This window comes from Melospiza georgiana, chromosome 5, assembly GCF_028018845.1.
Source record: "Melospiza georgiana isolate bMelGeo1 chromosome 5, bMelGeo1.pri, whole genome shotgun sequence".
Taxonomy (NCBI): Eukaryota; Metazoa; Chordata; class Aves; order Passeriformes; family Passerellidae; genus Melospiza; species Melospiza georgiana.
In genome coordinates this window covers 60,665,837-60,781,907 of record NC_080434.1, presented here as the reverse complement: position 1 = coordinate 60,781,907, position 116,071 = coordinate 60,665,837, and the positions used below count along the sequence as shown (strand labels likewise).

Below are 116,071 nucleotides of genomic sequence, written 5' to 3'. Positions count from 1 at the left end.
TCCTTTGAGTTTTCAGGCGTAACCCAAGCTCACCAGCCCCTGCTGTCCTTCAGCCTGGAGAGCAACCAAGCAAAGGCCTGTTCTCAAGAGAAGCTGCTTTAGTGCATAGGCTGAAGAGACTGAGTACACAGGCAAACAAACATCACAACATTGGATTAAAGAAACAAAAACTAGTGTGGGAATAAACATGGGATCTAAGTTTGACGAGTGAGCCAGTGCTCACTGCTATTTTACTGTTATTTAATAGACAGTCAAGTCTAGATCTAGTTCGTGTTTGACACTGTTGTGTTTAGCCAGCAAAAAGAGGAAGGACACACTAATTGGTCCAGAGCAACAAAGAGACTGCTTTTAAATAAATTAAAATATTTTAGGAATAAAATTCAAGGAATAAAATTTAAGGAATAAAATTTTATTCCTTAATTAAGAAGCTGGGAAGTTAGGTACTTTTAAGACATAGAATTAAAGTAAAAAACAGCATTATTTTAGCTAGAAGGAGTAATGCATACCAAGAAAAGATGTTTTTCATTGCAAGGATGACAATTCCAAGCTTGGCTCCTTGTCACCTTTGGACGAATTCTTGCTACCATGTGCCTTTCTCAGGAAGTCAGCTGTATCCATTGAAACCTTGATCATCAGTGATGGTGAACTTTGAGAGACAGCACACACCTTATTGTCCCACCCTGCAATGATGCAGCCACCCCTCCTAAAAGGTAATTTTCAAGAACACATCAAATTTTATATTACACAGAAAACCCTTCCCTTTACAGGGAATTGGGCAGGCAATGTACCCAGAGGGGCTGGAAATGCAGTGCCAGTTACTGCTCAGGTTTCTGGCCTGAAAGGATCACAGGGCAAGTCTGGCATAAAGGACATGGGGAAGGTCCATAATTGTACCCCCTGCTCAAAGGCAGCCACCTGTGAGGAGTTCACACCTCGTCCTGTCTTAATAACTCCCAGGACAGAACCTGCACAGGCAACCTGTTCCAGTTTTTAACTTCTTTCACTGCCTTTTTCACCTTCTGGTCTGAGTTTCAATTTATACCCAGGTTTTTTTTATCCTCTCATCATATGCAACAAAAAGCCCAATTTTATCTTTTTACTGGACTCCTTGCAGGTAACTGGGGATGCTCCCAACATTCACAGGCTCAACAAGCCCAGCTTGCTTGGCCTCTCCCACTGGGAACTCCAGCCCCACACCAGCCCCAGGGGCCTCTAGTTAGACAAAGTATTTTCTATAAACACACCCCAGTGAAGCCACATCCACAGCAGAGGCATCCACAGACTGGGAGGTGACTTGAGGGAAACCTCATCTTTTCAGTCCAGCATTCCCAAGAGATGCCAGAGACAGAACCTGTATATGTGGCAAGGCACAACAGAACAGCAAGAAGGCAAAACTAAAGTCTTATTCAGGAAGGCATGCCCAGAAGCTTTTATGGATGTTTATTTCTCCTGCTTTACCTCAAAATTCATTTTAAGAAAAAATAAGGGTGTACTAGCACCAGTTGCTCAGTGTAGTAATGCTTAAAAAACAAACCCCTCAAGAGAGGAAGGATGAGACAGAACTTCAATTAAAAAAAAAAAAAACCAACAACTAAAGCCCCAAGAAAGCTCTTATACCTTAGAAAAACAACTGTACACTTTGCCCATTTCAACTATGTTCAGGCAGCATTCAAGGGGACAGAGCATCTCTGAAGTGGTTGCATGTACACAAACTCATACTACAACACAATTTGGGGATTTAAAGAGTTACCAAAGGAGGGAGATCAAGACGTCAATATTGTGTTTAAAATGACAAAATCAATTCCTCAGTTACAGAAGCTTCTAAACAGAGCAAATACCAGCAGAAAAGTGTGTTGTGGCTGTTTGCAGTTTGACAAGTTTCCAATCCTCTGTTTCCTATATGCAAGCTTGGAAACAGCAGAATAGTTTGGGCATTACACTTTGGGAATACTAAATGTCACTTGTGTCCCTAAGTCGTTCCTAAGAATGACCAAAGATCATTTATAGCATATTTAGCAGTTTCAAATGCAAGTTCCCTAGAGTCTGCATTGGGCATCAATAGCTGAGACGTGCATGTGGAGCAATGGAGTGAGCTTGCTGCCACTGCTCTCAAGTGGCCCCGCTGTGACACGGACGTGGCTCTGTGGCGTTTCCAGCACCAGTGACCCTGCTCAGCCACAGCGACTGCGGAGTGATCACGGCTTTGTCTGCTGTCCTCTGCAGCCCTGGCCATTCCCCCCTTCTGAACTTCAGAGCTACAAAGACATAACAACTGGATACTGCTGAAAAAAGACACAACACTGACCTTAGAAGATTTCAATTTTTGCCCCTTCCCTATTGAAATACTCCTTTCCTTACCAGATCTTATTTTGTACCACAAATATTTTTATGCTTTTCTAAAAGCATGTCCCTGATTCTATATAACAAAGTCAGCATCAGTAGATTTCAGTATGGTTTGTAAAATCAGTTACTCAGTTCTACCACTTTGACATTGTTTAATTAAGTGGACGCACACCTGCAGAAAGCAGAATTCCCAGTTAAGATCAACTATTTTTTTACATTAACATGAATGGTAAGTAAGTAAGCATCTGCTGACCAGGCTTTACTGTTATGAAACCTTATGAAGAAAGCAGATGCTGTAAAAGTAGGTACATTCAAAATTGCTGCCATCACAAGCAACCACTCTGCTACTGTTAAATATCAAAACAGCTTTAACTATGGAATATTTAGCACCAACAGCAATTTCTATTTTCAGGTAAGATGCATTCTTCTCTATAAAGTAAAAGAAAAAACATCCAAGTTTTGTTCAGGTAATATTTTAATCCATTTTTATTACATGAATGAGGGACTTTATATCAGGAATTACAAGAAGTACAAGCATCTATTTTAAAAAAATTAATATATAAATGTAGAATTATAAATGATTCATATAAAAGGAGTAAATATGATTAGCAAGAAAAAAGTCTTATTTTCAAGTCTGATGTTAACTACCAGTGTTGACAAAGGCACTTTCTTCTCCTGTCTTCACTCATCTGTTTCCTCATTCAACAGTCTGGAAAGATTCATTCTGGTTTTCTCCAGTGCCAAAGTTTTTGCTCGTCTTTGAGGCCTCGAACTTGACACTGGGACTGGTTCTGGAATTTGATCACTGAAACACAGATTGTTTAAGAGTTAGGTAAAAAAGACTAAAACTGAAGAGCTTTTATAGGAACAAAGTTGAAACATGGTCATAAAGAGCAAAAATACTTCTTACTAATTAAAGACTTTTTATTTTTTGAGAATATATTGCTATTTTGAAGTGATATAGCAGTATCAGTAAAGATAACCATAAGGTGATAAGGTGTTGCAAAATCAGCAAAATTAGATGGAGTCAAATTCCCCCAAAATTAGATGGAATCAAAGCAAACACATCAAATAGGCAAATGGGAGAGACTGACCCTGGTCACAATAAAGTCCACAGTAAATGGATTACTTGCTTAAGAAAGATTAGAACACAGGTGAAAAGTACAAAGATAATGTTGTTGTAATGATTATATCCTGAAAAATCATAAGGGAACAGATCAATTGTCTATATTCACTTTTCAGTCATTTCTATATGCTTGTCAACTACGTGTTGGACAACAAGCAATGAAACTGTGAGGGGAAAAAGGATTTAAATTTAAAACATTTATACTTCCACAGAACAAATTTAAAAAGGCAGAAAAAATTTAACTGGAAGAAGAGCAATAATGTAAACCAAAAATCTGAATTTTTTCAGCTAGAATATCTATTAACACACAAAAGGTACATTCAAAAAATATCACAAGCTCCTTTGGCAGAACCTGCCACTGTTTCAAAAGTACCAGTTCAAAGAAATTTTTTTCCTTAAAATATTATCAGTGTTTTTGGAGCAGAGAATATCAAATCATATATGTTTGGGAAAGAAAAACATTTGAATTAAATTTCCTTGCTAGAACAGACATCATAGTTTTGATGGTGGGGAGACAAGGATTTACCTTTCAAGACCACGTTTTACACTTGCACCAGTTTTTCTTCTGCTCACAGACCTCACTTCTGACGCTTTCCGCTGTCCTAAGTATAAGCAAAAGTCTTTTTTCATATCTTGATATCATTTATTTTCTTAAACTAGTTCTGTATCTACTTTTCTTCAGTGTTTGAAATTGCATCTAAACATAGAAATATGCAGTCTGCAACCAAAACCCCACAATTTTCTCCTTCTCACAGAAACAGCTGTATGTTACTGTCAGTGGCTGTGGCTGGGTTATCTGCCAGCCTGTAGTCAGTCCTTTTTTCTTTTCTGAAATCTCTGTTATTGGGAGAGGCTAACAGCACAAAAATTTCCAAAGAACAAACAACTTTAATATTTTAACAAATACAACTATAAATCTACAACAGAGTATGAATGGCTTTCCCATCTATGCATTCACAAAAAGTTAGTATGAAATTATTTTATTAAAAACAACTAATATTGTAGCCACTGTACCTCTGCCAGTTTTGCTTCTTGTGGATCTTAATTTTGCAGTTTCTTTAACTTCATTAACTGGAGTATGAAGAGCATCTTCATTATTTTCTGTTAAACAGAATAACAAACGCAGAACTCATAAATTAAAACTTGATTATCTTAAATACCAGGATTTTAAATTTTGGCTGCTACATTAAAAAGCCACACAATTGAACCTCACTTTTTCTTTAAACCAGAAACTAGCTAATAAAGCTAACAGGAAATTTAAAATGTCACTCAGCTGTAACTCCACCCCAGCAAAGGTCAATAATACATAAACTATTCCTGATGACTGTTTAGCTCCTTCCACTGTGTTGGAAGCTGAGCAAGCAGGACAGAGGATCAGCTTGTGTGAACAGGGACCTCTTTGTGGAGCTCAAGAGGAAAAAGGAACTGCAGGATCTCTGCAAGTTCAGCAGGTCAGGCTTTGCAGGAAGATGACAGAGCTGTGTTCATACACGTGGGGAGAAGGCACCAAAGGCCAAAGTTCAATTACAGCTGAACGTGGTCCGTGTTTTGTGAGATAATAAAGAAGGACTTTTGACAGTATAGTAAAAACAGGAGAAAATCCAAACAAAACACTGGATGAACACTTGCTGAAGATGGTTAGTCACCTGACTAGCAGAGCTAGAGAAAAAAGCAGAGCCATTCAGTGCTTGATTTGCTGGATTCTTTAATATTACTGATGGAGCTCAGGCCGCCCAGTCCCCTGAATCAGAGGATCATGAGCATGGGAACAGTGATTTTCCATTTGAGGACACTGATAAGGGAGCAGCTCCAAGAGCTGAATGTCTGTAAGCTGAGCATGAGGCAGCAGTGACTTTGTCCAGGGCAGTGACCATTCCCTGCACTCAGCACTGATGAGGCCTCAAACCCCATGCTCAGTTCTGGGCCTCTCACTGCAAGACAGACATTGAGCTGCTGGAGTGAGTCTGGAGAAGGGCAGTGGAGCTGGGGAAGGGGCTGGAGCACAGGTGATATGGGGAGTAGCTGGAATTGCCTCCCAAGTCCCATTACTTCTTATTTTCATAATACCTAAAGAATTCATTGAATTGTACACGTGCTACACCCCTCCTGAATTACCTCCTTCATTGTGAACAGTATTTTCACACAATGTGATGTCTCTTTCCTGTGTCCTTTCAGACAGACCTGTTTCCTCAGTTCTTCCAGAGTGGTTTTTGCCCACATTGGGACCCTTGGTTAGTTTCATATGGAGCTTCTCAATAGCTCTTTGACAAGGTTTATCTTCCACTTTCTGGAGGGCAGACATTTCATGTTAAACACTACTTGAACTTACAACTATTTCTTTTATCTATAAAATTTGCTTACTAATAGGATTAGGTGAAATTACTGCACAAAGGATACATTGTGTGATATGAAAGTGACCAGTCAAGCTAAAAGAAGAAAACCTTTCTCCATCAATACTAAGCACTAAAATACCATATTTTTTTCATAATTTGTCTTAAAGAAAACTTGAAAAAAATTAAAGCAACTGGACACAGAGTACAGCTATCACTGGATGATATGCCCATCGTGGATTCAGCATTCTTACCAACATTTCTATATACCATTGTGTTCCTGTACCACACTTCCAAATTTCAATTTTTTAAATAATAATAAAAACACCAAAGTAAAACTGTTGTAATCCTTTCCTACTTCATCTTAAATCAAGCATCATTTTCATGTTGGCCAATGATCTTCCCATTATACCATAAGTTTAGGTGTAAAATTTCAGCCATTAATAATTAACTAAAGATAAATTGCAAAACTGCAAGACTCAATACTGAAATTTATTTTAACTTAAAAGTAATAACTACACCACAGTTAACAAAAGAACTTACTGTACTGCAATGTATCAAGTCAGGAACACTGTTTCAAGCTGTTTGTACTGTCTATGGTTTATGCAGTGATATCAGCTCAGATTATTATAAATTATTCAAAAATTAATTTTCAAAACTGTTTAGAAGATAAATTCCAGTCATATGGTCAAAGTAAACAAAAGGCCTATTTTTAGGGCTATCAGAATATTAGCCTACTAATGATTAAAAAAGTAAGAACCATGCTTTTTATGTACTACCTCCTGAATCTCATCGAGCAGCACCAGCAGATTCTCTGTAGAAGAACTACTGAGTTCTAGAAAATTTAAAGCTCTTGCATAAATACGGACATCTGGTGCAGTTGGGTCTGCCAGGATTTCATTGCAAATTTTCATGGCTAAACTATCATGCACTGTTAACTCCTGCAAAGGAAAGAAATTAGGCATCAGAAATTTTGCTGGGCACTATTTACTAGAGACAACAGTGAGAACAATCACATTTAAACAGTTGGCTAATTTTACACAGCAAACATCTTCCTAAAATGCACTATTTTCAGTACAATCCCCACCTGATTCTTATAAATATCTTCCACAACATAAACAATTAGCCATGTGCAAGTTCCTACTAACATTTTTTTTAATTGTAAGAGGGACAGGAAATTTGAGACAGGGGGGAAGAAAAGGGAAGGAAAAGGAGGAAGAAAGTGTCAAGCTAAAAGATTTCATTACCTGAGCAGGCACTCATTTAATCCAACTGCTGGCACTGGGAATCCCACAGAGGCCCTGACAGGTAGCAGTAAACTAAGGGGGAGTAGTTCTTAATCTGACACAAGTGCTACTTTCTGACAGCTTAATGCATTGTACCTGAGAGTCCTGGGACTTCTTGGACTGACATCTCAGTCCACTTGGTCTGGTCAGATCCACTAACAGTTCAGAAACATTACTGACATCTATTTCAGCCAAAGGTGATGTTGCAGGAGCATTTAACAGAGTTTGCAGAGTTGGAAGATAAGCTTCTTCAAAGCACTCCTGGTTGGACCTGTTTCAGTGAAGTCAAATATTAGTAGCATAATAAGACAAAATTAAGTTTTTTCTTCCATGATGAAAGTTCACTGACCTGGTACATCAATCAAAGTGGGAGCAGCCAATCTTGGAAGCAACAGCCAGCAAGATCAAGATATCAAAACTGCTTCATAGTACCATTTGAAATTTTAACACTTCCTTCCTCTGAAGAATTTGAATATTCATCCTGACTACTGAAACTGATATATACAGACATGTTCTGTCTTGAAGGACAAGAGAAAAAATTTCCATAAATACATTTCTCTGTTTCATTTTCATAGATTAACCTTGGTTTTTGCTCATTCCTCCTTTCTGCTAGCATATTTCTTTGGGGGTACTTCTCATTGTGTAAGAAAGCAAGGAAACTTGGCAAAAAAAGTATGCAGTGGTTAACAGGATTTTTGGAAGAAATACTTGTGATTTTTTTCTCAGAAGAGTTCATAACTCCTGCCAAGCAAACCTAAAAACCTAAAAATCATGTTTCACTTGGTCGTGCAGCAAGTTGTCTAGAAGTGTGGTTCCACAAGACTTGTCAAAACAATTTGACAAGTAAGATGTCAAAAAGTACAAGGTACAGTTGAAGTGAAGCCTTTACTCTTGCTGATATTTCTATTAACTTCCTATTTGAACCCAAATAACTACAGGAGAAAACCAAGAAAGCAAGTAATTTTTTAAAAAGCAGATTATTTGCTGCTGGATTATGGAGCAAAACCAGCTGACAAAAAATCCTTTTGAGCACTACAATTGGCTACAAAAGAACCAAAGCAAGAACTCCCCCTTTCAGCAGCTTTAAGGCTTTATATTGGCTCAAGCATTACTGAAGTATCATTCAGATTATTCCCTGCAAATGGAAAAAACCCCAACATCTCCAATAACACACAGGCACAAGGCAGAAGCTTCTCCTCTTATGCTGCCTGCAAGTTTAATACACTATAAAGACATTCCATGAGTGAGAATTGTCCCTATTCCAGCATCTCACATCACACTTCCAACACAACAGATAATTTAAACAGTCAGGATCAAAATTTCTTCCTCAGAGTTCAAATATTTCATTTCAAAAAGTAAGCCTCTTGATTAAATCTGTGACCAGGTGGAAAGATTAACAGAGCAGCACCCAGAAAAAAAAATGGTACTTTAAAATTCTGTGAGAGATCAGTACCAAATTTAGGTATGAGCCTCCACCAAATCTCATTTATTACCCAAATTCTCCTTTACTGAATGGCAACTTTGCAGACAAGTTCTGAATTACACCTGGTATTTAATAATTCACTTCTAATAATACAGTATCTGTCACTGAAGAAAGTAAATAACTCAACTTAAAATGGACCATTTGTGATCCAGGATGCAGACAGTGTTTTGAGACAGAAAAGAAATAAGATTTCCTAACTAAACAGAGATTCTAATCAATGAGCCAGACTAAGACATAGGAATTTTTTCCACAGATTTTTCTGATTTTTGCTTAACACATACACCATGTTATTTTTTCAAGAGCACAATCATCGATGAGATCCACAAGAAATTGCTTCATTTACAAATGACATGGAAATACATGGGACTAGAACTCTCATAAAAAGAGAATGAAATTCACAGCATCAGATGACATTCACAAATAAAAGATTATCAATGGTAAAAGCTTAAATTGATTACTCATTATCAGAGATAGTGGAAACATATTAAATCAATTTTTATGTTACTTTTATAAGAATTTTGAGTAGGGAAACCCCCATTCTATGAGAAATTGGGAATTTTCTTCATTTTTTTTCTGACAACAGCAAATACCACATTGCTTAGGGTTTTTTTGCCTCTTCAAGAAAACTCCCCTTTGTATTACTCCTCTTAATATGGCAATGTATAGACCACAAAAATTTAATTTAATTTGTTTTGAAAAATAGGTAAGATAATTTAGGTGTCATAATACACCTAAATTAAAACCTAACTATAAAAAAGCAGATAAATACTTTGTTTGTTCTAACTTAATAAAACCACTAGCAGCTTACTGAAAAGTAGCAGGTAAAAGGAGATGAGAATTGCTATTTAAGCTCTTATTCCCTTACATAAGCTCTCTACCTCCTTTGTCCACCACCAAAATAAACAGGAGATTTGAATATGCTGTGAATTTAAATTGGAATATTCCTTGGTTCAAAAACAAACCAAAACCAAACCCCAAACCACAACCCAGCAGCCTGATGCTTTGATAACTGCTTTTCTTTTGAAGCATTCCTGCTAGCTACTTTTTAGTGACACTTCAAAGCCTACCTGTAGTGCTCAACACCATAAATAAGTAAAGCACATATTTTTAAATTAATTTTATTCAATCTCTTTGAGAAGAGTTTCAATTGTAGGCTTAGGAAAGAAAAACAAAAGGGGAAGCCCCATGGAAAGCCATTAATGGAAAGTCTTCAGAATGGTCACAGGTTGAGATTATGTACTTTCAAAGCAATAGGCATAGGAGAGTGAATTAGATGTCAATCTAATTTGCATTTGTGCCATTTCTACTAGTGCAAGACCAAGAGGTTCCTAAAGCTGCTAGATGAATGTATATTGTCATCAAACAACTACACAGAGCATTACCTATTTGCATAAGCAAACAAAGGGAAGAAGACTCCCAGGCAGTGTCGGAGCCGAGTGTCCTCCTCGGTGACGGGATTGTACCACAGCAGAACGAGACGCGAGAGGAGCTTGGCACTGCTCAGCCTCCCAGAGAACATCAGCTTGGCAATGCCCTCTGCAGCCTCCGTCCTCAGCTCTGAGAACTGAACAGAGAGCTCATCACAGACACCATACCCCACCCAGCACGCTTTTCACTAGTACTGCACTGCAACAGCCTCTACCCTGTCTTACCAATCACTTCTCTGCATTCACATATTTCCACCTGCAAACAGAATGCAAAGCTGCTCAAGGGTAATCTTAGCCTGAACCAGTGACAAACTTGTAGCCATTTTCTAGGACAGGTATTTTAATAATAGACCATTAATTTCAATTTGCATCACGAAACATTCCCAGGCAGCCTAATGGGATGATAAGCCATCTGCAAATATAATTTTAAAACAAAGCTAAGGCAAATTTTATAATATTCCTTACCGTGCTGTCTAAGAAGCCAGAGAGAAGCATCAGAAGGCTGTGAACTGTGGCAGTCTCTTCTTCCTCTATTGTTTCACTTTCATCCTCACCATTTTCAGTTCTAATGTCTGCACTTTCACTTTGAAAGTCATTGCCTCTTCTGGTTTTAAAAGGCTCAATTCCAAACAGTATTAGTAGATCAAAGATTGCCTTTAAAGCACTGAGCTTTATCTTTATGTTATCTATTTGCAACACCTAGGTTTAATAAGGAAAATAAACATATCATCTTCCAGTAGACCACCAATTGAAATGAGGCATAGTAAGATTTTTCCTTTAATAAGATTGGTTATTTTGGGAAACTTTTTATAATATTTGAACCAATTTTCCAACTTTAGGAAGGTGTGATACAAATTTAAACCCGAATTTATAATACAATCTGAGAAATAATTTATTAAGTCACCTATGCAATTTCCACTACATACAATCAAATTAATTTCACTCACGGAGTGAACATCCATGCACGAGATGTAATTTTATTGTTCAACCCATAAACAGACACTGGACAAACAAAGTCTATTTGCCTGTGGTTGCTGCAGAGTGTTAGGCATTACAGAAATATAGCTAAACAAAAGAACAGCTTAATTAAAATCATGGTATGTAAAAAGACAACAGGGACCAAGAGAGTGATAAAAGTCAAAGTTACAGAGGTTACTATATGTATTATAGTTCAAATTACATGCAAGTCAAACCATGCCTCTTGGGTTAGCCCAGAGATTCTACATCTGTTTAGTCCAACACCCTGCTTCTGATTGCAACCCACACAGAGATTGTGGGATTTACAATCTGCAGAAAGATTGCTTAACTCAAAAATTTTAGTTACTTAAGTAACTGAAATCCTCTCCAAACAAACTTTTTTTTAATGTGACATACTCAAAGCCAAATTAAAAACAATAGTAAATGTTACTTTTTTAGGAACCCAAAGTTCTCCCACTATGACTACAACTCTACTATCTTGTCTGAGCCAAGCACATCAGTTCAACTCTTGTTGTCATTTCTCCAATGTCTGCCTGAACACACTCTTAGAAAAGCACAGTTGCCACCCACACTTCCCTCAAATCCAGGGTCAAAAACCAGGGTTAACAAGTGTCATATTGGATATAATTAGCTTGGTATCACAACAACCACAAGGTTGGGAACTGTGGATATTACAGCATCCAACACGCTCCATATTCACAGATGTTTGGCCATGCTATTGTTTTGCTGGTTTGAATATTGCTTTATCCTCTAGTTAACAACTCTTCCTCAATCCTTAATATAAACATATTAATTACTCAGAATTTAAATCAGACACCCAGTATCACAGGAAGTGTGCAACAGAAGTGTGAAAACCAGACTAATTTTTAGTTTGGTTTCCCAAGGAAAGCTTAGAGAATCCTACAGCTTCTCTTTTCTGTATCGAGTAACAAATTCAGGACGGATTTCATCCAGATTTGGAAGAGAAAGTGAGACCTTAAGGATAAGGAATTCTTAGAAAATTTTAGGACAACAGGTGACTTCACAAAGGTAAAACATGCTACTACCAAGATAAACTGAATTTTATCAGACATCAGAAATATCTACAGGAAACCATACTCTCCAGATCTTCAGAAAATGAGGAATTACTGGTTCTCAAAGAACATTACTATGTATGACAGCTTGTTAAAGATACAAGACTAGATTTATTTACTAAGTCACAAAGACTATAATTTCACTTCTTATCAGATATTTTACCTGTAACAGCAATGGAAGCTGTTGTTGGGCAAATTCTTTGTTCTGAAGAGTACAGCAGCCCAAACACAGAACTGCCATATTTCTGACAGCTGGGTGGACATTAATTACACCTGGAAGTATCTGAAAACAATAATATTAAACTTTATAGACAAAATACATAAACTGAAAATAAAACTCTGACTACTAAAATATATTATCCTGAAATTAGAAATTATTTATTTTGATACAGTATTAGAAAATGGCAACTATCAAATACTCTGTTTATCTAGATATAAACAGAAGCAGATTGAATATGTTGTTTGAAATCAGCAAGAAAATAATGGCAAAAGTCACATGAGTGTTTTGCTTTGTGTTTGTTTTTAAAAAATACTTGTTTTCAAACAAAATTGAGTTGATCACTCTGGGAAACAAAAAAACCAACACACAACAAGCCTAAACATCTCTTCATAAAAGACATGAATATTCTTGCAGAGAAACCATGCACAGTTCCAAGTTATGAAATACAGATGCCACTTCGATGTACTTGAAATAGTTTTGAGGACACAATTGTAAAAATCCACACAAAAAACCAGACTAGATGCAGTATGAACAATGCAATGGCATCATTTAATATTTTTGCATTTACTAAGGAGTTCAAGTTATTTTGCATTCCTACATACCAGAGATTGAATGATTTCATTAATGGTTGGACTGATGCCTTTAGAAAGAGACATGATCTTCAGAACCTCGTAGCACATCATCAGACACTTCAACAGGGTTTCAGGATCATTCTTCAAGTTGGCCAGGGAAAAGAGAAAAACACTATTAATACAAATGGTGGCTATGATAAGAATGGGGCCACTCATCAATTTGACCCTACCCAAATAAACTTTTCCTGTCCACTACACATGTGTTGTGCAAGAATATTAGTCATCATCTGTCTGTAAGCTATGATCAAAATTATTTCCTTTTTATATTTTCAGTTAGTTAAGAGTAAAAAGAGTAAGAACAAGACTGCAATTTGTTTTTTCTGGAACATACCATCAGCTTCTATACAATTTATCTTTTGTCAGAGTATACTATTGGCTTCTATAATTGCAGAAGAAGAATACTAATACCATCAATGTTTGATTTCAATTTTTAAAATGTATTTTAGACAAGGCCAAGCTACACTTTCTTTTAAAATTAAGAATAAATTTTAAAACATAACCAGCACTTAGGAATACAGGAAGGGAAGAGACCTTCTCCACACGCATTTCTTTAATTTCAGGTTGCTCTGCTGCTTTTATAAGATCATTTTTTGTCTGTTCCAACTCAGTTATTTTCTCTTTTAATATTGATGCTCTGTTAAAATCCTGAAGAGTAATGCATTCTTCCAAAGCTTGTTTTGCTTCAAAAAGCTTCACTTTTATTTCAGCCAGCTGAAATACAAAGTAAAAAGAAAATGAACATAGTAACTTCTGTAGTATTAGCCAGTGATACCCTATTGACACTAGCCAATGTTAACCTACTATGTAAAACTCTGGATGATTAAGTTTACAAAAATATTTTTATTATTAACTAAAATCTCACCTTAAGCTCCCGCTTTCTTATTTCAGCAGCATCAATAGGCTGGTCAATTGCAACAATTGGCTCACGAACTTCTGATATAATTTCTGCAATCTATTGTCACAAACAGTATATTAGTGCCATTAATTGCAGTTCAGATATACACTAAGCATTTCACTTTTCCAAATTTAAAATGGAATACTTTTTGAAAAAGTATTCCACATCCATGCAGTTTCTCTTATCAGCTGGTTCCCTGTAAATAATCCTCAATTTGAAAACACAATGTTTCCATGAGCACATTTCAATCCCATTTTTTTCCCATCCAGCTGGGTAAGCAAGAAACAAAAAGACCTTAAGCACCTATCTGAGTAAACAGGAATGAAGAGAAATATGAAACCCCGAAATCTACATCATCCTCACTTTGAATGTTTTTGTCAAAACACTTTGCATCTAATACAATAAAATATTCTGGAACAGGCCGCTGAAGTGTAACACGTTCCTAGTGTGAGGACTGCATTTACAACACCAGTCACATCTTTGAACATAAAGCTCTCTAGAAAACCACAAAATGCAGCTATGCCTAAAACCAAAATGACAAACAACAACAAAAAAAACCACAAAAAAAAAAAAAAAAAAAAAAAAAAAAAAAAAAAAAAAAAAAAAAACCCACCCCAACAAGCCAAAAAAACGCCAGAGGGAAGGAGACAATATTTAAATACTGATATTTCTTTTACAATGTTTGATTTATGGGAAAGATAAAGACTAGAAAACAAGCTTTTACAGTTACTTACAATCTGAATCCTTCTGTCCTCATCCTTAACAATACTGAGCAATCTTTCAACAAGCAGAGGGATAAGTGCTGCTGAAGTTGAAGGTAAAATGAGAATCTTTTGTAAAATAACTAGCAGATGCTTTCTGGATTAGAGGAAAAAAAAAAACAGTGATTACTTATTCAAGCAAATGGAAGACATAAGAGTTACTATCCTACCAACTCGGAGATATTGTGATGAAGATTTCATAATACAGTATGAAACTTTTCTCCATAGCTACATTAACTGCCAAATGTATCTTCTTACTTAGCAATGTTTGTCTTTTACTGATTTTACCTGTTTTCTTTTGATTAGAAAATGCTGAATTTTTTAATCATATGTCTCTACCGTCCAAAGAAAAGTCATACCAGCAGAAACAGTATCAATACTGCAGAATGCTTTCATGGAAAATATCTGACTGAAAACTTAAAAAAAAAAAAAAAAAAGAAAAATACAACTTAAACTACCCTGCCAGTCTGGCACACACTGACACATTCCAGTGAGAGTTTGAAATTACTGCTGTGTTTATAGTATCATAACTGTAAGTTTTCACAAAATACCTGAGATGGTATGAATTTTCAAATTCATTTGCTCTTCTTAATTCACACCAAAAGACTGTTAAAATTATAAGAATGACTCAGTTAACACAATTTAGCCTGGCATCTAAGATATTTGTAGCCTTTTAGGCCTTAGCAGATTATAGCTTAAAAACATAAGAAACAAACATGTTACTTGCTACAAGTCATCTGTTGTGAAGCAATACAGTTTTCTCCCTTTATTTTTTACATACAATACTCCAAATAAGCAGTTTTGTAATTTCATAATCTCAATGATATATTACAAAAACAACTGAATTTCTTTCCCCTAACAATGCTGAATCAGAATTAGAACTTACATTTCCATAAAAGTAAGCAGACAATATGTGGCACAATGTTGGGACCAATTCCACTAAGGAGACTGCTTTCTATTCCAGCTAGGATTAGAAATGTATTTTGTCTGCTTGATCAGGTTCTTTTCCAAGCAGAGGTTCTATACCTGTCCTCAGGCATGAGTGTCTTAAGCTCAGTAACACAAATTTGATATTTAAGTTTACCTTCCTCCCTCTTCCATGGTATCCATGCAGCCTATGATTAGAATCAGTTGCTGGCCTATGAATTCTTTTGTCATCAGGTTTTCAAAACAATTAAAGTCTTCTTTTTGTTCTTCACTGAGAATTGGCATCTTTTGAAGATAACTGAATCCAAACAGAAGAGATATAATTACATTCAGGTTCACTGTTGGACAGTAATAAATAAGTAAATAAATAAATACACTCCAAACAAATCCAAATATCCACTCCTGCTCCACCCCAATAAAAATCCCACCACTTCTGTGTCCTGTAGAAACAAGTGGTTACATTAGGTACAAACCTTAAAAATTAATGATTGTGTTCTTTTCATGGATTATTTTTCATGAAGTTATTTATACCAAATAATGTACAGTTTCAAAATAATGCACTTTATTTAAAGAAATTCCTTTTGTGAATGCAATACAATAGGAAACATGTGATTTCAGTTCTGTAAAAATGCATAAAGGTAACATCTTAGGAACAAATGTATAGATACATCATTTTTCTTACTATTTTCTGCATATTTAGGTACAATGTATCTTTTACAATTTCAGAATTGTTATATTGCCTACTAGACAAAATACAAGAAAATCATGGAAGTGTACAGTGATGTCTTAATCTGATTAAATATGTCATCACAGAATAATAATCTGTTATCAGATACATTCAGCCATATAGCATGGAAAGTGCAATCAGTTTGCTCCATTTCTTTTTTTCTAGACTCAATTGTTTTTTTATCAAAATTTTATCTGTCAGTGGGAGTTTGCATGTTCAGAAAATCTGAAGTGAAACATCAAGTACAAAATTCAATATCATAAAATACAATTCAAATACTGACATAAGCTGTGAAAAATACACTTTTTTCTACCTCAGCTTTGTAGATACTTTTCGGTAAGAGCTTGTTATTTTTAGCAAATTTTTACAATTTCTTCAAATTTAGGACAAAAAACTTCACATGTAACTACTATTTAAGAAGATCTGAAATGAAAATTGTTTCTGATCACTGAATAATAACCTGCAGCAGGTAACAGTGCATATGGAAATGCAGCTCACAATCTGCTCTTTCCTGAAGTGCCAGTGACCAGCATTTCCTGCTCCTCCTGACCAACACCCTCACAGGGCACTGCACAACTGGGCACTGTACACCAGAAACTGAGAACTGAAAATCATACCTGAAACAGCTCAGCAATGAGGGCTTTAACAGTTGATACCATAAGCAATTACTAGTAAACCTGATTAATTTTAGCCTCACCCTGAAGAGTAGTGTAACTGAAGGCACTTTGAGTAAGACTAGATGAAAACAGAACAAATGTTCTCTGAAAGAACAGATTTTTTGGAAAATAAATGTTTCATGGACTGTAAAATGAATAATGAATGAATAAATTTATATCCACCAGACTGGATATACATTTCCAAACTAAGGAAGCACAGATGCTTCTTTTATTAAATGTTTATGAAACATGTTAACACATTCCACACTGAAAAGTAGCAATGACTTCTGTAATCACTACCAGTATGCTACACCCAGTGCAGTGAGAAAAGAATATGCATATTTTTAATTGGAAACATCCATCAATACAATGCATTTTTCAGCAGATCTGATTTATTATCATTTCAGGAAGGTACAGGTTTAAAGGTACAGCACCTCAGTTAAGATTTCCCAGCATTATCCATGCTCAGAAGCAAACTCTGTTCAAAATTTATGTTAAGACTAAAGAATCCCATGAAGACAAAAAAAAAAAAAAAAAAAAAGCCAAGAAAGCCCCCAAACAAACAAAACAAAAAAACCAATCAAAACTGTTACACTAACACCCCATCAATAAAAAACCAATTGCCATTCTTTGCTTGAGTAAAAACATTGCATGAACAAAACATTCATTTCCATCCTCCTGTGCCCTCCAGTTAAATAACTGTTCTGTAACTGCTCATTTGGCAGCTCTGTCACTGCCTTCAAACATAAGTTTTTAGGAAGCACGCCTGCCTAAGCAGGCAAAAGAGAGGGAAGTTTCAATTCAAAAATGCTTCTCTTAGGGACAGTAGCAAAATTTTACTTTATTTTCACAAATGACAACACTGGAAGAAGTGACAATTTCTGCAAGCTTGAAAAAATCTCTCAAAAATCTTTTCAAAAAAGCAAAGAAATGCTAAAATGCCTGTTCAAGCACAGCTTTGGGTTTGAAGGATACCTGAACACTTGAATAAAATAAATATTCTCTAATTTAAAAATAAAAATCTACTTTAGTGGTAAGAGATTCATTTTTAAATGCAATGTACCTCAATAAATAATCTGCATATATAGCTGGTTCTGGCAGCACCTCTTCCAATAAAACTTCACCTTCTTCACCTTTTGATTTTAGATATTCACAAAGACATCTCCAATATAACACATTCTCAGCTGTTAAATCCTCCACTGGAATCAGCTTTCTAAACAAAAATAAAAAAAAAAAAAAAGCAATATGAAGAGATGAATAATAGAGTCTAAAACAATAAATACACACAAGTATTAGAAAATAAGAAATAAATATTATTTCCTAAAATGCAAATAAAACTCCATCAAAAGTATTCCCCACAGAAATAGTTAGAGATTGAGAAAAATAACTCCCTGTCTCTTGAGGACACAGAGCTCCCCAAGCCATTCACCACACTGCCCTTCTCAGTGTTGTAACCCAAGGCTGCTCACACCAGTCTGCAGAAACATTGTGCCCAACCCTTCAGGCCTCCTAGAGCAACCAGGCAGGTACTTTATGAAACATTGTTATCCCTGCACAAATCTGGAAAACTGAACACCACCAATCCACAGAAATGCAAAACAGCATTAAAATATTTTTTCAGCTTCTCTGAATTGTTTCTTCCATTCTTAATAGAAGATCAGGAGACAAGAGTGGAGTAGCAATCACAGTATGCCAAATACAAAATCTAATACAACTTTTTCTCAGCAACTCTGTAAGCTCCTCATCCACCTGCCTTCATACACAGATCATCCATCATGAGACCCCCACTCCTTTTTAGATCCATAGTATTTTTCATGCCAAGCATGGAAATTAATCTTTGTTTTTGAAGCAGAACATTAAGTTCTGCATTAATTCTACCTCAAAACAGAAAAGACTCTGCAGTGGTACTTTTTACTCCCTTGAATCCCATTTTACTTACAAACTATCAACAATTTTGGTTTTGCTTTAGATTGCTCACATACAAAACAAACAAAAAACCCAGCCAAAAACACCCAAGGCAACATGTAAATGAAAACTGACCTTTTGACAGATTCTCATTAATCTGACAGTTCTTTATTTAAAAGTAAATTTAACAAACAGAAATCACAGACTTAAACAATCTAACCATTTATCATTCTGATACTCCATCATTCAAGCTGTCCTCAGAAACTTCATACAAAAACAATCCTAGTGTTTTCCATAAATTAATGTAAACCTCATTATAAACTGACTAATTTGACTTACTTTTCAAAATGTCATTAGTCTAAGAGATCTAGTACTTAAAAAATTCTCAGCCCAGTTTTTCAGAATGGAAGCTTCATTTTGCTCAGGACCAAAGTCAGATCAATCAGAACGAAAAGATTTTGAAGTGTGGTAGGAGTCTAATCTCAGATGATGAAATTAAATGACAAATTGTCACTGATTAAAAAGCAATAGCAAAATCTTAGTCTGTTATTATGGGAGAAAATGCACAGTATCACATGAAGTGCCTTGCATTCTGGTTAGTAGCAGGAGAGATGTTTTGAAATCAGTAGATGCTACATGCACTGCACTCCAAAGCTATAGATGTGGGCCTGTCTGGCTTTAAAGAGCCTCAATAATAGTGAAATAACTTTCTTACAGAGGAAACGGGCCAGTATCTTAAGAGGTTAAATGAATTTAGTTTTATATTCTCATAGAAAACACTCATCTTTTGGAAATGAAGAATGCTCTGCATACCTGTTATCAAGGTTTTTACAGCTCTGAACGATGTCATGAAGTGGAGATAATGAAAACATAGCATTTAGTACTGGGATGGCCACTTCTGGGCAGTTTTCCACATCCAGTCTATGAAGCAATTCTAAAACATCTCCTCCAGTGAACTGTAACCAGGCTTGAAGTAACTTCTTCCTCATTACCTCCTTAACAGCATCTAATAATACAAGAATTCAAACAGTTTAAAACAAAGTTTAAAAAATATCAAATTTTAAACATACTTTCATAAAACATTTTTCTATAGAAGTCTTTTTGCAAAAGAAGCTATTATACAGTTAAACTTAAGATTACCTTAAATAAAGAAAAACTCTGTTGAGCAAGAACTACCTGGGGTACACCCTTTTTTTGAGGCAATGTAATTTTCCCCTCACAAGGAATTAGAAAAAAAATCTCTATCCAATAAACTTTTACATTTAAAGACAGCATCTCAACCCAGAAAACCTACAAACCACAAACTCCTGTAGAAGAAATATCCAAAATCTGAATCACAGAATGGGTAAGACTGGGAGGGACCACAGTGGGTCATCTGGTCCAACTTCCCTGCACAAGCAGGGCCATCCCAGAGCACATGGCACAGGGCTGCATCCAGACACTTCATGAATATCTCCAGTGTGGGAGACTCCAGAACCTCTCTGGGCAACCTGTTCCAGTGCAAGGTCACCTGCACAGTGCAGAAATTCCTCCTTGTGTTCAGGCAGAACACTGTGTGCATCACTCTCTGCTCGCTGTGTCTTTTCCTATTGCTTGGCAGCACTGAGCAGAGCCTGGCTCCATCCTCCTGCCACCCTCCCTTCACACACTGACAGACATGGATGAGCTCCCCTCCCAGTTTTCTGGAGGCTGAACAGGCCCAGCTCCCTCAGCCTGTCCTTGTAACAGAGATGCTCCAGTCCCAAACATTCTGCATTGGTAAGCATTGTTACATACTTGCTCTGTTTCAGGAGTCACCACTTTTGGAGGCAGGATACTACATGAGAATTGCCATACAGAATTCTCATGCTATTTCAATTATGTGAATGGATTATGAAGTTTACATATGATACATTAACTCCCTACTCACCACTGCCACAAGAAACAATTCCTGGATCAAGAGAGTGCTATTTAATCAATGAAAAAAAATTTATGGGAACATCCAGAATGTACACATCTTTAATGCATTCACCTAGAATTAAGCAGGGAAGTTGAAAGGCTAAGTGTCTGGTGGAGATAAAAACATAATAACTAAAGGGCAAAACAATTTTGCTCTTAGGCTCTTTCAGAATATATCCAGTATAAGGGAAACAAAATCCACACACACTGACAACATCCATCTCTCCTCTTATATGTAACTCATGATAATAAATGCTGCAGTTAAATATAGTTTACAGTTCAAAAAGGACTGTAAAAAGGCCTTGAAAAAGCTAAATTACCATCCTAAGGATAAGAAACCTCTCTAAGAAGGTGAAAAGCATAAACTAGTAGAATAAAGTACAATGAGAGCTGAACTCACCCTGAAAAGCATAACTAAGCAGAATGTGCATTATGTACTCTACATCTTATCTAATTATAAGTCCTTGTTCTAAAGCCAATATGGAAAAACATCCAAAATTTCAGTGTTGGTACCTTGAATGAGCAGGTTCCTCACTTGTTACCTCAGGAGTTACCCAGATAAGCAAATTCAATAGATACATATATCCTTCACAATAAAGATATATGTATCCTTCAGAGCTACAGGATTTGCAATACAGAATTGCCAATGTGGAATACAATCCTACCTGGCCAGGAACATGTGACATCAGTCAAACTACACACCCTGGCAGATATTACATACCCTGTGATTCTAGATGTCAAGAAAAAGTCCTCAACAGCTGGGATGTAAAACCATCCTAAGGTGGAGACAGACACTAAGAAAGTATCTGTCCTGAATCATAAAAGACACTTCTTTATGTTGAATTCATCACTGTCACCAAAAAATAGGTCACATAGAAAGGCTGTACTTTTCCTTTAAAGGAATACAACAAATATTTGTTCCTGACAAGTGAAGGATCACATGAAAAGTTAGGGAAAGTAATTTCCTCCCCAGTTTGGAGAGATTACTAAAAGAAATGCATTCATCCTAAGAAGTATCTCTGACAACCAAGGATTACTGGGGGAGTGGGGGCAGCCAGCAGACAAGCAGCAACTAGTTAGATAAAACAGAAAACTAGTGTATCAATAAGAAACAGTAATTCAGAACATGGGTTTTTCAGTGCTGGACTTCAGAAACAGAACATGGCAAACTTCTGTAAGCTACTACAGACCAATTCAGCATAGGTGGGGCAAAGTGACTAAAACCTCCTCTACAGAAGGAGGTGGTCTTCTAAAGCATAGCTCTACACAGCATAAAAAGGAGTCAGATGATTGTCTCTTCCTTTCCTGTCAAGAACAGAATATGATCCCCAAAAATAACAGCAGATCAATAAAAACACATTCATGCACAACACACCTTAAAGAGCTCTAGTACCCAGTACTTCACTCTTGTTTTGTGAGTGAATATCCACATAGATCATAATTCTCACAATTCCCAAGCAGCACATCATTCAGCAAGGGAAATTCTCAGAGTAAAATTCAACTTAGTGCAGGCTTTTCAATCAAAGCAGGGGGACTACACATCAGCACTCAGTAAAACTGGTTAGCTTCCATTGTGAAATTCATGCATACAATTGCTGCAGCTGGGGGAAACAAAAACACCAAAAGGGAGTTCTACATAGGCAGGCCAAAATTGTCTTGCTCAGATGCAGGTGATGTTTTCATCTTTTGGCAACACCATGACACACAATTATGGGTACATTCTGAATGGCTCTGTCTGTAGAGTGATACAGTAAAAAAGACATTAAAAAGAATAAAGCTGCCCCATGGTGAAATGCATAGGGTCAAAGATTCATTAAAAAAAACCCTCAAGCTAGTTAAACAAAAAATTAACCAGCTGAGAAGATTTCTCTCTGAAAGCACATAGGAAATATTTTCAAACTGATATTAATGTTCATATTTAAATTATTTAATACATTTATTAGTTACAAAAATATCTGTAATGTAACATTTCTGAATACACCAAAATAATTAATTTTTTCTAATTCTGTGTTTAATTACTTTTTTTTAAATTTTAATAGCATTTGGTCCCATTTTAAAACTCATTGGCTTTCAGGTTTTTTGAAAGTGCAATTCTTTTCTTGTTTGTTTACTATAAAGGGCCTGGAAAAAGAAAGCAGAAGCAGCAAACAGATTTCATGTGTCTAAACACTTCCTGGTACCTCACTAATCCCTTTGGGCTCCTTATTATTGCCATCACAGCTTCTGCACACAGCACCCCAACATTTTACAATCAGAAAGTATTCTCTCTTAAACATTAGTATTAAGATGTTAAGAAACTTATGATCTCTTACCAGATCTGTCATTAAGTCCTTGTTGCAACAATTTAACTCTCTGTGCTATTGTCAGAGCTCTCATGTGAACTTTTTCAGCCAAAACCTTGAAAAATATTAAGACATTAAAATACATTTCCACATTTGATAACAAATGATCCCATTACCTACCTATGGTTTTACACTTAAGACTTTTAACCATCCACATAAATCCTAAATCAATAGAAACCTCTAATACCTATACCAACAGTACTGTACCAACAATTAACTATCAGATCCTTGTGCATGGAAGAAAATGTAAAGTAAAATAAACAAGAAAATTAACACATAGCTTAGAAGCTCATCAGCTCTGCTTGAATGCAACATCTGGACATGAAAATTATCCTCTCTCTTTAATGTGAGCAAGGTGATGAATACCTACAATAAATTACAGAACTAAGTACTTTTCTTAAAAAGCCACTAACACTGAGATTCAGTTGAAAAAACCAATCTAACCTAAGATGTAAAAAGCAGAAGACAGTTCTGTGTGAAAAAATTGAACACTTTGTTTCAAGAGCTCCCATAAGATGCCTGCATAAGAAACAGACATGTTAGCATATTTCTTACCTCTGCATGCAAACATGAATAACGGTTGGTACTTCCCAAAATTGCAATACCAAAACCATGCCGCTTTTCACTACTGCTGTGGTGCTAACATCCACTACATAATACCAGAGAAGCAAATTTGCTTCAATGACAAAATGCATAGAGGAAAAACAACTGACTGCATACATAACTGATACTGTTACTACCTGATCTTCAACAGACAAATTCTACCACACAAGTAAATTCCATCAAGAAAGTTCTACAGTCAAGTTCAGCAGTTTTAACTAGAAAACTTGCATTAAATCACCCCCCTCAAAATTCTGGTCAATGAAGTATTGAACTGATCTTAGTGGTGAGTGAAATATAATAAAAGATGTCAAGCCTTTTTCCTAAGTCAGCCTTTGAAATGAATGGTAAGTGAGCCCAGTTACCTCATATGCCAGCTTTCTGACAGCCTCCTTCACATCCATGGTGCGGCCTACAATTATGGGCAGAGTCCTCTCTGAGGGAGCGATACACGACAGCACCGCACGTCTCACGTCCGAGTTGGAATCATTTTCCAGCAATGTGCTATAAACTGAAAATAAAATAGTCATCATAATGCTTTCATTTGAGTTTGAAACATAGAAAACCAGAAAATATAAAAAAAAAAAAAAAAAAACAAACCAACAGCTGTTACCAAAACCCCTCCCCTGCAAGATTTTAAGATAACTACATGCTGAGCTATGATGTCAAAAGAAACAATATTTGCAATCATAAGTAAGATCTTCAGGTAATAACTCCAAAAATATCTGCTCTAGATCCCACCCAGAAATAACCACTTTGTCATTTACTAGCAGAAAAATAAAACATTTCCAAATATTGGCTCTGTAAGACCTCTATTCACTAGTTGTACCTTTTCATTATCTTTTGAAGTAGATCCTCAATTTTTCCTATGAATGGCAAACTGCAATCTCCATTAAGCCTACCAAAACTCTTACAGTAAATCCCTCACATTGCTCAAGTTCTTTTATTATATTCTTGAACCTTATTCAAAATTCAAGGCAACTATAAACTTAGTTTAATCACAGTATACACAAATTCCTCTTGCTCTGTGAGACAATGACTTACTATGAAATTCATGTGCTTCTAAATAAGTAACCTATAAACATCACATAGAAAATAAAATTTAAAAGAAGCTCCCTTAACAGAAACCCCCAATTCAGTAATTCTTCATAAAAGGCAATATGTAAAGATTAATCAGGGCACAATTTAATTACCAGCTCTGCTGGTACAAATGCACACTCTGTCTACCTTGAGGCAAAGGAAATGGAAACTTAGGCAAGAATGATACAATACACAAAGAAACCCTCAAACATCATCAAGATCCCTGCCTTGCAGAGATGCTGATCTCTTCTAGAAAAGTGATCATAATTTGAGACAACAATAGTTTTTCTCTATCATTTCTACTAAGAGTTTTGTGCTAATTCAATTAACAGTACCAATGGCTCCTTAGAGGGCAAGAACTGAACAAACATGTATTGTACCTCCACTCTAGTATCCAACACATTTTCACAAGCCTACTTCTACATTCAGCCCAGAGCAGCCTGAGCCCAGTGTGACTGTCCAGCAGATCTCTCCTAACAGTTGTCCCTTCCCCTTGAACACACATCTTGCAGTTTCACAGTTTATGTATTATTACAAGATTACCCTCAAACATCCACTTAGTCAATGATAAAAAAACAAACAGCTTTGAAATACTTTAAAGCAATGTAAATTAGACAAAAGAGAAAGATCAATACTACTTACTATTAACAACAGGGCAGGCTTCATCCTTAGGATCTTGAAGTCTTGACAGGGCCAAGACAGCTTGAATTCTCACACTTGGAAATTTATCTTTAAGTCTAATCAGCATAGCTCCATTAATTTTATCAAATAAGTCATCATCAATCTCAGCATTCTCTGGCATATTTCCCAAAATCTTATTAACAAGCTGACAGGTTCGAAACCTCACTGCATGGCTGTTGGCATCGTGAGACTTGGGGAAAGAAAAAAAAGGTATTTTTATAATCACATTTTTCTCATTTCCATCATAAGGCTATTAATACGCACATCTAACTGCCTAATATTCTACACAATAAATTAAATATGCACTTCTATGTTTCAAAAGCTTTTCCAATTTAATTTGACTTTTCATCTCAAAAAGTCACAGAACTGAAAAGCAATTACAGAATTACAGCCCATTGCCTGGACCAGTGACTGGAAAATCAGCAGTGCCTTCCCAAAGGAAGCAGCACGCTGACCACTGCATGCAGCCTGCAGTGCATTAGCCAGCTTACTGCTCTGCCTCCACAAAACATTAGAAGGAAAAAAACACATTAGCAATTATGGTTAGTTATCCTGATCCATAATCTTACCATGGAAAATCAATAGTTTAGGAAAATGTAATTCTATCTGTGTTCATGCTGTTGGAACTGTTTCTGTTTCTATGTAACACTTGCAGCAAGCAGAAAGAAATAATACACGTGCCAACCACAGTTGTATAGAAGATCTTCTAATATTTTTGTTATCAAAGGAAGGGTATAAATTAATTTCCACAGCACTCCCACACTTTCATGCTTATACATATACCTGATAGCCATATAGGAGAACTTTCATTTTTCTCAAAGGCTCAAATTTTGAAATCCAGTTGTTGGATTATTGTGTGTGATGTGGTGGATCTTTTTGTGTTGGGGGAATGGGGATGGTGTTACGTGTCAAGCACTAGCTTTGTTTTGCTTTCACTTTTTAAGTTCTAATTTTTAAGTTTTGTCAGATAGCAGCAAGTTTTTCCCACTGCAAAAAGTTTCCATTTTCTATGTTAGAAACGTTAGGCATTTAAGAATAAATGTTAACTGTACCTCAAGCAGAAATGTAAACACATAATTCAGAAGTAAATTATCTTCTTCTCCCTCCTCACTACCATCTTCTTTCTCCATCTCATAGAATGAAGTAACAAATGCAGCTGCAAAATTGATCACTCGCTCCACTGCTGGTTCCCGCCTGTAGATTATCATAGCATACTTGAGGAAGTGAATGAATTTTTCATTAAAGCTTTCTTTATCATCCAACTGGGAAAAAAAAAAATCAAACCACAACAAAAGATAACTATCCGGTTCATCTTTCAAAGCTGTACCACAGAAAAATAAAGTAAGTGGGCTTACAATTGACAGCTTCCAATTGAATTTAAATTTTTAAAGGGCTACAGCCAGCGGTCGGGGCACACCCGCTATCGTGCCCCTCTCAGTGAGTATTTTGCTATAAGTTAATTACACAGCAGGTACATTGCAATCGGGGGTTCCACCCGGCCGACAGATTCCAGGACATCAATCACACCCCGTGCATTATATCCTGTGTCACAGCCACACCTCGGGCATCCCAACACCCTCACACCTTCCCCGGCATCACCAGCACCCGCGTGCAGCTCTCAGGAGACAACTGGGCAGAACAGTTCAGCAGCCCGGCTTTGCGGCATTTGGGTGGCGTTTTTGAGAGAGGGTTGGGGGGTTCTTTTTGTTTGTTTGCTTGTTTTTAAGTCGCGGGCTGTCCTTAGGCACACTGGTGCTCGTTTTAGGGGAACACTGCGGGGGCGGCCCCTGCCCCCGGGGGACCAGGGGAGCAGCCGCTGGGGCCCTCAGCTCCCGCCGCGCCGGGCCGCCCGAGGGCAGCCGTACCTGAGCATAAGTGCTCTTCAGAGCCACCACGAGCTTCGCGTGGTTCTGGTGAGGCTTCTGGGCCAGCTGAAAGGCCTCCTGGACCTGCAGCAGCTTCTTTCTGGCTCCCATGGCGGAGGAGCGGCTGCGGCACCGACCCCTCACAGCCCCGCGCGCGCCAGCAACGGCCGCGGCGTCCGCGCGCGCAGCTTCAAACCGGGCGCGGGAGCCGCTCCCGATCTCGCGAGAAGGCCGGGCGGGCGCGCGCCTGTGCCCGCGCGCTGGAGGCGGGGCGGGGGCCGGGCCGGGGCGGGCGATGGCGGGCGGCCAATGGCGGCCGTTGGCCGGGAACGCTCGCGGAGCGTCGCCATTTCTGCACAATCATAGAACGGAACGGGTGGGGGTAGAGCTTTGAGGTGTATTCAGCTGTGGGCGAACACTGCCGTGTCAACTGGACCATGGCACTGAGTGCCACGTCCAGTCATTTCTTGAAGACTTCTAGGGATGGTGACTTTGCCATCTCCCTGGACGGCCCACTCACCTTTCTGTGGAGACTCACCCTGTCTAATCGCCTTTTCTGTGAAGAAATTCGTCCTAACGCCAGCCTTAAGGTGGCGCACTATGTTCCCCTGGTCCTGCGTCGGGTTGCCTGTGAGCAAATGCCGACCCCATCTGGCTATAGCCTCCTTTCAGGTAGTTGAGTGATAAGGTCCCCCTGAACCTCCTCCAGGCTTTACATCCCCAAATCCCGCAGCTGCTCCTCATGGGGTTTGTGCTCCGAGCCCTTCAGGGCGGGCTGGGAGGGAGAGGGATGGGCTGGGGCCGTGCGGGGCTGCGGTGGCCCTGCGGCTGTTCCAAAGCCCATTCCCGGTACCAGCCCGCCTGCTGCTGAGGGCCTCCAGAATTACGTTCGCTAAAAGATTTAAACCCGCCCGGAGCCGCTCTCCAGAGTCCTCTCCGGACGTGAGCACCAGGGAAAGTAATTACAGACGGGTTCCGTAAACTGAAGCATGTGCGGCGGCGACCTGAGAGAGCTCAGCCGCTGTGTAAGCGATGGAAGCTCATTGACACACGGAGGCAATACCCATTTGTGCTCCTTCCACGCTGAATCCCTTTCTAGTGGAAATTCCCCCCAAGTTTGCAAGCGTTTGTTGTGAACCTAATGCTTTCCCAGAAATCCTTTAACTTGAGAAGAGTAATAAGCCTCATTATCTCAGTGTCTCATTAAAAGCAGGAAAAATAACTCAGCTCAAAGCCCGGAGCTGCGTTACTGTTACGGAACGTGCGGTGAGCATTTAATGACACAATTAACGAACCAAGGCCGAGGGTCATTAGCTGAGGGGAAGCATTCTGAGCATCTGTCAATTACAGAGTTACACACAACATGCAAAGAAGTGAACACGAGCCGTGGACAGCAGCAACTTACAGTGTTTGATGTCCATATATGTTTGGGCTTTAAGAAAAAAAAAGTGCCTAATGGACCTCAAGGGATGACAGCTATTTAGTAAGAACAGGTGACAAACCCTGAAATGACAGGTGACAAACCATCAAATAGGTCAAACAGGCAGGACCTGGCTTGAAGAAGGGTCATTTTTGTGTAAGGAAAAAAAAGAAATAAAGAGAAAAGAGAAAAGAGAAAAAAGAAAAAAGAAAAACACTAGGGGTCAGTCTTGTTCTAGATCTGAATCTTCCTAGTGTTTTACTTAAGAGGCAGATTTTAATCAACCAAATAATTGGAATTATTTTCTCCTTACAATGGCGTCAAGGATTATGGGATATATATGAGCTGTATGTGAAGAATGGAGGGCAGCAGCTGGAGGCAAAGTATCTTCTTTTATAGACTTAAATAAATTCTAAAATAATTTAAATATGTGGCTGAGGGTTTTTTCCCCCTGACATATTATTCTACCATACATTTGTGTATGTTTAAAAAAGATACCTCCATTTTAAAAGTGAGTTTTATATTTTTTATTAACTTCTAAAATATACAGATCAGGCCTAATCACCTTCTGCTCCTAGAGAGTAGGAAATTGATTCTATATATACAAATACAATAGTAACATAGAATCTTACATGTTAACATTTTTCTAAAAGTTTTCATTTTATGTTGGAGAAATAATCACTCTACAAAACCACTATAATCAACTGCAAATCATCAATGACTTGAACTTTTTTTACGATTACATTTTGTGGGAAAATACAATGTGTAACAATCTTTCTGTTTAATGTATTTTTACTAGATAATTACCTTCATATAGCTTTTTTTCTGCAATGGAACTCCTCTCTGTGCACAAGATGCAAAGAGGAAGATGAGCAGACAAACCTTTGTGATTCTTGTGGCATTAAAAACACAGGACAGTTATTATAAGTGAAATAATAGTGCAAACTGAATTATTTTTTATTCACATGTTTACCATCCCAGTTGTGCCTACCTGCATCTCAGGTCTACAGAAGACCTTCCCTGGAGAATATCTCATAGTCCCTTACCATGGATTTCATCTAGGATGTGAGATTTATTTTGTACAGGCTGCTTTAAATATTTCTGCTAGGCTTTGCATTTACAGGTAGAAATAGAAAATTCTTAGTACAACAGATATTTCATATGTAGGTAAATAGCATGCTGAAGCAGGATCACAAATGCTGGTCATGTTTCTGTGGTACAGATACCTTGTTCAACAGATAGAAATGTTGCCACCATAATTTTTACTAAAGCTTACTTTAATGCAGCCTTGACTGCACTGATCAGCTTTAATGAGTCCCAACCTGCCTCACGTGAGGCCTGGAGCCACAGCCTTTGCCTGTGGGCCCAGGAATCCATTCCAGCTCTGCTCTGCACCTTCAGTTCCTTGCTGAGCTGACTGTGGGGGCTCACTGGGGACCAGCTGCTCCCTGAGGGGTGGGTATAATGACTGACCAGGAGGGCAAGGATGTAATGAAGCCCCAAAGGTCATAGCCAGTGGGATTCCACAGTTCTATCCTGAAAAGAATGATGAAATTCTGAACCTTGAATGGTGCTCTGAGCCCTAGAGGGTAATGCACTCTATTAATTCCAGCTTTTTTCCTTATCCTTTGAAATAGTGACCTTATCTGCCATGATCTAATTCTCATAACTCACTGTTCTAGATCCTTTCTCTTTCCTTTGTTGGTCCTGTTATGTGAGCAAATACAGTGCCACAGGGTAAGCCAAACTTGCTGCATGCCAATTACTTTGTGGTAATATTAAATGTAGGTCATTGGATAAAAAATGGAAATAGCAAAAAATGGAAGTTGATGCTATCCTGCTAGGTATCCAAGGGCTTTTATATCTGATGTGTCTAGTTGGTTCCAGTTCCCATATTTAAAACATAAACATAATAATGTTTCATCCATAATTAAGTCATCATTATTCAACAGAGTCTGAGCTTATATCCACCACATTGCTCCAAAACTTGTATATATGTAAGTCAGCTATAAAATTGTATATACATTTTTGAATGGTTAATGTTTTCAGTCAAAGAGGATTTCTTCTGCTGTGTTTGGAATCCTGTCTGTTTTATGAGGTGGGGAGAAATGAAAAATATAAAGTAGTTATATATAATATTTTTATATGTAATTATGTATAATATGGGTAATTACCCAAGATGTATCAGTGGCAACACTTTATATTTGTTATTTTTCTTGTACTTAATCCCAAAACAAGTTTTATTGGAAATGGATTAGTGAATTAGGTGAACAGCATAACTTTTATGAGTCTTCTGACTGTTATTTTTATCCTTATTTCCCTTTTTTTCCTCTTGTCAAAAAAAGAGAAAATGGTTCCTGGATTCTCTGTTCTGGGATCACAAAGCTACTGTAGGACCAAAGTGAATGTAAGTGGAGATCAAAAATGAGGATAGGGATTTAGGAATTGAATTAGAATCTCGGGGCTGTATCTTCCTTTACTTACACACTAAGTTGAGAGATTTTATGTCAGTTTTAGTACTATAGCTTTTTCATTTGAAACATGGAATCACAGGAAGGTTTGGGTTGGCAGGGACCTTGAAGATCATCTAATTCCTGCTGCCACCCCAGTGCTGCTGTGGGCAGGGATGCCACCACTATCTCAGGGTGCCCAGGATCCCCTGCTGCCAGCCTTGACATAACATGACACTTAATGACTAAAGCTTGTTCTACCATGTTCAGAGGCAAACTTTGTTGGACTGCAAAACAGCAGTAGAATGTAATCCAGGGAATCAGTGTAACTTTGCTGTTGTATATTTAAAAAAAAATCTCACTGAGCACTGGTGTTCAGAGAAAGAGTGAAAGAATGGGCTGTATTGATTGTGTTTTAGGAAAGCTGTCTGCAATGTGTTAAACAAAGGTGCAAACTTCTGTATTAAACATTTGCAACAGAAATATGGGTTTTTAATGTCTTGGAATTTCAGGGTATGGCTCTTTTAATAGTAACTAGTAGCTAGTCAGGAGATTGCAGAAGTTATGTGGTCTGAGTGTTCAACAAGCAGGAGGTAAAAATGGAAGGCTTATAGTCTTTTGCTCATGTATGTTTTTGGTTTTTTTATGGAAAGGAGATTAGTTCATATATCTGAACAGCAAAGCTACAAACCTGTGTGCAGTTAATCAAAGACGTATAAAAACTGTAGTGACATGACCACCTTCTCTCACAATTTTTTTTACCAAAATTAATGCAGCAATAATAATTCAAGCAGAAGCATTTTCTGTTAGATTTTTTGTTTTTTATTTTAAAATGTTTTTGTCATCTACTGCCCCAAGTTCAGACACATTCTGTAATTTACTTGTGTTCCATGTGATTCTCACAAAATCTATATTTGTGTCGTACACATTTAGATTAGGCTTTGTGACATCCTTGTTTTGTCATCTTATGACATTCATCTCATAGATGATTCCTAGATCAGTTACAAGGGAAAAAAAAGCTAAATGCTCATTGGAACATTTTGGCATTATCTGCTGAAATTCTGTTCTTGATACTAAGTTGGGTTTTTTGAGTAATGAAACTAATGGACCTGAGTCATCTGTGAATTTATTTTCTGTTGTGGCATTTTCTGGTGCATGAGATCTGACTTAAACTTTTCCAGGGTTTGAAGTATTGTCTGAGAAGTCTGGACTGAGAATACTTCACCAGTGACAAATTGTGTTCTGCTAAAACACCATCTTGTACCAAAGTCTCAAGTTCTTTCTTTCTACTGCCCCAAAATTCATAAACAGCCTGCTTGAAGATATCTCAGTAGTTTATTCCTTTTCCAATGTATCTGAAGGTCTGTTCTTCTCTGTTCTGCTATGCCCATACAGGTGTCTCAAGTCTCTATCCACCCCAGCATTCAGGTCCAGTGTTTAATAGAACAACCATAAATGTTGCTGTCCACCTGTGTGATAACAAAGGCAACTTCTTGTCAGTACTTGTAAAACCTATTGCAATTTTCTTAATATGCTTTCTATTTTCACTTAGTTTGTTCTATTTTTTTCTGAGGAAACAATGTGTTAGGACTTTGCTCTAGCCCTTGCTCTTCTCTTGATTCTCCTAATAAGCTTGTTAATTTAATCAAAATCTTACATATAATTAAATTCCTAGGCTTTTTCTGAAATTGATGACCAGATAGATAAGGTACTACAAAATATTAACTGAGTTAAACTTATGTGTGAGTACATGTCTTAGCAGATATCAGACAATTAGCAGTGGCATGTCCCTATGTCCTAGTCACAGAAAAAGTTCCAGCAACATCTTGGACACTAGTGCCAGTGAACAAAGAAACTGTTTGGCATTCCTTTGTGCAAGGATCTCTTTCTCACCTTTTCTTATTCATGTTCTTTCTGGGCTAATCATCATTTCTCTGCTTAGCATGTCTCAGCAACTGTGATCATTTTCATTTATACATTGCATTTCTCAGTCTTCATTTCCTCTCATTCCTGGAGTGCAGACTTTCAGCCTCTGGAGATTTAGAGTCTCTCCTTTTCTCCTGGCAATCAAGGGTTTGGTTTCCCTGTCCCAAGTTCTTATCTTCTTACATCTTTACAGTGTTCCTTCTCCCCACTGCCTTGTAGGTATTCTTCTGCCCTGATCTTTTCCATTTAGGAGTGTTATTCTTAACAGTTCTTTGTCTCTTTTGCCCTCACCAAGTTTTTTCTGTTCCTCTTCTGCCCTACCATTAACTGACACCTGATAATCTTCCTCCTCAATTCTGATAGTCCTCAGGAAGCTCTTTTTTTAAACACACCACTAGCAAAGTGCAAGCTTCTCACCCAAGAAGGATGGTAAGAACTGCCAGGAGCTGAGACTGGAAAGCTGCCTGCCTTTTCAGGTAGGGGCAGCAGGGCAGAAACAGCCTCCTGACCCCTCTGGGTGGCTGCAAGTGAGTAGGGCCTGAGGTGGAGCCCTTGGCATTTCCATGGGGTCTCTTGCACTGCCTGCAGTGACACATCAGAGGGGTCTTGGTTTCCCTCATCTGTTCTTTCTCCCTTTTCCTCTTTACTACCTCTCTTACTCCACTCTCCTTCTCCTACTTCTTCTCTTCTAGACTTGTTTAAACATGTTCACCAACAGTTTTCTTCTTGTATAACACTTCACTGAAGCATTCTCTTTAAAAATCCCATTATCTTAATAGCTTGCCTTTCTTGTGTGTATTTTTCTGCCTTTTCTGTCCCTTTATTTATTTTACATGTCCAAACCTGATCTCTTTGATATAATGCACAATAAAAAAAAGGAAGAAAGAAAGAAAGACCTGTAATACTGTCAGTTTTCTTCAGGCACCTTTCTAGAGCATTTAGTATAAGCAAAGGGAACGGAATCTCCTTGGATAAGGTAGGACACAGCTCCTGGGCTCTGCTGTGCTCATGGGCCCCTTGGCTCCCATTCTGCTTTCAGCACAGCAGCAAAAGCTAAGCAAAGGTTTTCTTCATCACCTCTGGGCTCATCCTGGTTTAGAGAGGATTGCCAAAATAACAGAGCTTGTGAAATGTGCCAACACTCTCTTCTCAGATGACCGCTTCAGTCCTTTGACACTTAACAAGGCAGCATGATCTGATCTTCAGGCAATCTCTCCTACAGCAGATCCCCAGCAGTGTCTGCGCTCCTGTCTCTAGGCTGGCTCAGCGTCTCCAGCGGGGAATTTGTAGCACCCAGCCGCTGGCGTCTTCTCCTGGCGGAAGCTCAACCATTTGAAGAGAAGGGGAGGGAAAAAAATATCCCAATCAGGACGCTTGCACATGCTGTTGTCGGCTCGCTCGCCTGGGTGTTCTGCTGAAGGACTGGGACATCTGCAGAGCAGGGGGAGCGGCGGGGCCGGAGCGTGCCCTGCTCGGGGCTGGAGTTCCTGCAGCGCCGGGGGCGGTGGGTGCGCTGTGGGCGGGGGGCCAGCAGCGGGGCCGGGATCGCGCTCCCCGCAGCGCACGCACACAGGCGTGATTAAAATTCAAGCCTAATGGCCTCTGGCATAAACAACATTCATCAGCCCGGGACTTGCAATGGATCTAAAGCCGCTCGCAGCAGCTCGGCAGAGGAATGCAATCGGGAAATGCACGTGAAAATGTGCAAGAAGATTGCCCAGCTCACTAAGGTAGGTCTCGCTGTTGCAGTTTTTCCAGGGAGGTTAGGCTGCCCTGGCCGGGGGTGTCAGGGAACTGTCTCCTCTGGTCCCCCTGTGTGAGAGGAGGGAAGGGAAGCGGCTCCTCTCTTCTTAGGCTGTTGCCAGAGCATCGCTGTGCACAAACTTCCCTGCGCACAGTTCCCCGGGGGGCTGCAGCCCATCCTTAGGGGTTGCCTTTGTGGCAGCCCATGGACGCCTCTCACTGAGCTGCTCTAATTAGTGCGACCAAAACGGGAAGAGCTCCAGCTCCGCGAAAACGCGGGGCTTGTCTGGGAGCTGTTGAGACGGATTGACAGTATCCGCTTTGCTTCTAGAATTACGAAGACTGCAAGTAATTTGACTTTTCTATGTTCTCAAGTAATATTGTTGCAAAGCTGCAGCCAACGCGTGGTGCTAAAGTACAATGGTACTCTGACTCGCGGCTAATTGTTCCTGATGTGCGTAAAAAGAGCTACTTTAAATGACGTTTGTTAAAGGAGTTGGAGAAGAGACAGGACTAATATACGTCGTTTATTGTACTTAAAACTTATAGTCGATACTGAACTATTCGATATTTTCCACACCGTGATAAGAAGTAAGAGAAAGTATGTAGGAAATGGCAGTTATCTATTAACCTATTCTTATGCTGCGTCTTTGTCAGTGAGGAAAACCTATTTACTACCCTTGTTTACTAATGCAGCTTTTACATGGTCTGTAACCTCGCTGCAATTGATAGAAACTTATTAGCAATAAAAAAAAACGTTGAAAATACAGGTAAAAGAATAAGTCATTTAGATGCTCAGGTTAGAATGGCTTACTAGTTACAGTGCTATCATTCTCATGATAACTGTACAGGATAATGTACATCATGTGCATCGATGCATAAACAAGAGCTACCTCTAATGACATATACTTCCTATATGATACCTTCTGTGCTATACCAATACTTACTTAACAGATTCTTTGATTGTATGTTTTAATAGAATTTGTGCACAATATAATCCTTACTTTTGCCCACACATTGCATAATTTTATTGCAGTAATTTTTTCAGATGTCTTTTGTTAAATTTCTACTTTTAAAGTGTGTAGGGGTTGATTTCTTTAGTTTTGATAGAATTTCCCCTCTGGATGCTTTTTAGTTATCTGAAATAAAGATAATTTATACCTGAAGCTCAAAAAATACTTCTGGAAAGCAAATAATTCTGGTTTGGAATGTGGCTTTTAAGAAGCAATGTTCTCTGCAATAACGCTACACTTACAGAGAATTCATGACACAACTGGAATTTAAATTACATGCTTTCCCTTCTGAATTCTGTGTAGACTAATGCAGTACCAACAGTGGGCATGTAAGAAGCAAAATTTGACACCAGATCAACTGAAAAGTGGCTATATGGGAAATTTGTTATAGCAATTTTTGGCCTAGGAATTTTGAGAGTTCCCATTTAAAGCACTGTTTTCTTGGTTATATTACAGTCTGAATGATTATAATAAAATCCCTTCTAAATTAAAATGACCCATAGTGCTTTCCTTTTTGTTTCCAACCCATATGCAATACTGCTGTGTGTTGCTGCACAGCTGCAACTTCCTGTCTCAGTGACTGTAGATTTTCACTGATGAGGAGATAATGATCTCATTATTCATCTACTCAGTGTTGTGCCAGGTGAGATGAATGCAAAATATGTAAATTAGGCATAAGATCTATATCTTGACTTCCTTTCTCTTTGTTACATAGTTACTAGGGACCTCCTCATACTCTCAAAGGCAAAGTACATAAAGGTGTCAACAGGAACCAAACTGGGTGAGGTGATGAGTTTATGTCCTTGCCTGTAGTGCTGATTATGCCTTAAAGTGTTGGTTAGGGGAACACAGGGATCCAGGGAATCCCAACAGGTAATTTGGGCAGAGAGTCAGAGCTGCTCCCATTCTACTGCTCTGCTATTTCTGGTTTTGTAGAGGTAGAATATAGCAAGTTGTCATCACTTCAGTCATGCATTTTTTTTGTACTGCACATTTTTGGCTGTAGCCACAAAAAATACAAACCTTTAGCAATATTTTGCTTGCTTTGAGCCACAGACCACGTTTTTTGTAGCTCCCTGCTCTTGAAATGGGTGTATATACATTGTATTTGATTGTAGCAGAATGCATGGCTTTGTAGTAGTTATTAAGTAATACCAATAGTGATGTTCAAAGTGCTCTGTCAGCCATTGGACTCATGGCATGCTGTTTCAGGCTTTCCAGTTCATTGTACTTCTGGTTAGCAATGATGTGGAGTTTAAGATGCATGGTGACTTTTGTAAGACTTGGGGTGTCACTCCCTGCTGGCTCAAGTTATGGATTTGTAACATCTACTGGCTATTATGGGATTTTCATGTGCTTATGGTTTCTCAGCATCGTCCTTTTTAATTGAAATAGGATGAGAAATTCAAATGAGCTCTTGCAGAAGAGTGTTGAGGATCAGCTTTCATTAACAGAGGCAGTTTGGACAGGGCTGACAGGAACTAGCTACACTGCAGATATCCATGCTATTCAGGCTCCTTTGCAAACCTCTGCTCAAACCAAACCTCCTGTTCTGGACTGCAGTTCTGAAACCAAGCCCAATATCAATACCTAGAAAGGTGACATTACCTGGTGATCAGAGAGCTACCTAAGCCACAAAATAGTTCTGTTTCCTTCTTAGAAACAAATTCCTGGATACCAATGGAGGGGTATTTTTTAACAAGAGAAAACAATTATTCTCAAGTACTTTTTTTCCCTCAGGGTTCATCTGACTGTCCATTGCAAATCTGGGAGCCTTGTTGTAAGAAACACATTTTAAATTGCAGTATTACTGGTCAAGTAGATTGTTACTAAAAAATAAAGTCAAGTAGCCTGGCAAAAAGTTTGTGTATGTATGGATACTGTGAGTTGTAACAGAGGAAGAGAGTGCTGATGCAAGGAAAAGTTAATTGCTGGTAAAATACGCTTGCAAACCCTTTTTTCCCTTTAGGGGAAAGAAATGTCAAAGGGAAGCAAGTGTGTTCCTCTTCCAGAAGCAGCAACGTAGGCAGATGTTCCTTAATGACTCTGTGTGGAGCAGTTCAAAGTGTTACATGTTCTGACTGCCTTTCACCAGCAGTCACTAGGAGGTTCAGCCCCTCAGCTCAGTCAGCAAGGTAGAAAATATGACCATTATTTAATAAGCTTCAGTGGAAAATCAGCTAGAAAAGCAAAACCCTCTTTCCTTCATTGATTAAGGGAGGGATGGCTGACTGCTGCACTAATATGCTCATATTTAGTTCTGTTGGCTTCACTCTTGTGGGTAGAAATTTACTGAAGAATTAACAAGTGACCTGGCACGTGTGTGAGGGCATAAACTGTGTACACCACTGCAGTGTCTTGTAGCAGAGCTATATATTAGATCTTTTAACCTTTCCTGCTTTATTTGCCATAAAGCTATCAAACATTTCTTGGTTTCAGACGTGAAATATGATCAAATTTTAATGGTTTATTCTGGAAGCACCTAAGAGCTGGGTAACTCTAAAAGAGCTACCCACTTCTGTGGTCTACTCATATTCCTATTGAAAAATGTGGCCTTTTTCACATAGTTTAAGTTTACTGACCTTGTTTGCTGTTCTCAGTAACCAGTGCTTGCAGAGGTTCAGCTGCTGTGCAGTTAGTTATTATGCTACCAGAGCTCTCCTGTGTGCTTGAGGCTTTTTGATCTCAACTCTCCTGGGATGTATTCAATATTCTACAAAAATGAAGGAAAATAGAATAGAATAAAAACTAGGATCATGCTTTTGGAGTAACAGTATTTTTCCTTTGGGCAAGTAATATAAAAAATTATTTCCATGTAGACAAATAGAGAGAATCTATTTATAAAACTGCTTAAATTATGTGCCAAGAAGACCAATGAAATCAGCCATCCCTATTCCTAAGTACTCTCTGATGTATTTGTTTTCATTAATTTTTTGTACAATTTGCTGCCAAAGCTACTATTATTTTTGCTTATGAGCTGATAAGAATGTGCAGGCTGGTTTCTTAACTTGTCATTACTATGTTTCTCCTTACAGAAAGTTCCTCCCCAAAAAGGAACTGTATTATTAAATGCATGTGCAATGAAATAAAATTGTGTTGATCAGCTAGTCAAAAGCAGTATTAAACCCATACTTCCATTAGGAAAAACCTAGTATCTTATTTGGATAGCTAGAAATTGTTTAAATTAATTCAAGGGATAAGAATGACATCTATGTATGGAATTACTTCCATACCTTAGAAATTTGGCATTAATTATATCAAGTTTGCAGAAAATCTGATGGTCTTATTAACTGACAACTCAAGAGTTTGTTTTTTTTTTTAAGTATCCATGCCATGTCCCTCATATCTTCCCCTCCAAGTTTTGTCTTCCTCCTTGACTTTTCCCCCTTGACTTTTTCTCTTTATAATGGAGAGTACATAATGAATTCAAGTCTCTTTATCAATGAATACTGGTTAATGTTTTTATACAACATGTTTTGGATATTATTAATATGCAAATTACAGACAATAGGGAATAAAATATCTAATGATACATTAATTGCACAAAGGAAAGTTGCAAGCTTATAGCTTTTTCTTTTTCATGTTCTGTCTTTTTTTTTTATGGTAATATTTAAAAGTCCCTTTTTCAGTGACACTATAATAGTGCCTCTCTCCTAATATTTCTTTTAACCACCCTGTACATGCAATGTGATACAATTGTGACAATTATACCCAAATTAGAAGTCAGTGCCAAGTCAGTTGAAGACATTCTCATGTAAATATTTTGAGCTGTGTATTTTGGGCTATTGAACACTCCACCGTTGAATATTGTATATAAAATACCTTTTTTTCCATAAAGTATCATGTTCTTCTTGCCCCACCCCCTCAGCAATCACATCCTCATTAGTTAAAAGATTTTCTATGTTTTATTAAAACAGCTGTAACACTGAGGTAGAACTCCCTCTGTTGCCACCTCTACAATCATATTTTAAACATGTTAAGTGTCTCACTGTTTTACCAGATTGTCTTTAGTCTGGTTCTGAAAACTACTTAACCTGTGTTTTTAAGTAGAAGCTGATAGACATATGAGTTTTGGATGTTTTTTTTTTTTTTTTTGGCTTGTGCTTAAAGCTGGAAGGAAATCTGTGAATGTATTTAGAGCAGTACCAAGTCTGAGTTAATTTATCCAAACCCCCAGTGGGCACAATCACTCAAACTTCTCTGTGCTGGCTCAAACTTGGCATTTTACTTCATGTGTATTCATTTGTCTTTCAAAGCTTGGAGACAGCAGAACAGACACAACTCTGTTACTGAGGAAATATTACCTTTATTTCAAAAAGAAACTACAAACTGACTGCTTTCAAATAGGGATTTTTTCCCTTAAGTTAATGAACTGGGTGAAAATCTTCTGAAGGAAGATGATATTTTTTTAATGTGGTTGTCATTCAGAACTTTGTCTGACTTGGTTTTTAGGCACTTAAACACAGTTTTAACTTATAACAGGTTACTACCAGCAAAGTCTTTTGTTTTAATTATCTTTGGAAGCTACAGCACAGTAGCTGTAGCACTGACTGGTTGAAACTATATAACTCTCTTAGAGGGTTATAGAAGTGCTGCCTTTAAATGTAAATATGAGCATGCAGTTGATTATTTTACTTTTTTTCATTCAGCAAGAGAGAACTACTAGAATTTAACAACAAGGCTGTTAAGAACTATAGCTAATACTTTTACATATTTTACAATGTTGAAATATTTTTACTAAGATACTGATATGCCTTAGTATTTAATAAAAATAATGAATTTTCTGTAGACTACAGGACTTACCAATGCAAAAAAGCATTGCTGCTACACTCTTTGCAGACTGCTTCCACTTTTTCTGATGAAAAAGGTTGGTTAAGCTTTCTTGGTTTTATGATCATTGGTGCAATCCCAGAATGTGTCCAGCATATGCTTAATAAGAGTATCTTCCTGAAATGGGAATGTAATGGCTGTATTCAATCTATCTCCATTTTACTGTTACAGATGTTTGTGTAAAAATGTCCTGGTACATCAGTGATGGTGTAGTATTATGATGTGTGTTATTATGTAGCCCTTCATAACACTATTTTGACTTGGGGTCTAATGATGCTGCTTTGAAAATGAGGACAGAAACTGAAAGAAAAATATCTTTTAAAAAACACTATGCTGAGGTCTGTCTGGGACAATAGCCTGATTCTGATTGTGCCCAGAGAGTTACAGGAATATGACATGCATCTGGTGTTCTTGTCAAAAGTTTCATTGCCTTCATTGATCTGTGAGATTTTCCAGACTGGCAGAGTATTTTAATACTTCCTTGCTGTAACTGGATTTTTATTCAATACATTTTACAATCACTTCTTGAATCTCTGTGATCTTTTAGTTGAATTTGCTTACAGCAGCAAGAATTTAAATTTTGGTGCCTGTAACAGCAAAAACTGGTATTATAAATTCATAGGTACCTGAGGGTTCTGATGGTTTTTTTTCTTAACTAGCAAAGTATCTAGAATGTGTAAAGAAATCTTTTAAATTTTAAAAAATCCTCTCTGAGAATGCAAACTACAGGAGAGTAAGAATTTGGTCCAATCTGTATAATGCTTTAGTTTGGATTAGGAAGAAACAGGACTCATTTTATCTATGCTTCTCATAGATCTACATAAAGGGCAAAAACTTGCAATAAATATTGTGTTTTAAATGAATTATAATATTTTTTTCTACAAAACCATGTATTTGTTTGGGAAAAACTCTTCCACTTCGAGCTGTAATTAAATCAACAGTTCTGCAACTTACATTTGCAAGACTTTCAAATCATACTATATTTAAAGTAAATACTTTGAAAAATGGGAATCAAGTGAGAGCTTAGTTGACAACTCTCTTTGAGTACTGTACTTACTGTAAAATTGAACAATGTTGCTTTATTGTAATTGGCAAATCAGAAGGTATTTTGGAGGCATAAAATTTCAGGTAAATGTCTAGAATAATTAAAAAAAAACAGCCAAACAAAACTCTTGAAAGCACTGAACAGGTGTCTGCAATTTAGACTCTTTGAAGTTCTTTAAAAGTCTGGGATGGAATGAAACATTTCACAAAATACAGTGTTAGTCTGACAAATGAATTCTATCAGCACTGTGTTTAAATCTGTTTGATGAAATGCATTAGCTCATATTTTTGAAGCATAATTGAGATCAAACTTCTATGAGTTTTAGATAGGTTTAAATCCTAGAAGAGCTTGACATGTAACAAAAACCAGTGCTAAATTATCAGTGAATTTCATGCAAATAAGGTCTTTTTTTAATTCTTGAATTGATACAGAATTGATTACTTCAGTTGTGTATTAAAAATCCACCTAATTTACAGTGACAACAATGGACAGAGGACATAAATTTGTCAGACTGATCCTCTACTTCTTGCACATTATACATCTGACAGAGTGGTTAGACATAGGCAAACAAATTCAGTCATTCTGGAGACATTTCTGGGGTTTATACAACACAGATTAATCTTATGACAGTTACTGCAGTCAAGACTCTTCCTGGACTCCCAATTAACTTTTGTGGTTCTACAGCATATTTTTTTCTGTGCTGAAATTATTAATGTCTTTTTTTAGCACCTGCTCTGCTTGTGGAAATATTCTTCCAATATAGTTTTACCTTCCTAATTCTTAAATTGCCTGGCAGTTGTTCTTGTGGCTTATTAGAAGCTGTAAAATACAAATGAGGGAAAACTGGATGCCTCTTTAGTAAAATTTAGGCCAGAGCTCATTTTGTGTTAGATCACACTTGAGAGATTAGGTGCAATACATAAACCACTAAAGTACCATTTTCTATGTTCAGTATTGCACTACACCAAGCAGAAAAAAAAAAAAAAAAGGTAAAAGATGGGACCAAATAAACTAAACTAAAGGGAGGAGGAAACAAAGGGGATAGCAGAAAGAGTCAAAAGTGTGCCAAAATATATTGGAAACCTGTAGACATTTTATGCTTATGCTTTCTTGATACATTTTAGTATTTCATTGTATTTTTGGACTGATTGTAACACATGGTATGTGTAGGAAAATGGATGATATATTCAAATTTGAAGAATGTAAGATCAACTTGCCCTCTTTTACTGTGAATCTCTAGATAAGGCAAGCCTGAGACAGTTCCAGGAGGGTGAGACATTGCACCATGAGCTTCTGCCCCAGAGACATCAGATCTTGTAAACACAGGTGGATTTCATACAGAGCCATTGGCTGCCCTTGTGCTGCACCACCTCTTCCAGGGTTCTGCAGCACAAGGAGACTCTTCCAGGGTCTCAAGGGCTTTATTATCATGGATGAAAGGCTAGAGATTCACCCTGAAATAAAAGGAAACCTTCTGGAGCAAAATCCTTTTTTATTATCGTAGTTAGGATTCATTCTGGTGTAGGATACAAGCCATGCACCTTTTTGAGATGTTTGGAGTGACAATTTGTTTAAAGCTTCTCTCATTCTACACAACACTACATATGTGTTTATGTTATGAACATGTGGTGCAAGTATTTGGATGCATGGAATTATTCCTGTGCTTCCAGGGAACTACTAAGAATGCAAGGAGAGAGCTGAGACTTCATTCTTTAGGTCCCAGGTCATGCCTTAGAACAGTATCATTTATCATTTACCACCTATGTATGAAATCAGCACAGATGTAAAATAGGATCAGCATTGTAGGTAATCATAGCCTAGGCCTGTACCTTAATTAAAAGACATTATTCTTTAGTGTTAGAACATGATAGACTGATTAGAATGTTAATTAATGAATTGTGGGAGGTGGGTTTATTTTCTAGAAAACCTGTGGAGTTGGTGACAATGGAGGCTAAGGGATAAAGAAGCCATTTGTTTAAATAACTGAAGTTATTTTTGATAATGTCTCTGTCCTTTGCTTTTAAAGAGACCATTTAAGGCTGATGTGTTTATCAGTACCTCACACTGCCCTGCTCAGCAAGTAGACAGGATGAATTCAAAGTGAAAATGAGGTGATGCATGGAGTGACCTGGCATCAGTGAGCCTCTAGCAAACTTCTTCCTTAGAAATAGAAGTTTGTCTCCTTCCCTGCTTTGTGTAGAGTGATGCTGGGAGTACCCTGTTTGACACCTTCATCCAGGGCCTCTTCTCATTCTTTTGGGATTTTTTGGTGTTTTTTTTTTCTTTTTTTTCCTTTTTTGCTTTTAACTTTTCTTCTTTTTTTTTTTTTTTTTTTTTTTTTTTTTTTTGTCAGGGAGGTTTTGTGTCTAGTAGCTTGGGCCTGAAGGAAGAATATTTATGATCTTTTGCTTTTCTTAGATTCATCTTAATATCATCACTCCACCTACCATACCAAATTGTCTTATTCAGCTAGAAAAGCAACCTGCTAGAACCATTTTTTTCATTATGACAGTCAGGTTCCTCTAAGAATAGTATTTAACACTACTGTTAATTTTTGGTTTGAATGCTTTAACTCTGCCTTCACTGTTAAGGTGCAGTTGAAAGTTTTCTTTTTCAATTTGTTTTGTTTCGTTTTGTTTGTTTGTTATTTTATATCACCATAAGAAAAATGAGAAAGGAAATGCTATTTAGATTTACAGCATTTGGAGGATAAAATAGGGCAAATAAGATGGATTCACACTGCACTGTTAATATTCAAGTGTATATGTGTAATAATTGTTTTACCAACCTGCCATACAACACCCAGGTGCTATAAATTCAGTACAGTGTTTCCCAGTCTGTTTGGTTTTGGAGAGCTGTGAGGAGGCAGAAGCCATTGGTATTATGGTAGTGCCTCCCAGAGCAGTGATGTGCTCTTTTCACTTGAAAGCTGTTCTGCATGTACTGTCAAATGATCAGTTTTAGAGCTGCATTTTAAAAGCTGTTTATCAACACAGCTGTTAAGGGATTTATACCACATTAGTGTGCACTCACAATGTACAGGTCTGAAATAATTTTTCAGTATTTTTCCTTTCAGCACATAAAGCACCGGATTCATCTCATATAACTCCAGTCTTCAAAATGAGGTATCTGGAATAGGAATATAGGAGCTATATTCAGTAGGGAGTGAAAGGGAAGGGTTTAAATTTCATAAAGTAGAGAGCAGCAGCCGTCTCAAAATTAAATCTTTTAAGAAGGTTAAGATATGGAGGAGTCAATTTCAGCACTCAAGCTTGAAGATTAAATTTAAGGGCATGGAAATCAAAATGCTTCACTGTGGTTCTAGCCAGTATTGAACAGAAGTGTAGGATTCATAGATGGGGCAGGGAGGCCAGGTTCTTCCATGGTTTTAGATAACTCACCTAAGGTACTGGTGGTAGTCGAATGCTTAGTGGAATTTGGGAAATCTGTGTGATTAAGTCAGATTTTAGAGGAATCCTGAACACAACATAGCATGAGACAGGCCATGGTGACTTACTAGATAACTTTATCATTGAGTGAATGTTTTAGTCACAAAGGTTGGATGTTCATTTCCGTTTTAGTGGTGGAATGAAATACAGAAATGTGATCATCAGCATCTGACCTAGTTAACTGAAGAGTTACCCAACCTAATTACTGGTCATTCAGTGTGGAAAATGTGGGCAAGAATAATCTTCTTGGAGTTTTTATGTCTGTCTCCTGAATGGATAAGAACTGTTCATAGATGATTTTAGCTAGTGAGATGAAGAAATCTCCTCAGTATACTGTAACTCTTTCCATATCAAAGGGAAATGCTTAAAAATAACTGAGAGGAATTAATGACTTGTAATCTTAGGCCCCAAAATATACTTATCTAAATGTAGACAATAACTTCTTGTCTGGTGTTCTTCTGAAATAAGATGCTGTTATTCTGTTTTGTCAAATATTTATCAAGAAATATATTCAGATTGTGTTTTCCAATTGTGACTTTTAAAGGCTTCTGTACCTAATTCATTACTGCCAGGGAGGAAGCTGACTATACACAAGATTTATTTGTGAATTTGCTTTAATTTATGGTTGACTGAAATGCAAAGTGTTATTCATATACAGATAGCACAAAAAATGGTTGGACATAGATAAGCAAATTCAATAATTCTGAAGACATCTTCAGAATTTGGACTTACATAACAATTACAGGCTTGTGACATTTATTCTGGTCAAGACACTTCTGAACTCTAAATTGAGACTTGCCCTGGTAAAGGCTTGAAAATTATAGGGCCACAACTCTAGCATAATTAAAGAATTAATTGTCTCATTGTTTTTGTATTTATTTATCTACTTACTTAAGGCTATGATTTTCTCAAACATTGTCTAAGAATCTTTTCATTAACTTCTGTGGGCTCAGGCCAGACTGAAAATATCTGTCAAAACTTGTATACAAATTCCAAACCTATTTTTTTTTAGAGCAGTAATTTATCCCTAAAAAACCCTAACCAACCAACCAAGCAAGTCAAAAGCCTTCCTACATAATGTGTTGTTCTCCTTAAGTTAGATAACTTTATCTAGTAGAAACTGGATTAGCTCCCACATGTCCTAGTGGAGGTCTGAAAAGACAAGCACGTGTCTTTTCAAGGCAGCTATTTTGTTGTGCAGTTATAGCTGTAAATTTATGCAGTATGTAGCTGTGAATTTAAGTTGGGCATTTACTCTTCCTTTCAGGCTACTGTGGGCTTCTAAAAGTGTTTTCTTTTTGAAGCAGCAGTAGAGTGCTTGTACAACAGCTTCTGTGAGAGATAGCTGGTGTATGTTATAGTAACAGATGAAGCCTGCTTAGGGTAATATGGTCTTACAGTCATGAGAATTCTTATTCTGCATTTTATAAAAGAAATAAAGCATTAAAGGGTTTAAATCAGTTTTTTGGAAAAATTGCTTATCGTTATTAGAGATTTGCTTGAATCTGCTAAAAGCAGTTTTGAGATTTATAGCTGTTACTGAAATTATGGGGGGAAAAGACCCTGAAACGTTGCCTGAACACTTCTCAGAATTAAGTCCAAAGATGCTTGGAGTTACCTACCCTGCAATACCTACCCTGAAATGCTGACCAAACTGACTTGTCAGGAATGTGATTCCAGAAGTGCATCTTCCATGGTGTTTTGAGAGGAGTGGAAAATTTAATCTGCTTTTCATACTTTCATTTACATCAATAAGTGATTTTGGTCCACATGAACAGCATGTCAGGAGCTCAGGTTTCACTGTTCAGATTTGCCACTACTGGTCATGCTAAAGGCAATGTGGCCTTTAGTACTCCTGCTGCACTGAAGGGCAGATGGACTGGACTTCAAATAAGGAGTCAGTTAGCTAGAGAAGGAACCCAACTTCCTTCTTTGTATTAGAGATCAAACTAGCGATGTGAAGTGACAACTTGCCTAGAATAAAAGAGAAATTTCTGACAAAAAATAAAATAAAAACGAAATTTCTGTCAAAAAGGTAAAAAAATACTTTGTCACCTTTTTTATAAGGTTTTTCAGTTGATAATTGTCCCTTCTGTTCCTAGTGAGAAAACACCCCCTAAACAACACAAAGAGCCAGCACCACCAGAAAAATATTAATCTGTAGCAGTAATTCACTTTTAGTGTTTAACACCTTGATAAATAGAGGTACTGGATTAAAGGTTATTGCTGACAAGATACTTTACTTTTCTGTTTTTCTTGTTCAATAGGTGATATATGCTCTGAACACTAAGAATGATGAACATGAGGACAGTATACAGGCTTTGAGGGAGGCTCATGAAGAAGAAATTCAGAACATTCTTGCTGAGACAAGAGAAACAATTCTCCAGTGTAAAAGCAAAGCTGAAGAAGAACAGTTACTGAGAAAGCATATTCAGGCCCTTGAAATTGCAGTAGCACACCACAAGAGATTGAAGGAAGAAGCCTTAGCAGAGTTAATATTGTGTAAAAGACAAGCAGAAGAGAAGGAGTCAAGAACAGAAGAGAAACAAGCACAGACAGCAGCAGACACCACTGCAGGCTTTGAAAACAAACTTTCACATTTAAATCAGGAGTCTGAAGGACTGCTAAATGACTGTAAAGCATTTAGAGGAGAAAATCTAGATAAAAAAGTAAATTTAGATGAAAAATGTAGTATGAAAAGGCACACTGCAATGAATGAGATTGAAAACCTGAAGAGCGAGAACCAGAAAACAACTGAAGAATATATTCAGAAAACAAGAAAACTGCAAGCCCCTTGTGAGATGGAAAAAGAGACTTTGAAAATAGCCATGCAGCAATCTGTGATAGAAACAAACTGTCAACAAGGAGAAACAGAGCAAAAGAAGAGCTCAGAGACTGAGAAAGGCTTTTTGCTGCAGCAGGTAAAGAAGCTGGAAGCAGACCTAGAGGAGAAAAGCCAGAAGATAAATGAAAAGAAGAAGCATTCCCAGAAGCTGAAGGAGCGAATACAGGTAGAGTTACTCCCTATCTCTGCCTGAGAAAGTGAAAATTATCAATCCTTTAAAATTTGGGAGAGGATGGTCTTTTAATGATCATGTTGATTCAAATGCTTTTTAAGTAGTAAAGCAGTTTTAACAGCTTAGAATGGAAATAGGAGTGATATAATGCTAGCAGCTTTAAAGAAAGAGTTAAGATGATTAGTAACTCATTAGGAGAACACTTTGAACACTATAATTTGTATTCCTTGAGAGAGGAATGAAGTCAAATTTATCTGTTGGCTGAAGAGAGTTTTACTTTTTCTGCCCAGAAATGTGACAAGAGCAGCAAGCAGGCACTCCTGCTACCTATGTGTGTTTGTTGAGAGAGTACATTCTCCTTTTCCCTTCTGGTTGTGTCCTTTCCAAACTAAGACAGGTTGCCAATATCTCCGTGCATGGATACAAAGAGGGTTAGATATGAGACCTGAGCTGGCAGTTTAGGAATCAAGTTTTTTGTATGACTCTTGCAGCAGTGGCTTGTATCAAGTGCCATTAATGAAGTGTCCTTTACACTTGTGAAGTTTTATGTGCTGAGCCATGAGACTTTGGCCATTGGTTCTCACCTTGCATTTTGCCTGCTCACTGCTGTGTATCTCACACATTTGCAGCACAGCTCAGCAGACCCTTCCTGGTTGCATCATGTGTCAGATGCAGTTTCAGAGGTTGGCATGTCATGGGAAATCTGCCAAACAGCTGCTTTTGGTACATAAGGGCAGAGTGCAGGAGAGATGCTGATGGTCCATGCTGAAATTGAAGCACCCAGCCATGCTCTCATCAGTTCAACTTCCTTCTGATTATTTTGATCCTTTACATCAGATAAACTCACCTACCAGACATGCCCCCAGCCCTATGATAGAAATCTTGTATATTAGGTAAGAAAACAGCTTGAAGGTCTAGATTTGAAGTATTACAAAATAACAAAAATAGTTCCCTAATGGGAAAGAAGATTTTCTTCCTTTAGAGGAAGAGAGCCCCAGAATTCTGCAGGGAGCAGGGTCAGCCCAGTCAGCTGTGTTCTTCCAAGGCAGCTCTTCACTCTTTCCACCATCTGCCCTCACATCTTGCTTGCCACTATTGTTTTGCTGACAATGTAGAGTTCTGAGCTACTTCTTTTAGGATGTTCTTACAGGGAGTTCAGCCTTCAATACACTCCCTACAAGATCAGAGGATGAATTTAACACACCTTCCCCAGCATCATTCAGATTTCATTGTCTCAGTGTGTAGATCTGTAGCAGAACAACCTCTATCTTTTACAGAAAAGATAGAGGATACAAAGATGCAGATAAGCCCTTTTTTAAATTGAGTCAATCTTTAATATCTGTTTCAATACTAAAAAGTATCCTGGGTTATTTAGAAATTAGAAGCATTAGAGGGGAAGAGAGAAAGGAAGATTTTGATTTTTTGTCTGTGGATACTGTGGTGACATTCAGGGAAAATTAAGAATAAACACATGAAAATTTATGCACGTGGTTGACTCTTCTGATTTATTGTATAAGTAATGCAGTAATTCAAGAACAAATAATGTAAAATATGATAGGAAGTGGAAGTAACAATGTGGTGTCGTTAGCAATTTATTTTCTAAATTCAGTTTCAGCTGGATAAAACTGAAATATTTTCTGAAGGACATATGCTCAACTCGTACATTTCAAATCCTCTAAATCTGTGAAATGAGGCTGATTTACATACCACTGGTGCATGTTGCCTTGAATCTTTGAAAAGATACTCTCAGACTAGGATAACTGGAAGGAGGGAAAGAGTTAGACATGATGTTGTTTTCTGTTTCTTTCACAGTTTGAACAAAAAATTGTAAAGTTTCTCCTTTCTAAATTGACTATTTTTTATGCCACCATTAAATACAGTTTTTCAGACTCCTATGGACGATGGCAGGCAGGGAAATAGAAACATCACTCTAATCAGAAATACCTTTGTGCATTAGTAAATACTAGCAGGAAAAGCTATTATAAGGCTTGAAAGGTGAAAGGACAGTTGATTCAATAAGATGAATTTTCCTGTTTTCTCCTTAGAGTATGCCAAGAGGTTTGAGACCTTTAGATGCAAGGCATTGCATTAGTACACATTTATTATTACTGCTGTAGAAGGGAGAATGCAAAGGTTGGCAAATCATTAAGTCTGATCTGTTCAGTCTAGTTTTGGAAGAATTCTGGCATATATGCCAGAGGTAAAAGTAACAAGCTTACCTTGAAGTTTTGAGCTACAGACAGTGTTAAATACAAGTTAGTTTTAACCCTGAGGTTTTACTTGACATTCATATAGGAAAAAATGGCAGTTTTATCTGAGTGAGTATTGCAGTATTATGCTAGACATCTGAAACTGCAACTAGAACCTTCAGAAATAGCACATTCAGTATGATTCAATTTTTTTCCATTAATAATGGAAAGACAGCTCCCAGCAAAGTCTGGGGACAAGAAGTCCCAGCAAAGTAGGGCACAATTTTTTCTGAGTTTAGGCATCTGTATATGGATTATGTTACAAACTTTTGTATTTCAGCAACTGAAAAAACCTTAATTAATTTTCATTAGCTTTTGGCATAAGCTTTCATTATTAGAAGTTGTCATTATTCAAATTATTTGAAGTAGAGCCTATTTCAAGTTTAGGATAATCTCAGACATCTTTTAGATGGTAACTATTGATGGGTATTCATTTTACAATGATGCCAACTATATGTGAGGGAAGGGCTCCACATCACAAATATTCTGGCAGCAGAGACAGTTTAAATGTATAGAAGAGCAAAACAAAAGCATTTAAATCAGTTCTGTAGGTGATTTATATCATGGAACACCAGGAGAGAAAATGACCATTTATTTCTTATTACAAGAGAATTACATATGTAATAAACATGAAAGTAATGTCATGCATATTTTAGGATTTGGAAGTGTAGCTTAAGCGAACACAGCAAGAAATTCTGGGATCAAAATGTGTAGTGAAAAAAGAGGAAGAAGATCTAAGTGTAGTCAAAGAGAGAAATTCACATCAAGAAAAGGAAATCCTGCATAAAGCAGGTAAGATGTTCATTAATGTCATTCTAAAGTATTTCCCATGTTAGTAGTCACTGATATTGGAAATTCTGCAAGTTACTTATGCTACTTGAAATGTAAATTTTGGTACCACAGAAGATATGGAAGCTGTATTGAATTCCCAAAGCAAAGCTGTTAAAAAAGTAGATGAACTGAAACATCAAATAACGCAGCTGTAGCAAATGACTTGTACCACAGAAAGTCAGGAAGAGAGCAACTCTGAAGATGTGCAAGAGCTTTAGCAGGTGATTTGCTCTCAAATATTCAAAGACATGGCATACCAAAAGTACTGAAATCAATGCAGGTTTTTTTTACAATTGATGGCTTCATTGTACAGGAGTCAGTCCTGAGAGATTCCCAGATCCCTGAGCTCATTCAGTGGAACATTGACTTGTGTCAAATCCTTAAAGAGAACAATGTCTAAGGCAGACTATCTCTGCTGAGGTCAAGCTGGAATACTGATTTATTTATTTTTAAATATAGGAAATGGTTATTCTGAAAAGCTGTGCAGAAATGATAGTAGGAATAAACTCAGTAAAATGAGCAATGTGTGTATCCTGAGAGTACCCTCTGTACAATATCTCCCCTTAAGCAACTGTTCAGCCCTGAATCTTTTCTACACTTTTTAGTTCTCTTTAACTATTGTTAAGCTACCATTTAGGAAAATTAGACTTGGCATCACAGTCAGCAAATCATCTACTGTACTTTTTCACAGGACTAAGGATGTCCTTGAGGGAGCCTGCATGGTTGGAAGTGAGTTATACACCCAAGCTCAAACCAGAACTGCAAAAAATCCCAAATCATTCCTAGACTGCAGAAAAGGCTTACCATCTTGAATCAGTACAGTTCTACATTTTTAACTAAAATAAAGCTAATATTTTTCAATACAGTATTGCTACCTAAATAGCGTTTTCACTACAAAATATACTACTGTGATCCCAGAGTTCTACCCTGAGGGTTTTTTTGTACAATATATCTAGTGTGTTTTATAGGCTATGGAAACTGTAGCTGTTTACAAGGAGGGTATGAATAAAAGAGAGAACCTTCTTTGTAAAATCAAGCATAAATCCTATAAGGAAAAGATTTATCTGAAGGAATAGCTGGTAAAAGGAACGGTAGATCATGTAATAAAGGCTACAAAGGAAATCAGACCAGTCTAAAACTTCATGGAATCTGAAAAAACCAAAAACCAGAAGGTAGGAATTTCTTCTATTTATAGATGCTTTAATTCATCTGGTTTTAATCTTATTGGTCACAGCAACATCATTTGAATTATGCTCACTGTAGGCACTTTGAATTAACATAAAATGCCAGGATTTTCTTGCTACAGAAAAAAAAATCAGAAAAAGGAAAAAAAAAGGTCAGACTGATTTATTTCAGTGAAAAGCTCTGAAGACAGGTGAATTTATCCCTGATGGGATAACTGGCCTTCTTAGCAATACTTATCCTTGCATTTTTTTGCATGTGGCAGTTGGAGTGTTTTATAGAAGATTCTTCCTGAAGAAGATTGTATTGGGCATGTTGTTCCAATTCCTGAGTTAAATTTTCATGGGCTGCTGCTGTGAAACACTCAGATAAATTTATTTAATCAGAATTTTGCATTAATTAGGCAGAGGATCTAGTTCTGCAAAGAGTTGTTAAATTAATTCAGAGTGCATGTGCTACCAGTGAAATTGCAACTATTTACAATGCATGCATGCAAATATACATACATATAAATATGTGTGTCTCTTTAACTTTAGTCAGAAAGAAGGCTCATCTCCTTGCATATCCAAACAGCTTACCTGAGCAATACTTTTTTTTCAGTGTGTTTTAAGTGGGGAAGCTGTTATTTTTTGTTGTTGATATGCATTAGCAGCAGTTGATTTAAGAGATTCTTCAGAGAATTTCAATTTCATCAGAGCTGCTGTCTGTGACTGAATCCTTTGGCTATAGGAAATTTGCAGTCTCTAATGTTTTACTGCAGTAGGAACCTAAGTGTGAGCTGAATTCTGTTCAAAGGGAGGATAACTTTGAAACATTTGTTTTAATGATTCGTGGAGCTCACAAGTCAGTGCATGTCTGTGATTTGCCAAATTTGAGCATAAGCTAAGGGGGAAGTTAGGTTCTGACTCCTAATGGACTTTGATGTTCATCAAAGGTCTTCTCGACAGAAAAAGAAGGTTAATTTCAGCAGTTTGTAGAATGGGACAATAAGGCTACTGGTCAAGTGGTTTTTAGATCCTTCTTGGTGCTAAGAATGAACTTCCACCCATTTTCTGTAGTTAACACTGCTATAACTTTCTGAGTTCAGTGTTTACTTGAGCAGCTGCTGTCCCTAAATGTTGAGCTGCATAGTACCTGCCCAGTCTTGGAGACTAGGAATCGTATTTAGTGCTTGCCAAAAGAATTAATGTCCATGAAACTGCTGGAGTTTATACGTTTATACAATCTTATTTCTCAAAATTGAACCTGGGTGAGTAAATTATTTTATCTGCTTGTGGAATGGCTCACTTTTGATCAGTATCTGAAGATGCAATTCTTCAAGGTGCAGTTAAACTAGTGAAGCCTCATGGAAATTGCTTTGCCTTTTATATAGTGTATTCTACTTATTATTATCTTGTACATGTATTCTTAAAATTATGCCAGGCTGAAGGTCTTCATGTAAGTCAGATTGAATTTAAGTATCAAACACTTCATACTTTAGAAAAAGGCATACTAGTAGATATTTATCTTTTATAGGCAATAAATATTATTACTTATAATAATATCTTCTTAGATAATAATATTAATTTAATCAGGAAAATATTGAGTTAGTAAAACGAACAAAATTACAATTTTTTTCATTATTGATGCTGTTTATATCCTCTTATTCAACGAAGTCCTGTAACAGCTGTTAAGGAAGTGTTGTATCTATTTTTCCAGATAGAAAAATTAGGATACAGAGAAGAAAGTCAGTTGACAGAGTTGAAGTGGGAATGTTGCACCTGATCTTAACATTTTAATCAAAAAGACACATCTGCTCCTTTTTGTACAGGCAAAACTAAAGCTAATTCCTCCGTTGCAATATTCATGTATCTGTTTAATTCCATCCTTTAATTGTTACCTAGGTTTTACACGAAGGGGTGTGAGAGGGAGCTGTACAGGATGGAGGAGGTGTTAAGTAGTTATTTTTTTCTGTTTCCTTCATTTGTAGTGCATGAAGACACTGTAGAATGTTTTTTGAGTTAGCAAATTTGCACAGATAGGAAGAGCAAGCACATTAATGAATTTGTTGTGTGTATCAGTTCAGGAAGTTTCTAGAGGTTGCACATTCACATTCAGTCTTTCTACAAGTAATTGCTAACACTTACTACAAACAATTGCTACAAGCTCTTGGTCACTGTCTTGCAACTAATGCTCTCATTGATTTTTTTTAACTATTTCCAGCAACATGGTGATTATTTAATCCTCTTTTTTTTTTTTTTTTCTTTTTTTTTACTTCCTCATCATTTTTTTCTTTATGGATGCTGTCAGATATTGCTTCCTATTGATTCTCTTTGCACTAATTGCCCATTAGTCATCTTGTTATTTATATGGCCAATGTATAGTTACAGTTTTTCAGGTCTTGTGGGTGACTCTTGCATACTAAATTCTTTTTGAAGATTCATGCTACTCTAGGCAAAACAGTCTGACTCTTCATGCTGTACAGTTTTACACCTTAGGGAAGCTTTCAGTAGAAGATTAGGATAATGTGAGCTGTATTGTCTCACAGTAACATTAGAAGGAAGCAAACCAAACTGTTTATATATTTTAAATTAAATAACACAACTGACATTAATTGACCGTAGCATGTACTGTTGTGCACACTGCTGTATTATCTAGGTTAATGTAAAGAAGAGTGTTCTTTTTCATGCTGCATGTTTTGTCCCATCTATTGCATGCTCTTGTCTTTTCTTCTTTTATTTTTTTTTAGGAGCTCCAGACACAGCTAGATGAATTTAAAAGAAAATCTGAGTGTGAACTAAAGCAACTAGAGAAAGAGAAAGAAGTTCTTACTGGGAAACTTCAAAACTCTTCATTGGAGGTAAACTGGGCATAAATGTAATGCAGTAATAAAAAGTCTCTTCATTTTTCCTCCCATCTCTGAGATTCTGGATTAGATTTTAATAATATTTGTTGTGTCTATCACTCAATAAAATATGTAAGGACTCCAGATAGAAATAACAGCTTCTAAATATCTATGAAGATTTTGACAAGCCTATTTGTTTCATATATTGTGCTGTGCAGATGTTCTAAGGTGAGGAGTTTGGCCATATCAAGGTTGCAGAGTGACTCTGATTGTTTGTTTGTTTACAGGACAAAGTGAGATAAGACTCTTCCTTACAAATCCTGTTAACTTTCTGATTTTTTTGTAATTCATAGAGATGTATCTTCACTGATTCTAACCAGTTTCACTTCCCTCAAGTTCAGTGGGAATTTGTGTGGCAACAACTCTGCAAAAAATCAAGACATAGATCTTCAGTTGACATTTCTAGCCTCTCAGTGGTCATAATTAGCTCTTGCTGAGTGGTTGAAGACAGAGAAAGGACAGATAGGGTCATGAGGAGGCTAAGCAAAACCCTGTCCTCCCTTTCCTGCCTCCACCTTCCCACATGCCATTACTACCCCTTGGTGTGCATGTTCCAGCAATCAGGCCGTGGGCTGTGCTCATTTCTGGTAAGCCACACCTGGTTTTTCTCCCATCTGTGCTACACTAGCTGTACTAGTTATGAGTGCAGCATGGGTGTTTCTTTTTTAATTTCTCCTCCAAAACATATTTATACATTCTGTTATCAAACAGTGACATTCTGTCTATTTCCCAGTCTTACAAATACAGAATTTAAGTGTAGTTTAATGTTCTGAAATTTCTGGCTGTTTTTGAGTTTCATTACATATTTCTTCATGCCACTGTTTCCTACAGATTCTTCTCTGAGAGATTTTTGGGTCAATCCAACCTATGTTGGCCTATTCAGAGTGAAAGGTTTATGACATTCAGGTTTATTCCTTAGGTTTTGCAGATGCAAAAAATAAGGTTGTGGGTAATCAAATTACTTTTCTTGAAATGTTCAGGACAGTAAAATATGAAGGAAACTTATGTTTTCTAACTGCTCATCCACTTGCATCGCAAGATCATGGTAAATTAGCAAAGAGTGGTGGAAAATTATTGCAACTATAAGCATAAATAGTATTAAATAGTACATAGCATGCCATATGTTATGTCCACAGAGCCATGGTAAATATGAACAGATACACTAAAAAACATTTTATTGTATCTTAGAATCTGACTGCTCTGAAAAAGGAGCAAATGCTCCATTTGAAGAGAAATTTTGCATTTTTCTTGATTACTCCAGAAGTTACTTTCTTAACTAATTACTTGGCAATATTGCCAGGGTAGTGAAGTCATTTCAACTTGTAATAGTTTCCTGCTATAGGTACACGAATATTCACAACCTGAGAAAGCACCATTCACTATATAATGTTATGTTTCAGTGAGGGCATGTTTCCCATCTGGAAACCTTCACAATGGCTCAGCCCAGAGCTTCTGCCTCAAAGGTTAGGCAATGTGCTGTTACTAATCCAGTTCTAACCTGGATTTCAGACCTAAAAATAGCTTCCTTGGCTGCCTAAGACCTGGTTTTGGTTGGTCTGACATAGCTGGAGCACTGTCCAGAGTAGAGAGAAGAATGATAATTTCATCTCTCTGGGGTTGCACTTCAAAGTGTCGGTATTTCTGTACTAATAAGACTTTTATGGATAAAGAAATCAGACTTGTATCTGTTTGGTCATTTGGAAGGAAAGATGTGAGATCCTGTGTGGATTGAATGCTAATTCATTAGGGCCCTCCAGTTCCTTGGTTTTGAACTACAGGATCTCTTCAGCATGTGTTAAAGGATCTTGGTGCCACAATATAAGAAAAATATGAAACTATCAGAAAGTGTCCAAAGGATGGCTACAGGGATGGTGAAGGGTCTTGAGGAAAAGCTATATAAGGAGCAGCTGAGGTCACTTGGTCTGTTCAGCCTGGAGAAGAGGATACCAAGGGAAGGCCTCACTGCAGTCCAGAACTTCCTTATGAGGGAAGAGGAGGGGCAGACACTGATTTCTTCTCTCTGGTGACACAGAGGAATGACCTGAAGCTCTCAGGGGAGATTTAGGTTGGATATTAGAGACAGGTTTTTCTCCTAGAGGGTGGTTGGGCACTGGAACAGGCTCTCCAGTGCAGTGGTCACAGCATCAAACCTGGCAGAATTCAAAGAGTGTTTGGGCATTGCTCTCAGGCATGGTGTGACTCCTGGGGATGGGGCTGTGCAGAGCCAGGAGTTGGACTTCTATGACCCCTGTAGGTCCCTTCCAGCTCCAAATATTCTATGATTCTGTTCTATTCTGGAATTAGAAGATGCATAAAATGGCAGTACAAACATCAGCTTGTCATGATATATCTTTGTACAATGTACAACACAGCAACGCCCAGAGTTTTTATGGATCTTGAAGATTCCACCAACTAACAGCCAAAGAACACAGTCAGAAATTCCTCTGGTCAGGAATTGCCACAAGTTTAGGAATATTGTTTACTGAGAACTTAATTGAAGTAACTCTGAAATAAGCCTAAAAAACCCAGTAAAATACAATTTATTTTGTTTTTACTTCTTATGCCATATTACTGTTTATGTTATATTAGGTAATGTTTGCATCTCTGAGATTACTTTGTGCAATTCTGGTAGATAAAAGTGAATTAGTAATGGAATTAAAGTACAGTTTTTTCAAGAACTTTTGTTTTGCAGCAGGAGGACATTATAAAACAAAATTCCAGAGTGTTGCTGCTTTGTTAATAATGAAAACATCCAAATAGATTCTGGACTGATGTGAGTTGACAGTTTCATTGGCTTAAATGATGCTTTACCAACTTCAGCAAATTGAGGGTCTGGCTATCTGTTTAGAAGTCAGGAAGTGCAAAAAATTATTTGGGCACTGCAAAACACTCCAGAGAAGATTTTCACTGGTGGATTTGAAAACCTCTTTAACTGCAAAAGAGGAGGAGGAAACCTGATAGGATGGACATGTTTGTTTCTTAACTTCTGATATGTTAGAAGCACCAGGATTCATGAGAAAGAACATGTTTGTAAGTCTGATACCTCTCTGTAGGATTTTCCCCTTAATCACTGAAAAACAATGGTTTTAAAACTACTTTTCCATATGATTTCTTACTACACTGTGTTCCCAGCTCAGCCTATTTCTAGTTAGTATGATCTTTTGTTTCGTGTTTGAAGTCCTTTGGGCCAATAATTGTCTCTGAAGAGTTGGGGAAGTTTATAATGTTGTGACCACATATTAAGTTTATATAGGCCTCTAAAAATCTTTCCTGCCTAGGTGACTAATTTGCTTAAGAAGTATTCCAAGTAACATTTTTCCTCTTTCAGATTTTTCTATTATAAAATATACAGCCTATTTTCTGACACATTTTTTTCAGTCTCCTTATTTTCAGGAAGCCCATTAAAAAATGCATGCTTGAGTGTAGTGATGCTAATGCATATTGTGTCAGCTGATAGGAGGCACAGTACAGCATTAAGTCTTTCACATCAAAGGTTAGTTTTATGAGGAACTGCAGTACCTAAAAACTGCAGTGTTTCTTTTCTTTATACAGGAAAATATTGGCTTGAGTTCAATAGGTGTGCAGACAGAGTAGGGGTTTTTTTGCCTGTAACCAGAAACCAAAGCGCCCCTTTGATTAAATCTTATGATTTACCACATATTTCTTTAAAAAGTAATAAAAGAAAAAATCATAACCTCTTGAAGCAAAAGTATGTTTGGCAAGTAGCTTTGGCATCTGCCTATTCTTGGAGTGTATCCAGGCTACAGACAGATCCCATTACACAGATATATTAAAGGCAATTAATGTTTTTCATTACAAATAGTATTTGGCAATTACTCTTCACTAGTTTGATCAGGGAAATTGGTTTCATTTGATGACACAGTGGAAGAAGCCAAGAAAAAACTGGATGAATAGTGAACTTAAACTCAGTCTGAGGCAGGTGAAGCTAGGTGCTGGCTCAAATTAAATATATCAGTTTTGTTGGATAGCTTCAGCAGAGCCTTAGGCCTGCCTTCTGGTTTGTGCCATATTATTGTGCAAATTGAATTGTGGATTGCACATATGAGATGAAGATGATTTGAAATTCTTAAAAAGTACTTGATGAGCAACAGGCAGTATATGCAAAAAGGTTGTCATTCTTCACTGAAAAAAGTGTTATTTTCTTGCACAAAACAAGCATCTTGCTATTTTTTCATAGAGCAAGAGAAGCTCATACAGTATATTCAACTTTACATAATTCCTCTGCATTGTAAATGCAGCTAATAATCCTGTCCTGCTGATTTGCTTTTCTGGAAGGTGGCCCAGCTGAAGCAAATATTAGAACAACAAGCAAATAATTTCAAGGAGTCACTGAAGAAACATAATCTACAGTCCAACAAAGAAAAAGAGAAGCTTTTGCAGGATCTTCAAAACACCATTAAAGAAAACCAAAATGTTAAACTGCAGTTGGAGGCATCACATCAAAAAGTCTTAAAAATGTTGGAGAAAAGCAAGAATCAGGAACTCAAGGTCAGTTTACTACATACTAATGTTAAAAATATATATATATTTATGGGATAAACCATTTAAGTGAGAGCCAAAACTCAGTTACCTCCAATTAGCTTAATGATGGGTTGCTATTGTTGCACATAATAAATTATTCTGGGATTTTGAAACTTCCTCATCATGGGACTTTTGTTTTGTTTTTTAATAATTTTAACATTTTAACTTAGACCACAGTGTGAATATAGTATATCCTACAGTTAGGCTGCCATGAATATAAGCTCCTTTATCTGTGCACCTACTTCAGAAATACAAGGGAATTTCTGAGAGTATTAATAACAGGACTCAGTTTTATTATGTTTCATCCATTATTAATTTATACATAAATACTTAAGAAGTATAATAGACACATATAGTGATGTGTATTGCCTTATATACCTTCAAGAAATCAATTCAGTAAGTGATAGCCAAGGCTTTTAAAGGTTCAAGTGAATTGATTTCAGTGACAAAATGTTAATGCAATATACTGAAGTTCCAAAGACTGTTGCTGTCCAAGAAAAAATCAACTTGAAAAATGTACATGTGATTGTGACATGGAATTCAGATGTCCCTGTTGGTTCCCACAGCTTAGAGAACTTTATAAAACCTAGGTAATAAAACTACTGTAAGTAGAATTTAATATCCTGTTTATATATTCCAAATAAAATTCCAGTTTTGACAAAACCAAGCTGAAGGCAGTGAGTTGGTAAGAATAAAACTGAGGACAGGAGCTTGCTTTCAGAGCCACTACAGAGCAGCTGCTCCATCCCTTGCAGTGTACCAGCTGTACTTCTAATGACAGTGGAAACATGACCCAAGAGGGATTCAAGGAAAGACAGATGCCTTTGTCTGACACACTGTGATAAGTAATGACAAACAGGTTAAATCTGGGGCCTTTGTATGATGAATAATAAAACTTTCTTTCTAATGTCAAATAGTACGAAGATATCCGTGTTATTTTATCCTGCTCAAAAGATCTAAGAGGTGATACACTGATAATTTATCTTGTACCTATTAACTGTTACTTTTTAACTTCAGCTCATTTTTATGCTTGCATAGATAAAATATCTTGTAAAGTGGTGATGAAAATTTAAGTTCCACAATGAAAGGCCACATTCATCCTAGCATTACAAGTAAAACAACAAGCTGATGAACAGGCTCCAACTACTTTGTTTTTGGGGGAACTTTTGCTTACAGGAGGCAGAAGAACGTTTGAAAAAGGAATTTAATGAGACTTTCAAGATCCAACATCAGTCTCATAGGCTGGAAATACAAACCTTGGAAGAGAAAGCAAAGAAAGAATTACATGATGAACTTGAGCAGATACAAAAGCAGCAAGCCCTCTTGCTAGGTATAGTGTCTCATGTCATGCACAGTTCCTATTGCTTGATTATATATATGCTGAGAACCACTGACTTTCATCCCATTCATTTCTTTCCCATTTTCTGGGAACTCAGATCTTTCTTAATCTCTTTTGTCATATCCTTCAATTTCAACAATATAGTCTTAATATTCTTTGTTAACCAAGCTCTCAATTGTCAGCAGCAAAATGTTGCAGAGAGAGTAGTATGGTGTACAGCATTCAAGTATGCATTATCAGGCATATTAGATTGGAAAATTATAATTAGTTCATATGACTTTACTCTTCTTTTTCTATATTGAATTTTTATATGTGCTTCAAGTCTGCTCTATTGAGTTCAGCAGTGGAGATGAGTTGCTCCCTATGTGCTGTTTAGTCAGTTTCAAAAGTGCCCAAAACTGTTTAGAACTCAACAGAACACTGCACTAGCAAGATGTGTAATATCTTCAGGTTTAATCTCAGGTTATTAAAGCTCATCTATAAAATGTTTTTTAATTAAATAAAAAATAATTTGAAAGTCTTTTACATACAAACTGAATTTTATTCTTGGATTTTTTCCACTAGTAATTAAAATTTTCTCGAAAGATTTCTTCCTTTCTGAAGTGTAGACTTTAAATAGATAGATTATCTTCTTCAACAAAGATTGTAGGGAGACAACAGAGATAAAAACTTTTTTCTTCTTGTACTTGAAAAACTTGTACCTAAAATACCCGAAAGTTGCAGTATATGACAGATGAGCCTGCATAAGCCTTGTACTTCTCTAACACAACCAGAGCTTTCCTCAGTCTGCCCTGTGGCCCTCTGTATAACACCAGCTGAATTAACACTAAAGTTCAAGATTAGAAGAAACAATGGTGATGATGTGGTCTGCAATACAACTGCCACAGAATTATCTCTCTGAGTCTGATGTGGACTCATTGCTTTTGTAGCTCCATATCAGTTTATTATTACTCAGCTGAGTTACCTCTCTAGTAATAGGAGGCCATTATGCTTAATGGGGAAGGAGTTGAGGAACAAAGCAAAATATAATGAATTAATGTTTTCATCTACATTCCCTGTATCTGCCTTCCCCATCCAGCTGGCCTCTGACTGCCTAAATGACTGTCTGATTGTTACTAGGGTCTCTAAGGATGGAACTCTCCGAGCAGCAGACATCATGCACAAACCTAAAGAAGCAAATAGAAGAACTACAAATGGAGCTGAGGAGTGTGAGGACACTGAAGAAGCAACAGGCAAGGGACCAGTTTGTACTTCATTGCTGTGTTGGGTTCAGCAAAAGCAATAATATCACATTTCTCTCTCCAGTGATAATAAAAGTATATGATCTCTTCCAGAAATGCAATGGGTTTTCTGCCTTTAAGTCTCACTTTAAATGTTTATAATTTTTTCCCTGTGGGCAGGCTTTTTCTTTCCAATTAAAGATCAGAATCTACAAAAGAAGTAAATGAAAGAATGTTACAATAAAATAAATTGTGTAGAGACTGTAGATTATATTCAGAAACTTTTGATCCCTGATTTTGTCTTGCACATATAATTGAAAAATCAGATCACAAAAATGCAATGCACAAAAATCCAGGAAGATGTTAACATTAAAAGTAAGAGGCTGTGAATAACTAAATTTGGCCTTTTTCTTAGGAAGGAAGTAGCCAAAGCCAGATCAGATCTCTTCATGATGAACTGGAAAAATGTCAGAGTGAAATTTCTGAACTCAAGAGAGAGAATTTACTTTTGAAGGACACAATGGAGCTGCTCAGTGCTGAGTTGGAGACACAGAAGCAAGAAGCTGCACAGCTTCAGGATAGAGATAAACAGCATAGAAGGTTTGCCTTGAATTCACACTTGGCAGTGCAATCTAGAGATTCAATAGTTATGCCAGAGTGAGTGGTGTTCTAAGCGTGATGCATGTCAGAATCTTTCCTTCCTAAAGTACTAATTTTAGAAGCTAGGAATTTTGCAAAAGCAGTAATTCATTTCACATTTTCCTCCAGCCATAATAGATGCATTTGAGCTAATTGTTCATTATATGTTACAGAAAAGTATGTCTAGTGTATCCCCCCAGGAGTGACCTGAGAAAATGTGCATGATGTCAGCCTTTCAAAGGCACTGGGAGACATAGATCCCAAACTCACCAAAGAGCTATTAAAAGGAATATGGAAGTTTCTGAGAATAAATATCAGGTTTTTATACATACTCTGTAGGTGAAACCAATGGACTGTTAATTCCAAAAGGGATGTTTGAGAATGCCATATACTCCCTGTAGGAGTTTGCTTTGGCTGTAGCAGCCAGATTTGCACAGGGGTAGTAAGGGCAGTGCCAGTGGATACTGACAGTGCCCCTGGGCTGATGGTGAGCCTGGCACTGTGAGGGGCTGTCAGGGCACAGGAGGGGCAAGGTGACTTGAGTCTTGGCCATCTTGTAGAAGGTAAGCCATGTCTCTGTGTAGCCAGAGGCTCACCACACAAATGGTTCCATTTCTGTTCAGAAAAAGTGCAGAATGCCAGGATCAATTAGTTTGGAGAAGACCTCTGAGATCCTTGAGTCCAGCCTGTGGCCACCATGTCAACTAGACCATGGCACTGGGTGCCACATCCAGTCTTTCCTTAAACACATCTGGGCAGCCCGTTCCAATGTCTAATCACCTTCCTTTGAAGAAATTCTTTCTACTGTCCAAACTAAACCTCCCCTGGCATGACTTAAAAAGGAGACTTTTTAAGTCTGGGTTCACTGCCCACTGCATTTGTATGGGTGTTGAATCCTTTGAAATTTATGGATGAACATAACACATTCTCTTTGCAGAGAGACTGAGGGATCTGGTGTGTGGGTATATGCCCCTAACTACACAAGCATGTATATAAAAGGATTTCTGAAGAGTGTGCCCTTAAAGGAATCTTTAAAATTATGGCATATATAGTCCAGAAAAAAGCATTCAATGGATAGAATGTCTCTCTGCAGACTGTCAGAGTGGCCAGAGTAATTCCATTCCTGTCTACCAGTCAGTAGATATTTAAAGAATGAGTAACTTTTTTTTTTTTTTTTTTTTTTTTTGCCATTGCACTCTTTGGAGAGTTACTTCAAAGTGAATTTCATTTCAAGCTTTTGAAGCAAGATCAATAGAGAGAATTGCAAACCAGAGGGTTTCATTAATGCCCTCAAGCTACCTTGAAGGAATTTAGAGCCTCTGTTCATGAAGAGAAGAATTATTCACGTGTCAGCGCTGAGGTCTAAAAGGCCTCAAATGCTAAGGCTGCTGGGCTGGAGGATTTGCATTACAGGGAATGGATGGTGTAGCTCTACTACAGTAAGCATTTGGGAAGGAAGCATTAATGGAAATTATATAAGGAGAAATCCTTCAAATAACTGGAGATAGGACCAAAGCACTGGAGTGGACCTAGGCCTCTGATACAGGCTGCTCTGAAATTAACCCATGGAAGACTTGAAAAACTAACTTGCAGCTCTTGGGTTTGGGGTTTTTTTTTTTTTGTTTGTTTGGTTTTTTTGTTTGTTTGTTTGTTTGTTGCCAGACTAATAATTTGTGTAGGGGAGTAGTTAAATTGGTGCATATAAGTAATTGCTATTTTTACTTTTAACAACAGTGCCCCTGTCTTATGCCAGTTTCTTTTCTGATTTGAAAGCTGATAGGGGCTTGTTACTTGCATGTGACAAATTTTTATAACAAACTACTTAAAATTACTAGGCCTACTCTTGCAAAGTAAGTGAAACCCATAATCTGCTTGAAGTAATAATTCCTCTTTCCATTCTCTTGAACTGTGTGATTTCCACCTCCAGTACAGAAAGCTTTTACAAGGATGAGGATAAGAGCAGACAAAGGTGTTTTTATGGGAAGAGAGAACAAGTCCCCAAGTGGGTCTTCTGAAGGAAAATATTCTACTCCTGAATATTCATTTCAAGGGATCCTTCTCCCTTTTTTGCCCTTATTCTTCTGCTGCTTATTTTATGCTAAGTGCCAAATTAGTCACTTCCATGGCTGTGCTCTAATTTCAAGGGGAGAAACTAGATTTTTTTTTTTAGATTTTTAAATTTTTTTTTTAGTTTTAGGATGATGATAGGCAGTATTAAATGTTTCTGGTGTCATGATGTAGTGACATATATCATGAGAGCCTCATGTTAAAATGCCAGATATTTCAACATGATTTTGCCTAATACAAATAAGTTCCTATGGTACTTTGTTGTCATATTTTGTCATTAAGATTGATGTACAAACTAACCCTCGACAGAACATCAATAGCACCATTATATGGAATAGACCTTGAATTTCCTGAAGGGTGAAGGCCAAGTACTTTTCAAAATAATTTTTCTCTTCCTCAGTGTTAAAATATTTCTTCTCAGATTGCAACCAAAATGTCAAATCTGTAGGCAGAAGCCAGATCTTTGCCCAGTTAATTACCCTTGCAGTCAATAAAACTCCTCAAAACAGCATGCTTTGATCAATGATAATAAACTAATATTGAAACCTGAGAATTCAGACATATTTTAATACCAATGAAAGGCTACTGGTAGAAGACCTCAATATCAAGCATAAAAAAGAACTGGACATACTGAAAGGAGATCACCGGAAGGAAATTGAAACCATAGTGTCTGATTTCAGCAGCACTCAGGCACATCTCCAAGCAAAGATTTTCTCCTTAGAAACTGCGTAAGTAATTTAACAATAAACTCTGGCTCATGCTGGCACTGAGTTCTGTTTCTATTTATTATCCTTAGTACGTACAGTTTTTTTATTAATCATAAGTAAAATACTATAAGGATCAAAATAGGAGTGCATAGGTATTGTCTTTGCAAACCAAAAATACCCAGCCACATTGTAATAAATTCTGGATATTGCTTAATCTAAAGCACTATACATGAAGTTTTACTATGCTAAATTAAAACTTGCATGTAGGATCTAGAAATTCTATAAAGTGTAAAATCATCTGTGTTATAGATAACACCAGAGGCCTTGATCATAATTGTGTACTTAATTTTGTTCAGCAGAGTAGCATCGTTAAGTAAAACTTCTTAACCTCATTCTCACTCCCTTAAAAATTTCCAAGGAAAAAGATGCTCGTGTAAATAAATGCAGTTTGCAGCCCCCTGTGGATTTAAGAAGTCCTGTGGTGCTTCAGTTTGAGTCCCCTCAGAAATAATCCCTTATATATATATATATCCCTCCTCCTTTTCTCTTATCCCAACTGCTCAGAAGCAGCAGAAGTCCAGAAGAGAGACTTGGCATGTAAGCAGGCCTCTAACCTTTAAACCTTTCAGATTTAAAGATTCATCTTTTTATTTTAACTCAGAGATAACTCCAAGGTAATAAGAGTCAGGGGTGGTCCTCTCAAAAATGTTTACCCACACATATAAAGCAGGAAATTTAAGGAATTTAAAAAGCTGAACTCAGACTACAGGTTTTGACTTAGCAGGGTTACTAAAGCAGCATGCATATGCATGTTTATCTTCATGAAAGTTACAGGAATTGAGTAATTCTGAGGATTCCAAAGTTACTGGGTCAGAAAAGAGAACAAGTAGATGATTATAGATGTGTACAGATCCTCTGACACTGATTTCTTTCTTTAGGAAACTAGACTAGCAATATGATGTGCAAGCTTGTTACCATTTTACATAAGGGGCTGGATTTTACACTGGACAGGTGTTGTGGATTAACCCTGGAAATTTATTTTGGAGCTCCAGAAGATTCTATACTTCTACATAAACCATGTACAGGTGTCCATTTTATAAAAATCCTGTTTTATTGGAAAGGCCTGGCTATGTCCCTGTATTTTAGGCTTGGAACATAGGGCAGAGTACATCCAAGGTTTCTCTTGAACCTAATCTGAGGAAGTTTTTTTCTGGTCTGTATTTTCTTTGGTACAGACTTAAAGAATTAGAAGAAAAGTCAAAAAAGTGGGAGTCCAGGCCTGAAGACACACACCTTATAAACTGTCTGCAAGACAAATTAAGTGAGAGAGAAGAGATTATCAAGCAGCTGGTGGTAAGACTCTTTTTTATATGGACATATGTATTTTGGAATCTATTGTAAGGCTTTATTCAGTGTTTCACACATTGCTTCACCCTGGTTGTTTCTTTCTGTTCTGGAATTCTTTGACAAATGTATCTTTCCATACCAGCTTCCAACAAATACAGGTTTCCATACATGTAACTTTGTTTCCCTTCAGGAAGGAAGAAAATGTCAGCATTCACTTGCAGCCAACGCTGACTCTTACAGGAATCGGTCATTTTCTTTCAACCCCAATACAGCATGCCTGACTCCCTCCATGAAGGTAAGATGAGCAATGCAATTAAAATCACACATTGTGATCGTTTTATTACTATTTGAATCATATCAGGACAACAAAAATGCTATCCATGGTCTATGATGATATTCAGTAGAATTCTTTCCAGTGCCAATCTAGAGTCAGTTGTTGAGCAGAGGAGAAATTCTTCAGAAGTATATATGCAACATAGATAACTGGTGTTTAAGCCAGTATAAAACAACAGAACTCTGACATCAGTCTTCCATTGGGATAAGCATGGCAATTGCTTGCAGATTTGGGATGTGCTAATTGGGATATTGCATGCATCAAGGCAAATTATGCATCTGTTTGAGTTGCTTGGTATCTGCCCTTTGTCATTCCAGTCCCTCTGCATGATATTTCTACAAATATCCATAGAAAGAAGGGAGGTCAAGTTGGTGAAAAGCACCTTCATGTGTCTAAAATCTCAGGGTCAAATACATGTTGTTTTAATTGGACGGCAAAATGCATGGATACAGCATACCATGGAAATTTAATTTAAATGCCTATAGAAAAATACAGAAATCTTCCTATTTGGGTGTTCCTTGTAAGGTATTTGGGAATGAGGTATTGTTAAGGTTTCATAGAATAAAATGTAAAAAATGTGTATGTAATGAAGTTTTCTGTTGCAATAAAAAGCAGAAGAAAAAGGTTGAGGTGCCCAGTCGTGTTGTCAGTGTTCCGAATTTAGCTTCCTACGCAAAGAGCTTTTTGAGCTGTGACTTGAGATCAAAAAGAAGTGCTCCTCAAATAACAAAATCTACAAGCTTAGACCGGAGTTCTGGTTGCCTCAGGGTGGGCTCTCCATCAACACAGTCCTCAGACAGCACTGCTGCCACAAGGTATTTGTCCATTTTGTATTATGATAAATGAATTCATATTTAGAATCTTGTAGGCAATTCAAACACATTTGACACGAAATACACAACGATGTAAGGTTCCTACTGTGCAATGAACTGTGTGTGTTTCATTTTCTGCAGACAGATCCAGAACTTTACTGCAAAAGTGGGCTATAATCCCTGCCCAGCTGACCTTTTGCTTGTAACCCCTCCTGGTAGGGGAAATAAAAAACAATACAAACCAACCAAACAAAACACACAGACAGACACACACATACACACAAAAAAGCAAAAGGAGCTGCAAGTATTTTACTAAGAATGTAATTAATTAGTAACATGGCATCTTTTAATGGTTCTGTTAAGGATGTGTGTCTTGTGTGTCTTCCTTATTTTTATTGCCTCACCTTGCACTTGGTAGATGTGGATGTCATGTTTTTATTTTAAGATGTATTTGAATGAACCTAGGCTGATCATTTAGCAAAGGTTAGGCATTTGAAAACTGATTAGCAGATACTTAACATCTTTGGTTTTTTTCTCTTTGAGGAGCTTCAATTCTTCAAATTTTTGAGTTATGTAAATGATGTTCAGGGTTTATTACATAAACTCTCTCTTCAATAAATAGTTAAAAATGTATGTAGCTACTATACAGTTAAAAAATCCCCAAACTTTACCACAGTATTTCAGGGCAAAATCTGGCCTTCTCAGCTATCTCCTGGAGGAGATTTAGTTATCCTGTAAATTATGTGCAAGAGAATTCTTTCCTTGGGGGCAGATGGTGCTGACTGCTGACAAAAACAACCTGGGACACAGGCTTAGATCCTCCTTGGCAATTCCCACTTCTTTAAGATACAAACATGCTGTGTCATCCCAGATGACTGCCAAGGCAAATGGGATTTCTGTTTTAGAGGGAAACAAACGTGCAAGGAGACTGAGCTTGGCTGCTGCTGCCTTAATTCTTTTAAATCGGTCAATCATAAGTTAAGTCCTATTTGTTACCATATGTTTAAAAAATCCTGAATTATGGAAAATCAGGGACTATGTAATAGGATTGATTATGAATGCCAGGTAGTGTTCAGATAAATCTTTCCATTTCAAATAGAACTTTTACCCAACATTTTTAATGCATAAATTCTATTTGGTATTTTTAAGAGTGAATTGCAGCTGCCATTCTCTGATTTTCAAGACTTCATATCCTGATGCATCCTTTTGTTTAATTTTTTGGGAGTGTCAAGTTAAGAACTATGTTCAAATGTTTCTCTATAGCTGTTAAGCTCGGCTTCATGCTTTTCTTCATGTTACAATCAGTGCTGCTGGATTGTAAGTAAGTAGGTTGGTGATGCTAATGCTTATTTGTTTGCACAGGACACATGGCAATGAACATGAACAAACGAACAATGAACAAACCAAAGATGACCAAAAACAAGACCCTCAGCATCAAGAATGGCTTACTAAGTATTTTTCATTTTAAAGCAAACTACTGCCATACTTCTCAAAATTACTATAAAAGTCATTCCTGTTTCCTTTTTAGGAATGATAATCCAATAGTTGTTTTAAGGGAAGAAAAAAAAAGTAATTTCTAAGTAAGGAAGTACCTGCATTCTCTTTCATCTAGTAACTATGGAGTTACAGGCATGAAGTTCAGGAAAATGCTTTTTTAAAAACAACTTCTATAAAAAATTAAGGAAAAGTTTGGATACAGTTATGTGAAAAGACTTTTTAATGAAGAGACTATATCACTCCACTATTTCATTAAATGTGGAATTTGGACTCTGATATGTTCTGTCAATTTGGCACCAGCTGAAAAAAAAAATCTTCCTTCTGTACATTTACGTTTGCTTCATCAGCTGTTTATGTAAGTTCTGCATATAATAATGTAATTTTAAAAGTTTTTAATGCTTTTTGTCAAATTAATTTTAAGCTGCACAGCATGTAGTACACCTTCAAAAATATGCTAGCATGTTTATAGCAGGCTGATTCAGAAATAATTTCTGGTTTGCTTCATAAACTGTTTTGTATATTTATAGCTATTTGCTATGTAATATTCCCATTGAATTTCAATATATGTATCAGCCTGATAAATTAGGGTGATATGTAAGTATGAACATTAAAGCTTGTAAATGATCCAATTTCTGTGTTTTTCAAAAGAATTCTCTGTTAATGCTGAAGTCAGACTTGTACACTGAGTTCCAGTGATGACAACTGCACCCTGGTACCTTTTAACTCCATACTAGTTTTATGCCCACATAAAAGTCAAGTGGGGGAATGACCACATTTATCAGATCATGCTAATTCATTGCTGGCAGGAAAGAACCCAGAAGTTGACTCTTGGGTTATAACCCATGAAGTGTAAAAGGCAGGAAAATGTGCAACCAGCAGCCTGCTATTAAGACAGGACAGTTCTCTTTGGTTGCTTTGAATCCTCATTTCATTTCAACTAACAGGGCCCAGCTACCTAAAAAAAATGTTATACATGCAAAGAGATGTACCTCCAGCCTAACCTGTGCTCACATCCAACAGCCAGCGAGAGCTACACCAACAGATGCAATCATTTCAGACAAAACAGCCACTGCATCTCACTGGTGGTGCAAAGGTGGAAGGAAGGGCAGAACACTTCTACATGCCAAAGCTTTCATCCCAGTTATCTAGTATTTTTTCCAAGAGGAACTGTTTGGTTGGAAAAGTGATTTGGCAAAAAGGCACTTTTTGTACACTTGTAATCAAGAAAGAGATTAAATAGCGTACAGAAACTCTGATGGGTACCTTGGCACCTGTGAGGATGGAAATGTACAGCGCTGTTCTCATTATTTTTCATCCATTCTGCCCCAAGAACACTAGAAATTTCAATACACAATTAGCAATTCTTACTTCCAGGGTTACAACAATTAATTATTCAACTCTGCCCCCCAAATAAGTATATGTAGAAAAGTGGTTATATGGATGAATTTAATTTGTTGCTTAGTAATACACAGGAGTGTTTTGCTATTTCTACCTCCAAAAGCTTTTTTGGCTACATTTAACTTACTAAATAGAGCACTGCAATAGAAGGTAATTCTGTATACTGGTGGTGATTCTACCTCCACAATGAGTGGTCTGCATTTTGGGGTAGGTATTTTGGAACACCTCTTCAGTAGCCTGAGAGTCAGAACATCAGTAGCATGAGGCCTGCATTACATATCCCACTCTTTTGTGTGTGTTTTTCCATTTCAATTCATCCCATAAGAACGAAATTTGAATATCCCAAGATACCTTCCATGAGGTGAGCCAGTATGATGGAGAGTGACAATTCACTTCAAAAAAAAGTGATCTCACCTACATACAGACAATTTTAAAGAATGTTTCTGCAGTTGTACTCATGGATAATTACTGGATCACAAAACATTTAAATATTCCAGAAAAAATCAAAAACTAATCTTTGCAAATATTTTGATTATATCAAAAAGAGGGGAAAGCAAGGGCCACCCTCTCTAGAAGGAACAAGGATGCATTCTGGGAGACACACTTCTACCAGAAATCACCCTGAACAGCAACTCTGAATATTTTCCATTAAAACATAAAACCAATCCATATTTCTGTAACAAAAGAAAACAAGAAAATTTATTTGGCTTAATTGTTTTAACTATATTTGCAGTATAAATTACATTATACAAAAAGCATACAAAGAACACCATTGCTTTTAAAATATTGAGCTGTGTAAAACTGAAGATTATGTTTGCTTCATTGGAGCAGGAATGTTTGCAGATGCTTGTTCTAGGTAAGCTAATGGACCTTGAGGCATTTCTGCAGGCTTTTTGTGCTGTACACTGATGTCTTCCAGGACCTGCTGCCAGTGTCGCAGTTTACTCAGATGCTTCTGAATTAATGCTTCTTTTCTCTGCAATTCATTTCTTAATTCTGAAACATCCTATGGATGAAAAAATGGTGTATTAGTAAATAGCATTCAAAAGGATAACCACCTCACATAAAGAGTATGTAACTTTTTTAGACCTTGAGTTTTCAAGCTGAACTTACAGTTCAGGAAAAAGAGAATAATGGAAAAGTGTCTAATGATACAGAGGGAAAGCACTGTGAATGCACTAGTGCCATTCACCTATGTCACATATTGCAGAGATCACCATCCCCAGCAAAATCTGACTAACTAGTTTGTCTCTTCCAATGAATTATCAGCTGTGTTCCAATACTCCACATAGCAGGTATCCAGCCTCTCCAGGTTCATGATGAGACTTATGATAACAGCCAAGTTCTACCAACTTAAGGTACAGCATCATGTTGAAAAATCCAAAATTATGAACATGGTGATGAAGGTACATAGCTTATCTGATCTAGCACAGGATAGGTAAATTAACATACCTCTTTAATTACTTGTTCTGGTTTCTGGACTGATAGCTGCAGTCTTTTTTGTAGAAAAAAGCATTCAGTTTGTCTTGCAACATCCAAAAACTTTTGGATGCACTGATCAACACCTAAACATATAATAACAGTATTGAAAGAACAGCTTCCAAAAAAATAGGATTTCAGGCTGGTAATGGTAGTGGTCTATTAAAAACACTTTTCACAGTACCTTCTAGAACGAAAATTGTCAGACTATCTAAAATAATGTATTTATAAACCAGTAAGTCCTTGTATAAGACAATGCTTTGCAAATGGACAAGTTATTTTAGAAGTGCAACACTTCCTCCCATGTTTTATTTTATTTCTGACAAGGAGTAATAAAGTAATTCATGGAACCTGGTTGCATGCCTAAGCAACATGCTCAGTGTAGGGTTCTAAAACATGCATTTATTGAGGAGAATATTCTGCCCTCATAGACTGAATATTCTGCCCTCATAGACTACACACTACTATTTTGGTAATAAAAGTTGTTCCATGCCAGCACACGAATATGATCAAATAACCAGAAAGGAGTTTTGAAAAGCATTTATGCCGAAATCATTGAAACGCCATTTGAATGAAGTTTCAGAAAATTTTCAGGGACAACGGCACTTCTAAGGCCCACTTTTTAAACTCATGTTCACACAATATTTATTCCACCTCCACGGAGGTGGTCACCCAAACCCTAAAGCATCGCTGCTGAGCTGCCTGGCCCTTCCCGTTCCCTGGAACTGCTTCATTCAGCTTCCCAATGCATCACATCACCTCCCTGGTGCTCCAAACGCGTTTCACTGCACGCCAACCCAACCTCAGCAGACACCTGGCACACTCCGACCCTCCCACCGCACCCGGGGCATTCCCGGCTCCGCTTCTCTCCTGCCACCGCTCCCGGCAGCGGCAAGGGGCGGCGCCCTGCTCCCGCCCGGGCTCACCGGTGCGGATCTCCTCCTGGTCCGTGCCGTTCACGTAGTCCTGGCTCACCAGCGAGGCGAAGCAGGCCTGCGGACAAGGAAGCACCGCGCTGAGCGGCTGCGGGGCTGGCGCAGGCAGGCAGCGCCCGCCCGCGGCTGCCCCTCCTCACCTCAAAGGACGCTTCCAGCTCGTCCACCAGGGTGCTGTTGGGGTTGCGCGGCCCCGCGGGCGGCGGGATGAGGCCGGGCGGGCCGGGCGGGCCCGGCGGCGGCGGCCCCGGGGCCTGGGAGCCGAACATTCCGCCCAGCGCGCCCGCCATGGCGGGAGCGGCGGCCGCGCATGCGGCGGGAGCGGGGCGGGCCCGGGCGGCCCCGCCCGCTGAGGGCCGGAGCCTCGGGCGGCCGCGGCGTGTGGGGCGGTGCATCGCTCCTGGCACTGTCACTGGGCACCGTCTGGCACCATTCTCCTGGCACGTGTCAGAGATATTGTAATGTATCGAGATCCCTTCTTAGACTTCTCCAGACTAAACACAGCCAGCTCCTGCAGTCTCTCCTGTTCCACACCGTCCATCCTCACTGCCCTCTCCTGTAGCTCCACCCGTTTCTTGCACTGACCAGCGCAGAACCGGACAGGGCACTCCAGAAGTGGCCTCGGTAGGGCAGAGGAGGTGGGAGGATCTCCTCCCCAAGCCGCTGGCCACACTCCTTCCACTCCAGCCCAGGATAGCACTGGCCCTGCTGGAACAAGGCAAGCACAGACAGCAAAGCCGTCCTCCCCAGAGGGACCCTCCTCCTCCTCCAGCCTTTGCCCTGCTTCTGTCTCACAGGTGCGAGCCTGGCTAAGCACTGTTTCAGCATCACTTGGTCCACAACAGCATTTAACAAAAACCCCAAAAACCCACCCTAAACCAAAATAAATCCCCACCTCATGGGCTTGGATCCCCCAAATTGTCAAGAAAACATCACCTCACGTTTTAAGTGTCAGGTCTGTTTGATGTTTGAACTGAGTCTGGGGTCACACCAGGAAAGCGGGGAACTATCAGGATGACAAAAACCATTAAGATAAGGGCAGGTTCCCCTAAAAACACACAAGCACTAACTTGCACCCAGTAGTTTTCTGAAAAAAAGTTACAATATACAGTTTTTGACATGTTTATAACTTACTACATAATTCTATGCTGAAGCCATGCTAATGCTAATCACACAGCATCATTTCTGCCTCAGCACATACCAAAAGCAGTTTAGTTTTTCTAAGGAAAAAATGCCAGAATGGTGTTTCTATGAAAATCTTTGCAGAGTTCCCATTGACACCACCTACAGTTCACTCAAAACTGAGGTACATCTATCATTGATTGTTTATTCTCTCTCAATCAAAACTCACATCCAAATAAAGTATTTATTGTTTACGATAGTTATGCATACTTTGCATATAAAATAGGTCTCTCAATAGTTCCCATTGTGATGTTTTGGTATTAAATATTTCAGTAGTTCAAACAGAATAATTTTTATATTGCTGCATAATATGGGACGGGATGAAAAATCTCAAAGTTGAGATATTCTTACCCAAGTAATAATTTATAAAGTTAATTGCCATAGTGAAAATATGCTTGGGGCATTCATTTATCAATGATACCTTTTAAGATTTTGTCTCTTAAGGCAGAGTGGATGATTTTAGAACAAGTATTTTTATTTGGCACTGTGAGTGTCTTGACTTAATCGAGCTGCAAACTCAACGAGCGTCCTGGTGGGCCGCCCCGCCATGCCCTTGCGCAGGTACGGCACCTCATCCTTGTTGGACATGACCCCAGCTATATCCAAATGAGCCCAGTGAGAGGCAGTCACAAACTCCTTCAGGAATGCAGCAGCTGTGCATGCTCCTCCAGCCCTGTAGGAAACAGAAAGATGTATTGCTCCCAAAGCAATTCCAACAGCACACATATTAAACAAATGGGTTGAAAGAAAGGGGCACATAGAAGGTGTGGGTTCATCTTACCTGCTGTACTTTCCAATGTTGCTCACATCTGCAAGAGGACAGTCTGTGACTTGTTTTGTGTAATGCTCAAAAAGAGGCATCCTCCAAACTCTGTCCCCTGTCAAAATGCTGGCCTGAAAAAAAAAACAAAACAATGATGTATTGGGAATTTCTTTTTCTAACTGTACTTGTAAGTCCTGTTTTCATGCATGCTTCTTTTTGTTTAGGTTTTACCAGTCTAAAAATCTGCAGCCCAAGATATTAGGTTTTTGGAAATACATTGTTTGCAAAACAAAACAGGCAGTCCTGCTTTTTAGGTACTGTGGTGTCAGCCAAAAGGCAACATCAAAAGACCACATTTTTTATCTGTTTTCCTTTTCCCTGACAACAGAAATCCTTCCCCTCAGAGGCTTCCTTGATCCATCGCACCTCAGCCACTCACAAGGCCTCTCTGAATTTCTGTACCTCTGTTGTTAATTATCTTTTTAACATAGACTAATTACTGCCAGTAGTCCAGAGTTTATCCAAATGTAGTGAGTTATCAGAACATGCAGATCCATGAGATGTTTGGTGTATGATATTACATCTCACTGAATAGCTAATAATTAATAATTAATTAAGAGTAATTAATAGTCAACATTATTTTCAACGAAATATAGTACTGACATCATTCGTCTAAAATTTCAAAACATAGTAACATCATTCAGATTTGCATAAAGACTTTCAGTAGTGTACTAACTTTTCAATAAGACATATCACTGATTTGTTACTATTATGATTTAACAATAATGCAGGTGATCTACCTCATAGAGGTGAGTCCAAAGCCAAGATGAGTTTGTGAACACTCCAGTCGCAGCAGATCCCAATGCAACATCCATGGCACCTAAAGGAACACACCTTCAAGTTTATATGAAATAAGGCAAAGGTAGAACTGAGCTATTCCTTGCATCCTGACTCCTCACAGAACTTTCCATTTTTAATTCCCAGTATCAGCAACAGGAATTTATCAGACTGCAAAACTTGAAGACTTTAGTATACTGACATTTTTGAAATTCTGAACATTTTTATTTAATTTATATATTCCAAAAAATGCAAGAAATCATAAAAATTATAATATTCTCTTTTCCATGAAACTAAATTTTCTGATTTCAGATTGATGTTTCTTAAAAATAGTTTTAAGATCATGTATTAAACAATAACATTATCCTCTAAAAAACCCCTAGATATTATTATTTTCATATAGAAAATACAAGTGAATGGGCTTTTTCCAGTTAATAGACCTCTACAATTTTTGAGCTGATACTTTCTCTTTTGTGAATTTCACTTACATAGACTTTTGCACATCATGTGTAAATTTATTTGATTAAATATTTAATTTATTAAAATAATCATTATCAAAGTATTAAACCATAGGATTAGATATTTATCTATTTCATGCCTCAGAACTGCTTCTCTAATAGCAACACTTAATCCTTAGTGAGATGAAAATACAAAAAAAGTAGTTTAGCAAAATATGTCAAAGAAATTTCTATGGGAGCCCTCCTTCTTCCTGCTTAGTGCCCAAGGATCCCAGATAAGAATACTTTTATACAAGCCAACAATCTTAAAATCAGTTTCCCTTCTGTCTATTGAAATTTTCCACAGCATTTGAACCAGTAAAACTGATGGAACATAATTTAAGGCATTAGCAGAGAATCTATATAAGCATAATTATTTGCTTAACATATTAATTAAGCAACAGAGCTCTGTCTGAATTACTCTTCCATGTTTGCTTTTATTTCAGCTACAGTCACCTCACCCGTGACAGCCTGTTAGTGAGTTCATGCATACAAAATTGCTGGTTTTAAATTTAAATTTACAACTTCATTATTATACAACTGTAGAGATGAAGCAATTACAACACACTTCATAATGCCTAAAAGTATGCAAATTACACAAAAAAGACTTCAGTCAAACAAATTCCTGGGAAATGATGACATCATGGAGGCCTGAGCCAGCTCCCAGGGTGGGAGAACTGGCACTGGCAGGGTCAGAGCTCAGGCACCCAGCAAGGCCTTCAGGAACCTGCCTGGGCTCTGTGCCAGAGGGACCGGGCAGGACTCCTCCATGAACATGTCACCACCTCTGCATCACACAGGCCTGGGAGCTGAGAGGGTTCAGCCCAGAGATGGAAGCACAGGGAAACACTGTGCACAAACACTGACATCTGTGTAGGTTTTCCTGCTCCGGGCTCCAGCTGGGCTGAGCCAACCCAACTTCATCTCCACTGCTGAGCATGTACCCTGCATGTCCCCTCCCCACTCCAGAGTCACACAAGCTGCTGTCCTGAAACACGTAAAATCATCTCATTGCCTTTGAATTAAAGGGGGGTGTATATACACAGCACAAGTAATCCACAGCCCAACTAATGGGTAAGGCAAAACTGACCTCAAAGTGAGCAGGGAAGGAACACTGCTTACCTGTTAATGTTGCAGCATTCACAATAGCCCTTGCATTAAAATTGTGGGCATAACAGAGAGCATCAGCTAACAGCAGTCTTCCTTCTGCATCTGTGTTATCTACCTTCAAAGGCAAAATCAGTAAAAAACAGATAAAGTACTGTATACACCTCTTTCACTGATGTATTTCTCACATATTATCTTAAATAGCTGCTGGATAGAGACCCTAGAAACTTCAGGTAATGAAAAATTACTCAAACTACATTGAAAAGAAGAAAGAAAAAATACAGCATTGACACACAGTTATGTGTATAAAGTAAAAGTGTATCTGTAGCTGATGTAAGTCATCCTTCAGCACTACAACCTCCTTGCATGCTGGGTCTCTGTACTGCTGGCTCCTCAGAAGAGCCTGGAGACTGGAGAGGTGTCTCAGGGGAGCACAGAGGCTGCAGCATGTGCTTGGAGCTACCAGCACTTACTTGCAGATTTCTTCTTGGTGGGGGAATACCCACCCAGTCTTTTTCCCTCAAAGCAGAGGGTGACTGAACTCAGTTTGCAGAGATGGATGTCAAAAAAGAGGAAGGTTCAGCGAGTCAAAAGTGGCAGAATCACAGAAATTCAGACAAAAAGAAAGCCATCTACTTCTGCATTAAATCAGTTATCTACAGCACAAGGACCTTCAGTACAATTTAATCTCTTAGATGAGTATGGAACCATTTGTAATAAATATGAAATATGTATCTTGGGTACTGATTTGGCAGGCTTCTTTGGACCAACAGCCCCTATGACTCAGAGTTCTGATTGTACTGAGCATTTTGGCAATGTAAAGACCGTGTTACATCAGCAGGAAACTGATGTCTTTCTCTGATGTCTTACTCCAGATAGCAAAGAATTTGCCTCAAGAGTCTGCTGGAAGCACTTATAGTTATTTATTTGGACTTAGAGCCTGTATTTATGAGCATTGTAACAACCTCTTGTGCCAAATGAGCTTTTCCAGCGTGCTCAATAAATGACCTTACTTTGCAGCTTTTCCTAGCAATTTATAAGACATGTCCCATCTCTTCAATCTATATTTGAAAAAATCCTACCATAGCAATTTCTAGTTAGTAACATGCTTCTTACAATTTTAAAAACAGTACATTTGCACTGCTAATCTAGAAGGGCTTTTTAAATGTACTCTGACTGCAGTCAACTTGGTTGATGAAACCAGCTCACTAAAAGTACCCAAATTTCAAGTTTCACATGCATACCTGTATTGTTTTTCCATTCTTGGCTCTAACTACATCGCCAGGCTTGTTCGCCTTACCACTGGGCATATTTTCACAGAGGGGTGCCAAACCTCAGAGAGAGAAAAAGAAAAGTGAACTACTTGTTTCCTTCTCAGAAAAGCTGTAGAAAAAACCTACTTAGATAAATGCCAAACACCTCCTTAAGAAAATAGTACAAGTCTAATTTTGAAATTAAAGTAAAAATTCAAGTTTTCCCAGTTAATGGAAGACACATGGTCCAGTTTTCAATCAGGGAATCTCCTCTGCATGATGCACTACCAGGCTCTCTCACCTACAGTACTTTACCACTAAGGTTTTCTTCTACATTTTTTTCAGACAAGTGATATCAGAGGAGCAATAAATACTATTTTTTGTCTCCCATGTATAATTATTCACATGTAAAGGAACTTGTTTCTTTCTGAAATTAAAAACTTCTCAAATAAACACTGAGCCATTCAAGCTGTGCTCGCTGTATAATGTCTAGAGTGGTCCAAGGACTTGCCACATAACTTCAGCCACACCAAGAACAACTAGAAATGAGCAAAACACAGGCTCAGTGTCAAAACTGCAACTATGACTGGGATCGTGGAATGAACGAGGAATTTCACTCATAGGGAAAGCCTGCACCTGGCACAAGGTGCACAAGTGGAGCCCACTTTTCATGATGTACAGACGGGCTCCACTGCCATCGCACGCTTGGTGAGGAACTCCGCGAGCATGTCCGTGGGCACCGCTGCCCTCTCCTGGCTGAAGCACAGAAGTGACTAAAGTACCAGGTTAACTCAAAGTCGAGCTTCTCAAACTAAAACTTATTGCACACCATGTTCCATGTCATTGCCAACCGGTCTTGCCACAGCATCTGAATCAGCTCATTTAATTTTACCACTGTAGAAAAAATAAACTTTTTTTCAGGAAAGAAAAAATCATTGCACGTGCATAAAGGCATCAGCAGACTGGTTTGGTTTAGTTTTCTGCTGGGATATTCACCTAAGGAAACTAGAGCTGATCCCTCCTCCTGTTCATGCACTTATGGAGGTAGCTTGGCACTCCTGACTCCTTTTCAGTCTAACTGCTTATACAGAGATGCACATTCCTCCTTGTAATGAAGGATCAGGACTTTCCAAAGACTCATTGGAAGTATCTTTATTGACAAATATTTCTTGCTTAAGATGTAAAAATCATACCTTAAGAATCTTGATTTGGTGTTCTAATATTTTATTCAAGAATAGTAATTTTTTGATATGCCAGTAAAAATGGAAGAGAGATTGAGCGAGGGAATGAGAGAAGAGGATGTGCAAGAGTCCATGATGTTTGTACATGGCTTTTACCATTGCTAATACTAGAAAAACGCTCTCTCACAAAATGTTGTAGAACTAAGGTTTTTGGGTTCTCCACACAAAAACACTTACCAATTATGTTCAAAGGCAGATTTAGAGCTGCTGCTGTCACAATGGCTGAGCAGACAGTTGCTGCCCCTCCCATGTCTGCTCTCATCGCATCCATGCCCGACGACGGCTTCAGTGAAATGCCACCGCTGGAACAAACAGCTCAAGTTCCATGTCACATACACTGGTGATGTTCTGTCCCTCAGTGTGTGTTAACACCAAATAGCAGTAAATGCTAGACCTGGGGCTCCAAGTACCTCTACAACCCTAGTAAATAAACTGGAAGCAAGGTATCTGGGTTTTCATTTCAGATAAAATATTACCTCCTCCTAATTAGGAGATGATAAAAATCCAGGTAACTGCAGTGGAGTAACTCCTTGATCTTCATAATGGCAGTGCACATAACGAACAAAATATTACACTTGGTAAAAATCAACATATGGATGGGGAACTGACTGATAAATTCTTCAGCAGTATGTGACATGGAAAGTAGTTATAAGGAACTGCTGTGAAGAATGAACTATTTTCTATTTCTTTAAGCATCATCTAATGTCCAGTGACACAGTGCAATTCTTAACATGCAAATCCTTCATCCGCAGGTTTGTTCAGGACAAGAAAAGAAATAGCACCTTCTTTATTTTCTTTCCCTCTGAATTTCTTTCTTCCCCTTACAAGATGATGGCATATTAATTCCTACTTTGGTCAACTGATGTTATCTTATTGCCAGAAAAGGGAGCACAAGCTGCTATATAATGCAAGTTCAGTGGAATGGCATTGGAAGATGTGCTGAGCAAAGAAAAAGCATCTCCCTGTTGAACATGAATAGCAAGAAAGCATTTTCTCCCTCTAGTAATTAAAATACTGGCATGCGAGCATACATACCTGTCAAATGTAACTCCTTTTCCTACAAATACCAATGGGGAGTCATCTGTATTGGCACTCCCTAAATAGTGAATCTCCAGAAAGATGGGAGGTTCAGCTGAACCCTTAGCTACACTCAGGAATGCTCCCATCTCTTGTGTTGTTATCCAAGACTCTGGTCTGGAACAGAAACATGTATTAGTTTGATTATTTTTGCCAACTGGACACTTTGACCAAGGTGACTTTTTTAAAGATATGATTCTTGATGGTTTGTACACAAACTATTTCATTTTAGTTAGTTATTTTGGTAACTGTAGTTTAAATCCAACTACTACTACCTTTTCTGGTGAATCAGAAAAATACTTCCTCAGTTTCTCTTTGATTTTTGTTTTGTTTTAAAAAACCCAACAAAACAACAGCTTGTCTACAGTTTCTGCATCAGAAACACCGACCTTTCACTTCCTGTGAGGCTGTAGATGCTAAAGGTATATGAAGTAACAATATTGCAGCAGGTTACATTTAGCTTTCTGCTAGCAAGATTTCCCCCAGTCTTCCGCTTTCAACAAAATAGTCTCCAACACTTGCACAACCAGTATGCCCATTTCTACTATAGAGCAGAAAGTAAAAATTCAGGGGCAAGAAGCACCAGCTGTGCAAATTCTCTTGCAAGGGCTTTTATGGCTCCATCTCACATTTTTAAAAACTATTAAAAAAATCCCAACAGTAACAGCAATAAATAGAAGATGTTTTATTACCATATCCACACAAAAAAGCAAAGGTATGTAAAAAACCCACTTGGGAAGAAAACAAAAGGTACTTAATATTAGCCCTCTATTCACTGAGGCTTCTTCTTTTCACAGCACATGTGTTAATTAAGCAATAATTGACTGCATGGCTAATTGACAGTTAATGATTTTACTGCAACACAGTATCTTGCTTCCTCTGCAAACTAGCAGTTCATTTAACCCTCGACAACAGCCTGCAGTCTGGGCACCCCTCACACCTTTTCCCCAAACACTTCACCCTCTTTTGTCATTTGAAGTAGCAAAGGGAAAATGAGATTTGAATAACTTCAGATTTGAATAACCTGGAAGGTATCTTATCTCACTGTTATGGTCCTCTACCCTACAAAGGAATCATTTCCATGGAATTTACCTTATGTGGACCTTCACATTGCTGAAAGTTCTGAGCTTCTGTTCAATATGTTCAGCAAATTTGATTGGAGTTATATAATTAGCTGGAGCCTCCATGAGGTACCGAGCGAGGTTCTGCCCCTCAGCGTAGGTAACACCTTTTTGCCAGGCTTGACTTTCAGCACTGAACAGCAACACACAATGATCAGGATTATAGACATTTGCAAAAGTAAGAAAAGCATTCACATATTTTCTTTCTTAAAATGCAGTATCATTAATTTGGAGAAATTAAGAATATCAGTTATCTTGGTACAAGGACCCTAGTATAGTAACTCAGCTGTGGTTCTAGTCAGTGCCAAATACTTCAGAGAAAGCTAGGAGAATCCAAGAGTAGACAGATGGAAAATTATCTATCCAATTCATTAGGTCTTATCCTAATCCTTACTAATCAAAGGTTGCCTTAAATCCTTAAACACAAGGTTTAATACCCCTTCTGAAGTTTGTAATCACATTACTTTTAACAGCCTTGAAAGTTTTTATTTACCATATAAAGTCTCCAATTCTGTTTCTCCCTTTACTGAAATATGGTTATGTGGTAAGAATGGAACTTGGATCTCATTTCTCAGTGCATTCAAGGCACTGCACTAAGAAATGACAGAGCAAACATTCACAGAGCTGCCTGTGTAGGAAATGGAGAAGTCTCTCTGGTTAATTTGACAGACGACCAGTACAAAACCTTTCATTTTACTGAGACAATTTACTTTATAAGTTATCACAAAGCAAGGCATTGAACAGGATCTTGCCTCTAAAAAGAGCAGGACAGTGATAGAGGAATGCAGGAGGAATATACAAATATTGCCTGGATATGGAAGGATCTGCTTCCAGATTCTCCAGTTCTTTGTGCTCAGCAATAGAGTTTAAGGAAGAGGGGCACTCCTCATGACAGGAAGAGAGACTCAGGACTTAGCTCAAGGATGATGGACATACACAACTCCTTGGTAGCAGGCAGAACATATCTGAGGGTTCTGAGGGAGCTGGCTGGCATCACTGCAAACCTAGGCTCTTTCAGTTTGAAAGGTAAAACTGAATGTGGTCCCTGATGACCCTGAGGTCCCTGAAAAGGACAAATATGCACCTTTAAAAATGCCAAGGAGAATATGGGGAACTACAAGCCAGTTATCCTAGACTAATTCCTTGGAAGTTTGTAGAGAAAGTAATTTTGAAAGTCAGTTCTAGGTATATGAAGGACAAGATGGACACTGGGAACCATAATTTTAGATGTGCAGCAAATTCCTGACCAACTTAAATGAATTCTGTGATGACAGAGTTTGTCACAGAGGACCACAACGGATGTAATTGACCTTAAAGGTCTTTTCCAGCCTTAACAACTCCGTGATTTTTCTTGACTTTAGCTAGGTTTTCAGACAGAGTCCTTGCAGACAAATTGAGAAAACATGAATTGAAGCAGGAGTGTGTCTGAACACGGACACATCTCAGAGCTGGACAGTAAGACAGTAACAGACAACAATCTCAAGATTCAACACGGAAAACTGCAATAGGACACAAAGAAAAAAATTGACTGTGAGTGTAGTTAAGTACTAGAACAGATGCTTCAGTGAGGTTGTGGAATTTTCAACTCAGGAGATATTTAAATGTGGACTAAACAAAGGCCAGGCTTTAATGTTGTAAGTAATGTCCACGTTATCCCTAATCCAAGCTGGAGTTGGACTGAATGACCTCCAGAAGTCTTTTCCAACCTAAATTACTATATAAAAAAAGTTACTTCCATAACCGGTCATAGGACCATCTATGTTTTCAAGAAATGTTTATTTAATACAAATTTTATCAGTTTTTAAACTATCTGCAGTGCTACAAAATAGGAAGAGTGTTTATTTTACATATAACTTATCAAAACATGCTTAATCAAGAAGCTTCCACTTTATTTCACTAACTTTTTTGTAAGGAAGAACTTGTTCCTGCTTAAAGTACATACAGGGAATTCCTCTCCCCTGCAGGACAGAATATTCTATACCAAATATCCAAAGTCCACTACAAAAATTGTTCTGAGACCAAAAGCCCTGGTTCTACTTTCTGCTCTCAGTAAGTGATGTCTGTTTAGAGAGCAGAAGAACCCAGGCGTCTCTTCTTGCATTAAACTCTGTGAATGAAAATATAACAAATGAACTATGTAAAATATATCCATAGCACATTGGTCTGGTGTCAGTTAGCATTTCCTGATTCTCCAAAGGATTTATCCATTTATGGCATTTGAAATACCTCTTCTCCACAATTCTGGTACACAATACCAACAGAAGTCCTAGTATATCACAACTTTTCTTTGGGTAGCTTTTACTTTTTACTTTTATCCTGGTTCTTTTCTATGAAGCAGCATTTATTTATCCTTAACCTCTGAATATGGCACCAAAACACACGGAACAAACACGATGAATATACCTGAGATGTAAGATACTTCAGGAAATTCAAATGAGCAGGAGTTAAGAAGAGTACTGTTGCTACCCCTATTCTTTCCATTTTGTTTTTCTCATGCACAAACATACCATGCATACAGTTTTATAAACAAGCAAACAAACAGAAGAATAAATAGGCAAGCTCTGCTTTGCCATCACCTTCCATGAAGCTGAGGAGTAACTACAGGTTTCTTTTTTTGCTTCAGCTCGTTATATTCATGCAATCCAAGGACAGCACCTTCTGCAGCTGCTTGTGCATCTCCACAGGGGTCAACTTCCACACAAGGGATCTCCAGGTCCTGGATCTGCCTGCAGCCAACTAAAAAATACAGCACAGAACTGAAGGCCAAATAAAAAATACAGAACAGCAAAACAGCTGTCTGAGGTGATCAATGGGACATTGCAAGGAAAAAATAATTTTAACTAGAGATAACTGAGTTTATAAGTAAGTCAGTCAAAGAGACCATGTAGCAGAAGAATGAAAAATGCTAATGACGATATACTGGCAATTTTTTACTAAAAATATCAGTTGATGAATTAAAATTATTAAAATGTTTCACAAGAATAAAAAAAAGCAAAGATCACAGTTGTTCTGACTCCTTAAAGCTCATTCCATAGCAAAGTAAGGCTCTATCATTCTGGAGTGCTATGAATTATAGCTATCTACAGGTATCAGAAATTTGCCATAACTTAGATTTTTGCTAAGAATATGACTATTCTTTTCTTCCAGATGAGTTTATATACCCTTTCATAAACAAAGTATTCCATAAATTCTATTTTGTTCCCAAATAATTTAACAATGTTTTATGTCAGCTACAAAGTGAACATTAATTAAAAATGTTAATGGCAGCTACAGGCTAGCACTTTGGACAAACAGCTGTCATCCAATCAGACTATAAAGTCTTCAGTGAGAACTCCTAATTCTTATTTTACACACTTAGATGCAGCAATCATCCTTGATTAAGATAAGCCCTCTCTGTCTTCAACAGATAACATACTGAATCATAGTACTGATGTTGTGAAAGATATTAATTTATAACACAAATATCTTAGTTATTATATAAGTGTGCATACTTAAATATAGATATTTCTATAAAATAGATATAATATATGTACGTACTTAAGTACAGAGTGACCATAAAGTCAATTGGTGATGATCCTGGGCTCCAAAATACTAATTAGACAAGAGCCTTTTCAATATCACACTGTTTAGGAAAGTTATTTGATATAAATCACTGCTGTTACCTGTCTTCAGATTTGATTTACATTCCTGATAACTCCTTGCTCACTAAGGAAGAATTTCCATCAGTATCAGTGACAAGTAAATGCATTTACCAAACCATACAGTAAGTTGTGCATTTCAAAACAAAGGCATACCTAGACTCAGTCTTCAAAAGTGGAACATGCTGCAGAACTGCAATTGCTTTACAGACAAAATGCTTAAAAATTTTTAAAGATATTTAACCTGCAACAGCCGTACGGATGTTTTCTTTGCCTTCATTCCAGTTTTCTTGTTCGTTTATTCCAGCATTCTTCTTACCCAAGCCAACTACCACCACACTTGGAAAGTCCTAGATGAAGCCAACACAAAAATGGATTAATTTTCCTCATTGTTACAGCCACCGCAGAGTTGTTAAAAAGACTTTACTTTCCAAATCAAATCAAGCAAAGCATTAAAATAGATGCAGTACTTTTTCTATATCAGGCACTTTCCATTAAGAGTGCCTGCATGGTGCCGCTCTGCTGTGCTCCCAAAAATTTGCCACAGGCACGCAAGTCTATTATTCTGTTGTCCAGTTCAGAATCATGTGCATTGCACATGGCAGGTAGGGCTTTATGCTCAACACCTGGTAAATCTGGGCACCCAAGGGCAAGCCTAAGAGTCCTTGGAAAGCACATCCAGCCTCCAAGCTGTAAGAAAGACAGAACTTATCTGGAGAATTGTAACCCTTTCTGGCACAGTGCTATATTCAAGAAAATAAAATCACTTCAAAAGCTCAGTGTGGTAGCTCATCTCAGGAGTTCTGCTGGCAGGATTTGCCAGGTAGCAAACCTAAGCTGCACAAGGGCAGACCTCTCCAGAGCTCAGGAAAACAATGTAGCACAGCAGACTACATGCTTGCCTTGTAAGCTGCAAGGGAAAGGAAAGAAGGAATGAGCGCTAAAGGAGCCTTTTAATAGTGAAGTCAAATTTGTATAAAGCTCCAAGCTATATACATGAACATATATAATGTTCCTATAACTCTTAAGAAAAAATTAAATTAATGTTAGGCTTTCCCATCTCTGTCAGCCTCTAACAATCAGCTGTCAAACTGCTACACTGTAGTAAAGCCCTTTAGTCTGCAAAATGCTGAAGCTTGTGTTAGCTTTCTGGAAAATCAGTGATATCAGTTAACATTCTCCTGTCTTCTACGGCAGAGATTTGCTACTCACTTCAGAGCCCATCCTGTATGCAGAACTGGGACCTTCAGTGCACTCAACTTCCATGAAATTTCTGAGAGCCTTTTACCAAGTCCGGTGTCACCTGCGTGGGGTGTCCTCACAGGAATTTATACATGGTAGGCAATTCTCACTACAAATGGATTTATTTCAGATTATTGAAATGTAAGATTCAGTTACTTAGAGAGGAACACCTAATGTCACATCACATGCCTTACTAGGACTCCAAAAAGGCACAGATCATGCCATATTGGTCAGCTTCACATATGTGCATTAGTTCTATCCCAGCTTCTCAAGTGGAACTAAAAGCCTGACTTTGAGCAGATGAATCCTCATCTCATGTTCTATCATGTTCTTATGTTCTATCATGCCTGTGCAGAAAAAAGTCCTGCTTGAAGAACAGTCCCATAACTTGTTTTCAGAGGTTTCAAGCACCTGACTTAAAACCTCTGACAAAAGCCTATGAAGAGACTACCTTGTCTGAGAACTGTCAGGTCTGGAAGGTCTTTGCACCTATCAGTAACTCCTCACAGACTCACCCCTCCTGGACACGGGAGGCATGGAAGTCAGATCCAAAACTGCCATGCTTTAGCTCATTCAGGAAGCAGCTATTCAGAGCACAGCACCTTTGGGGCAGACTTGTTCACATCCTCTCCATTTGCAGCACCATGGAGGGAGTGCAGGAATGTGCAAAAGGCTGTGCAAACATGGGCAGTGCAGAACAGGAGTCGAAACAGTCAAGAAGAGGGAAGAAGAGCCAGCCACTTATACAAGCACAGCAGTGAACTCAGCATAAAATTAGATGTAAGGACAAACTTCAAACATCAATCAACTAGCATACAAAACCACAAAGTTCATACCTGATGCAAACCATGAAATATACGTGTTTTGCCTTTCTTCAGAGGTGGCCCACATCTAGGAAAAAAAAGATTATTTTTGAAGAAGGCCTTACTTGTGATCAACCTTACAGTACTGCATTTACTCCACAACCACACAGTGTGCCACACATGTACTCGGATGCTTGGCTCTGTGCTCATTCAGGGCAGGGGATGGCTCCCATGAAATTTTTGCATGTTTGCTCAGTGATTGGTTTTATCATGGGAGCTCCCCTCCAATTGTTTGTTTGTGGAAGCAAACACCAGCCTGATGGTGATATGGACACACACAGTAATAATGAAAAAAATATCATTCCTACTGGTATTTGTAGGTACTTGAGTCCATTTCAGGAGCTTATCACACACTTACAGGGAGAGAAGTGCTCTCAGCTTTCCGGACACAAGCCTATCAAAAGCATCTCCCGCACTAGTGAACTGGGCAGCACCATCGCCCTTTTCACTAGAGTAGACTCCCAGAACAAGACCCTAGAAAAGAACACGCGTTAATGTAAACAACACGAAATTTAGAGACCCATCAGAGAGTCAGCGAGCACAGTTTTCAAACTATTGCTAATTCTCTATGTATTTATCTCAGTTTTTGAATTTATCTAACATGATGCCTAGAGTAACACTTCTGTAAACCAAGATCAACTACAACTACTTTAAAGTGTGAAAAAGAAGTCAGATACAGCATAAGTGAACTTACAATAATTTTGCCGATCACATAAAGGCAAAAACTCTTTCAATCAGTAATTTTAAGTACAAAAAGAGCTTCTCCCCGCCAGCGCAGACGCCCAGTCAGGCACCCCCAAGAGCAGCGGAGGGAGCCGCACCGCTCCTGCCTCAGCTCCGGGGGGCACACGGGGGGCTCAGCCGAGAGCCCAGCGGAGGAAGGGACGCACAACCCCGGCTCCCCGCTCACCTTCCCGGCCGTGTCACGGCTGTAGCCCCGCGGCGAGGGGCCCTGCGCCGAGCAGCTGCAGGCCCGCGGCACGTCCCGGGCGAGGCGGCGCGCAGCCCCGCTCCGCACGCAGGGCAGCAGCATGGCACCGAGCGCGGCACCGAGCGCGGCACCGAGCGCGGCAGCGGCAGGCAAGGCAGCACGGCGGGGCGGGGAGGGGAAAGGAGCAGCGGGGCCGGGCCCGGCGCGCACAGCGCCTCATCAGCCGGCGCCGCGAGGGGCGGTGCGCGGCGGCCGCGGGGGAGGGCCCGGCCGGAGAGCGGGAACGGAGAGCGGAGCCGGAGAGCGGGGCCGGAGAGCGGGGCCGGAGCGCTCCCGAGCGGGGATGGAGAGATGGGGATGGAGAGCGGGGCCGGAGAGCGGGGACGGAGAGCGGGGACGGAGAGCGGGGATGGAGAGCGGGCCCCGGGGCGCTCCCGAGCGGGGATGGAGAGATGGGGATGGAGAGCGGGGCCGGAGAGCGGGCCCCGGGGCGCTCCCGAGCGAGGATGGAGAGCGGGGACGGAGAGCGGGGACGGAGCGCTCCCGAGCGGGGATGGAGAGATGGGGATGGAGAGCGGGGCCGGAGAGCGGGCCCCGGGGCGCTCCCGAGCGAGGATGGAGAGCGGGGACGGAGAGCGGGGACGGAGCGCTCCCGAGCGGGGACGGAGAGCGGGGACGAAGAGCGGGGCCCCGGGGCGCTCCCGAGCGGGGATAGAGAGATGGGGATGGAGAGCGGGGCCCCGGAGCGCTCCCGAGCGGGGATGGAGAGATGGGGATGGAGAGCGGGCCCCGGAGCGCTCCCGAGCGGGGATGGAGAGCGGGGACGGAGAGAGGGGATGGAGAGCAGGGATGGAGAGCGGGCCCCGGAGCGCTCCCGAGCGGGGATGGAGAGCGGGGATGGAGAGCGGGGCCCCGGGGCGCTCCCGAGCGGGGATGGAGAGCGGGGATGGAGAGCGGGGCCCCGGGGCGCTCCCGAGAGGGGATGGAGAGATGGGGATGGAGAGCGGGGCCCCGGAGCGCTCCCGAGCGGGGATGGAGAGATGGGGATGGAGAGCGGGCCCCGGAGCGCTCCCGAGCGGGCATCCCGCGGGACGGGGACTAGGGTTTCCTCACGGTCCGGCACTGTGAAAAATGCATGTATTTTATGATTGGCTTTTCGCAAATATTAAAATGAATATTATATGTGTTGTGTTAGAAAGTAATGCTGTGTTAATTATCTTAAGTAGTGTGTTAAATACAGTTTTAGGTTACAAAACATGTTAAAATAGAAACTATGCTATGTAGGATACTTTTTTAAAAGAAAGGATTCACAGCGAGATAGCAGCCACAGGACACCTACATCTTTCAGAGAAAAAAAATTGATTGCCCTCTTATCAGAAGAAACGAACTTCTTCCCGCATCGAAGGCGTTGTTAGAGGAAGAAGTTGACGATGACCAGACAGAATCCTGTGTTTGAATGGAATTTTTGCATCATGTATGAAGTGTATGAATATGCAACAGGCTATTGCTTTTAAGGGTTAATCCTTTGTTAATGGGCATCCTTTTTCGGGCCCGTGCTGCCCAGAAAACGGTACCCGGACGTCCGTAGCTCTTTATCTCTATTGTCTCATATTGTCCTAATTTAAATTGTCCAAATTATTATTACTCTAATTGCATTACTGTTTTTATAACCATTTTATTACTATTAAACTTTTAAAATTTTAAAAACAAGTGATAGGCGTTTTTCACAGGCATCATTCGTGCGAGGGGGCGGCTCAGCTTCACAGTGGATTTTTGCCCTCTCGTGGCATGTTCTAGAGAGGTGGTCGTACTTCTCTCGGGGGTTTATCACAGATTTAGGCAGCCCTAGTCCGTGTACTTAATTTGCATATTGAAGATTAAAATGTGAATTATTTAGGAAAAATAAAACTTTATTGCAAACGCACATTACTGTAACAATTTCAGGCTGAAATTACGGAAAGAAATAAAAATGTGGCAAATGAAAAAAACAAAACAATGACAATGACTGTAGTTACATTCTGTCAGGAAAGTTCAGAGCAGAATACAGGGTCATCGCTGTAATATCAGAATATCTGTAATATCAGATTTATGGTGAGCAAAAGCACTGCATGGAAAAGAACTGGTTAGAGTTTGCTGACAATTGTATTGTCAGTCTGAAGAGCACTGAACATGCACTGGATTTTAATTTCAGGTGATTGAGACATTTTTTGTTTCTTTCCCTGCCCTGAAGTGTAAAGCATAGATTTTAAGTATTTCATTTAAATATGTAAGAATAAGACACCTTATGAATATATATATAACAATGTTTGCTTTTCCATACATCCTTAAGTGGAGTTAGACTGTTAGATAAGCAGAACATGATGTAGAAGGAGCTGGGCCTGTTCACTAGGAGTCCACTAGATTTCCCACCTCACAGCTTTTCCCATGAAGTGGTAGACAGACAAATAACATGTTTTATTAAGGACAGCAGCACTCAGAAACAATGACTGAGGACCCAATTTGATTTATCTTGTAAAAATACATATTTCTAACATTAAACCACAATATTATTTAAAGAGTCAAAGTGGCAATTAATTTTCAGCTTCATTTATTTTGGCAAGGCTCTTGAATTAACAGTTTTTTAGTTCTTTGAACTCCATAGCTCCATAGCTTCTCCACATTCATGTAGTTTCTAGATATTATTCTGTACATACAAATTAAGTGGGTATTTCTCAGATATATGAAGTTGTCTTGAATTTTATGGAAAGACAGGATTGGGCCCAAAATATCTTCAAAGTTCTGGGTAGATATTACTCATAAATATTCTCATCTGGGATTTCAAATCTTCCAAGGTAAGAAATGCCCCCAGAGAAGTGCTCATTTTTACATGTTGAGCATGCATATGATCAGATACACTATGTGAAGCATAATAAAAATGTGTAAATAAAGTAGACCACATATATCAAGTTGCACATTTTTGAAATTAGTTTACGAGGTTCAAGGGAAAGCTGAAAAGGTCTGAGTGATAAACTTACTTATTGTTAACTCCAAGGTGGGCTTTATAATTGCACATTTCAAATATGTATACCTGCATTTAACCTTTTTTTCTCCAGACAAAATATCCCAGGGCAAATATTCCATGCATTGACCTATCAGTGTATCTTAGCAGTGCCTAAACTCAGACAACCTGTGCAGCTGAAAGTTTAATTTAGCCTCACATCTGTTTCATTACGTTTAGTTCATGCATGAGGATACTTCTGTTCACTCTGAACTAAAAATTCTATTTTCTCACAGCACAGTCATTGGTGAGAATGTTATTTGGTCATTCAACTTGTGCAACTACAGTATCCCACAAGGATGGTTCATAGGTCTGCTATCATTTACTGCAGAGTATGTTCCATTCTTGAATTGATTCAAACCAAGAAATTACAACACTAATCAGCCCAGTCATCCCCTTTAACTTCATGTATACAGTGCATTCTACAGGTTCTTTCAGAGCTACTGTGACTTCCCTAGTAATCCACTCCAACAAATCTTTAATCTTATCCTTACCTAAATGGTCCCATGATTCTTATTCAGTAATATTTTTGGAGGGGTTCAAAATTTGTGGGCCATCAAGCAGTTCATTATCAGTATGAAAATGTGTTGCAACACATGCATATCAATGCTACTGAAAAGCATTTTCACAGCAATCACTCAATATGGAGGATTTAAGAATCTGCTTCCTTCTCACCTCCAGAAGAGAATTATATTTAGTAAAAGCTAAGTTACATGCCACAATATAATTCTTTAGAATTTAGACAGTAACTGTCTAAATTATACATGTTCATAGAACAATTACAAATGACAAGTATTACATTTTCTACTTGTGTAATTATGCTGCACTTCAAGTTTTTCTATCTCAAAGCCATTCAGAATTTTCTGGAAGGAGAAGGTGGTGGTACCACAGAGGGCCCTGTGGACAGTTTTCAGGGCCATAGTGTTGTTACCATCTAAGACAACTTTGTAGCCTGGGTTTGTTTGCTGCTATCCACGTGCAGGCTATTGCACCATCTTCCTGGAGTTGTGGCCCAGGGCACAGTCTGAGTCAAAGCACCAGTAAATTTAGAAGAACAATGAAGCAAGAGGGTGGTATGAATTAGGAACTTTTTCTGCTTTATTAAGTCTCCTTTATACTAAAATTGTAACAGTTCTACAACTCATCATCATAATTTTCCATCTATCTTTTAAATTTTTTAGAATAATTGTAGTGCTCCTGCAAAACAAAAGTGGCTTATGGTGTCTTGAAGAAGATAGGTGAGTAGGGCCTATTGCAGAGACACCCTCAGAAATTTCTGCTTCACTCATAATCCTACTAACCTTATAGAGCCAAACCCAGAGATGGTAGAGGCCACTGTATCCATTCTTAATGGTATATTCCATATCCTTTTCTCAAAAATACTCACTCCTCAGGATGCATGAACTGGTCGAAACTTTGTCAAAATTATGGCCCTTCCTAAGAAAGTAACTTGTCCATCCATTTAGCCAGTTCTATTCATTTCAATACTGTTTCATCATACATCACTTTTACTTGATTTCAGATGGACTTAACAGTTATGAAGAAAATTAATCTGTCAGATTAATATTTTCCAGGTTATCTAAAAGCATTATTACCCTTAATCCGTTTACTTCCAGAAGCTGCAATAAAATGTTCATCTAGCAGCTAATAATTTTTGCTTCACAGACTAATAGAATCCCATATACTTTACATTTCTCACTTCTTTGCCTTGTGGTATTGGACAATTTCTGTTTTAAAAACATTTCACACACACACACTTAGCCTTTGCTACCCCTTAACTTTAGCCTCACAGTTGATGAAGTTCTCTTTTTCCATGCTGTATTACATCATGAAAGATATATGTCCTTCTTAATATGCTCTAGATAATTCTGTGAAAGTAAATGCCAAATATACATTCTTTCTCTTTTGAAATAACCTTATAGTTTCAAAGATTTGTGATAAACATGTTGTCTTTCTAAATAAAGAAGACATTTGGTTTGATGAATATTTTACCTTAGCTTTCTAAAATACCCCAAAGAGCAAATTTTCTTAAAATGGAAACAGTATATACTCACTGCAGATATCAGTTTGTTTTGAGAATAATGATATTTATAGCATTTGGTTTTTTAATTTTTTTCACAGACATGTTAGTTGCTGGTATTGTAGACTGACATGTTTACACAGGTTTGTACACAAATCATCTGCCCAAAACAAAGGATGAAGAGCCAAGAAGATGTTCCTGTCACAACAGTTCACGTGAGCAAAATAGTTTTGTGTAGATTTGTTAGTACATGATATCCTCTGCTGTAACATTGACTTCTTCTGTTTTAGTCTTAATTTTAGGGAAATGAATCTCACTAATGGCTATTAGCAGTAAATTCACTGCATGTGCTGTGGCACTTGCCACACAAATCCAAAAACAGTCTTCAAAGCGTTCTTCTAAGATAACGAACCGAAAGACATTTTCCCGAAAATTGGCAATTCTTTCTGTGAGGTGATGAAGTTTCACAGCAGCCATGAAGCTGGTGACTCCAAGTACCACAAATCCACCTGCAATGAAATTAAATGAGTACTCACCATTATCAAATCAAAACAAGACAGATATTTTGGTCATGCTTCAAAAGACTTACTGAATACACCACTGAGCACTATGCAGAGTGGGGACAGACAAAGGCATGGCTTAAACACCTTCAAAATGCTTAGGCTGTATTGTGTGGGCAAACATACTTTTATCCATGACATAAAAACTCAAGGCTGGCATTCACAGCTCCTGATAAATGTTAACTAGACACAGTAAGCCAAGATACCACCTGGAAGTTCTGTTTTGATAGGTGTGAATTCACCACCAACTTCATTGTATTCACAATATTTAAATCAAGGAGGTATTCAGTAAGGCAAAAGAAGGAACTTGTATCATTTTCTATGAATGTGACTAGAGAAAAACACTGGAAAATTACTTTACCTGCAAGGAAGTTCCAAAGGCATGCTCCTGCTGGACCGTTAATAGCCCGGTAAGGAACTTTTATTGCGTTAAGAATGCAGAATCCAAAACTGACCAGAGAAAAGAAAATGGCCACACAGAGGAACATTATGATCATCACATGCAGGCCTGTATTCAACTTTTTCACCATGTGTGGGAAAACTGTCAAGAAAAAATAAATTGTCTATTCAGTGTATTGGATTTCTTGATGATGGCAAACATTGCACTGTGCTGGTACTTCAAATTCAACTTATATTTAAGGATTTTTTTTTATGGAGATGTGGAATTCAGCTAGCTGCACACATCTCAGTTCCTGATGCTTTATTTTTCAGTGCATCAAGCCAGGGATTTTCTGCTACAGGAATAATCCTTTAAACAGGATCTGTGAATAAGGATTCAGGCTGAAGTCCTGTTTATTTATCTAGCATGTTAATGTCTTTATCTCTGGTGCTGTATTGTCTGCTGCAAAAGAGACTTTCCTGTCTCTTTTTCACCTCTGTTCCCAGTACCAAACTCCTGGTTTGGAGCTTCTCATTCCTGTCTCATGCTTTTTATCTCATCCATTTGAAGTCTGATAGTCTCAGTTTCCTTGTTTCCTTGCTGCCTAAAATAGTATCACCTTTTTCTCTGTTTATTTTCTCACGTTCTTCTTCTTCTTTTTCTAATCCTCTCTTTACTGTTGGCTCCAGTGAGATCTGCCCTGATTTCATACATCCTAATCCCACAGGTCTGCCCTTTAAGATTCCCTTCTTGGTTTCTCGTCTAGTGTTTATGGTCCCTTCATGCTTTTCTGGGCATCTGGCAGTGTTTTAGCCACAGATGTAGGAAGCTTGTAAAGTGTTGCAAGGTGGGCTTTAGCTGAAGCACTCGCATGGTTTGCTATAGACACAAGCTCTCCCTCAGCAGCCTGACACTCACTTGTCTCTTGAGAACAGCAATTTTCTTGGTTCTGTCTTCACAGACACAGTTCCTTTGTTGGAGGGCCAGATTGGCAGGAGCAGCAGGAAATGTACACCGGAGTGTTTAGTTTATCCTGCAGCCCTCTAGTAACAGAGTCAGAAGAAATGTGAGTAGGGAATTGTAGGTGATGTTGGCTGACAGGAAAGAGAGAAGCTGATTGAGAGGAACTCTAAAATACAAGGTGATCAAGAGGAGACCTCCAGCTAGCATAGCACTGCACACTCATACATGTTCTGAAAAACTCACTGCCCAATTACTAAAAAGTTACTACAAAGAAGGTATACTATGTTATAAACAAATAAATACATTCCTACCTGTGCTGTATAACTGACAAAAAACCCACAAAGTTCAAACAAACCACCTAAAAAGTAGGCAGCAACAGTTTGTAGATGTCACTATGAACTTCAGGCATATAATTTGATCATGACAGGACAAAATTACAGTAGATCCTGTAGAAAAAAATTGTACTGTACAAATCCCACACAAAAATGATGTGATTCAACAGATCTGCCCTTTCAGTAGCTCATTCTGGGGTTGTAGTTGGGCTTGGTGCACAGAAGAGCTACAGAAGACTCTGACAACAAGAAATGAGGGGAGTAATGAGGATCAGAAATACATCTGAGAAATGGGAATCTAAAAACAAGGCTGCTTTCTGACTGGAAAATAACTGGCAGTGTAACAACAAAGCACGTGGAATTAAGGCTCCTTACAAACAATCAGAGATTTTAGGGTAGTTGTAAGGATTATTTGGTCTCTTTTCTGAGTCTTGCAGCCAAGTCCTGATGACCTGCCCAGGGCGTCTGGCTTAGTACACAGAAATAAGAATCCATGAAAAGGATATTGCCATGGAGACTCCAGACACAATCCAGCAGTGTTTGCTATGCACAGGCAAAACACGTGGCTTCCCCAGCTTGTTCCAGGGCTTGAATTAATTGTCAAAACAGAAGCATCTCATGCCAGCTTAGGTGCTTTGGGACCATCACAACAAGCCTGAGGTCTAACATACATGCTGCACTTAGGATGGGACACTTCCAGAAGCTGCAGCTGGAGGCCAGATGATACATCTTGAGGAGTACAAAAGAGCAGTAGACACCTGTTACGGCAACAGAGTCACTGTCTCAGCTAAAAGAGAGTGTTCCAGCCATAAGTCTACTTTAGTGGATGTTAACAAAGTGAGAGGTGATGAACCAATAACAGCAAATTATTGCAATTTGAAATTCTGAAGTGTCAGAAGTACTGCAATACTGCACCATATGATATGTTAGCTTTGTCTTCATCTATGGTGCCAGTGAAGTCCATTTATATTATCACAATCCTCACGAAAAGTCTCAAAGTTCTTGCACTCCAGTAAATGCAGAATGCTTGGAGATGAAGGGGGACATTCTAACCAAAAAACATCAAGTCAAACCCAGAACCCCCAGCCCTGCTTACCATTGTGCTAAAGTATCAGCTTTATTGTGTATTGCTGTTTGAAAGCAGTATTGTGAAAATATCAAATTCAGTAGAATTATTAAAATATTTAAAAGGGAAAATCTCTGGAACACTTGTTGAACAAAATGCATATTTGTGCCTACTGCACTTAATGTTTTACAGTTCTACCAGAGAATTATTACTAGCTTCAGTGAGAGCTCTGTTTAGGGAGTGCTGGCTCATGTCCTCCAGTTGCATATTGATGTACTCCAGAGTGACTATGGAACATTATGCCTTCCTCTCAGGTTGCACAGTAAAAAATCAGAAAGTTTATTAAATAGTCCAAAAAGTTGTACAGAGTTTTTCTCATTCTGTCTATCAGGATGGCCTGAAAGAACTGGGGCTGGATGAGCATGAGTGCTGTGTCCATGTCATGATTGCAGTTGCAGGCAGAGCTTGAGCAATAATTTGGTTACCAGTCCAAATTCATCCAGTTTAACTACTGGTCATGCTGATCTAAGTTGAGATTGCTCTGGTGCTTTTCTACATTCCCTCTGAAGTCCCACAGTCACACCTGCCTTCAATTTTTATAGAAGTGCTTGTGTAGTTGTGTAGTCAGACACGATCCTATAGGAAAACAAGTATTTATTTTTGTAGACTAAATTTTTGGCCCGTTTAACTTCTGGAATACCTCACCTCAGCTACCAGAGCCATTGCAAAGGATGGGACAGGACAGCATTGCTGTGGGCCAAGGGAGATGGTGAGACTGCAACAGTTTCAACTTGTATTGGTTTAAGTTTCTGTAAATGTGTACACTGAAATAAAAATCTTCAATGCAAATTGCCATTTTCACTACAGAACAGGAAGAGTGAAATTTGGAAATCATCCAGAGTACAGCTCAGTGCTTTCAAGACTTCAATGAAAATCTTTTATGTTAAAAGCAATACATTTAGAAAAGTTTCTATGTTTGTTAAAAGTTCAGCAATTTTTTGTCTCCCAAGTTAATAGAAAAGAAGGTAAGAATTTCTTCAACATGTTAATAAAGTTAGCGATATGTGCTATGGTAGACATTTGCATTAGGACAGCCAGAGAAATACAGAAATGTGTCCAGCTAAATAAATCTCTGCTTCTTAAAGGGAAAAATCCTCAGAAGAGTTCAAGAGAGAAGGCAAGAACAGATGCAGAGGGGTGGCAGAGTAAAACATGACATAGGAAAAAGTCAGTCAAGGGAAAGTATGATTTACAGGGTCATCTCCAAATGACTTTCACCCCCTTCACAAGGCTAAAAGGAAACTCTCCATCTAGCCCTAGGGATTTTTTGTCCCCAGCTTGATTCCAGGATTACAGAATATAACTATAGCAGAAAGTATTAATGAAATTATAGAAAATTTATTTTCACACTCCAAATGTCAAACCATAAAGACTACATATTTATTTAATAATACAAATTTGCATTCTACAAATTCTGTAAACAAAAATTATAGAAAGTTAAATTTGAACTAGATATTAGACTAAATATTCAACCAAAATTGTACTTACTTGTGAATTTGGAACGCCGCCCGCCCAAGCCACATTGGCGTATTTTGCCGCCCCGAAAGAGTCCGTAGTAAATTTCTCCAATGAACTTGACCAGCTCTGGATCTGTGGCATTGACCAAATCAGCCCCTGTTTTGCAAAGGATCTTTCCAGTCATCCACTTTGGGATCCCCATTGCAACAACAATCAAGATAAAAGACACAAAACTTATTAGGGAAGCCAAGGCAAATAATGTCTTTTTAAAGCAGCCAGGCATCCTAGTGCCTTCAAGGGATCATCTCCAAGCCCTCTCTGCAGCAGTCAGACGTATTTCCCATTTTTCATCATGCTCCAAAATCCACAGCTGAATACCAGGCATTTCAAGATACTTCTCTTTGTATTTTGGAGGTCCAGCAATTAATCTGTATGGTTAAAAATCAAGGCAAAAAATACATTTTGCTGCAACAACATCCTGAAATGGTTGCAAGTAAGGGCTTCATTACATTGTAGTGCGGTGATGCTTCTTTGTAGCAAGTAATCCTATCTCTATGGCCAGTCTAATATTTCTTCAGGGGTTTAATTGTCCTGCTCAAATGACATCAAGTTTCTTACTGAAACCTCATGTGAAGAAAATTTGGAGAAGAATCCAGTTTATTGGATTATTTTAAAAAGTGGGTAAACATCTGTGTGCAAGGGACAAAGGATCAAAACAGCATAATTTGTCTGAAGGATTCTGCAGTCGCCTGAGCCGTGCTGAGCTTCCCGGCGCCTGCTCCCACCCAGCCTGTAAATGTCACTGCGGGCAGAGATATCAGAGGGACAGAAAGGATGGGTCTGGAATCTCCTGAATTACAGCGGGGCGCACGAAGCCCCTGGCAGCGGGGGCGGCCTGGCCAGCCGTGCCGGACATCGGGGCACTCATGGGGGGTAACAAGCGACAGCTGCGATCCACGAGCGCTAAAGAAAACCCGCCGTAATTGTCCGCACTTCTACGGTTACTGCTACCCGAGCCCTGGCAGGACCTTCAGAGCCACTAATTAATTAATTAATTAACCAACTAACAGCAGCAGGAGCCCTGGGGACTAGGGACAAGGCCCCTGACGCGGCTGGGCCGAGGCATTGGGATCTCTCCTCCCTCGCTGCCCCCGCTGCGCACGGCCCGGGCGGGCAGCCCCGCCCCGCCCCTCGCCCCGCCCCCCGCCCCGCCCACGGCCGGGCGCTGCCGCCCCTCGCCCGCCCCGTGGCGCGGCCCAGTCGGCGCCCTGAGAGCAGCGCCGGAGCGGCGGGTATGGCGCGCAGGGTGCTGGTGTACGGCGGCAGAGGGGCGCTGGGCTCCCAGTGCGTGCGGTACTTCAGGTCCAAGAACTGGGTAAGCGCCGGGCCGGGAGGTGGCGAGGCGGGGAGCAGCCGTGCCCTGCCGGGCTGTGCTGGGCGCTCCGGGGCGCGGGCCGCTAACGCGCCGTTCCTCTCGCCGTGACAGTGGGTGGCCAGCATCGACCTGGCGGAGAACACGGACGCCCACGCCAGCGTAGTGGTGAAAGCGACCGACTCCTTCCCCGAGCAGGCCGAGCAGGTGGGTCTGCGGCGGGCGCGGGGCGGCCAGTGCCGGGTGAAGCGGTGGGGCGGTGCAGCTGCCAATCTCCCCCGGTGTGCGCGTCCCTTCGGCCGAGCGGTGCACCAGCCAGCCTCCCCGGGGGTGCGCATCCCTTCGGCCGGGAGGTGCCCGCAGCCTCCCCCGGGTATGCGCATCCCTTCGGCCGAGCGGTGCACCAGCCAGCCTCCCCCGGGGGTGCGCATCCCTTCGGCCGGGAGGTGCCCGCAGCCTCCCCCGGGGGTGCGCATCCCTTCGGCCGAGCGGTGCCCGCAGCCTCCCCGCAGGTTTGTGCATCTCTTTCGCTGCCGCCCGCGGTACCAAGGTGGCTGCAGGGATGGGTCCGGCTCCACGCAGGGAGCAGCAGCCGTACCGCGAATCTCAAGGTCCTTCAGCTTCTGCTCGTCCCTTCTTTTTAATGTTTTGTAATTCCTTTTAACTTAATATGCAGAAAGAGCTTGATCCGGGATATTGAATAAGGCATATAAGGCAGTTTTGCTTTGTTTTTGTCTTGACTTTTGAGAGTTATAGACTGAACCTGGTGAGTTGTAATCAAGATGGTAAGGACACCTTAAAGTGAAGCAAATACCCTAACTTAAAGATGTGTTGTGTGTAAGTAGATGGCATGCTCAAAGCATATGAACCTAAGCCCCAAGGGATCCCTAGGGTAATGCACTGGTTTCCACAGATGGGAATGTGAGAGGATCTAAGCCAGCTGAAAAAAGTATTTTGCTTTATTCTCTACAGATAGCATTCATTTTTACATTTTAAGTTTCAAGCCAATTTCTGTTACTGATGTACTGAATACCTAGCCAGTAGGAGTTTTTTATATATGCACAACTCCTAAAGCTTGGAAGAGTAACATAGAATGTTTACAATACAATTTTTAGTATATGGTTTTGTAAAAGCTGTTGGATTTTCTTCACTTCTTGGGAGATAGATTGTTTGCTATTTGCTTTGACAGAGAAAGTGTGTAGCCAACAAATTCATTACCAATTGCGAGGTCTTATATTTGAAAGAGAAGAAATTATAGATATCTTAAAGTATACAAGCTCAAATTTTGTGATCAGACTCAAACTGATGGTTGTGGTCTAGATAGAAGCATTAAAGAGGGCTAATCTTTAGTTGTTTTTCTTGCACTGTCATCAAAAGTGACAGTAGTAGTCCTTGTCAGACCTAGAGTTTCATTTCCTATCTTAAACAACACCATACTCTGAAAAGAACCTGTCAAAAGCAAGTCAGTAATAATTTTTGTTAGCAGTAGAGGTAAGGGTCAGGTGTTTCAGCCCTGATGATCACTTATTTCCAGTGACATCACACACTCTATGGCTTTCATTTGTCTGACTTTCATCTATAGTTATTTTTAAACACAGTTGTTTTGAGTTCATGAATCATAAATATGAATTTTCTATAGCTGTTTAAATTGCTGTGTCCTGTGTTACTCAGATACATAAGTAGGAAAAAGTAGCTTTATGGCATTCACGGTGTTTACCTCTTTACCTTATCAGTCCAGTGTTTTCAGTATGTTCTTGTTCTGTGTGTTGAAGGTGACAGCAGAAGTTGGAAGGCTTCTTGGTGAAGAGAAGGTGGATGCAATCCTGTGTGTGGCAGGAGGATGGGCTGGAGGCAGTGCCAAAGCCAAGTGTAAGCCTTTGGTATAGACATGCTGGTGAAAACATGAATGATACCTGAGAGAAGTCCTTAAAAATATTTCTTCCTCTTCCATAAGAGTACAAAAGCATAGAAGCACAAAATAGCTTAGTCACAGTGCTCTGAATTTTTGCTTTCTGTTAAATTTGCACAGCACTTCATTTCTTCAGTAATTTTTATCAGAAAGTTTTGATGTGCTTTCTGAAGGAGCTCAGCATTGTTATCTGTGATAACAATCTTTTTGCTGAGATTACCTGTGTCAGGCAAGTTATGAAGGACACATTGATGTTGTTTCCTAAGTCATTGCTTTATGCATAAAACCTCAGTTGCTTCTGCAGCTCTCTAAGCTGTTACTGTGCAATATGATATTGGAAGGCACTGCCTATTCATGCCACAGAAAAAAACACTTCAGATTGAAAAAAGGCTTTTAAACATGTAACATTCATAATGAAATTTGTACTTTGCCCACTGCTGTAGAGATACAAGAATAAAAATAGCCTTGTTTTCTGTTTGGAATAAATCTGGTGAAATGTGTCCCTTTCTTCCCCCTTCTGGTTTGGCTGTTACAGGCTCAAAGACAAAGGAGATAAAAAGACATAAATGAATATTTTACAATGTAGAGGTAGAAAATTACAGAAAGCATGTTTTCATAGTGCTATTGCACTCTGTGTAACAGTGAGGAAATCAGAGTTTGTCGTCTTCCTTTGGCTAATTTCATTAATTCTCCTCCTAATCAGCTTTATACAAAAACTGTGATCTGATGTGGAAGCAGAGTGTTTGGACATCGACTATTTCCAGCTACCTTGCCACACAACATCTGAAAGAAGGTGGCCTCTTGACTCTGACAGGAGCTCAAGCTGCTTTGTCTGGAACCCCAGGTAAAATGCTGTGCATGACAGCTGCAGGGACACCAGCAGGCAGAGACAGTTGTTTGTCTGAGCATTCTTGTTTGTGAGGCAATAGCTTCACACCCCAGGTTCTTGTCATCTAGCACAGATGGGATCCTGCTGCTGGAACGTGTAAGGAAAATGTAATTTTACAGGTAACAATATTGAATCTCTCGAAGCTGTAGTGCAAGCATGTAGAATCAGTATTTAAATAGTATTTGACATGCATTGGTGAAATATACTTGGCTAGTATATGATACAGAAAAATGTTTGGAAGACAATGAAGACTAGAAGCACAGAGCAATAGAAGTACAGTGCTTAGACAAAGTTAAATTTCCTATTTGTGTTCTGAAAGACAGAGTCCTTAATTGACCAATCTTTCTGTTGGGTGATGACTCAGCTGATTCTGATAACCATGCTTGTCCTGTTCATGTTCTGATTCCAATCTATCTTTGCTTCAAACATAGATAAGCTTGTTGACTGTTGGCTTTGTCCTTAGCTAGCTATTTAATAGGAACTTTATTGCATTTTTAATCTTACCCCTCATCCATGTTGATCTGCATGGAGGAAGAAATCTGGGAGAAATTTAAAATGGAAAAAAAAAAATAGGCACTGACACACAAGCCCACAGGCAGCAAAAGGAAAGTTTGAGACAAATACTCCTATTTCCCAAGCTTTTATTAGTGTCATTTTAACAATGTTTTTAAGACACAGATACTAAGATATTGAAACATATACAATTTATGAATATTCCTGAAAGCTTTGTCTAAAACTCTTCAGGCAAAAATATTCTATATATTTTCTAGTTAATGATTAGTCTTTTGTTTTTATAGTGGCATCTGTTATAGTCAAAGATAAAAGGTTTATTTTTGAGAATAAGCAGATGAATAATTTACAGTGAACTGCTGAATGACTGTACACAAATGAAATAAAGTGAATTCTGGCAGATTTTCACAGTTTTTGTTTGGGTGGTCTTGGGAGTTAGAGACCACAACACAGGAATCAAAGTGATGAGCCTTCCTGTTTTGAACTAGCTGGTTTCAGCTGGTCTGGATTTTTCTAACAGTCACAGCAGTGCTTTGGGCAAACACATGCAACTTATTAACATCAGGAAGAATTGGGAAAGAGTTGTTACTCAACTTTTGCAAATATGCCTTATTAGCCTTTTTGTGACTGGCTGTTCTGGAAGAAAGAATCTTTTTCTTGTTTGCTGTTAATGAGATTTTTCTTTTCCTATGAGAAAATCTTGCCTCACATAATGCAAACCAAAGAACATTGAAAATTACATGAACAGTGACAGAAGCAGGGTGAGTGTGATATTTGAGAAATGTATCAGGCATGAAAAGGTTTCTAAGAAGAATTAGAATGTTTGGTTTAGGCAAGACAAGAGAGGAATATGATACACATGTGAATATTTTTATCATAACAATAAAATAAGTTAGCTAGGGCTGTCCATGATTATTCCTAATAAAAATGGATGTTATATAATATGTTTAATTACATTGTAGAAGTATTTCTACTATGTTCAGAATACTTCTTTAGGAGCATTGGATAGGGCCTAAATGGCTGTATAGATGGCTAGGAAGGAAGACATTCAGTTGTAGTAGACCTGTTTTCTTAGGTACTTTGTCTGTGTCTGGACTTCTTGACAGATATATGCCTTGAGACATCTGAGACTTCTGATTGTCCAGATCTTGTTCCTGACCAGTGTGCCTTATGCTCTGGTTCTTGCTGCTCTTACACTGCTAAATGCTGGCTTGCCTAGAAAGCAGCAGTTTTTAGGAAAAGGCTTCTTTTCCTGCACATTATTTATTAATTTTCTACCATGAGCCTTGGGTTTTTTTGTAGCTTTCTCCACAGGGCCTGTCAGACCTGGGATGCTGACCAAGTGAATTCCAGATTTGAGAGAGAAGTGTCTCTTTGGGTCCAAATTCACAAATACTGTAGTTATATGATGAAAATTAATAGAAGAGTGCCTTATTGAAGTCTGTGAGCATCTTACTCTGTTAAATTTGTAAACTTAGCCCTGTAGGTCACATCCTTCAGGGTGCATTTGGATACTTTGACTAAACATGCTTGACTTGGTAAGCTGTTTATTTCTGTAGTGCTGAGTTAACTGAGTTCTGTGGTAGTTTCTGGATGTCTTCTAAAGCCTTTTTATTAATATTATATTTTCTTTTAATATGTATGCTTTAATATGTTTTGAAAGTCTGATTCTTTTCTGGCTGTGGTAAGTGGTCCTAATATTTATCAGTCTTTAGTTTCTGTCATGTTACTGCTGATGTTGAGGGCTGTTCTGATAGTGCTCTGATTTGCCTGTTTTTAATTTTTAGGGATGATTGCCTATGGCATGGCCAAAGGAGCAGTGCACCAGCTTTGTCAGAGTCTGGCTGGTGCCAACAGTGGGCTGCCATCTGGCTGTGCTGCAGTTGCCATTTTACCGTAAGTGGTTGCTTAGTTGTCTCTGCCTGTGTTGTTTCATTTAATTACTGCTGCAACCTAGAGCCAACCAGATATGTTTGCAGTGTCCTATTCACAGCACACAGACAGCCTCTCAGACCTACTCACAGGGAAAAGATACATCTTCACTGGATGAACAAAGAATTACACAAGTCACCCTAAAAATGATTGCGTTCTTTTCTTTGTCTTTGCAAAACAGTCATGGATGTTAGGATTAAAATTTTGTTTACTTTTAACCAGTTTAACTGTAGCCATGCATTAACATGTGATTTCTTTATTTCAGGATAGACAGAACTGTAAAAATGAGATAAACTGTTCAGCAAAGTTTTAGACTTAGCTCTGTGATAATAGTAAGCACAGGATTACTTGACAGGCTTTCACTTGATTAAAGATGCTTCTTCATAAGATGCTGCATGCGTGGACGGTAAAATTAGGGTACTTTGAGGACCTGTAAACCAAAAAATTTAGCTTGTATTTACCTGCTTTCATTTTTTGTTAGAAAAACTAGTGAAAAGTGGATGGCCTAGTAGGTCTTCACTATGTTTAATTTTATCAATTCTGTTGCAAAAATTGAAAGTATGTTTCTTGCCGGGTCCATATCTAGTTCAAGACCCAAAATGTAAGACTAGAGAGTTCTGTACAGAGATTTGATCTACTACCTGAATTCTCTACTTTTGGTTTCCTCACACAAACTCTTAAGACACTTCTTCAGGTCAGACAGGAATGGCATTAAATGTGTTTGGATAACTGACAGCACCTTCTAGAGAGCTTTACAGCCAGGCATACACCAAGATCACTGGATTTTTGTGCCTGCTGCTCTTGTGTAGTTCTCATGCAAACTGCTGTTCTTAACTGAATTTTTGAGAGGATAAATACACCTTGGATTGTCAACAGCATTTCAGTGAGGGAGTTCTGGAAAGTTAACCCTTTCATATCATTGTATCTAGTATAAATATGTATTGTCAAACTCACTACTTCCTATATTTATGCACTTGGTCTCTCAAAAGCATGGAAGTAGTGCAGGTGTGCTGGGCAGTACATGTGAACAGGCTTATTGCTGCCATTCCCCATCTGCATAGGAGGGATGGGAGGGGAGCTGCAGGCTGAGTGATGGCTCCAATGGGCACTTCTTCAGCTAGCCAGGAGGCTGGGGGCAGTCTTAGTTGGAGCCTTGGATATAGATTGAAACTAATGACTATAGACTGTTAACACATGGAGAGGATGCAAGGGATCCATATCACCTGGTGTAAAAGTCAAGGACGTATTACAGAAATGAGTTGAAGTAGGTGGTGCTCATCAGAAACATATATAAATAAAAGGCTTGCTTATCTTCTTTAATCACAGGGTTACCTTAGATACACCAGCAAACAGGAAATCAATGCCTGATGCAGATTTCAGCTCCTGGACACCTTTAGATTTCATTGCAGAGTGAGTATCTGTGGGATAACTAAACAGTTGTTCCCTGTCCCTCTTGCTGCTGCATTTCAGTGCCTGTTCTGTTTAAATAGCTGTTTTGGATTTGGGTGGATTTTTTTTCCTCTATCATCTTATTGGGTATCTTTCTAAATCACATCAGGTTTAATTGCACAGGCTTCCTAACTGGAGAAAATTAGCCTAACTCCATCAACTTTAGCTTCTCTGCATGAGTGATTCCAGCAAGGAAGATAGCCTTAAGCAGCTGGAAGCTGGAGAATTTCCTAAAGCCTGTAGACAAATTAAATTGCAGACAGCAGGTGCAGGAGACACCTGGCTTAAAGATAAACTGCAAATAAGCATTTCAACTTGGGTGGGATTCTTTTTCTTCTAAACACATTTTACTGCCCAGTTTATGGCACGTTAGTTCAGTTCTATCAACTGGCAACATTTCTGCTCTTGTTCAGAAGAATTTAATACAGATTTTTTTTTTTTTTTTTACTATCTACAAAAACTTGTCCTGAATGGTGCTGCAAAATGCTGAAACTTCAGCTGTAGTTTATGTAAGGGCAGGCTGAGATTATCTGCCTTACTGTTCTCATTCCTCAGGGTTAGAGAAGGTGCAGCATGACTATTGCTTTCTGCCATGTGATGGGGAGTAGCAGAGTTTCTGTTGAGTGTGAACTCACATTTTAAAACTCTTTTAGAACTGGAATTGAATTTACCTATTGCTAATTGTTCAGAGAGTAGTTTAGTTCTGACATCAGATTTCCTTTTCTGTAATTTTTTTTTAAGGTGGATGCCAGAGATGGAAATGGTTTCAGTTGCATCTGTTTAGTTTAAGCCTCTGCAGTTGTCTGATGAGGCTCTTTAAAACAGGCCCTATCAATTGAGTTTAGCTGGCCTGGAAATGTTCAGAAAAAGATCCCTAATTTATTGTGCTCCAGGGATAGCTTAGCTAGATGTTGCAGTGTTGCAAATTCGTTTTTTAAGTTGAACTTTTAAATAATTTATCCTTACAGGAGAATTCAGTTGATTGGTTTGTTTTGTTTCTAATTCCCCAAAGTTTAACCTCAGTGCTTGGAAAACTGAAAATCTCACTGAGCAACATCTGCATCTTGGGAACAATGCAGGAAATCCTTTCCCATATGGCACTTGGATTTTGTGCCCTGGGAGCTCTTGTTGAATTGTGGGATATTCCAACATGATAGTTGCAATGTGTGCATTATTGGGAAGGCTGAAGGACCTGTAAAATACACTTCACTCTGTCTAATATATTTTGAGGAAGGAGATTATGCTGTCTTTTGATAAGGAGTCTCCTGGTCTGCTACCTAGAAGGCGTCCATCTTACTCAGCACTGTTTTGGATGTCTTAAGGCTTTTTTCCCTCCCTCTGAGACCACTTTCACAGTTACATATCATAATGTTATAATGGCCAGTGGCAGAGTAATGAATTTAGCAACTCTATTCTAGTCATAAAACTGAAATTCTTTTATTTATGTGCTATAAAGGCAACTAAAGTAGCTCCTCCTTCCCCTTTTCTAACTTCTTTTAAATAGGAAAAAACCTAGTGACTGCATTTTAAGCTCCTGGCCTTTTCTTTTGAGATATTTTGGAAATCCTGTGTCCCTTGGATTTCTCTGGGCCCTCTGTACAGTTCTGAGGGTCTGAATCCAGTGATCACATCACATTGACATCTCTAGAGAGAGCAGTAGGAAAAGTAATAGGCTTGTATTGTATTCTTCCTGTCAATATACCTGATAATAGTTGTAATTTTTTTGTTCTCCCTCACCCTATTTTATCCATTTATTTTAAAACAGAACCTTTTATGACTGGGTAACAGGAAAGGATCGACCCAGCTCTGGCAGTCTAATCCAGGTGATAACTACAGGTGGGAAGACTGAATTAGTTTCAGCAGCACATCTTTGATTTCAGTCGCTTGAAGTGATGAAACTTCAACAAAGGAGAAGATGTGGAAAATCTGTCCACCAGTATAATTTCAATGGTCTTCTGTATCCAGTGTTTGTAGTTACTCCATTAATGGAACCAGATTTCAAGTAATGTTTGTGCTGTCAGTTGTGAGCTATCAGCATTTGTTTACCAAATAATACCAACTTGTCTCTAAATGAAGGTTGCAGGCTTTAAAGTCTGTAGGTGTCCTAATTCTGAGCATTTTATGGCAATTTACCTGTTTTCTCTGAAATGGGAATTGTGCTTAACTATGTCATATGATTGCATACATAATAGTTGGATTTTTTTTTTCTCTGTCAGTAAGTGTTTTTGGCAACTTACTGTGCATCTTATAGCTTTCTGTCTTTTTCTGTCTGAGAATATAACCTGCCTATACTGTTGGCTATAGCCATAGGGAACACCACAGTCATGTATCATGTCCTAGTCATGTAACACTTTTCTTGTGAATGTTCCACTTGAGTTAATGAAACTGAGATTACTCACTTGAGAAGGAATTCCTAATTTGCCTTACAGTTCATAAGCTGCTCTCAGGCCTACAGTTGTAGGATAAGAGTCATTCTGTCAAATGAATAGTGTGTCTTTCTCTTGGTCATGATTGTTCTTGACTTTTTCTAAAAGCAAAGTGCTGTAAAGTAGTAGAAAAAGCATACATGCACTTGAAAATGGAACTTTTTGTGCAAATAAATATATATTGTTTTATGTACTGGGCTGTCTCCATTACTGTAATCCAAATACCTTGATAACATTTTATTTGGTTTAATTGAACATACAGTTCAGTTGTGGTAAAGGACTTAATCTTTTTACTTATTTAATTCTGATGGTGCATAAAATACATTTCTGTGTGTGCTGAAGATCTACTAGCCATGCACAGAGGCAGGCCTTCAGCTGGGGCAAATGTTTTCTTAAATCCAGCCATGTTACATGGGAGTACAGTTCAGATAAAGAGTGCAAGCATTACCTGTTCTGAGCATGGACTCACAGGAAATCAGTTCTATTGGATTTTTGGGAACATCTTGAAAGCAGTTAAACATGCAAAGTTGTGTGTATGTTCTCCCTCTAAACTTTCCTGTTTTTATTAACTTCAGGGTTGTGCTGGGGAAGGATTTACTGCCATGAGTCAGGAAACCTTTCCCCTCTTCCCACTGGAAAAGCTCACATGTGCCCATGTTAATTTTAACATAGAATGATTGTCTGTTTTGCTATGACTGTCTTTACTTGTTTTGTTTTGCAGGATGCAAAGGTAGAGGGGAATTTTTCTGTCTTGTCAAACCAGGACTGTCATTTGTAAATCTGCTTTTCAGTGAAAAGCTTGCAATGATGCTGCTGCACCAGCAGTCTATACAGGCTCAGAGTACAGACAACTGCAAGGGACTGGTTGGGAATGAAACTAGAGTGCTACTCAGTTATTCTTGAATAGGGTGTAGCTGTCATACTACAAACTAACAGGATTTGAAGGCTTCCCTTTGCCAAGCTAGCTGAGGCAGTGAAAAGTTTTAAAGTACAATTGTGAGTGCAGGACTTCTGGATTAACTCTCATCAGTTCGCAGGTACGAGCAGAAAGATACAAAAATGATATTATTGAATCTGGAGAGTGACAATAGAGGTGAGTGTATGACAGTGAGCCAGCTGTCTGACAAATTGCTGCTAAGGTGAGAGATTTAACCTGAGGAGTTTGATGTTAAAGAGGCTTTTTGTGACCAGTTTCATCTTGTATCTTTCCAAACTTTATTTCCTTCAGCTGGCCCAGAGATCTGGTGGTGCTGCAATGAGGAGCAGAGATGTGTCTTTGTGTAGGGGTATTCCATATGGATGAGCTCTCTACAGTGCCCCCACACTACTAATGGAGATTGTAGTCCTGTTGAAAAGATTTTCACAGAATTATGGCATGGTTTGGGCTGCAAGAGAGCTCTGAAGATCTAGTCCAACCCCCCCATCAGGCAGGGATGTCTCACTGCTTATTACAGAAATAGGTACATGATGAATTTCCACTCCAGTGTTGATGAGAACTTCTGAATTGCTCATATTTTACATATGTTAAATATGTCATGATTACCAGCGCTGTACTACAGAAGTTAGGACCTTACCTTCCTTTAATTTAAGGAATGCAATATTTATTAATTTCTTATATATATTAAGCAGCTGAATTTATCGTGTGTTTTACTTGGGACTGTACAGATGTTGTCACACTACAGAATTCATAAGCACAGAGCCTGTTTAGTAGGGCATTTTTCTATGCAATCTTCCTTCAAAGATGCATGCTACTGTTTACTAGGAGGGAAGTCAAGTGGAGTCTGGTGAAAAATAAAACCCAATCATGCCAGATCAGTCCTGCTTACACTGCAGCCCAGTTGCACTCAGCATTCTGGGTTTCACAGGTGTAATATTATTTGAAAATAAAGTTTTCTAGAGCAGAGCCAGTGCACCTTAGAGAAGATGATGCAATTGCATGGTCCAGCCATACACACAGTTCCACTCTCCCCAAACAGGGATGGCTCTTGCAGGTGGCATCTGATACAAAGGTGCAGAGACAAAACATGGCTTTGTCAGAAGGCCATGAGCTGGGACAGGCCTGCTCTGTATGAAGGGGATTTGTTCTTACAGATTTAGAGAAAGTAGTTTTTAATAGAGCACAAACAAAAGAGCCTTGTACAGTAGAATATCAGTGGTATTATAAATCCTAAGACCTCTGGACACTGGGCAAGAGCCTGTTTTTGACATTCCAAGTGTGAAGTGGGTGGGAGCCTGGGCTGCTGTGTGGACTGTGGCTGCTGTTCTGCAGACCCTGACTGGTTCCAGGCCCCTTGCTTTGCAGAACCTTTTGATCATTGCAGGACTGAGTCCAAAATGTTTTCAGAGTTCACTGGGAAGTGAAATTCACATATTTTACCAAGATACTTAATTTGTTTAGGTATATTTTCATGAGAAAATCAGTTTTCTACCTATTATTAGTAGTAAAAATTGCCACAAAATAAACATTTATGACCATGCCTTGCTTCTAAGGAAAACAGAAGTTTTCAAGTACAGTAATAGCAGTCATTCAGCATGTCCAGTTCCATTGTAACCCAAAATTGCACTTTGAAATCTTTTGTTGAAACATGGTAAACAAATGTGTTGTTGTGTTTTTTTTTTTTTTTAATGGTAGAATGAAAATTACTACCACAACAAGAAGTAACATTTATCTTTCTTCTTCCCTGTATTGGCTCACTGGAAGAAAACAGATGGGGACTGTAATAGCATGTGGAGATGCTTCAGACTAACCCTTGCAGTGTTGAACAAGGTGAGAAGTAGGCAGACATCTGAAAGGCATTGCAGAAGTCAATAGCAAATGTCACTTGAGATTTAGATCCCGGTTATTCTTGCACTTCCTGAAACACCACGTTCTGAAGGATTTGCTCTATAAATACGGCCGGTCTCAGCAGGGTGTGTGGGGGCTCTCGGGGTCTGATCACAGCCTCCCACGGCTGAGCAAGGCTGATCCTCGGCAATGCCAGTAGAGGGCAGAGGCTTCCACCGATTGGGGAGATTTCTGCTAAGGAATAGCTTTTTATCAGTGAGTATTTTAACCATGCCACAGCCTCTGCTGAGAGGCTCATCCCCTTCTTTTGCTTTATTGCCCACAGTCTGACCTTTCTGGTCTTTCCTATGCCAAGCACATACAGCCAACTCTGTATACCAGTTTTAGAAACCACTCCATCAGCTTCAAGCAGAACAAACCAAAAAACAGCCACAAACCCCAACAAACACCACCACCACCACCAATACACAGGCACACACGCACAAAAACCCCCCAAAACAACAAAAAAATAAGCCAAGGCTGTGAAAGGAGTCCCACATCAGGGTGTACCATTGCTGTTGGCATGTTATCAGCAAATGGAATGACAATCGATATTCTGCAACAAAGCTTTAAGGGCTTGGACATGGTGTGAATAGAAACAGGTTGTTTAACTGCTGTACTGCACATAAGAGTATAAGAATTTCCCAACCCAAGCAAAAAAGCCTGTAACTGTTCAGACTGGACTGGTATTAACAAAGAGGTGGAATTTGGAGACATAAAAATTAATTACTGTGGGGTTTTGAGTATTAAAGTTTTAACTTCTTTGCCTGTGAAATGAAGGAATGTATAATATTTTTTTTAAACTATTTAGGAAGGAATGTATAATATTTTTTTTTAAACTATTTAGGAGGGAACAAAAATTAGTAAGTCACACAGTGGTTTCTATAGTTTAATATTCATTATCCAGTGCCTTCTGTAGATATGAACTACACTACTATTCTTAGAATTTTCTTTGAACTTCCTCTCAAGCACTTTTTAAGTAGGATGTTCTTACAAATGGAAGGAAACCTTAAGATTGAAGCCCCTGGTTTCTGCTCCTTTTTTGGCTACTTGTCTGGTGGAAGATTTTGAATACAAATATGCACCTCTACCTCACATCCCAAATATATATAAGACCATTTTATAGTGTATTGATATCTATTGATGCATCAGAACATATGAATAAAACACAGTTATCTCAATGGGTACAATAATAAAAGCTCAAAGTGCTTTTTTTGTTCATTGAACTTAATGTAAAATTGTGACCACAAGCAGCAGTCATATCCCTTTGTTACCACCAGTCATATTTGGTGATTTGCCAAAGAAGTGCAGTGTCAAAGACTGCCTCAGCCTGGTAGTTTGGACGTCACTTACCTGTGTATGTGGTGGTATGTAGTGATGTTTTCTCTGCAGTACAACAGGCATTAATTTTTCATGACTATCACAGCTGGAATTTAAAAATACCTTTTTATTTTAATTTGGGCAAACCAATTACTCTTTCTGTCAATGTATCCTTATATCTCAGTGAGACGTGGCTGAGATAATAAAGAAATGGGCCTCAGTAAATTCTGGATTAATATGAGTTAGTGTGTTGTTTAGCTTGTTTGTTTAAGACCATACACAAATATCACCTGAAAGAAAAGGGTTTCTTGGGGTCCCAGGAAGATATTTTTTCCCAGTTGTTGAGATCCTCAACATCCTTATGCTCAGATGTCCAGATTTTTTTCTACCCTCCATTAGAACAATGACCAGAACTCCTAAACTGCGAGCTTCTAGTTTTCAAAGTCTGTATCCTGAATCATATCCTGGGCAGCAGAGCATAGCTATGCATGCCCTAAGTGCCTCATGCCTACTTGCACTAATCAAAAAAATCAGTCCATAATCCAACAGGGATTAATGACCTACTTTATCTACATTACCTGATAAATAGCTTTAACATGACTATATTTTGTGAATAACATTTTTTTTTTACAGCCCCCCAAAAACTTCCTGTTTGCAAATTCAGGTCTCTCCTTTACCAAAGTGTTACCCTGCAAGCCTTTACACCATCTGTATAGTTAGCATGTAGGAAACCATGCTATTAGCAACATGAGGCCACACAAATGTGTAAAAACATGCATCCTCCCCCTTCCCCAGTCTCAGCTTCCCCTGTGAAGTAGTCTCTCAGACCAAATTTGTTCTGAGAGGTGTCAGGCCGTGTAGGAAGCTTAGGTTCTGTGCTTCTAATGGTTTTCTTCTCCACTTTGCCTGCTGGTTTTCCTGCTGCTCTGTGCCCTGGTGCCCCTGCTCTCACCACGTCGGTTGAAGGCTCATCTGATGGGATCACAGCCACACACCATGTTCCTGCTGCAGAGGGGGTTTGTCTTCACCCTGCTGGTGGAGCAGAAGGGCATAAGTCATGCTTAGCATATACATGTCTTGAGTGCTGTAGATAAAGACATGGACATCATGTACAGCATAAATGGAGTGGGGAGGACAGGTTATTAATGATGCAGGAGCTGTTTAGCTGGCACGCAGTCATGTATGCACTTAAACATTTTATCTTGCTGGTTATTAGGAAGGGCCAAGTGGTGTCTGCCTGTATAGACAGAAGATGGTATGAAATGCTGTTTGAAGGGGCAAGGACAATTTCCCAGCTGTGGGCTGCTTGCTGGGCACTGGGTACAGGAGACCCCTGGGCAGCACTGCAGCATGCCCAGGCATGTGGCTTCTGCAGCCCCTAGTACACCAGGGCTAAACTAATAGGTGTACTCAAAGTAAGAGAGGTGGGTAACAGCAGAGAGCAAGAGTTGAATTTTCAGACAATGTAATATTAAACTTTTTCATGGGGATATGATACCTTTTGAAAGACTGTTTAAAATTGGAACAAAACAGGAATTGTCACTCTTGAAGTGTCCACTGGTCATTTCCAGTGGGGGCTGAGTTTTCAAATTAACATTTTCTCCTTAACTCTTGGGCTTTTACTTGCCAAAACCACTGGATTTCAGATAAGGGGGTACACTTCTGGTTTGTCTAACTTCTGTTTCAGAATTGTTAAATGGTTAAAGCCAATATTTTCTGTTCAGGAAGATATATTAGATGCATGTGCTGTTGCATACATCTGCTACAACAAAATTTTTTGGATAAATACCTTCAGTATTAAGACTTGTGAAAGCTGTAGCAAATTTGAGTTACATTCCATTTAATGCATTAATTTCACCTTAACTATAGTCAACAGGGAACCGATGAAGACAGAGCAACTCCTTTGTGTATGACTGCCTTATGTGGATTTCATGCAGAGACTCTGACTGCAGCCGAACCTGTCATAATTAAGAAAATTCCTAATGTTAGGGTTTTTTCCTGTAATACTTTTTCACTGAGGGTGGCATTTACATGGTAATTTTGAAGTTCAGCAGGAAAAAAAAAGGATTGATCTTAAGTAGTTTTGTTCCACTTACTCGTTGTTAAACTTATTATTCTTTGTTCTATTCGTTTTTTGAGATCTCAATCAAAACCACTTTATGTGAGGCATGATTCCAGCCACT

At 38.7% G+C, this 116,071-nt stretch overlaps 6 protein-coding genes across 9 annotated transcripts; 2 read left to right on the top strand and 4 right to left on the bottom strand.

The window, feature by feature from the left end:
- Positions 1-2,851: 2,851 nt before the first annotated feature.
- On the bottom strand, positions 2,852-27,386 carry NCAPG (non-SMC condensin I complex subunit G). The gene is made up of 21 exons (XM_058024565.1): positions 27,276-27,386; positions 26,463-26,672; positions 25,372-25,600; positions 24,015-24,160; positions 23,020-23,104; positions 19,583-19,775; positions 17,928-18,077; positions 15,639-15,779; positions 14,528-14,651; positions 13,761-13,850; positions 13,430-13,609; positions 12,869-12,979; positions 12,210-12,329; positions 10,461-10,694; positions 9,951-10,132; positions 7,182-7,356; positions 6,579-6,740; positions 5,585-5,756; positions 4,484-4,570; positions 3,996-4,071; positions 2,852-3,148 (listed from the first exon to the last, which is right to left on the bottom strand). Exons 1-21 carry the CDS (start codon positions 27,384-27,386, stop codon positions 3,025-3,027), a joined length of 3,102 nt encoding a protein of 1,033 aa, XP_057880548.1. The 3' UTR covers positions 2,852-3,024.
- A 7,203-nt stretch (positions 27,387-34,589) lies between these two features.
- Positions 34,590-71,823, top strand: FAM184B (family with sequence similarity 184 member B). 4 transcript variants are annotated; one of them, XM_058024345.1, is made up of 12 exons: positions 34,590-34,801; positions 47,419-48,162; positions 55,159-55,269; positions 59,611-59,823; positions 61,033-61,186; positions 62,315-62,427; positions 62,831-63,015; positions 65,703-65,849; positions 67,064-67,181; positions 67,366-67,470; positions 68,122-68,324; positions 69,684-71,823. In XM_058024345.1, the coding sequence occupies exons 1-12, from the start codon at positions 34,667-34,669 to the stop codon at positions 69,787-69,789; spliced, it is 2,334 nt and encodes a 777-aa protein (XP_057880328.1). In that variant the 5' UTR covers positions 34,590-34,666; the 3' UTR covers positions 69,790-71,823. The 4 variants fall into 4 exon arrangements, with proteins under 4 accessions (XP_057880328.1, XP_057880327.1, XP_057880326.1 ...); XM_058024344.1 differs by having other exon boundaries at positions 62,831-63,072; positions 68,125-68,324; XM_058024343.1 differs by having other exon boundaries at positions 62,831-63,072.
- A 64-nt stretch (positions 71,824-71,887) lies between these two features.
- Positions 71,888-73,920, bottom strand: MED28 (mediator complex subunit 28). Its single transcript, XM_058024347.1, has 4 exons — positions 73,771-73,920; positions 73,622-73,688; positions 72,669-72,781; positions 71,888-72,222 (listed from the first exon to the last, which is right to left on the bottom strand). Exons 1-4 carry the CDS (start codon positions 73,918-73,920, stop codon positions 72,025-72,027), a joined length of 528 nt encoding a protein of 175 aa, XP_057880330.1. The 3' UTR covers positions 71,888-72,024.
- A 1,017-nt stretch (positions 73,921-74,937) lies between these two features.
- LAP3 (leucine aminopeptidase 3) lies at positions 74,938-89,484 on the bottom strand. Its single transcript, XM_058025132.1, has 13 exons — positions 89,362-89,484; positions 88,810-88,925; positions 88,425-88,479; positions 86,591-86,696; positions 85,285-85,444; positions 82,680-82,841; positions 81,546-81,704; positions 80,688-80,812; positions 79,261-79,349; positions 78,032-78,134; positions 76,376-76,455; positions 75,594-75,706; positions 74,938-75,485 (listed from the first exon to the last, which is right to left on the bottom strand). Exons 1-13 carry the CDS (start codon positions 89,482-89,484, stop codon positions 75,287-75,289), a joined length of 1,590 nt encoding a protein of 529 aa, XP_057881115.1. The 3' UTR covers positions 74,938-75,286.
- A 4,035-nt stretch (positions 89,485-93,519) lies between these two features.
- On the bottom strand, positions 93,520-100,127 carry CLRN2 (clarin 2). Its single transcript, XM_058024700.1, has 3 exons — positions 99,288-100,127; positions 95,361-95,540; positions 93,520-94,948 (listed from the first exon to the last, which is right to left on the bottom strand). The coding sequence occupies exons 1-3, from the start codon at positions 99,538-99,540 to the stop codon at positions 94,683-94,685; spliced, it is 699 nt and encodes a 232-aa protein (XP_057880683.1). The 5' UTR covers positions 99,541-100,127; the 3' UTR covers positions 93,520-94,682.
- A 353-nt stretch (positions 100,128-100,480) lies between these two features.
- QDPR (quinoid dihydropteridine reductase) lies at positions 100,481-109,933 on the top strand. The gene is made up of 7 exons (XM_058025116.1): positions 100,481-100,632; positions 100,744-100,836; positions 102,402-102,498; positions 103,242-103,382; positions 105,725-105,833; positions 107,196-107,279; positions 109,084-109,933. The coding sequence occupies exons 1-7, from the start codon at positions 100,552-100,554 to the stop codon at positions 109,190-109,192; spliced, it is 714 nt and encodes a 237-aa protein (XP_057881099.1). The 5' UTR covers positions 100,481-100,551; the 3' UTR covers positions 109,193-109,933.
- The last annotated feature ends 6,138 nt before the right edge of the window (positions 109,934-116,071 follow it).

Coding starts and splice junctions, on each gene's coding strand:
- FAM184B (XM_058024343.1), top strand. CDS start 34,667: ATGGCCTCTGGCATAAACAACATTCATCAGCCCGGGACTTGCAATGGA. Junction 62,428..62,830: donor GGACACTGAAGAAGCAACAG/GCAAGGGACCAG, acceptor CCTTTTTCTTAG/GAAGGAAGTAGCCAAAGCCA. Junction 65,850..67,063: donor ATTTTCTCCTTAGAAACTGC/GTAAGTAATTTA, acceptor TCTTTGGTACAG/ACTTAAAGAATTAGAAGAAA.
- CLRN2 (XM_058024700.1), bottom strand. CDS start 99,540: ATGCCTGGCTGCTTTAAAAAGACATTATTTGCCTTGGCTTCCCTAATA. Junction 95,541..99,287: donor GCGGCGTTCCAAATTCACAA/GTAAGTACAATT, acceptor TTTTCTTGACAG/TTTTCCCACACATGGTGAAA. Junction 94,949..95,360: donor CCTTTGGAACTTCCTTGCAG/GTAAAGTAATTT, acceptor ATTTCATTGCAG/GTGGATTTGTGGTACTTGGA.
- QDPR (XM_058025116.1), top strand. CDS start 100,552: ATGGCGCGCAGGGTGCTGGTGTACGGCGGCAGAGGGGCGCTGGGCTCC. Junction 100,633..100,743: donor ACTTCAGGTCCAAGAACTGG/GTAAGCGCCGGG, acceptor TCGCCGTGACAG/TGGGTGGCCAGCATCGACCT. Junction 103,383..105,724: donor TGCTTTGTCTGGAACCCCAG/GTAAAATGCTGT, acceptor TTTAATTTTTAG/GGATGATTGCCTATGGCATG.
- NCAPG (XM_058024565.1), bottom strand. CDS start 27,386: ATGGGAGCCAGAAAGAAGCTGCTGCAGGTCCAGGAGGCCTTTCAGCTG. Junction 14,652..15,638: donor ACCATGGAAGAGGGAGGAAG/GTAAACTTAAAT, acceptor CCTCTAATCCAG/AAAGCATCTGCTAGTTATTT. Junction 5,757..6,578: donor TGCTCGATGAGATTCAGGAG/GTAGTACATAAA, acceptor TCTGCCCTCCAG/AAAGTGGAAGATAAACCTTG.
- LAP3 (XM_058025132.1), bottom strand. CDS start 89,484: ATGCTGCTGCCCTGCGTGCGGAGCGGGGCTGCGCGCCGCCTCGCCCGG. Junction 88,926..89,361: donor GCCGTGACACGGCCGGGAAG/GTGAGCGGGGAG, acceptor GTTCTTTTCTAG/GGTCTTGTTCTGGGAGTCTA. Junction 75,486..75,593: donor AACATTGGAAAGTACAGCAG/GTAAGATGAACC, acceptor TGTTTCCTACAG/GGCTGGAGGAGCATGCACAG.
- MED28 (XM_058024347.1), bottom strand. CDS start 73,920: ATGGCGGGCGCGCTGGGCGGAATGTTCGGCTCCCAGGCCCCGGGGCCG. Junction 73,689..73,770: donor AGCTGGAAGCGTCCTTTGAG/GTGAGGAGGGGC, acceptor CCTTGTCCGCAG/GCCTGCTTCGCCTCGCTGGT. Junction 72,782..73,621: donor CCAGGAGGAGATCCGCACCG/GTGAGCCCGGGC, acceptor TTATATGTTTAG/GTGTTGATCAGTGCATCCAA.